This window comes from Tamandua tetradactyla, chromosome 26 (genome assembly GCF_023851605.1).
Source record: "Tamandua tetradactyla isolate mTamTet1 chromosome 26, mTamTet1.pri, whole genome shotgun sequence".
In the NCBI taxonomy this organism is placed as follows: Eukaryota; Metazoa; Chordata; class Mammalia; order Pilosa; family Myrmecophagidae; genus Tamandua; species Tamandua tetradactyla.
Window position 1 is genome coordinate 42,259,924 of NC_135352.1, and position 144,179 is coordinate 42,404,102.

General features: G+C 37.4%; 1 long non-coding RNA gene across 1 annotated transcript; it reads right to left on the reverse strand.

Moving 5' to 3' along the window:
* Positions 1-1,944: 1,944 nt before the first annotated feature.
* On the reverse strand, positions 1,945-77,115 carry LOC143669702 (uncharacterized). Its single transcript, XR_013168994.1, has 4 exons — positions 76,977-77,115; positions 24,454-24,597; positions 3,418-3,548; positions 1,945-2,003 (listed from the first exon to the last, which is right to left on the reverse strand). It is a non-coding gene; the product is annotated as an uncharacterized LOC143669702 (long non-coding RNA).
* Positions 77,116-144,179: the final 67,064 nt, after the last annotated feature.

Sequence of the window (144,179 nt, forward strand, 5' to 3'; positions counted from 1 at the left end):
TTTTTTTAATTAATAAAAAAATAAGAAAAATAAATAAATAAAAAAACCAACCCATTTCTGGTACATTGCATTCCGGCAGCTTTAAAGCAAACTAAAACAGAGATACAAAAAAAAAAAAACCAGAAAACTAAACTAATTTAAAAAAAAATTGCACTTTTGGAGAGGATGTGGAGAAAAAAGAACCTTCATTTAATGCTCGTGGGAATGTAAAATAGGTACAGCTTCTGGGGAAGATACTTTGGTAGTTCGTCAGAAAGCTAAATATAGAATGACCATATGGTGCAGCAATCCCTCTACTAGGTATAATCCCCAAGGAATTGAAAGCAGGGGCTCAAGCAGATATTGGCACATTCTCACAATTACCAAAAGTTGGAAGCAACCCAAGTGTCTATCGACCAGTGAATGGATAAACAAAATATATATATATACACACACAATGGAATATTATTATTCAGCATGAAAAAGATATATGATCACATTTGGTGATATAAGCCAGACACAAGAGTAGATAGTGTATGGTCTCAACATGAAATAATTGGAATATGCAAGGTCATAGAGTTAGTACCTGGTATGTAGTTTTCCAATATCTGTGTTGGGGGTAGGGAATGGGGAATTAACGCTTCCGTTGTACAGAATTTCTCTTTTGTTGAATGTGAAGTTTTGGAAATGGGGGTGGCGATGGTAGCACAACAATGTGAGTATAATTACATAGTACAAATTGTATATGTGAATGCTGTTTAAAGGAGAAACTTCAGGTCATGTATATGTTACTATACCTATAGATTAAAAGATAAGACATGAAAACTGTACAAAACAGTGAGACCCATTGAAAATGATGGGCTGTAGTTAGTGGTATGTTTATAAAAATGTTTTGTGAATTATAACAAAACCACACTAGGCAAGGTGTTAATGATATGATAAACAGATGGAAAAAAAATACACCCTAATGTAAACCATGGACTATAGTTAATAGTAAAATTATAATAGTCTCTTATCAATTGTAACAATGGTACACGCTAATGCAAAGTATTAATAATGGGGAGAGATATAGGGGAACCCTGTGTCTTTTACCTGATTTTTCCATAAACCTACAATTTTTTTAATTAAAAAAAACAACTAAACCATTGCCTGTTCTTTGGAAACATGTGATGGATATTGATAAGCTTTTAAAAGGATATTATTTATCGTGTTTTGCTGGACTATATTCCATTGAATCTGTATTTGTGCAGTGCTGGTTCACATGGCCCCCAAACAGATTTTTATGTAAATCTTCCTTGTGTGTGTTTATCTGGTGATTGTAAAGCAGCCACTTTTGCAATTTTTATAGAAGATCAAAAGAGGGAAAAAGAATGAAAGTGCAACTCTTGCAGCGGAAAAGAAATATGTTATCAAACATGAAATATTTTACATGTGAAACTGTGTAAGACATTTGGAAACGAGGGTTTTATGACTTACAATGTCTTAAACTATGACTTATAGTCAATATTGACCTATAATGTCTTAAACCCTACTTCTAATTTTGCCACAAAGTAACACAACACTGAATTGGGAACAATATCAATATACCATGGATATGAGACTGAAGTGAGAACATCTTTCTCATCTTTGAGTACCAAGCTAAACGTTAACAGGAAGGAAATTAGGATGAAAAACTACATAGTTTATCATCTCTTCTTTAAATTTTTGTCTAGGTATCCATGAGTCCAGGTGTATAATTGTTTTATAGCTTAGCTGTCTCCTTCTTTTCTTTTCTTTTTTTAACTACAAAGCTTCCAGGAAAGGGAAAAATATGAACATCTGACATTTCCCTTCCAGTAAAATTTCAGGAATTCCCAGATGCAAAGAGATCTTCAGTACTGAAAAGTGCCACGTAGAAGAGTTTAGCAGAATATTCACTCTGTGTGGTCTGGTCTCTTTCTTATAAACTGCAACTAGGAGACATGGGTTCAAATCCAAGCAGTGCTGTTTATTAACTGGATGATATCAGGAGAGTTGTTTGATCTCTGTGAGACAGGAAAAATCATGTCATCAGGAGGAGAGACCTGACATGAAGCCTTAGAAATATGGAAGTTAAAATAAAGCAGATTTGGATTTGCATTGTGGATCCGGTGTTACAAGTGGTGAGATCTTGTGCTAGGCATTTGTACTTTTTAAGCCTCACTTCCTAACTATAAAATGCCAATAAAAATACCTACCTTGCAGACTGCTTAACTGATAAAAGAATGTATATAACACATATAACACAGCTACTCAGTGCGTGCCTCATAGGTAACTGATGATTATAACTAGTACTATTACTGTTCTCAGGAATAGATCAAAAGCAATCAAATACAAAATCAAGGAACTTCCTAAGAAGCTCAGATATTATACTGGGTAATGTTTCCAACTTTAGCATTCTTTTTAATTTAAAATATAAAAATGAATTATGGAATGCACAGATAAAATTTACTACATATTATTTTATATTTTCCAGTGTGGGAAGGCTTTGCCTCAAAATTTCAAACGCCTTGAACACTCAAGACCAATGTGATTCAAATTCCACACTCAGCATAATTATTTGCATGTTTCCAAGAGGAGCTGAATGACGAGACATTTACATTTCTATTTTCATTTCTACATAATAAATAATTATGAGACAGTTCAAACAGGCAATGCAATTGATCAAATTAAATCTTTAAACATGGTAGCATGCATAGGTTAAGTCTGTGCAGAATAAAGAAGTTATTGGCTCCAGTACACAAGAAAAACTATCCTGACACTTTCCCTGTAGAGGAGCACATGGAAGAAAATGTTCCAGAGCAGATATAAATCAAATCTCATTTCCACATAGACCCCCTGCCTTAGCACACGAGGAAAACACCTTTTTACAAAGTTGCTAACTTCAGTGCTAGGGATAAAAAAAAAACCCTGTGACTTCAAAGTACTCCATTTTATTCTAAAAACATAAGCTGTATTAAACATTGCATTAATTAAGCAATAATGATTGCACCTCAGACCATTTCTCTGGAATAAATAGCCTTTAGAGTGAAAGCATTTAGGGCCGTTATACTCACTCTCTTGTTAATCCCAGGAAATGGCCTAAGACACAGTCATTATAGCTATTCCACACCGATTGTCAAGATTCATTTGGAATAACAAGTGATATGGCATTGATAATTCTAAGTCTACAGAGCAGCTACATTGGGTGTATGTATCAAAATACATGTTCAACAGAATTAGAGTTGAAATTCATAGGCAATTTTTCAATATTATTCTATATACAGAAAAAATATTTAAACTGAATAGATTTACTTACTTTATCTAGAAAGGTACTTTCTAACAGATAATCCTAGTTCTAGATGAACTTTACCTGAGAACAAAAGGCCTGGATTAAAAGATGCTTGGGAACAAAGAGTAGCGACACTTCAAAAATAATACCTCGGTGGTAGTCAGCATGCTGATCGCAATTCCCTCCCTTTTTCCTCTGCCGCCACATTGAGGTCCGTCAAGAACGTCTTTCACTACGTGTGAAGAATGGGGTAATGGATTCACATTTTTTGAAGACTCTCCTGAGTTATTGAAAAGAAAGGAAAAGACAAACTGCTGTGTAGGAAATGGCTGAGGAAGACTGCCAAATTTAAGACCAGAAATAGAGGTAAGTAGAGGGTCTTTGACAGCCATCAGCATTTGGTAATTCCCCAACGGCAACACTTTCTAGCTTGGTCTCCGTTCAGGGGACACGAGGAGCTACGAAATTCTAAATCAGAATGGATACAAGCATTTTGTCCATAGAAATATGACTACATTTGTAATACTGTGTGGGATGCTACCAGAAATTTGGAAATGTTCAGACAGTCTAGTGAATGTAATAGAATTTTAAAGATTATATAGTGCATTAACTGACGAGTATACTTCATAGTGTCTACAAAAAAACACCTGAATGTAGCCACAGATTATCTGTTTAAGGAGTAATGAGTAATTTGGCTTAAAAAATATTCAGTATCTACCTTTCATCACAACATACCTGCAAATCTAAATAATCTTTCAAAATACATGGCCAATAGAGTTGCTGAGATGGCAAATGGTTCCATAACCTCTAGCTTCTAGGGTGCTGTAAAATACTAGCCAATAATCCATATATTATAGGTAATTTTTAAAATATCCTAACATAAACTCCCATAATGGCTGTTTTGGAGGCGCTTGTGAGAAAGTCTTTACTTTCAGAGTCTAAAAACAGCTTAGTAATTAGACCAAGTTTTAGTTGCCCCCCCGCCAGCTGCCACCATATCATTCCCCTATATTACACTATACATAAGACTTTCTGAGCATTTTTTACTAAAACTTATCTTTGAAATAAATTCAAATTTACAGTTTCAAAATTCATACAGAGAATCCCAATCTACCACTCTCCCAGATACTCTGATCCACCAATTTAAACATTTTGCCACATTTTTCTTTTTCCTTTCTTTCTTTCTTTTTGTCTTTCTTCTTTCCTTCCTTCATTTATCTATACTCTATCATCTGTCTATCCATTTGTCTATTCATCTATGTTACCTACAATTTCCTAAACATTTTAGGGTCAGCTGTATATATCATGCTCTTTTGAACTCCTACTACTTCCATGAACATTTCCTAAGAACAAGGATATTCACTTATAAAACCAGCTTAACTCCAATTATCAAGTCCTTCAAGTAATTATAACCCTCTCCTTCAACAGCTTTTATGCATTCTCCGTGGTTCTTTCTGATGCCATGCCACTGTCTGAAATAGCATCCTCATCCTTCTACAGTTGTGTGCTATCTGCTCATATTTAAACCCACATCCCCCAGAAAGCCTGGCCTGAAGATGGTTTCCCTGTGAGGGGCCTCCCTGCATGCTCCCCCTAAGTTTCAGAACACTCAGCACAAGACATAAAATTATTCAGTCACCTGAATAAGCTGTGAGCTCAGTAAGGTCAAACCCCAGTTGCCTTATCCTTTTATCCTTAACACGTAGTGCAGAGTCTGTGACTAAAGGCTCAGAAATATTTGTTGATAGCTCTTGACTTCAAGGTGAAGTTCACTGAACAAGGTCAGACTTTAATCTCAAGATTCTTAGTGGTTTTTTACACGATGTAAGAAAGAAGAAACTAATTTCTATGGGAAAATAAATTAAATGTGGCCTTTGTCTCTGTATCCTATGAATTAAGTAGCTTGTATCTCTTATCAGACAGAACCCCAAATATGTCCCAGACAGAACCTTGTTTCAAAATAGCAAAAGAATCTTAAACATGACCAGCACAGTTAAATGCTAAATGGTTCTAAAAGAGTGTGCAATGCTTATTGTCAAGGTATAGAGTATTCCATTTTGTCTATTTAAAATAACCAAAATTTAGCCATAAAATTAAAAATGTCAAAGTGGGATATTAGTTAGCATTAGAAATGAATGAAGTTCTGGCTTATGCAACAAAGTTCTGAAGGCATCATGTGGAATGAAATAAGCCAGACACAAAAGGAAAAATATTGTCTGCTCTCACTGATAGGAAATAATTTGAATACGCAAACTCATGGAGTTAGGTTCTAGCATGTAGGTTACCAGGGGCTGTGAATGGGGAGTTAATACTTAATTTGTACAGAATTTTTGGGGGGCTAACTGTAAATTTTTGGTAATGGATGATGGTAATGGTAGCATAACATAATGAATGTAATTAACAGTACTGAATTATATTTGTGAAAGTGATTAAAAGGGGAAATTTTAGGTGGTATGTATTTTAATAAAATAAAAATTAAATAATAAAATATAGGGCTGTACAACTAGTGAACCCTACTGTAAACTATGACCTATAGTTAATAGAGCAATTATGAAAATGTTCTTTCATGAATTGTAACAAATGTACCACACTAATGCAAGGTGCTTATAATAGGGTGATATATTGGGAAAATTACACCCTAATGTAAACTAGGGACTACAGTTAATACTACAATTAGCCTTTCATCACTTGTAACTAAAGCACCATATTAATGCAAATTTTAACAACGAGGGAGTTTATGAGGGGACACTGCATTTCTTACATGATTTTTTCTGTAATCCTACAATTCTCCTAACAAAATTCTTTTAAAAGGCATAGAAACCCTAGGATATTACAGTCAACAGTCAGACACTGTAGCAAGAACTGGGAACAGGTCTGTGTAATTAATACTTATTAATGATCTTAGGCTTAAGTCAGCCAGGAGTAGATGGCATATGAGAAGAACAGCTAATCTAAGAACCAGAACCAGCCCAGCTCATCAGATTGAAATGAACTCAATGGCAATACTATTATCTTCATCATTCCACTATTAGTTCTGTTATTCCTATTTTTGATCCTCCCTTACCCCTTCTTTGTACTCCAGCACATCTGTTGCTCCTATAGGAAGTCTGCTGCTTTTTAAACTCCTCATTCACTCTCTGACCCTCTCTTCCCTTACTGTTCACCATTCATTTTTCCCAGCCACATAAAATGTTACTGACCTAGGTAATATTTCATATTTCTGGGCCTCTGCTAAGTTAGACTCCACAGAAGGACAACAGCTATTGACCACACTTATTAGAGGCACTTATTTAATTAGCTAAATTCTAAATCTTTGAGAGACTAGATTAGTAATATATTCCAAACATTGCTAATCTCTTTTACTTTGTAGTCACTACAATGTCTCTTATTCATTGATTCATCTCCAAAATAACAGTCACAACTACTTCTAGAGTTATGCTAATGAGCTAAATCCTTAATCTTAAAGCTTTCTTTATTTTATTTCTGTAATGATGATACTAAGCTTAATTGTAATTAATGCCTAAGAATCACCCCCTGAAATCCTCCTTGTTACTCAAATACGGTCCTTCTCTAAGGACCTGCAAACTGCAAAGAAACTCACTAGCTTTGCCCCCACCCCACATGGTACATCCCAGGAATGAAATTCCCTGGCATGAAGGATTGATACCAAATGTTGACCAGCCATGCTTTTAGAGAAATGATCTTGATCAAAAGGGGAAAACGTTAAATGATATGAGGCTTAAAATAGTGATGTTGGGAGTCATCACAGATGCTGCTGTCATGCAGGTCTCAGCAGATACCACAAACAAGTATGCAAAGCCTCAGCAAGAACGCTCCTCAAAACCCTAAGGACATGTGGGTACCATGAACAAACCACCAGATGAAGATCTCAGTTAACTATCTATCCTGAAGGACAATCAGGGTCTCCAAATACCCACCTAAAACAAACAACTTGTCTAATCTTCTTTTCCTTGAAGAACCCTTGCCTGGAAATGCCAAGACAGGGTGTGATTGGACCACTAACTGAATCTGTGCCCCCCAAATTGCAACCCTAAGACCCCAAATAAATGCCGTTATGCCTTGCAGCTTAATTTCTTATTTCTCAATTGACAGTGACTTCTGAAACAAATGAGCAACTTTATGAAGCTAATCAATGCATTTCTTTACCTATATCATTCACAGCTGATGAATTGTCTCTTCCTAAAGATATAAAACACCAGTTTTTAGGGAATTCCAGAAATCGGTAGGGAAGACTTATTTAACCTAAGAAAAAATTTCGATTATCCATAAATTTGAATGGCAATTATGCTGTAACATTGCCTATTTACATTTCTACATCATGATTGATAAATGATGAATCTATCTTTGCTGCTGTAACCAAGAGATTAAATATATGTATGGTGTTGGTTGTGGGGTTCATTCTAATCCTAAAAATAAAGGTAAAAAAACAGAAAAATAGAATGGGTAAATGAGATTTTAAAATGATCTTCAGAATTAATGGCCTAAAATATTTCACTTTTCATCAAGAAAAAAAGCTCTGTTGAAAAAAGTGCAATCTCTAATGCCCTGGATAAGTAAGTAATTTCTCCCTGGAACTCCTAGAGTGAGCCCTTCATGGCTGAGGCTCTAAAACATGATGGACTTGAGGACACTGAAGTCCTGGTCAGGACGGAGAATGGCCCAGTCCAGAGAAAGACAATTTGATCTGTCATTCATCAGTTTCCTTCTCAGTACTTATCGGTATTCTCCTTGTAAACCAAGAGTGGAAGGAACTCTTAAAAGGAACTTTTATTTGGTGTCATCCAATTAATAAATTTTTATGATAACAGGGCTCTCACTTTTCTAAAAAACATATATAGTAACATATATCTATATTTATAGATTAAAATTTCAGAATATGGTGGATTCTGATGTTTGATTTTTAGAAAATTGCTTACATTTTGTCATTCCCCCAAATATTTGGAAAATGATATTTTTAAGCACATTATAGTGCTCCCAAATGATCTTGGAAATATAAAAAGTAAAATATATCCAAAAAAATTTACCACAAGGAACAGATCAACTTCTAAAATGTTATTATCTGGAGCCACCACCAAAATGGACAATTGGCCATCTCATAGACTTTTGTACTAACATGATTTTTTAAAAAATATTTTCAATAAGTTACTACTTTTCACCAGTGATTGAGATGCATTTGATTCATTCAAGAATATTTGAATGAATATTCTATAAGGCAACAGACAGTATTCTAGGTGCTGGGGATCCAACAGCAATGAAAAGGGACTTATATTTTAGTGGAAAATAAGAGGAATACAAAAATGCATAGCATATTAATCACAATATGTGCTAGGCACAAAAAGGTAGGAACATGTTTAGGAAATATTGGGGGAAATTCAATGTCCTGTCTTCCCTGTTCCCAGTTATCAGCTGATGCCACAATCATCAGCTGATAATCATCAGCTTACATTAAGAGACAGCATGAATATCTAAATTTGAAAGAGACTGGTTACCATAAAAAGGCAACAAACTCTTAAAGAGGTAAAATATGCAGCTGTTTCTGGGACTGCTTAAAGCACACACACACACACACACACACACACTATAAAGCCAAAAGCAGCATACATGACAAAAGCATTTATAAGAAAGCTATACAAACCCCAATATGCACATATCCATGCACCCAAGTACAGTGAAGAATGAATAATTGCTAGTAAAAGAAAAATCTAAACCAAGATTTTGTGACTCAAAGTATATTTCAAATGAGAGAGGGCATCCTGACTCCTGGATGTATCTAAATAAAATCAAAACAATGATCTAAATCCTGCACATTCAGTTTCTTAAGTGACCTTGGGAAATGCAGAGATTGCCAGGTTTTAAATTTTACAATAAAACATTTCTGAAAAATTTAATAATTCACCAAAACACATTTACAAAGGAGTAAGAGGGCAGTGCGATGGTGGCTCAATAGGCAGAATCCTCGCCTGCCATGCCTGCTGGAGACCTGGGCTTGATTCCCAGCACAAAAAAAAAAGAGTAGGAGAAAGAAAATTCCCCTCTGGTCCACTCAGTCTCTCTCCCTCTCTGTCTCTTTCTCTTGTACACACACACAACACGCAATCCACAGTTATACTAGTGGAAAAAATGTCTAGGCAATCAGGCAATCCAGTATAAGCATACCTGTCCTTTTGCATGTTCACATGAGAAAACTATGAAATGAGGATTACGTGAAGTCTTTTCTAAGCATGAAAGGAGTGCCAAAATATCTCCTCCTCTAACCAAATATATTTCCCAGCATTTACCATTTTGAAATCTATTATTTGGGATTAAATTTGGCTGCAGAAAAGAGAAATTCTCAAAATATCAGCAGCTTGTGTTTATTCACTCATTTTAAAGAGGTGCAGAGGTTGAGTAACCACCCTGAGCAGGCTTCGTTTCTCCAAATTCACCCAGGACCTCTGTCCTTCCGTGTCTCTTCTGTTGCCATTGCACGTGGCTCCCATTCTTAGGCAGAAACGTGGTTCACAATGACTGGCCAAGTTCCAGATATCACATCCACACTTCAGGCAATGATAAAGAGGAGAAGGAGAAGACGAAAAGGATGCATTTCCTGAAGAATTCATCTACCTAGGCTACCAAGAATTCTGATACAATGCACCATGTTCATTAAATCTGCTTCTACTGGGTCCCAGCTCGCTTCAAGGATGGTGGAGATGTGAATATTCGCACGATGAACAAATTGAGGTTCTTTAATGAAGTGCAGAGTAGATTTCAGGTTAATAACCAGCTGTCTCACAATCAGCTTTTTAAATTTATCATCGCTGAATGCTGTTTCACCCCTTGGAAGAAAATACCCCATTGTGGAACTATAGAAGAATCAGTTAATTTTTCTGCTCAGTAGCCTTCCAGATGCAAGTTGATCACGTTTCTGACACAGACTTCAAGTTGCAGAGATAGCATAATTGCTGACATACACAACACATGCACACACACACAAACACACATGCTTGTACATGCATGACACATGGAATCAAGATTGTGCAAAGCTGGCAAAAGGGAGGTGCGTAAGCAAAGGGGCTCTTGAATTTCTACCATAAACATTTGCTCGGGTCTTGCTCACACTTAGTCGTGTGACATATTGTCTCTCCTTAAGCATTTTCTCAGCTTTTCCTCACAGAAGAGAGAAGAGTTTCTACAAGTGTTTCTTGGGCTAGCAAGGTGTCCAATGTCTGCTTTCACGTGCAGTAGCTGCATCAGTCACTTATTCCTGTGACCCAGCTGTAATGGCTGCTGACGTCCTTCCTTTAAGTGAAAGGTGAGCTGATAAAAATAGAGTCAGGTGAAATGGGCCAGGTAAACACACCAAATCCCTACAGCATTTTGGCTGCCCAACTACAGCAAAGCACCCTCTGCCATACTGTTAGAACTGTATCACAATATTCTCCAGAGGGTACTGAATGCTGCAGTGAGGTAAGGACACATGAGTTTTGCAAAGCGTTTTGTGTATCACAAGGATATCCATCCCAGGTCTTTTCCATGTGCCCCAGGATTCAGGGTATCTACTTTTCCATACTTCTAGGGCTTCTCAGCCTTTGAAAGCATACTCATCTTAATCAATAGGGTCAGAAGAGAGAGGAAATTCCAGTGATTATTTTGATTTGACATATCTGAGGAGTATAGAAGTTGCAAGTAACAAAACTGCCTTAGGTAGGAAAAGTTTCTTCTAAACTCATTTAACAAAATGAATAATTCCCAACAGTTATCAGGAAAATTGATATACTCAATGTACTTTTAAAAAAAGAAAATATATCTAAGTAATTCAAGAGAAAGTGTGCTGGTTTTACCTGATTTGGGGAAGTAAAAGTAGCTGCAGGACTTAGAATGTAGTTCTAGCACGTAAGTGATAATTCTGGGCACCAATCCCAAATCTAATATAAAACCGCCTGACTTTATGGTCTCTTCGCTCACTTGCCACTAATAAGAAAATTGGCTCTTGGGTTTGGCTATAATACAGAAATGTCATAGTGATCCCAGAATAGTGGCAATTTCAAGACTAATAACTAAAATGAGAATAAGAACATGACCCTTTCGGATAATTCAAAAAATATGCTTTAGCATATAAGATAAGACTTTAGGGATAGTGTAACATCTGAGGAAATTAAATAAGTAGATCTTTCCTAGCAATAAAAGAAAGAATTTTATTTCATTTAATGCCTATCCCAAATGATCATTTTTTACTACAATGAAAGATATCAGTAGTTCCAGAATGGTGAACGCATTTAAAAATGCCCACATCCTCCTTTCATGTCTGATCTGAAGTCCATCCTCCTTTCATGTCTGATCTGAGTCAGACTGACTTTTAGATTAACCTTTGTGAAAGACAGACAGATTCCCTCTACTTTCTGCCCCCCTAATCCACTTTACAGATAAAAACCAAATCGTAAATGAAATGAAATGGCTATCCAGTGGTAAAATGGAAGGCTCTTGCCTACTTCAGGATATCTACCTGTAGATATGAATATTGGTTTTATACATGTATCTAGAAACACATTTATTCCATGATTCCCCCAAAATGATCAGAAACTTGATTAATCACTGATCAGCATGCGTACTCTCCTAGGTGCTGTGAATGCAGGTGCCTACAGGCCAGTCTTTGAGATGGCCCAAGAACAGATCTGGAGGGACGGAGGAAGTAAAGAGGGGCTTGCACTTTCGATTGAGAAGGGGAATAGCCCTCCTTGGGGGAAATGGAATTAGAGTCTCTGAGAGACTAGAAGACAGAAACATGGCACTTTGTTCATATGGTGGAAACCCTCCCTGCAGCACCTCAGAGGCTGTCAGGTCTCTATTAGGGGCAGCAGTTATTACCCGAGACTGACCTCTAACATCTCCAATCTGAGAGCAGAACCCAGAGTTCCTATGAGCAAGACCACTGCTGCAGCCTACCTGGAGAAATGCTGTGTGAGGGGCGGGGAAGAGCCAGCACCCAAAACAACACCGTGTCAGAGAGGGGGGATAGAGAGGGTGACAAATCCTGCCCAATGGCCCCAGCACAGTTCAAGCCCTGAGCTTCTTACCAGACACAATAGCGATGGAGAGAGGAATGTGGTCAGGGAAGTCTCTGCTAGGAGTGTGACACCTGATCACCTGAAAGGAGGTGAGAAGCCGAGCCAGGTGGACACTGCAAGAAGAGAGTTTCAGGTCAGAAGAAGCAGGAGTAAAGATTCTGTAGCAGTTACATGCCTGGGAAGCTTGAGCATGACCAGGAGCCGAGCAGTGAGTGACATAATCTGACCTAACGTGTAAAACAACCACTGTGGCTGTTATTTGCAGGATAAAATGTAGGAAAACAGGGAAGAGACAGGGAAACTAGTAAAGAATCTATCTAAATATTCCAGATGGGAAATGATGATGGCTTGGCTAGGGTTGGTGAGGATGTGACACAGTTGTTAACACTTTGCCATATTTGCTTTATCATTCTCTCTCTCTCTCTCCACCTCCACAAGCACATGTATGCTTATATATTCTACATAGATAAGATACACCTGTTACTTTTCTGAACCATTTCAGAATAAGTTGCACATATTCTGCCCATTTAGGCCAGACTATTTCAGTCCGTCTTTTCTAAGGCCAACAACATTCAAGTATATTTATCAATTTCAGAGTAGTTAATATGCATATAGTATTTCACATTATCTCTAGTATTTGGGTTACAAATTGCTCCCTGTAGGACAAATTCAGGCCACCACATATTTCTGTATGCTCCAGGAGCTGAGAATGGTTTTTATATTTTTAAACAGTTGAAAAATTCCAAATAAAGATATTTCATGACAGGTGAAAATTACATAAAATTTAAATATCCGTGTCCATAAATAAGTCCATAAATAAAAAAGAATTATTGGAACATAGCCATATTTATTCATTTAGAAAGCGTCTGTGGCTGCTTCAACACTATAACAGGACAGCTGAGTAGTTGTAAAGCAGACTGTCTTGCAAAGCCTAAAATATGTACTATCTGGCATTAGAATAAAAATCTAACCACAGCTGCTATGGAAAATATTCCATTATTTCCAATTAATCCAATAATGCTGTGATTGCAATTTTTTTTCCTAGTAGAGGATCTGGTTCACAGCTTTCATGACTCTTCACTCTTCTTTAATCTGTAACTTTTCTTCAGCCTCTCTTTGTCCTTCATGCCATTGAGATTGGTTTAACAATAAAAACCAGTTATTTTACAAAGTGTATCTCAACTTTGGAATTCTCTAAAGGCTCCTCACTATTAGCTTCAGGTTATAAATTGTTAGAAAAGACATCATCTAACTTGTTTTACATTCTTCTCAGGGCCACACAGAGACGCATAACTTTCGCGTATGTATCAGTCTGGTCTCCACTGAAAGGAAGAGGAGAGCTTTTCCTCGGCCTCTAATTTATTGATTTGTTTTTGTTTATTCATTGCTTTTTTCTATTTACTGCCGTTGGACTGATAAATTCTTATGTTAATCAATGATTAATTCACTATTTCTATTCTGTATTCTGATAGCCAAATTGTCCCATATGCATCCAATTAGAGGCCCTTCAAGCTGGCTTTTGGATCTTTTTAATATAAACCCATCATGTTTTTAAGACCTTGACTTAATTTTTGAGACAAGATATTTCAGACTATCTTATGTCCCTGCTTAGCCCTGGAATCAACCATTTCTCTAAGAAGTTTGGCTTTTATTCGTGGGTTATGACATTTAGAAACCAAAATATAAAACTAGTTGTACTCACTGCTACAGTGCTGTCATTGCTCCTAGGCCCTTCCAGGGAAAAACCAAAAATAAATAGGGAGAACTACATATAGCTATAGATACGTAGCTGCCCATACTCATTTCCATGCCCAGAGGCATGATTTTAACATACACGTATACCACCAGTTCCAAATAAACCATGAAACTCTTCTTAGCCATCATCTTTTCCTTACTGTGCTCCCCCAGTGTAAACTGGGGGTGATGTGTCTGTGGTATATGTATATACGAGTGTGTTTGTGTGTGCATTTGCTCAACCTTATAAGAGTCAAAGAAAAATCACAAATTATAGGAGTATATGTGCATTCTATATCACAGATGGACAGCAAAATCTTAGCACACATTTTAAAAATTGATGGAAAAAATGAACTAAACCTCTTATGGAAAAAAATGGACAGAAAATAAAGACAAAAATTCACAAAATATTGACCCTTAGACATATGAAATAATGTTCAAATTCACTCATAATAAGATAAATGCAGATTAAAACTGCACTGAGATCACCCATCAGATTGCGAAATGTTCAAAAGCTTGACAATACACTCTGTTGGCTGTGCTATGGGGGACAGAAAATCTTATGTAACAATGATGAGAATACAAAATGGTACAAATACTTTGGAGAGGAATTTGAAAATATCAAATAAAATATATGCATTTACTCTGTAACCTAGCAACTCCATCTCTAGAAATTTACCCTGTAGGTGTACACCCCATAACATGAAAATAAAGATATTTAGGGGGCAAAAGATTCAGGAGTGAAAAGATGAGTATTCTTGTTTGTACAGTTTGACTTGGGGAATCAGAATAATAATTTACTATAATAAAAAATAAAATGAGATCAACAGAGTGAGAAAAGTAAGCCATAAATATACATATACAACAGAAACAAAGGACTCTAATCTTATTTCAAATTGATGAAATATCCAAACAAAGTAAGAACCAACAAAAATAACCTACTCCAAGTCACTTTTGAATAATTTTGAGTATTTTGACTATACATTTCCTCAGCCTAAAAAAAAATTAGTTAAAGTACTGAAAACAAACTTTGAAATCTTAGCAGGTTTAGTTTTTTTTTAAAAAAAATAGGAATTCAGAATTTTATTAGATTGAAAAATCAGTATTCACATATGCTAGGCAGGGCAGGTCAGCAGATTGATTTTTTTTCAGATTTGCCTGGGAACTTGATGAAAACAAATTTCACTTTAAATTTGCATTTTATTTTTTAAGAAATATGATCATTCAAGAAAATTTGAAAAATAGTGAAAAGTCAGACACATTCAATTAAACATACTACTATTTGTGTTTCAGTGGTTTTGATTTTCTTTTCTATACATTATCTTGTTTTCTTCCCATTTCATTTTATTTTAGTTTTTATTGTGAAAAATAACATATATACAAAAAAGCAATAAATTTCAAAGCACATCGCAATAACTAGTTACAGAACAGATTTCAGAGTTTGGTATGGGTTTTAGTTCCACAATTTTAGTTTTTCCTTCTAGCTGCAAGTAGGTTTAGTTTTTATAATGGTATAGATACATTCTGGGATCCTGTTGCATGTGTCGTAGTTCTATGTATTTTTCAGATAACACCAATGGGTATTGCAGTTTAAGTGGATGAGAATGTGATAAAACGAAGCTTTGAAGGAGCTGTCGGTGAGGTTGGAAGATAACTCCGAGAGCACTAAGCCTGAAATTGCAATGGACTTTCAAAGAGGAGGCATGATGGGCTGAACCAAATGACATTTTGCTGGTTTGAAATTGTTATGTGCCCCAGAAAAGCCATGATCCCTTAAAGACTGATCTTGTGGGGGTAGCCATGTTCTTTAATCCAGATTCAAGATTGTAAGGTGGAATCTTGTGATTAGATGGTGATGTCACTGTGCCCATTCAAGGTGGGTCTTGATTAGTTTACTGGAGTCTTTAAAAGAACCCACACAGGGAAACATTTTGGAGAAAGGTTAGACGCAGAAGTCTGGAAATGCAGAATCCCCAGGAGATACCAGGAGCTTTGACAGAAGCCGGTCAGTAACCAGAGCCAGAAAACACCACCATGTGCCTTTCTGTAAGATGCTAAGACAAGAGATGAAACTCAGAGTTTTGCCCCAGAGCAGGTAAGTCAGGATGCATAGACACATAGAAAGGAAGCCACTAGATTCAGAAGCTGGAAGTGAAAGAACCAGGATCAAGGACCAGCAGATGTCAGCAACATACCTTCCCATGTGGTAGATCTTTGCCTTTCTTGAGTCCAGGTATCTTTCTCTGGATGCCTTAGTTTGGACTTTTCTACGGCCTTAGAACTATAAACTTGTAACTTCAATTCCCTCTCTAAAAGCCAGCCCATTTCTGGTGTATTGCATTGCAGCAGGATTAGCAAACTAAGACAGATGCTAATAGCTCAAATGATGACAGAGATTTGCCTGTTGGACTTAACACTATGAACGCTACAGGCAACTTTGCCAAGAAAACTTCAGGTGAAATAGTGTGGAAAAAACTGAAAAATAGGGGAAAATGAATAAATTACAGCCATATCCAGCCACCTGAATAAATCTGATAAACATACTGTTAAGCAAAGAAATCCAGTAGCAAAAGTACATTTAATGTATAGTTCTATTTACAGAGTTATATATAATGTATAGTTCTATTCATAAAGTTCCTGAACAGGCAACACTAAATCTCAGTCTTTAGCATTGTCCACTGAGGCAGTAATGATATAAAGAAAACAAAAAGTGTGATTACCACACCATTAGATTAGTGATTAAATTTATGATTTTTAATGGGCATCCAGGTGTGGGGGCATATTTCCACAGTGCTAGAAATCTGGTTTCTTTCTATTAAACAAAAGTTGTACATTATGATATTTTTATTTATGTATGTGTGTCATTTGCAAAATAAATGCTTTAAAAAGGGAAAGAAGGTGGGAAAGATTTCTTCTTTCATCCATGACAAAGTGACTGATAATAGCTCTGGCCTACTGCTCTGAACAATTATAACACTGGAGAAAATATAACAAAAAACTGCACAAATGGCTATCAGGCATTGTACAAAGTGCGGTAAGTGCTGTGGATTCTTTGGGAAAGGGGAACACATGAGGTGAAACCCACACTACCCTGGTGTTTTAGTTTAAGGCTATTGAGATGCAATATTCTGGAAATGGGTTAGCTTTTACAATGAGGATTTATTAACTTATAAGTTCACAATTCTGAGGCCATGAAAATGTCCAAATCAAGGTATCAACAGGATGTTACCTGTACTCTAGAGACAAGCTGCCAGCATCCTCAGCTCTTCTGTCACGTGGGAAGGCAGATGGCACATATGCTGGCATCTCCTTTTTCTCCTAGGTCTCATGTCTTCTGGCTTCTGACTTCAGTGGTTTCTTTGCAGAGCTTTTGTGAGTTTCTCTCTTTTAGTTTCTGTCACTCTTAGCCTCTCTGGGGCTTTTTTCTGTCTTCTCTCTGGCTTTTGTCCTCCTATAAAGGACTCTAGTAAGTGGATTAAGACCTACACTGAATGAGGTGGGTCACATCTCAACCTAAGATCCTGCTCACCAAAAGATCCTACTTAACGATGGGTCTACATCCACAGGAATGGATTAACTTTCAGAAAATACTTTTCTTGGGTCTATACAACCTCCAAACCATCATACCTGCTTTCCTCTTTTGGAGGTGGAGCCCAAACATGGCATGGCAGTCTTGCTGAACTGAGAAGGTAGAGAATTGAGGCTGCTGAAATCGTTATCTAATTCATTTGGAATTTGTGAAATAAAACATCAGAGAGAAGGAAGCTGTGCATAGAGGGGGCCCCAGAAGTGTGCATAGTGTATCCCTGCAGGGCTCTACCCTAGGACTGGCCTGCCAGGTTCATGGGTGACTAAGAGACACCTGTTGCTGCAGGAAAGGGAGCTGAGGAGAGATACTAGAGGTGACACAGAGTTGCCTAGCAAGATTAATGCACCCTTTCTGAACACTTCAGGCATTCAGTAAGGGCTATGCCATAGGAATAAGAAAAAGAACAAAATAATAGAACCAAAGCCAAATTTGTCAGATTCAAAAAAGGCCACGACGACTTCAACTCTCAACCAGATTACATGGAATTACATGGAACTACATGGAGCCTAGACTGTGGAATGAGATGCTGTTACTCTGTAAGGGTAATGGAATACCTAATTACATGGAACCCAGAATATGCAATGAAATGTTGTTACTCTGTAAGGGTAATGGAATACCCTGATACATTCCTAAGTATTGGGGGCAGAAAATAGGAAAGAATTTGCAAAGACTGGAGGAAAAAATATGGAATTATTAAACTTCCCCACCTGGAGAATTCTTGACATTTTCTCAGGTATTAGGGACTTCCAATTTAATAAGCCAAGCACTCAATCTTAAGGCTTGCCCTTATGAAACTAATTTCTTCAAGGGTGAGGCTAAGCCTGTTTATAATTAGGCTTAAGAGTCACCCCCAGAGAACCTCTTTTGTTGCTTCCATGTGGCCTCTCTCTCTAAGTCAACTCTGCAGATAAACTTATTTTCCTCCATTACAGGGGATATGATTCCCAGGGGTTTAAGTCTCCCTGGCCATGCAGATTGACTATGACTTCCTGACCAAAAAGTGGGAAAGATATGAAACAAAATAAAATTTCAGTGGCTAAGAGATTTCAAATAGAGTAGAGAGGTCATTCGGGAGATTACTCTTATACAAGCTTCAGTCAAAAACTGAAAATTGCCAGAGCATACCAAGCCCCAATCCACAGTATTCCTGAAAATCCTAAAGAATACCCTGGGCACTATCTAAGACTCTGTAAGTGTTTTACTTACTAAGTTTATTTTTTCAGAAACTTAAGGCCTCCTGATTATTTCTATACCAGATAAACCCTGAAACCCAGAAGTAACAATCTCTCCAAGAACAGCAGTAGTTTCATTTCTCTACCCCATGACGTTGACACTGGTTTCTAGCAGGAAGAAACTGAAATGGTCATTGCCCAGATATTCCTGAAGATTGAGAGAATGATCAAACGAGAGGGAGGAGGTGTAACTGAGAAATTAGGATTTAACAAATGATTAAACTGATTGATTATATAGATACTTCCTTTCTTGTTTCTAGTATATCAGAATAGCCAGAAGGAAATGTGAAATGGTTGATCAGGATCCAATAGCTTTGATCTTTGATAATGATTATATAACTCTATAGCTTTTATCATGTGACCATGAGATTGTAAAAACTTTGTGATTCATACTCCCTTTACCCAGAGTATGAGTAGATGGGTAATAAAATAAGGACATGTATGAAAAAAATAACTGGTCAGGAATATGGGGACAAAATACCCCTACATAAACTATGGGCAATTGTTATAGTACTATTTTAATGATCTTTCATCATTATAAAATATATTTGTTATAACAAATATAACTACTATTACAAAAATAGTAGATTTACATAAAAGTATTATGATCAATTGCAACAAATTTTCCACACCAATGCAAGTGTTAATGAGGTGGTGAATCATCATCTGTAAACCCACAACTTTTCTAATAATTTTTTTAAACTATGTGTTATAAGTTGAAAGGCATGAAAATGGTGTGAGAGCCAGCATACTGAGAAAGGATGAGTGCTCTGAAGAGACAGCATGGAGAGGTGTAAAATAATAACACACCAGACCAGGCAATATCAGAAAGTCAGGGAACAACAGCTGGAAAATTGCAGCATGGAGTATTTTAGGTGGCTTGGCATGTCGACAGTAAAAATGGTGACAATAAATGGTAAGGATAGCTAGAAACAAGTGTACCCTAAAAGGAACGTATAAATCATCTCCTAGACTTGCTGATATCCAAACACCAGTGGCTTACTCTCTTACATCAGATCTGATATGGAATATGAGACCCATAAACAAGAAACAGAACAACTGGCCCGATACTGAGAAGGACGTTAACAGACAGGGAAATAAACTGCAAGGCAGGACTACTTGAAATGTCTCTAAGACCCAGGATGCATGCAAAGCAGAGGTGTCAGGACCTGGTATTTATTATGAGTTGAGTCCAGGCACAACAGCCTCTCTTAACAGTTTAAAGCCCAGCAGCTAAGACTTCAATACACAGTATTAACTGAGCTGAAAAGCGTTCACTACATACTAGCGGATATAGAGTAAATATTAGACATGGTCCCATATCTAAAAATTTATTTGAAAAGAGAAAGAATGAAAGAAAGAATATACTTAATTCTAGATGACTGTAGGTTATACGTAGAATATGCACCCACACCATGGTGGGAAATTTTTGTTTTTCTTAAATAATTTAACAAATAAGCTTATACATAAAATAGACAACTACTTTTGAGTACATGTGTCCCCCATTCACTGTGCTGCTATGCATATGGATATGAGAGTCCAGAGGTTGAAATAATGAAGAGAACAGACTTTGGAGCCTGGCACCATTCTATGCCATTCATGTGACGCTGGGCAAGTTCCATAATTCTTTTATCCCTAGTTTTATGAAGATGAATTATATTAGTAATTGCAAGGCTGCTATCACATATACCAGGCACTTCATAAGTGTTCAATAATTGTTGGTCTTTATTGTTTTCATGATGATATTACCTAAGGACTAGAAGTGCTGTCTCTTTCATAGGCGAAACCACAGTCATTTATTTGGTTCAGCAAAGATCTTCAATAAAACCAGATGATTTATGATCACTATCAAATGTTTTTGAATAGAAACCAAAACACACGATAATTAAAATAAATGTCTATACCAAGAGAAAAATGCAAATGCAAGACAGTTTGGTCAATTTGAGTCACCATATTTCATTATTTTGATGCTATAAGCTCATTGAGTTCAATTGCTAAATTAGGAGTATTTCTGATTCTCTAAACACAACAACCATAGGACAAAATTGAATGTGAAACAGAAAGCTGTCTTACATCTCTGGGAGTAGCTGACAGTTGGGTAAACCGTGGAGCTTCATTAACAGAATTGTAGCCCTGACACTGTGTTCCTCCAAGACTCAATTTTCAAGTCTGGCAAATAATGATGAACTCTCACCAGAAACCGGAAGGTTTCTCAGATTTTCACCTACCTCATGCACTTAAAGATTTTCTCACTTGCTTTTTAATTGCCTAAATGTCTCTGGTTCCTCTTGTTGCTAAGTTCTGTTCTTCAAGTATAATTTGTTTAAATGTACGGCACGTGTAACCATCCTTCTGATTTGTCCTCCCTGCCTAAGAAAGAGAAACTTTATTGCGTAATCTTTTTTAATGTAGATTTAACATAGATGTGTTTTTGCAATATATCCTTCAAAAATTTATTCTTTTTCCATTTTTTTCTTGTCCTGACGTCATTCTTACAATTTTATACACATTCATTGAGTACTTCCTGAGAGATTTTTTTCAGGAGATATATATCTTCATCCTAGAAAATCCCTTAAACTAAAGCACCCTTGTTTTCTGAAGCTGCTCTTTTCATTTTTGTTGTGTGCCCTCTTTTGTTTTATCTTCAATGTGTATAATCGGCTAGACACTTTCCAACAAATTTCAGCATCTATTAATTCACCCCAATCAAATAAACATAGACAACCGTCATTATTCACAGCTTCCATTCTCACAAATTTGCCTGTAACTAAAATTGATTTGTAGCCCCCACGTCAGTAGGGGCTGACGTTCACAGTCATTTGCAGACATATGCAAAGCTGTGGAAACTGTTAGTCATCTGCTGCACATGTTCCCTGCTGAAGTTCAACAAGGCAATACTCTGCCTTCTAGTTTCATCTCTCATACAGTATAGCAAGTGTCTGATGTGTGATATGTATAGTGCTATTTTTGGTGATTTCACTGTTTCTGTGCTTTCTGTTGGTGATTTCGCTGTCTAAAATGCCCCCAAGCATAATTCTGAAGAGATGCCTCCTGCTCCTAAGCCCAAGACGTCTGTGACGCACCTCGTGCAGAAATGTGCGTATTATTCAGAAACAGGCTATACTACCGTTGGCCATTAATTCATGGTTAGTGAATCAATAATACACACTAAACAAGGTATTTTAAAACAGAAACACACATAAAACAAGGTTGTTTATTAATAGGTGATGAAAATGTGAAGGCCAAAGGCTCATAAGAACCTAGTTCTGTATTTCCCTGGGAGCAATGGTTCGGTTTTTGCTAATTAAGTGCTCACAGCCATTTTATAAAACACAACTACGATAAATAATGAGACTCAAAATAGATATATACCTATTTGAAGAGAGAGATTGAAATTGATTGAATTATTTAAATGTATGTAAAATAATAAAAATAGAAGTCAGTAAAGGGATTTCTTGTTAAAAATTAATTAGCAAAGAAATTTTGAAGTTGTTGGGCAGTTCAGAAAAAAAATTCTGTTATTTATAACCGAGACTAGGAAATTGTTCGACTTAAGCAATTAACAAATAACTGTCAGAGATAAAATTCTCTTAACATTCTGACTTATGTATCAGCTAGTTGTACAGATTTTCTTTAACCTCATCCATGTAAATGGTTTGCTACAATTCTTCCCCACATTTCATTTGCTTTTTTCAAATACCTAATAATTCATCTGAAGTGTATTCCAGCTTTTACAAACTGAGTCATCATGAATGATTCTTGCAGATCATTTGAAATTAGCTAGGAAGGGTAATCTTTCAAGTTTCTCCCTATTTCTATCAAAAAATCATCTTATGAACTAAGTTACCAATACAAGAGGAAATGTCTTTATATACTAGCTGACACAAGTTGTCCAACTAAATTTTAAAGATTAAGCAATTCCAAAGATGGATCAGCGTGGAAAGATGCCACTTCCTCTTTATGAACACCAGCAACAGATCATGCGTCAAAGTGTCTACAGCAACGATTTAAAGACATGAATACAGATTCCTGAGGACGCAGTTTGCCACCAAACAAAACAATACAATGCTCCCCAATATTTTGGTCTAAAATTAGATAGGAACAAACCCAATATTAGCTTTGTGTTCCTGTCTGTTCAAGCAAGATCCAAAATTTCCCTCACTTCATGATGATTTTATGCTCTTCTGAAGTTAGTATTTCCAGGGCATTATCATTTGGCAGCCATCATGCCAAGTCCGGAGACACTCACTAAAATGATTAAGTCTTAGCGAACAAGATTAAATGACCTATTGCACTGAATTCTTTCTTTTTTTAGCTCCAGTCACCACCTTCCCACCACAGTCCTGTTTCTCTGACCATCCCCCCATCCCCATCCCTGCAAACCTGTTATATCTAAATGACAATTGTGAACAAATGCATGATTTTTTCAGAGGGAGCTCCTAAACAGCAGTACACAGATGCAAACAGATACTGGTGAGAAGATGTGTCAGCTATCTCTACATGAATGGAAATGTCAGCATTTATCCTGCAGGGAACTCTGCTACACTATTTGAACACTTTTATCATAAAATTCGTATGATGTGTTCCATCCTGTCTTCTAAAAATCTCTTCACAAGCACATAAATAAATAAATGCTGTGCAATTATTTAATGCTAAACTGGAATTCTTGCTGTAGCTTGAAAATTTCATAAATGGTCATATAAATAGCTGATCAAAAGTTTCAGAAATATTGCAAAAACACAGAAAACTGAGGCTCATCTAGCAGTTTATCATGTACATGCATTAGGGTTGATTTTTCCCCATTGCTAAAATAATTTATCTCACCAAAACAAACCAATTAAACACTATTCTTGCTCTAGCAAGTGACCTGTAAAATTAACAGTCCAATCACCTGTTTACACAGGCTCTAAAATGTATAGCAGTTCTATGTGGGGTGTCGATTTAGTCAATGTAACTTCTGACTTCTCTGACATAAAATGCCACCTAATTCTCAGAGGTTACTGGTGGGTTTATGAACAGTAAAATGTTAATATTTTTGTTTATATCAAAATTAAAAGCCATTAGTCAGTGAAATAAGGAAAGAAAGATGAGAACATTAATTTGTATAACTGGCAGAATTCCCTGTCCATGCAGTGGTAGATTAATGAACAACACAGTAAAGCTGATGACACTGATGCAGATGAAAATACTGGTGATCTGAGCCACTCAATATTCTGTAAAAATGCTAAGAACAAAATCTGCCCCAACTCTCAATCACTGAGCTTTAGATGACCTTCCCCTGTATTCTACTGCTCATAAGCATTGATGTGCATGTATCTATTTAATTGTATCCCATCGTATGTAATTAGGTCAGTGGGAATGTGGACTCAAAACACTTGGTGATCCATTTTTGCACATTTTTCCTCTCTTACTGGAAATCATAATATATCAAAAGGACAAAAAGTATTATATATTCTTTTTAAAAACTTCTCTAATTAAGGATCAGGGAGGAAGTTCAATATATCAAATTCAGAGCAATTGTTATTTGCTGAAGTCAAATATAACTTAAGAAATGGAAGCTTTTACCTGTCACACAGCAGCCCTGACTCATTTTATGAAGCCTGGATCTCACACACTCAGGAGGCTTTACAGGACTCTTGCTGCCGTCAGAGATGCTCAGCAGTATCAACTCCCTGCTGGGAATTTGGTCATTTCTCCTCCCATATGTCTCTGTTAACAGAAAGGGGGAAGGGACGGCCATTAGAGATAAAAGGTCTTAAAGAAAATGTGTTTTCAAGATTGAACAGATTGTAAAGCTTAACGTGTGCATATAAGCAATTCTGTATATACATAATATTTAAAAATAATTTAAAAAACAAATTTAGAGGAAATTAGATGTTTCAGCCTATATCTATGTCCTCAAATATCAACATTCTCAGATGTACACCTACAACTTGAGATCAGATCTCATAAAATGAAGACCATTTTCCATTCTTTTAAATTATCAATCATATTTTGTTTTGAGCAATGTAAGTTTTTCTTTCCCTTTTTTTTTAATACCAATACCACAACATTTAGTTTCTAAGAATGAACTTGCTTAATTCTTTCACTCTAGTTAGTAGTAAAAGGATGATGAGTTTGCAATTCAATAAAAATAAAAGTATTTAATGTCTACTTTGTCCTAAGCAGGTCCCGCGATGGTGGGAAAGCTTTCCTACAACCCACCTCACTTCATACAGTCCAACATAAACTCAGAGAAGGACATCACGTTAGAGGAGTCAGACATCTGAGACAGTGATCCTTCCTGGCCAGAACAACTCTTACTTAGGAAAAATTAACTAGTCCCTACATCATGTTCTTTGGGGAATTCAAAAGATCCTTTTATACAACAGCATCTCCTTTCTTGGCCGACAGAAGCTAATCCTCATTGTAAGTAAGCTATTTTTCTGAAAGCACAGTTGTTCCCATTAAAACTCCCACATTTGTTAAATCTTCTTATGAGTGAGTCCTCTAAAGAAATTAGCAAAAATTAGGCCATTTCTTTTTTTTTTAATTCTTTTTTTCCTTTTTTTTTTTACAAGGGCAGGCACCAGGAATCGAACCCGGGTCCTCTGGCATGGCAGGCGAGCATTCTTGCCTACTGAGCCACCATGGCCCACCCAGGTCATTTCTTGATTGGGGTGGATGAGGAAGCTGTTGCTCAAATTCCCTGCAGTTCAAGCCAGCATATCGCTGTGGTGGCCCATGCAAAGCCAAGGGTTACAACTTTTAAGGTGAAGAATGACTGTAAATATTTCCATCTATCTGGGCCTCATGGTGCCTTTTGCAACAATTTAACTCAGCTGTTATAGTGGGCAAGAAGGCATTGGACAAGCAAAAACAAATCATGGTTGTGTTTCAATAAAACTTTCTTTACGGATATTGATATTTTAATTTCATATGAACTTCATGTCACAAAATACTATTTACTTTTTAATTCTTTCAACCATTTAAAAAAATGTACAAACCATTTGTAGCGTGTGGGCCCAACAAGAGTCAGCAGGCCAGATTTGGCTCACGGGCAATAGTTTGCAGAATGCTGCTTTAGGTGTGAGGTCCTGATTTTAGTTTGCCAGGCTACCAAAATGCGCAATACCAGAAATGCGCTGGCTTTTACCAATGGGAACTGATTACTTTACAGCTTACAGTTCTGAGGCCATGAAAATGTCCAAATCTAGGTGTCATCAGGACAATACCTTCTTCCTAAAAACAGGCAGCCAGTGCAGGTCCTCTGACACACAGCCAGGTCCACGCCAGTGTCTGCTGGTCCCTCCCTTCTCTTCTGGGTTTTGTTGCTTCCAGCTTCTGCCTCCAATGACTTCCTCTCTCTTTCTGAGAGCTTTTCTCTCAGCTTCTTTGTCTTTCTCTCTGTGTTGTGTCTGAGTCCATTCTCTCATAAAAGTCTCCAGTAGGAGGATTAAGACTCGCTCTGAATGAGGTGAGCACATCTTAATACCCTACTCACAAAAGGATCCTATTTACGAAGGGCCCATATCCACAAGAATGGAGTCTCTTTTTTACTTTAATGGGATCCTTAAACCCCCAAACCATCACAGAGTTCCAACTTAACACGTCTAAAACAGAATCCTTGAGGACCCCAATCCCCACCCCAACAAAAAGCTCTCCTGACTCCTCATCCCTAAAGCCCACAACTCAGTAAATGTTGCTTGTTTGATTGTTCACCCCCAAAAGTTTGTTTCCTTAATTCATCTTTCTCTTACCTTCTAAGTCTAATTCCTCATACTATGCTCAGAACCCTCCCAGTTTTAACCAACTGGATCCCTGTCACACGCGGTCACCATCCTGTCCCACCTAGACTGCCGCATTAGCTGGCCCTACCTTATTATTGCCAAATTCAATAAATAAGTAGGTCTACTTAATTACTCTACTTATACTGCTCTTCTGTTTAAACCATCTTATGGCTTCCCATATCAGACAGAAGAAAAATTTAAGTCCATACCATGTTCTACAAAGGACTCTGTCATGGTCAGGTTCACGTGTCAACTTGGCCAAGTGGTGGTGCCTGTTTGTCTGGTTGGGCAAGTGCTGGTCTGTCTGTTGTGATGAGGACATTTCATAGAATTAAATCATGATCACATCAGCTGCATCCACAGCTGATCCCATTTGTAATCAGCCAAGGGGAGTGTCTTCTGCAATGAGTGATGCTCAATCTAATCATGGGAAGCCTTTTAAGGAGGATTCAGAAGAGACAGGCTCTCTTCCTGCTTTGGCCAGCGAGCCTCTCCTGTGGAGTTCATCCAAACCCTCCATCAGAGTCGTCAGCTTCACAGCCTGCCCTGCAGATTTTGGGCTCTGCATTGCCATGGTTACACGAGACACTTTCATACATTTTATAGTTGCGAGTGTTTCCTGTTGATTCTGTTTCTCTACAGAACCCTAACTAATGCATGCTCCATGTGGTTATGCTTCTGCTGTCTTGACCTCAGCATTTCCTACCCGCTCAGCTCCAGCCCGACAGCCCTCTCTGTAGTGTCCACAACACTCAAGCTCACTTTTTCCTCAAGGTCTTTTCACTTTCTATTCTCTCTGCCTGCACTGGTCTTTCCTCAGAGATCTGCATGGCTCACTCCCCCATTATTAAAAACCCTTTTATACAACATAATACCTCCCATTGTCACTGTTTCTTTCATTATCTTGTTTATGTTTCATTATAACATATGATGGTTAATTGCATGTGTTAAATTGGCTGAGTTATGGTGTCCAGTTGTGTGGTCAAGCACTGGCCTGATAGTTACTGTGAGCCGATTTCATGATGGATTGGTATCATCTGTCAGTTGATTCTATGGCTGATTGAATCTATAATCTTAAAGTCAGAAGTGAGGATTTTAGAAGTCAGCAAGACTTCAGCCAGCTACCTTCTCCTGAGGAATTTAATAACACCTTCATTGGATTTTCCAAATTGTTTCCTTCCCTATGAAATTTTGTCTTGCCAAATCCCACAATTGCATGAGCCAATTCCTATAATAAATCTCTTCATATTTACATATAAATATACATATTATACAAATATACAATTATATCACACACACACACACACACCACACACTTTGGGTTCTGTTTCTCTGGAAACCTAATATATAATACTAAACATTTCTTGACTTATGACATTTATTTCTTTAATCCCTTATTTTTAACTTTTTCCTCTAAAATGAAAACTTCACAGATGCAGAGATTTTATTTTTATTCTTGACTACCATATCTCAAGATGATAAAATACTGGTTGGTTGAATGAATGAACAAATAAATGAATGACGAATGAGTGGAATGACCTAAGGGCTGTCAAATAGAGCTGGAGAAAATGGAGATAATATTGACCAACTAATTTTGGGTTAGCATCTTCCTCGCTTCATCATGGAAATCAATAGAGGCAGTGTAGCATAGAGGCCAAGAGCACAGGTTTTGTGTGAAGCCACGTTTCTCTTCACAGCTCCATTTCCTCTCCAGCTACCCATGTGTTTTTGGAAGTTACTTAGCAATTCTGAGCTTAATGGCCACTATTACAAATAGGAGATATCTATTATTCTCAGAACTAATTGAGCATTGGATATAAACTCTTAAGTACAATATTTATTAATTTGCTTAAAACAAATGATAGCTGAAAATATTATTGAAAGACTACCTGTATTCACCTATTATTTTTGTTTAAATGTTGATAAATGTGTGCAATGAAAGATAGACAATTGCAAAGGTTCATAAAAGGAAGGTCTACTAAAATAGAAGAAGAATAATTAGAAGGTTGCAGAATAATAATCATCACTATACTGATATGCAGATGCTCACTCTATGATACCCATCGGTGCTTGTGGTCCAGCACCACTCTAAGCACTGGATCTTTACAGTGGGAAGACAAAAATAAATAAGACCATCTTTGTTTGGGATGAGCATCTAGATTCCCATAGATAGCAAGATCCATTTTTTATGTTCTTTACGTTTCCAGAATGCATTTTTCTAAAATAACGAATGGAATCCATTTTGTCCCCCTCCCCAAAGCTCATTATCTTGATTTAAAAAGAAAGCTAATCTGGCATGGTTTGTTTTCCTAAAGCTATTAAGACTCAACTTCAAGAGTTCCCAAACTATAGTGTACCTTAGTATCACAGTAAGGGGTGATGGTGGACATCTTATAAAAATATATAGGTACATGGATTCCCCCAGAACTTCCAGTTTCTGATCCAGAAGCTTGAACCAAGGAATGTACTTTTTTCCCCAAACCCTCCCACTTTCTCCTCACCCCATCCCCTAGAGACTCCAATCTACTTTTTCCTCTGCAAATTTGCTATTTCTAGCCATCTCTTACATGTGATATCACATGATATTTGCTCTGACGTGCCTTGATCATACCACCGTGTATCGTGTTTGCATGGTTCTTCCATGTTGCATCATGTCTCATGGCTTCAGTCTTTCTTATGGCCAAATAATATATGCACTGAGTATATGCCCCACATTTTGACTATTCATTCATTTGTGATGCACATGGGTTATTTCCATGTTTGGCTGTTGTGAATGATGCTGCTATAAAACATTAGTATACAGATATCAGTTTGAGACTTTCTTTTGTTTTCACTTTCTTTTGGTATACACTTAGAAATGGAATTACTGTTTCATATGGAAAGCAATATGTATTTTTAACATCAGCTCAAGTGACTCTAATGTTTTATTATCCTCTTTGAGAAACACTGGTCTAATAATGTCAAGTAGCTATTTAAAGAAAAAAATTCAACATTGTTTTTAAATTAAATATTTTACAAACAGTACATTTTTAGCATTTAATTACTAACTAAATTTACCTGCTATAATTAACCAATAATCTAATAGAGAGATTAAGGTCACACTACAGCGGTAATATGGGTCTATTATTTTTAGAACTTCTCTATATCAATTATTCTGTGGACAAAACTACAGGTTTTGCTGTTGTTGTTTTGTGTGTTTGTTTTTTTAGGAGACTAAGACTGGTGATCCCCTCAAGAGCTCTATTATATGACAATTATGTTTATGGAGTCTGGAAAACCATAAGCTGTGTTTCAGTTTTAGCTTACTGCTACCAAGTATCACTTCAAAAGTATATAAGATGGAGTATAAGGAAACCTCATCCTCCCTCTAGCTTTCTTTTCTGTTTGGATGGCTCAAAGATACAGAACAAGAGAAAAAGAAAACTGAAAGTTTTACAGTTCGGGAAAAGGCCATTGGTGTGAAATGACTATCACACCTCACTCTCACTAGTTGAGAAATAATCATTGTCACTTAATGGTTGACAGGCTGGAATCAGATTTTACAGTCTAGAAGTTTGGGGGCAAGCGGCAGGGAAGGGCAACCAGAAATGACAGCCTGCAAAGGTTCACTAATATCCTAGAACGGTGGGCACAGGCAAGAGCACACAGACTGCCTATCTTGAAAAGGATTTTCTTGCTGTGAAAAGATGGAGAGGGCTTGCATTCATGGTTTTTAATGAATGTTGGCTTTTAGGTTTTAATTTTTCCAGTGTTGAATCACAAGAAAAATCAAGCTAAAGGGTGTATACTTAACATTATATTTTCTTCATTGGAGAATTTCCCTAATCCTACCAAGAAATCTGCGTAACTGAATAGTCTCTAATAAGGAGATAGAAAGGAAAAACATTTTCCACTTTTTAGTTAATAAGAGATAAAATATTTTTCTAGCCTGGGGTTAAAGGTTTAGCTACCAGTATAAGAAGCTTTTTATATAAAAATATTTTAATGTTTTGTACATAAACTAGGACACCCAGTTTTGGGGTCCGTATTCTCTTTTTCCATGATATTTTCTCCCTGGGCATCATTTATGGCTGATAGATAACTGAAACTAACATGCCCAAATATTTCTGGATCTTTGCTATTCTGTATTCAGTTCATAATTGTGCCTGTAATTTTAATAATGAATAATACTTAAAATTTCCAAAATAATTTAAATTCTGGCAAAAATTTTTAAAAATTTAAGCAATGAATCTATAGATTATAAATCTGATTTCTTTATCAGGATGGTATATCTATAAAGCAAGCAGTCGCCGTGTGCCTTCAGTGGTGTCTGTACAGCCATCGCATTGATCCTTTCCCTGCACAACTATTAATGGCTTACATTTCATACACTCTGAAGCAGAAACCTAATTTTTTATTTATTTAAAGAATAATGTCGAGTAGGATTATTTTTATACTAGTAAAAAGATCATTTTAATTTACAACAATTTTGAAGAAACTAGATGGTGGTTTGGTGATCTAAAGAGCATCAGGCTTTTTAAAAAACATTTTTTTTTTTTTGATATTTAGTTAGTGAATCACAGTTTGAAGGCTAATTCTGTTTAGACTAACAAATATATTGAAGACCGCACCACTGAAATGATCATTCTATCTATGATCAAATACTTTAGTATTTAGGTACGTACTTCATAGCTTTCTTTCAAATCACTCACTTTCTAAGGGTTCAGACAATTGAGTTATATTTCTGCATGTAAAACAGCATCTGGCACCTTTTATATAGTTATTAAAGTAATTTATTTTCCCTCTTTTCCCTAGCCTGTTTATGACATTAGAATATGCTCTGAATAGGGAAGTATATTACAATATTCTTATTATCACTCTCTTTCTTGGTAGCAGGAATTCTGTTAATGGTCTTATAGATATTGTATATAGCTATATTGAATTGATAAGGAAGCAACTTGTCCGTAAATGTCCAAAGCCAAGGCCAACTTATCTGTACTTGTTGGAATTGCCCCCACATGCCTAAGACAAGTTATCTGTGAGACAAGTTAACCACAACTCCCCAACCTTGGATAACTGCTAGGCTGTTCTTACAGTCTTTGAACATGGGTCTTGGTTTCCCTGAAGCCAGGATTTTGTTGACATAAATAAGTGTTGCTATATACCTTTATAAGGCATGCTTTTCACATTTTTTTTTTGCTTCATCAATTATATTTTTCTTTGTATAACCTCATTGTATTTACTACCTAAGCTGCCTCTTTCTTAGGGAACGATGGAGTGCTTTTAAAAGTTTTGGCACTGAATGTTCCCCAATGTGCAAATTATCTCCTTTTGAAAAATTAACAGTCTCTCTTCTAAATTCTTAAAGTTTGTCTTTTATTTGACACTTTGGCGACATGGGCAGGCTCCAAAGGCTGCCCTCGTTGAGCTCCATAACAGCAGACCGACTGGAGGAAGTGCTCACGAGAGCTGGCCACTCGATTCGCTGGCTCTCAGAGCACTGCTCAGCACCTCTCAGACCTTGAGCTTCACAGATCGTGTTGAAACTTTTAGAGAACTTTGTCTCCCTTGGTCTAGATGCTCTTGGTAAGTGTTGGCACTTTAGATGTCTGACATTATATCTTGCTCTAATGAGAGTGAAAAACCCCCTCCCAGTACCCCAGCGATACATGTAACTAAGGACAGGTTGGGCTGTAGCAACCTTTTTCAGGGACAAAACCCTGCACCTTAAAGGTGCCTTGTAAAAGAAGGGCTCTAGGATCCTCCAGAAACAATGGAATGCATTCTTTGATTGCTGTGCCAAATCATCCAAAAGAGTATCTGATTCCAAAATTGCTTCTTTAAAAGGCTCCTACAGAGACCTCAAGAAAAATTAAAATCTGACCTTGACAACTCTGACTAAAAAGACTAAGTGGAACAATGCTGTCTTTTCTGCTTCTTCTAATCCTACTTCTTTGTGTTCCTTCCTCGTACTTTTCTATGCCTGACTACTGACATTTGGCAAATGCTCTGTAATACCAGGCTTGCTGAGGCTGCTGGAAAAGCACCCTCAGTAGGCTTTAGCCCTTGGTCAAGAGCAGAGCTCAGGGTTATTGTTAAAGAATTCCCCAATCCTAAAATGGATCCCAAAACTTTTTTGAGAAATTTCTAATTCTAATCAGAGTTTATATAGGTCCAGGATTGCCTGATGCTTTAAAATTCATGCATATGGCTTTGAGTGGGAGTGAGGCAAAAGAATGGATTAAGGCAGCTAAATGGGAAAAGCCAGAAGATGATATAAGGGACCCTAAAAATGCCATAAGTAGGGATCATCCCCAAAAAGCCCCCAAATGGCAAAGAACTTATTCAAAGGCTTTTCGCCAAAGGCTGATTGGTCAATTAAAGGTGCTTATTAAAGAAAAACAAAGAAGAAGAAGAGGAAAGAGATGGAAAAGAGGAAGAAGTAGGAGGAGGCATGGGAGGGGAAGAGAGGAGGAAGAGAAATGATAAAGCTGTGTGGTATTCTAGGAAGCAACTGTCTCAGACCTTTGATGCTCATTCAGGTCTTTCATCTGTTGCTGCAGATGGAAGGGGCATTGTCCTCATTACTTCCCCGTGGCTGGAAGGCACATTTGGGAAGATGTTTTAAACATGTCAATTTGCATGGGAAGCTGCTCCAATAAATGAGCTTGTTAACTTAGCGAAGCATTTTGAGAAAAACTCTAGATCAGAATGAAAAAGCAAAATGCTTTATAATATAAGACTTGCTGAGACTGCTGGAAAATCACCCTCAATAAGCTTTGTCCCATGGTCAAGAGCAGAGATCAGGGCTATTAAATAACACCTTTACCATTGCAGCAACTCAAAAGAGTTGAATAAAAATTATAGAAGTGTTCCTGATTGACACTTTGATGATAATCAATACAAAATAGAGGTCCCTTCAATGGAATCAATATAAAGGACAATATCTAACTATATTGCAAGCTGGAGGGCCATTGGAAATGAGAGTGTCCATTTTTAAAGGGAAAAAAAAAGCACTGGTGCATGAAAGAACAAAAGGGGTTCCTCATGTGCTTTCTACAAAATGGTGCTTTTTACTATTTAGCTTGGAGCTATGGCGGCCATGATAGGGAAGTTTTAGTTGAGACAGGGCTATCCATTTGGGAGGGGCACTTAAAAAAGATGTTCCCAGCTCCACCAAGGAGTGGGGCACATTCCTTGACTGGTATTCAAAAGCTTCTAAAAAAAAAAGCTTCTAAAGATAAAATGATTCTAAAATAGCCACCTTACCATAAACACAAACAAACCTGACTTAAAAAAAAAAAAAGTAAATGGCGCAAGGACAGAAAGCTAGTCCTTTCATATAAACTAGTGAGTTTGATATCACTGTGTTATTTTCTCTCTCCATTTCAAAAGCTGTTTTCCTGACTCATGGCTGAAAATTTTTAGCTATGAATCATTCACTTGTATACTAAATTTAATATAGTTACTTTAAAAGAAAAACAGCTATGTGTTCTGAGTTATCAATGTTAAGTACAAAAACAGCATTTATTTTGGAGATATTCTTCATAAACTTATACAGGTTACTGATCAAATAAGTTAGTATTACATCTACTAGTTTTTTAATATAAAAGATAAGTTTGCACTTATTGAAATTGAGTCATTATTCTGACAAAATTTATTTTTAAGTAATTGTGTTTTGTGAGATGTCAGCTTGAAGAAAGTTTTCAAAATTATCTTGATAATTTAAGTATGTAGGGTATAAAAGGTGTGTTTTTATTAAGGGAGAAAAGAATAGTTTCTTCCTAGAAGTAAAATGACAGTTTTCTATGGTAACCAGTAAGAGGTCACCATAGAAAAAGAGGAAAATGTAAGATAAAACCATGAATAGGTATAGAAGGTTATAGAAAGTGTGCAGAAAAGGAATTTTATTTATTGTGATCAAAATTGGGTAAGATCTGATAAGCCTATCTTTAAGATGTTCTAAAGCTTTAGTATCAAGTGGCATTCTAATGCAAAACTACAATTTGTCTTTCTGTTAAAAATGACAAATTTTTCTTGGAATATTGGTCTAGTTTTATAAGTGGTTGTAAAGGACTTTTGTTTTGTTTCTTTCTGAAGTATTTTACCAGAGTATCTTTTTGTACTTTATATTGACTTTATCATACCCTTGATTGTTTAAGATAAAGAAGACTTCTCACTTTTGAGGAAAAAAAAATTTTTACCATCATTTATATCTCACATTTACTTTTAAAATCTTTTATTGTCACTTTGATTAAATAGAGTCAAATATCGTTTCACAGTCACCCATAATCCTATTTAGCAAAGTGTTCAAGGCTCCTGACAACTTTTGACGTTTTGCCTTCTCAAATCAAACCCAAATATCATTTTCATTTCAAATGAAATATGTTATACATTGCATGGGAAGTGTTGTCAAATTAAAAGGGATTTTCTAGCTCTCTGTTGGTTAGATTTGTATGGCTAAAATGCTTATCAATATATAGTTCAGAAATTATATGAAGTTATTAGAGATTTTTCGATGTCTTCACTATTCATGATATGCTCTGTGCATTGACCTGCTTAACATTAAGCAAGAGTATAATGTTAGTAATAATTTTAGTGATTCTTAAATGAGTTACATGTCACAGAAACAACCAAATTTTCTTCTCAGTTGCATTATTTTATAATAATCTCATTAGACCTTTCAGTTTTATAAAACAGTTATGAAGTTAACCATGACCATTCTTTGATTTTTCTCTCTTCAGATGTTTTAGAATCCATGGACAGTGTTTTCGTTTTTTTTTTTTTTATTATTAATTAACGGAAAAAAAGAAATTAACCCAACATTTAGAAATCATACCATTCTACATATGCAATCAGTAACTCTTAACATCATCACATAGATGCATGATCATCGTTTCTTAGTACATTTGCATCAGTTTAGAAGAACTAGCAACACAACAGAAAAAGATATAGAATGTTAATATAGAGAAAAAAATAAAAGTAATAATAATAGTAAAAAAAAAATAAACAAACAAACAAAAAAAAACCTATAGCTCAGATTCAGCTTCATTTAGTGTTTTAACATGATTACTTTACAATTAGGTATTATTGTGCTGTCCATTTTTGAATTTTTGTATCTAGTCCCGTTGCACAGTCTGTATCCCTTCAGCTCCAATTACCCATTATCTTACCCTGTTTCTAACTCCTGCTGGACTCTGTTACCAATGACATATTTCAAGTTTATTCTCGAATGTCGGTTCACATCAGTGGGACCATACAGTATTTGTCCTTTAGTTTTTGGCTAGACTCACTCAGCATAATGTTCTCTAGGTCCATCCATGTTATTACATGCTTCCTAAGTTTATCCTGTCTTAAAGCTGCATACTATTCCATTGTATGTATATACCACAGTTTGTTTAGCCACTCGTCTGTTGATGGACATTTTGGCTGTTTCCATCTCTTTGCAATTGTAAATAACGCTGCTATAAACATTGGTGTACAAATGTCCGTTTGTGTCTTTGCCCTTAAGTCCTTTGAGTAGATACCCAGCAATAGTATTGCTGGGTCGTATGGCAATTCTATATTCAGCTTTTTGAGGAAGCGCCAAACTGCCTTCCACAGTGGTTGCACCATTTGACATTCCCACCAACAGTGGATAAGTGTGCCTCTTTCTCCGCATCCTCTCCAGCACTTGTCATTTTCTGTTTTGTTGATAATGGCCATTCTGGTGGGTGTGAGATGATATCTCATTGTGGTTTTGATTTGCATTTCTCTAATGGCCAGGGACATTGGGCATCTCTTCATGTGCCTTTTGGCCATTTTTATTTCCTCTTCTGATAGGTGTCTGTTCAAGTCTTTTTCCCATTTTGTAATTGGGTTTGTTGCCTTTTTGTTGTTGTTGAGTTGAACAATCTCTTTATAAATTCTGGATACTAGACCTTTATCTGATATGTCATTTCCAAATATTGTCTCCCATTGTGTAGGCTGTCTTTCTACTTTCTTGATGAAGTTCTTTGATGCACAAAAGTGTTCAATTTTGAGGAGCTCCCATTATTTATTTCCTTCTTCAGTGCTCTTGCTTTAGGTTTAAGGTCCATAAAACCGCCTCCAATTGTAAGTTTCATAAGATATCTCCCTACATTTTCCTCTAACTGTTTTATGGTCTTAGACCTAATGTTTAGATCTTTGATCCATTTTGAGTTCACTTTTGTATAGGGTGTGAGATATGGGTCTTCTTTCATTCTTTTGCATATGGATATCCAGTTCTCTAGGCACCATTTATTGAAGAGACTGTTCTGTCCCAGGTGAGTTGGCTTGACTGCATTATCAAAGATCAAATGTCCATAGATGAGAGGGTCCATATCTGAGCACTCTATTTGATTCCGTTGGTTGATATATCTATCTTTATGCTAATACCATGCTGTTTTGACCACTGTGGCTTCATAATATGCCTTAAAGTCCAGCATCGTGAGACCTCCAACTTCGGTTTTTTTCCTCAAGATGTTTTTAGCAATTCGGGGCACGCTGCCCTTCCAGATAAATTTGCTTATTGGTTTTTCTATTTCTGAAAAATAAGTTGTTGGGATTTTGATTGGTATTGCATTGAATCTGTAGATCAATTTAGGTAGGATTGACATCTTAACTATATTTAGTCTTCCAATCCATGAACACGGTATGCCCTTCCATCTATTTAGGTCTTCTGTGATTTCTTTTAACATTTTTTTATAGTTTTCTTTATATAGGTTTTTTTCTCTTTAGTTAAATTTATTCCTAGGTATTTTATTCTTTTAGTTGCAATTGTAAATGGGATTCATTTCTTGATTTCCCCCTCAGCTTGTTCATTGCTAGTGTATAGAAATGCTACAGATTTTTGAATGTTGATCTTGTAACCTGCTACTTTGCTGTACTCATTTATTAGCTCTAGTAGTTTTGTTGTGGATTTTTCCGGGTTTTTGACGTATACTATTATATCGTCTGCAAACAGTGGTAGTTTTATTTCTTCCTTTCCAATTTTGATGTCTTGTATTTCTTTTTGTTGTCTAATTGCTCTGGCTAGAACCTCCAACACAATGTTGAATAATAGTGGTGATAGTGGACATCCTTGTCTTGTTCCTGATCTTAGGGGGAAAGTTTTCAATTTTTCCCCATTGAGGATAATATTAGCTGTGGGTTTTTCATATATTTCCTCTATCATTTTAAGGAAGTTCCCTTGTATTCTTATCTTTTGAAGTGTTTTCAACAGGAAAGGATGTTGAATCTTGTCAAATGCCTTCTCTGCATCAATTGAGATGATCATGTGATTTTTCTGCTTTGATTTGTTGATATGGTGTATTACACTAATTGATTTGCTTATGTTGAACCATCCTTGCATACCTGGGATGAATTCTACTTGGTCGTGATGTATAATTCTTTTGATGTGTTGTTGGATACGATTTGCTAGAATTTTATTGAGGATTTTTGCATCTGTATTCATTAGAGAGATTGGTCTGTAGTTTTCTTTTTTTGTAATATCTTTGCCTGGTTTTGGTATGAGGGTGATGATGGCTTCATAGAATGAATTAAGTAGTTTTCCCTCCACTTCAATTTTTTTGAAGAGTTTGAGGAGAGTTGGTACTAATTCTTTCTGGAATGTTTGATAGAATTCACATGTGAAGTCAACTGGTCCTGGGCTTTTCTTTTTAGGGAGCTTCTGAATGACTAATTCAATCTCTTTACTTGTGATTGGTTTGTTGAGGTCATCTATTTCTTCTTGAGTCAAAGTTGGTTGTTCATGTCTTTCCAGGAACCCGTCCATTTCATCTAAATTGTTGTATTTATTAGCGTAAAGTTGATCATAGTATCCTGTTATTACCTCCTTTATTTCTGTGAGGTCAGTAGTTATGTCTCCTCTTCCATTTCTGATCTTATTTATTTGCTTCCTCTCTCTTCTTCTTTTTGTCAATCTTGCTAAGGGCCCATCAATCTTATTGATTTTCTCATAGAACCAACTTCTGGTCTTATTGATTTTCTCTATTGTTTTCATGTTTTCAATTTCATTTATTTCTGCTCTAATCTTTGTTATTTCTTTCCTTTTGCTGGCTTTGGGATTCGTTTGCTGTTCTTTCTCCAGTTCTTCCAAGTGGACAGTTAATTCCTGCATTTTTGCCTTTTCTTCTTTTCTGATATAGTCATTTAGGGCAATAAATTTCCCTCTTAGCACTGCCTTTGCTGCGTCCCATAAGTTTTGATATGTTGTGTTTTCATTTGCTTTCGCCTCGAGGTATTTTCTAATTTCTCTTGCAATTTTTTCTTTGACCCACTTGTTGTTTAAGAGTGTGTTGTTGAGCCTCCACGTATTTGTGAATTTTCTGGCCCTCCGCGTATTATTGATTTCCAACTTCATTCCTTTATGATCCAAGGAAGTGTTGTGTATGATTTCAATCTTTTTAAATTTGTTAAGACTTGCTTTGTGACCCAGCATATGGTCTATCTTTGAGAATGATCCATGAGCACTTGAGAAAAAGGTGTATCCTGCTGTTGTGGGATGTAATGTCCTATAAATGTCTGTTAAGTCTAGCTCATTTATAGCAATATTCAGATTCTCTATTTCCTTATTGATCCTCTGTCTAGATGTTCTGTCCATTGATGAGAGTGGTGAATTGAAGTCTCCAACTATTATGGTATATGTGTCTATTTCCCTTTTCAGTGTTTGCAGTGTATTCCTTACATATTTTGGGGCATTCTGGTTCAGTGCGTAAATATTTATGATTGTTATGTCTTCTTGTTGAATTGTTCCTTTTATTAGTATATAGTGTCCTTCTTTGTCTCTTTTAACTGTTTTACATTTGAAGTCTAATTTGTTGGATATTAGTATAGCCACTCCTGCTATTTTCTGGTTGTTATTTGCATGAAATATCTTTTCCCAACCTTTCACTTTCAACCTATGTTTATCTTTGGGTCTAAGATGTGTTTCCTGTAGACAGCATATAGAAGGATCCTGTTTTTTAATCCATTCTGCCAGTCTATGTCTTTTGGTTGGGGAATTCAGTCCATTAACATTTAGTGTTATTACTGTTTGGATAATATTTTCCTCTACCATTTTGTCTTTTGTATTATATATATCATATCTGACTTTCCTTCTTTCTACACTCTTCTCCATACCTCTCTCTTCTGTCTTTTCGTATCTGACTCTAGTGCTCCCTTTAGTATTTCTTGCAGAGCTGGTCTCTTGGTCACAAATTCTCTCAGTGACTTTTTGTCTGAGAATGTTTTAATTTCTCCCTCATATTTGAAGGACCATTTTGCTGGATATAGGAATCTTGGTTGGCAGGTTTTCTCTTTTAGTAATTTAAATATATCATCCCACTGTCTTCTAGCTTCCATGGTTTCTGCTGAGAAATCTACACATAGTCTTGTTGGGTTTCCCTTGTATGTGATGGATTGTTTTTCTCTTGCTGCTTTCAAGATCCTCTCTTTCTCTTTGACCTCTGACATTCTAACTAGTAAGTGTCTTGGAGAACACCTATTTGGGTCTAATCTCTTTGGGGTGCACTGCACTTCTTGGATCTGTAATTTTAGGTCTTTCATAAGAGTTGGGAAATTTTCAGTGATAATTTCTTCCATTAGTTTTTCTCCTCCTTTTCCCTTCTCTTCTCCTTCTGGCAGACCCACAACACTTATATTTGTGCGGTTCATATTGTCCTTGAGTTCCCTGATACCCTGTTCAAATTTTTCCATTCTTTTCCTGATAGTTTCTGTTTGTTTTTGGAATTCAGATGTTCCATCCTCCAAATCACTAATTCTATCTTCTTTCTCTTTAAATCTATCATTGTAGGTATCCATTGTTTTTTCCATCTTTTCTACTTTATCCTTCACTTCCATAAGTTCTGTGATTTGTTTTTTCAGTTTTTCTATTTCTTCTTTTTGTTCAGCCCATGGCTTCTTCATGTCCTCCCTCAATTTATCGATTTCGTTTTTGAAGAAGTTTTCCATTTCTGTTCGTATATTCAGCATTAGTTGTCTCAGCTCCTGTATCTCATTTGAACTATTGGTTTGTTCCTTTGACTGGGCCATATTTTCAATTTTCTGAGCGTGATCCGTTATCTTCTGCTGGCGTCTGGGCATTTAGTCAGATTTCCCTGGGTGTTGGACCCAACAAGTTGAAAGATTTTTCTGTGAAATCTCTGGGATCTGTTTTTCTTATCCTGCCCAGTAGGTGGCGCTTGTGGCACACGTTTGTCTGTGCGTCCCACCAGTAAAAGGTGCTGTGGGTCCTTTAACTTTGGAAAACTCTCGCCATGAGGCAGGTTCGCCAGCCAAAGCGGCTTGGAAGAGGGCCAGCCGGCCTGGGGGTCCAAATGCGGGGAGGGTCGCTGGCCGCCGCAGCCCGTGAGAGCACCCGTCCGAATTTCCTAGTAGGCCCGGGGCACCAAGCATGGCGGGAGGGCGCCAGCTGCCATGGCCCGGGAAAGTGCACTGTTCCCAGCCGGACCGGGAAGTCATGTGTTTGGAAGGGACCCCCCCGGTCACCGTTCTCCGCAGCCTGGGGATTTCCGATCCAATTCTCTCAGTTGGTCCGGGGGGCCTCGTGTGGTGGGGGCGCCAGCCGCCGCGGCTTGAGGGGACCGCATGGACAGTGTTTTGTTTTATTCTGCTGCTTTCCTGAAAACACTTGCAAACAGATGAAGGCCAGAAAAGAGTTTCACCTCCAACCAAAAGGGACCCTTGGAGAGATCTACGGAAGAACACATACCTAAGGCTATGGCTTCTAATGGCATTGCTTAAAGAACTTTTGGACCAAACCACAGGTCCTGATGGGTTCATGAGATCATTAACACAAGATCAAGCAGAACAGGAAATAACTACTTAAGCATGAATGAATTGATGAAGGATTATTACATATTTTGTTTGGAATATTATTAGTTTTAATGGGGTTTTTTTTCTGAATACAAGGAATACATTTTACTTTTTACTTAAGCTATCTATATCTTGAAAACATTTATCTTTTTCTCCCTGCCTGATCCCCCAGCATTCAGAAACTCTTATTGAACATTCTTATTTTCATGGAAATAGAATTATTTCTGTAAGTATAATAAGAATATACCCTCCTTGTTAACAGGACCTAATTGGAGACAAGATTATAAAACCAAAGTTTTAACTAGACTGCCAAAATTGAAAATGATGCTTGTTTAATCAGATATGACCAGTTAGAAACCTATATACCCTATATACATTTTTTTTTTTTTTTGCATGGGCAGGCACCGGGAATCAAATCTGGGTCTCTGGCATGGCAGGTGAGACTCTGCCTGCTGAGCCACCTTAACCCGCTCAGGAACCTATATATCTTAAAGAGCCAAGTTAAATATTCCATAATATCAGTCAGGCTCAAACATTTCCTTGGAAATACCTATTCCCTGGTTCACTAGAATATGGGGCCAACTAGAACACTTTGGATTAATGTTTCTAATTGTAATTATCAGTCTGTATATTTTAAATTTCTTGTTGTACAGCTGGTATTTCAAGATGTTATTCAAATTCCTGGCCACTCTTAAGATAGATGGTTGATCTAAGAGAGATAACCAAAAGGAAAATGAAATAGAATTGGAACTGTCTCTACTGGGCCAGAAACAGAAAATAATAGAACCCTGAATTGGAGAGAGGATTGTAACTTATCCACTCAGCTGAGGAAGTAACGCCGTCCTAAGGGTCTAAACTATAATTGAACAGCTCACCCAGGAAATCCTACTGCAATTAAAAATAAATGATAAAAGAAAAAAAGTGGGGAAAAATGACCGGTGAACCTACCTTTAACCACCAACAAGAAGGGAAATCAACAGTAGTGACCAGTGTTTGGTCAAGTTTCCAGTGGGAAAACATGACCCAGAGTGGGAACTGTTAAATTGGCCACGTGCATTACATGTTATTGAGTGGTCCCTGACTCTGCAATGGCAGGAACTTTCCAAAAGACAAAGCAATTGATCACAGGGATGGGATCTTCTAAGACTCAATAGAAGCACAGTTGAGCATTACTTGCATACTTAGTAATAAGTATGTTATTACTAAGTAGTATTAGTAAGTAGTATTAGTAAGTAGTTCATTGCTAACCAATGTACACCTGCCCCACTAAGTAATAAGAAATTTAACTGTCAACCAATCAGTAGAAATTCCTACTTGGAAATCCTCTAAGTTTCTTTATAAGTGGCTGTCATCAGATGATCCTTGAGACTTTCACTGCAACTTTCCTGCTTTGAGATCTCCCTGCTGGAGCAGCTTCTCTTGTAAAAACACTGCAGCCCAGAACTCCTGGACCCTAAGTTGTGGCCCTGTGGGTAGGATGCCTCGAACTCCAATTTGGTCAGAGGAGAGGAAGCCCGAAGTGTGTTTGGAAGACAAAATGGAAAAGTAGAGGTAGCCCACAAACTTTAAAGGGAGCAAGGAGAGGCAAAGGCTGATTTCTTGTTTCATGCTTTCTATTGCTGCCATTGACCTCTCACTTTGTTCTGATAGGAAGACACCATCCTTTGCACATTTCTCTCCATTCAGTGGTTTTCATTCCTGGTGACTATGAAAAGCTGAAACGCACCCTTCATGGGAAGCTTTGCTGAGGTAAGATTATTTCTAAACAAATAATTTAAAGCATATTGAATATAACATTCACATTCTTTCATCAATAATCTTGGATTTCTTCTTTTCTAGTGTTCAAGGACAGTTAATTTCCTTGCTGTAATAGCATAGAATTTAAATTTCTGTGAGATGAGCCGCTAGCTTCCATTGAAAGGAAATCAAACCAGAGGTGGTATGTTCACGGAAATGCAGAATTTGCATGGTCTCGGGGATGAAAGAAGTGATATAACATGGGGAAAGAAGTTATTACCCACTAGTTTTTCTATGAAATCAATGTGTAGTAATAATTATTGGAACTTTTAGTGATCAGAAGGTTACGGTGAAATAAGGAGCTATTACAATAATATCGTACATGGAATTAGGAACATATAATTATTCAGGTAAATGTATGGTCTTTTCTTTTTTTATTTTCTATTTGCATAATTTACAAGTGTTGATTCAACAACATACAAGTGTTGATTTAAGCAAATTGGAAAGGTGCAAGAGAGTTATTAAATTAATGCATCCATTTTATTTATGATTATATCTCAAGAATGTGTTCAACTGCTCTAACACCCTCAAGACAAACCACCACACATTGAACAATGATACTCAATCATCTTCAACTATAGTTGAGAACTGCACAAGATTTAGCACCATTACTGTTGAGTGTTCAGAATTAATAAGTACATTTTCAACTGCCTCATGTCTTTCTTTGCTCATTTACTTCACATGCAGACAGAAAACAGTGATGTCCCCTTACAAGATTTCCTTTTTTTTATTTGATAACCGATATTTTTCTTTCTGTCTTTGTATTTACTATAAGAGCAGCCTCTTTCTTAGAAGAAAAGAGTACTTTTGTCTCAGCATTGAGTGTTTTCCAATTTGCAAATTATTTCCTTTTGATAAATGGAATTTGTACTCCTTATGGAATAGCCCAAAAAAGGAAAAAAAAAAAAAAAAACCAAAATTCTTCAAGAGACTAAAAACACATGAATACTATCAGGCATGGTGATCATACATGCTGAGAGAGAGAATGATCCAAAGGGGGAATTGTTAAATGAATTGCCAAGGGACTGGAGACAACTTGTCCATACATGTCTAAAGCAAAAGCCAACTTCCCTTTACATGTTGAAATAGCCCCATTGCCTAAGAGAAGTTATTTGTGAGAAAAGTTATCTGAAGCCCTCTGGCCTTGCACAAGTGCTAGGATATTCTCACTTCTGTCAGGGTAAATGAGTTTTGTTAGTTAACATTCACCCCCTTACAAGGCTTGCTTATTTTGCTCTTAACCAATAATATTTTTCTTTGTATCCTTGTATTTACTATATAAATTGCCTCTTTCTTAAAAGAAAGGAAGTACTTTTGTCTCAGCATTGAATGTTCTCCAATTTGCAATTGTCTCCTTTTGATAAATTAATGGTATCTCTTTTCTAAATTCTTAAAATTAATCTCTTATTTGATATATACATAATGATAATAAAATAACATGATGCGGTATATGAATTATAGGATTAAATATCATTGTGCACTATAAGGTTACAATCTAAATGGTCTAAATATATCTAAATATATACCTCAAACTATTCTGTAATGATCTGTAACTAATGGGACTTAATGTTTTTTGATTTTCATTATATATACCTAATGGTGTTATATAGCGGTGCATCTCTGCACACAAATTAATAAGAAGCAATGAACCGAGGCATATATACATATCTATTAAATTTGCAAATTAAATATAGTATGTTGACAGAATATATTGTTCTTAGAGTTTTCTACTCTTAAAAATATTGTTAAAAAAAAGGAAACCAAACTTCTAAAAAGCTTTCAAATACATAATGGACTTCCATTATGAAAAATGAGGTCAGACTCTATAAAGCAAATAAATCAAACTTCTCCTACTAGAATATTTTAAGGTAAAAGTGACAATTATCTTCTACAAAGTCAGATAAACACATGCAAAAATCTGGAAAAGTGTTACATATTTTTCCCTTTCTAAAGTTCTTGATATTGCTTGATATCTAATTTTAACTGTAAGTCAAAAAGTGTGCTATATCAAAATAAAATTTTAATCCTGATCCAAACTTGTAGGGCCAGACTACTGTTTAAGTTGGGAAACTTTGACTGGATTGTTTCCATGGAGATGTGACACTCAAGTTGTTGGTGTGACCTTTGATTAGACGGAGATGTGACTCCACCCATTCAAGGTGGACCTTGACTAGTTTACTGGAAGCCTTCAAAAGTGGAAACATTTGGAGAAAGCTCAGAGCAGATGCAGATGCTTGGAGATGCAGAAGGAAAACACCCCCAGGGAAGCTGTTTGAAACCAGAAGCCAAAGGACCAGCAGACACCAGCCATGTGCCTTCCCAACTGATAGAGGTGGTCCAGACCCATCAACCTTTCCTGAGTCAAGGTATCCTCTGCCTGGATGCCTTAGTTTGGACATTTTTATAGCCTTGGAACTGTGAATTGCAACTAAATTCCCTTTTATAAGCTGTCCCATTTGTGCTATGTTGGCTTCTGACAGCATTAGCAAACCAAAACACACCACAGCTCACCCCCCACCCCCACACCACCCCCCCCACACACCTCAAGGACTTCTTCAGCACCGATGTGACCAGTAACTGCAACAATGTAGGTGAGATCTTGGACCATAATTTTACTGTCACGTGGCCTCTGTCATCAGTTACCAGTTCAAATGTGAGAGCTATGTGATAAATTCCATCTAAAAGATTCAAATAACCCCATAATCATATCACATGACAATGCTCAGCTCTCATTTTCCCTAAAACCAAAATCAGAAGACGCTTTTACACCAAATCCTCTGCCTGAAGCTTGTTTTTAGGGATAGTGTTTACTTTTCATCACTTCCTTTATTCCTAAAACCTAAGCATTAGTGTTAGATATAAGCCCTACAGATTCAACTGCCAGATCTTTTTCCATAAGCAAACATTAATAATGATTTTATGTCTTACTTTTTTCTTTCTTTTTTTGACATGAAAAAAATGGTAATCACTATAGAAAGTGATGAATCTTGCAGAAGGAAAATGTATTAAGCCTTGAGATAGAGAGGAGGAGACAGTTCATTGCTGACAAAGATTCAAATGGGGAAGGGTTGGTTCTAATCAAAGCATGTCAGTGACTAAAATTGATTATGGTCCAGCTTTACTGACATTGGGCAAAATGAGCAGAAAAAGCTGGCTAACTAGCATATAACAGCACAGATGAGGATAAAAATGAGAAAAAATTTTCTTTTCTTCCTCCTGTCAAGCATTCCAGCCTTCATGTGGCTCTCTGGACTATGCTGGTATTTGTAATATGTCATGCCTTATTAACCCTAGCAATAGCTGGAGAGAAGGCATATTCTTTAGACGACATGTGCAATTTAATTTTCAAGACAGTGGCACAATTAGGCAGCCACTGCAATAGACAATTCTGAAAGAACCAAGAGCAGCAGGAAAGCTCAAAGAATTCTGTCAGCTGGGGGACTGGCTTTCAGAAAGGCAATGGATTTACCTTTACCTACAAAAGGTTACTGTAGTGACCTCCACTCATTAGGAATAGTTCATGGAACCTGTCTAAATTCTCAGAATTTGCACAAATTTCTAAGGTAGGAGAATCTGGGAGAAAAACAAGATTTCCCATTATAAGAATGATAGGGGCTTAGTCACTTAATTAAATATTTTTAAATGTTATGTAATTTAGTACCACAAAAGTGAAGTGGAATGTATTGGTTACATTATCAAATTATTGCAGTTTAAAAACCAACTTGTCACGTGCCCAGCTATCTATCCTTTTCGATCTAGAAAAGACAGTCACAAAGAGAGCTTTAAGAACTCAATGACGACAACAACCCAATTAGTGCATGTCGTGTTTTCAGTGGAATTGGTAGACCACATCTGGGTTTTGCAAAGTTAATATAAAATTATTTAATTTAATATATCTAAAAATGTAATATAGATAATACATCTGCAGCAGAGTAGCATTTTTTTGTGGGGTGCATGGCCCGGGAACCAAACCCAAGTCTCCCACATGGAAAGTGAGCATTCTACCACCGAACCACCGTGCACCTGTGCAGAGTAGTATTTTAATAGGTGAGCCAATGTGTTTTATTTTCCTATTTGAACAATCTCTAGGGAATTCTTTTTGTTTTTCTCACATAAAGGGGCTGACACCTCAGAAAGGAGATAAAACAACAAAGCCAATTTCTGACTTCTGAAATTCAAGAGACTGTATCTCAGGAGAATAAGGAAACATAGATTTACATTACGAAAAGGAGCACAGCTTTCTGTTTGACACTTCCAACATCCAGAGATAACTCAAAGTTCCCTAGGAATGGTGAGAAGCAAAAAAGAAGAGAATCATAGAACAGAAAGGAGTGAGTTTATAGTGTGGGTGCTGGGGACCCCAGTCCTGAACCTGATTGTCCCTATAGCATGGCGTTCAGAGGAAATTAGATGAAAGGAACACTGGACACACTCCAGAGCGCAGAAGAAGGCATGGGAGCACCTAGCACAAAGCCCAGGAGGCAGAAAGATGTATTCCAGGGGAAGCACCGCAGAATTTAAAAGAAACCCTAGGGGAAATGAGGTTGGATTCTAACTTGGTGCAGAGAGTTTTAGCTATACCATGATATAAAGTCATAATAGAACTTTATTTTTAATTATAGGAGAATGGTGCTATATTTTTTGCAAACCAGAATTTTTATTTTATAGTAAATGGCATGTCTTTCAGATATAGAGGTGTGTCTGGGACACCTAAAATCTTACAGCAACTTGTTATCTGCATCAGACTATTTAGAAATTCAAAATTAGAGTTAGGACTCAGCAGTTTGTATAGCTATAATCTTGTGCGCTATTTTATGTGCCACAATGAGATGGACTTTCATTTGGAAATCTTTATTTAAAAAATATTTCCATTAAATTGTGATGAGACTGAGTTAAAAGACATTCTAATGCGTAAAATTTCTTACATTAGTAAATGCAGACCTTTAGTATTTGTGATTCAGAATTCTTAGAAATGGAGGGGCATGGAAGAAGACTTTCAAAGACCTTACATTAGATTCTGAATTTCTAAGAACCCAGTCACAATTTAAATAGAAAAGCCATTCCAGAACCGTTAGGTTTAGAAGGATAAGTTTTACGTTTTCTATACATTTAACCATCCCTTAATCTGTCCAAAAGTGGAGGCCTGGGGCACTGGTAGAGTCCATTCTATTCCTTTCATTTCAGCCTCTCTGCCAGTGAGTAAGTGAACCCACTGCCCACCTCCAGTGGGAGAGTCCTACGACAGCCACCAAAGGAGAACAAGCACCCACCATTTTTATTTGCATTTTGAAAATCTAAACATCATTATCATTTGAACTCATGAAGAGACCTACAGCAGCAAGCAATGTGAGAGCTAAGGTAAGCCTAGGGGATGCTCCCCAAACCAGAGTGATATCAGACTATACTAAGGGAGAGCAGGTTGGCTCTCCAGCATTTTTCTCTTTTTTTAACCAGATAAAACTCTGAGGAGCAAGAGGAAAAGACTTCAGTTTCAGATGACGGAATCAACATATATCATCTGCTACCTTAATCAAGATTTTGCCTACTCCATCATTTTCCCTCCCCAACTCTCACATTTAAATAATTAACAAAATAAGATCATGAATTAAAACATATCAAGACCAATAAAATGAACTTAATCAACAAAAATAAATTTTAAACAATATTAAATCTCACAGAAGAACAAAAGAATAAATATAGCATTAGAGAAATATACCTCAATGTAAACATGTGAAAAACTTCTTAAACATTTTGTTCCTTCTAAGCTCAGAAACTCAAATGTATCATGTTGCTACCATGAAAGCTAATGTGTTTTTAGAATGTAGTGATATAAATGCCATATTCAATAAATCAGGTGGTTGGACTTTCTAACTATTTCATAGAATATTTTGTTTTGTACTCTGAGTCAAGTTTTAAGAGAGGGTATTACAAACTAGACTGTATATAGGAAAAAGTAAAACTGAACCAAAGGAATAATTCATCCATTTGGTTGGTGAGTTTATCGTTTTTGCTTTTGCTCAAGTGTGCAATATTGCATATGAATGTGTGAGTATGAGGTCAAATGTAGAAAAAAATCATACTTGATTACATTGAGAAGGCTCTAGGTTGAAGATATAAAACACCTTATCAATATTGACCACCTTAACTCCCAAGGATATTATAATATCCACATATTTTATGCTACTTCCTAATTGGCATAACAACCACTTTTTAAACTCAGAGACACTGAATGTGCAATTGGTCTTTTCTCTGCTTCAGGAAGATAATCAATCAATCAACCCAAATCACTATGGTTGATTGAAGCCAACGTTTCAGATCCAAGTTATAGGAAGCATGAAGGGTAATAAGGGTGACTGATGCACCATGGTTGAAAGGATTGTGGTTCATGAAATATTTAGAGAGGAAAGCAATGACAGAGATTATTTTACTTTGGTCAAGAAAGATTTAAGATCAAAACGCAGGATGGTGTTTTCAGTGCTACAAGTTACTCCATTGAGTTCGTTAGTAGTCAATTTCTACTTTCCAATGTACAGACTAATTTTAGGACTAGTAATACAATAAGAATTAATACAATTATATTCAAAGTGTTTATCACTATGAAAATAATTTTCCCAATAATACAATGGCACGAGCCAACTGGTGTATGCTTGCTGCTGCCACTGCAACCTCACCTATGGTCATCGGATTCCAGCAGCACATTCCCAACAAGACATCGATGCATATGTGACTACTTCTGATTTACTGATAACTATGCTTTATATTGAGTGTTATATGATTCAGGATTTTGTCTAACCACTTTTAGTAGATTTGAGCGTGTATCTTAAGAAAAGACATGTTCTTAATTTTAATCACTGTTCCTGTGGGTTGGACCCATTTGTAAAGAGGACGTTTACAGATGTGACTAGGAGTTAAGATGTGGGCATATTGCATCAGAGAGGGTCTTAATCCATATTCTCGGAGACCTTAAAAAGAGGAAGAATTCTGACTCAGTCAGTAGAAACTAGAAACCGGAAGAAGACAGAAAACACAGAAACTAGAGGCCACAGAAAGCCACAGGAGGAGACTGCCACCTGATGGAGGACTGCCATCACCAGGACACTACTCCTGGGAGAAAGTGTGGCCCTGGTGACATCTTGATTGTAGATTTCTAGACTCCCAACACTTCGTGTGGTATTTGTCATAGTAGCTCTGATGCACCAAGACACTATTTAAACCTATTGTTTCAAATAGCCTCAAAGTAGTCCCCTTAAATGATGAGCATGGACCAAGCATTGAAATGAATTACCATGATATGGGTGTTAGAATTAGGTGAAGATGGGAACTCAAGAAATGGTGGCCAATATATGGAACTAGACTGGAAGACATGTTTCCTTCCACCGAGAAGTTTATATTCTTAAAAAAAAATGATATATAAATAATAATTAAAACATTTCTTGTTATGTTAAATAATAGAAGCCTGTCTTTGAACTAGAAAGGAAGCAGAACTCTATACCAGCAGAGCAGAATGGGCTGTACAGAGAAAAAGGAATCATAGGAAAGATAAATATAGAGCTGTTTAATTTTAATTTATTTTTATTATTTGAGTTAGATTTTAAATGCTGTATATTAATTCAACAAGTGGTCAAGTAGAAGCAACATTCCAAAGAAGTGAAAGGAAGAGTATGTTATTTGTGTGAAAAGAGGGAAATGAGCATCGTAAAATGTTGCTAGGATGTAAAACAGGAGGCAGAAAGTGAAAGGAATAGAATTAGACTAAAGCAGGGGCCATATCAGGAAGGGACTTGAACACTCTGCTGAGGAACTTGATATGAACCTGTGGACATTAGGAAGTTATTTGAGATGTTGAAAGACCTACAAAGCTTATAGGTCAAAGTTGTATTTTAGAAAGTGAATGCTAATAAACGTGAAGATAATGGACCAAAGGAAGAAATCATTGATGAGGGAAACACTTGGCATCTTATTAAAATAATCTGAGAGAGAGATAAGTGCTAAGAAAAAAACAAACAATAAACAGTAGTAAAGGAAAAGGTTGAAATTCAAAATCTTTGAGGAAGGTAAAGTCAATGTTATTTGATGTTTTTTAGAGGTAGGATAAAGGGAAGATGGAATAATTGATGATTAGATGCTGTTTTAGGAAGGGTAGATAGTGATGTCACTAATCAAGTTAAAGAATTTTGTGTAATTATAGGTTTAAGGGTAGGTAAATAAAATGGCTTGGAACATGCTCAGCTTCAGGTAAGTAGGAGACATCAAGATGAAGAAATGAAGGTATGTAGTATGCAAAATTGATTAGATTACTACTGTTTAAAGCTAATGCAAAAAACTCTTCCTTCAGTAATACATGCCCCAGAGAGAGGCAGGGGATAATGGTGGCATAGGGGGGTATAGAATTTAGTTAGTCCTCTAGAGCAGCTAGTAAATAGCCAAGGAACTGTTTGGAAAAAAGTTTGAGGGTCATCCACAACTGGACACATATCATACACCAGTCAGGAATTGGGAGAAAGGCCAAGATCACAGCACAGAACTGTAAGTGAGCCCCCAGTCTTTGGAGGCCCCTTCCCCACTGACAAGGCAGGCTGCTGGAGACACTTTTCCATGGGAAAAAGAAGCAGCCACTAGTAGGAGCAAGAGAAGGTAGCTCAACCAAACTCCAATTGCAGTTAACAAATTTGGATAGTTGAGTACAAGCTTCAAGCACAGAGAAAGCAGAAAAGTAACCCTGAGCTATCTCCCAGCAGGAAGGAGAATGGGCTGATAAAGAAAAATAACCTAAAATAATCTAAGACGCGTTTTAGAGTTGGCTGAGCTCAGAATACTGGAAAAGTGTTGTGCCATAAGAAAAGAGGCACATAGAGCCAGGTACCAACTCTGGCTCTCTACTGGTGAATCATAGGGGCTGGGGACTGGCTCTGAAAAGGGATTTTATTTTTATTGTTTTTTCTCTTTTGTGTTCTTAAGTCAACAATGAGTAAAGCAGCTCATTAGAGAAAGCCTTAAGCATTTTCAATTGTCAGCACTGATGCACACGAGGAAGAGTTAAGATAGGTCTGAGAGTCAAAGTGTCATGGTTAGGGACAGGTGTCAACTTGGCCAAGTTGTGGTACCTGTTCATCTGATTGGGCAAGCGCTGGCCTGTCTGTTGCAATGAGGACATTTCATAGGATTAGGTCATGATCACGTCAGCTACATCCACAGCTGATTCCATTTGTAATCAGCCAAAGGGGAGTGTCTTCTGCAATTAGTGATGCTAAATCCAATCAAGGGAAGCCTTTTAAGGAGGACTCAGAGGAGACAGGTTGCATTCCTGCTTTGGCTGGTGAGCCTCTCCTGTGGAGTTCGTCCAGGCCATCCATTGGAGTCATTGGCTTCGCAGCCTGCCCTGTGGATTTTGGACTCTGCGTTCCTACGGTCACGTGAGACACTTTCATAAATTTTATATTTGCAAGTGTTCCCTGTTGGTTCTGTTTATCTAGAGAACCCTAACTAATACACAAAGTAACAAGTCAAAGGAAGGAGATAATTCCCTGAAGGCCTATCTTCTCCAAAGAAAGGGGGTGGGTCTCAGGTTAAGTAGTGGTGCTGCTTCAGAGAATTCAGACCCCAGGAGCTGGAAATCAGAAAAAACCTTGGTTTGCCTTCCACCTAGCCTCATCTCAACCATGCCCCTGGCAGGAATAGGGGCTGCTGAGAATTAAAAGCACCACTTTGTGCCAATGGAGAGCTAAATGCTGACAAGCACCACCTGCTGGGCAGGATGGAAAAGCGCATGGTCCAAAGGATCCACCGGAAAGACAGACAACCTGTTGGGCTCACCCTCAGGGAAACTTGATACTGATCACACCCTCCCCCTGAGACATGGGCCTGCCTTTCTGGGAAAATCTGATTGGAGTCATTCATATCTAAGTAGACCCCCTCATAAAAATGGTTTCACATATGCACACAAAGAATCAGAAAAACAGGAGTTGAAACATTCTGATCAGTTAAACAGAAGTGTACTAGTTGAACCGAATCCCAAAGGACAGATAGAGAGCAAAGCCAACCTACAAGAAAACCCTAGGTGGAAGAGGGAAAATGATCTCTAGAATAAATTAACCAAGAAAATCAGATGCCTAGACACCACAAAAGAATGGCAAACCCTACTAGGAAGCATGAAGCTATGGCCCAGTCAAAAGAACAAACTAACACTTGAAATGAGATACAGGAGCTGAAACAACTAACTATGTTCAAACAAACATGCTACATCAATTCAAAAACCAAGTCAAGTCGAGGGAAGCTATGGCAAAAGAGATGAAGGATATTGGGTAACCATAAAGAAGAACTCAAAAGCTTAAAAATAAACAAAAAGAACAAATGGCAGAACTTATGGGAATGAAATGCATAATAGAAAAGATGAACAACACCATGGAGACTTACAACAGCAGATCTGAAGAGGCAGAAGAAAGGACTAGTGGACTAGAGAACAGAGCACCTGAAACCCTGCCCCAAAAGAAGAGATATGGAATAGAATGTAAAGTATGAGCAGGGTTTCAGGGACTTGAAAGATAACATGAAGTATGCAGATATATGTGTTATGGGTCTCCCTGAAGGATAAGAGAAGGGAAAGGGGCAAAAAGAATAATGGAGGAAATAATCACTGAAAATTTCCCATCTCTTATAAAAGACACAAAATTCCAGATCAAAGAAGTGCAGCACACCCCAAACGAAATAGATCTGAATAAATCTGTTCCAAGACACTTATTAATCAGAAAGTCAAATGTCAAGGAGAGAATTTGGGGAACAGCAAGAGAAAAGCAATCCATGACATACAAAGGAAGCTCAGTAAGACCATGTGAGGATTTCTCAGCAGAAATCATGGAGGTGAGAAGAGAGTGGTATGATATATTTAATATACTGAAAGAGAAAACTGCCAACCAAGAATTCTATATACAGCAAAACTGTCCTTCAAAAATGAAGGAGAGTTAAAATATTTTCAAACGTACAGGCACTGTGAGAGTTTGTGGACAACAAGCTTGCTCTATTAAAAATACTAATGCGAGTGTTACAGGCAGATATGAAAAGACAGGAGAGAAGTCCAAAGAAGAGTGTAGAAATGAAGAGTATTAGTAAGAGTAAAAAGAGAAAAAATAAGATGAGATTTATCAAAATAAAGTCATGACACCTGCAATAATGTGACTGAACCTTAAGGGCATTATGTTGAGTGAAATTAGCCAGAAAAAAAAGGACAAATACTGTATGGACTTACCAATATGAACTAACATTAATGAGTGAACTTTGAGGTAAAATCAAGAACACAGGTTATCAGGAGGTAGAAAGAGAGTACAGATTGGGCATTTGACACAGAAGGAATACAGAATGTTCAGCAAGATCGATTGTAAATATACAGAAATTGATAGTACAGTACTATCTGATGGTAGCACAATAGGGTAAGTCCACTGGACAAAGATGAGTGTGAATATGGTTGAAAGATGAGGGCTAGGGACAGGTATGACGCCAGAAAGAAAGAGAATATAAAGGCTGGGACTGTGTGACTTAGCAATGATGGTGATTAAAAGTACAAATATAAGAATACTTTTACATGAGGGAGAATGAATGAATGTTAACAATACAAATTGTTAAAAATGGGGTGGTATAAAGAAAAAATACAATCAATGAAACTAGGGTGTACGGTTATCAGTAACACTGTAACATGCTTCTATAAACTGTAACAAAGTCAATACACCAAGCTAAAATGTCTGTAAGAGGATAAGGGAGGGTGTGGGATTCTTGGTGGTGGAGCTGTTTCCCCTTTTCATTTCATTTTGTTTTATTTATTTTTAACTTTTGTTCTTCATTTTTTCCTTCTTCTTTCTTTGTAGAAGAGATGGAAAAGTCCTCATATAGATTGTGGTGGTGAATGCATAACTATGTGATTATACTAGGAGCCGTATATTGTTTCCTTAGGATGAGTTGTGTTGTGTGTGAATAAAACTTTAAAAATACAGAGAAAGATACAAGTGCTGGAGAAAAGGTGGGGAAAGAGATGCCCCTATTCACTGTTGTTAGGGAAGTAGGGTGGTACAGCCCCTCTGGAGGGCAGTGTGGTGACTTCTCAGGAGGCTATGCAATGGGTTGGCATATTATTCTGTGGCCCCATTATTAGTTATATTCTTGAAAGGACTGAAATCAGAGACACAAATAGACATTTGCACACTGGTGTTTATGGTGGCATTATTCACAATTTGCAATGGATGGAGGTGGCCTAAGTGCACATTAACTGATGAATGGAACGACGACCTGAGGTGTACACATACAATGCAATATTGAGCAGCTGCAAGAAGGAATGAAGTTTTGAGACTTGCAACAAGGTGAATGAACCTTGAGGACTGTATGTTGAGTGAAATAAGCCAGAAATGAAAAGATGGCTATCACAATGCCTCACTAGTATGAATTAACAAATAAAGTCTATAAATCGTCCCATTTGTGATCGTGAGGAGTTGAGGGGAAAAAATAGTACTGCTTTCTATATAATTGAATATAGTTTAGTTAGGCTTCCTTAAACATCCTAAGCCCTGGAGCCAGATGTTAGCTGTCTGAGAGACCAAGACTTTATATGAATGGTCTTTCTGACCCCAGCTTCCTTTCTGTAAGTTGAGGATAATACTATCTACTCACAGGGTTTGGGGGAAGATTACTAAGGTAACATATGAAAACTCCATTTCAGTTTCTTTCTTCACAACTAAACTTTAAAGGTAAGAATTCAGTCCTTGCTGTTGCCCTTTTAACCCTAGTTCAAATCTCTTTTCATTTCATGGGTTCAGGAAAGCTGCATTCTCCCATAGGTGTTTTCCTGCAATTAGGCCTCACTGCCACCAGGTGGCGATGGCAATAAAAGCATGGTGTTTAGTTTCACCATCTCTTGGGAATTGGTTCAGGAGAGAGGAACATTCCTGGAGTGACAGCCTTCAATTGGCTAGAAAGGACAGGATCCCACACATAAGGGCAGTGGAGGAGGGGACCTAGATACTGTCACAGCCAGTTCCCCCATGGCACGTAGGGGTGCCCGAGCACATGAGAATAGATGAGGCTAGGTCTGCAGGTATGGTGGCAGCAGTTTGTGGAAATGCTGTACTCATTGCTTTCACTTACTTAGCAACGCGAGATGCAAGGTCATCGGCTGAAACTGAGGATGTCGGTAGAGGAGTTGGAAGTTTGATCATGGGCCAATGTACAAAATAGTTCTCCAGTTGATGAGGTTGGACAGGTTATCAAGACCGTTTCATATAGACTATTTAAGACCATGGCAAAGCGTTTGCATTGTATGTGAAGAAAACAGGAAACTAGGTCTATAATAAGCCTGCCCTTTAAATAATCAGTTTATAGTGTTCTATTCGTTCCTGATAACAGCTTTTTTGGCTATGCCATGTATTTACTTTGGCTCTCTAACTTACATGGATAGGCAGATGGCAGATCTAAATTTAGATCTAGGCATAGGTAGAGGGGTAGTCATAAGCATAGACATGTGTATATACGGTATATATATGATAATCCTAATAATTTTTTCTGTACAAATTTTATCTTACCAGTAAAACCAAAATCTTTTTCTCCCGTGTAAGAATTACTCAACTATATCTGTAGGATTCAACAGAGAATCTATAAATATATAGGTTCTTAAGAATGCATCTTCTCAAAAGCACTTACAGACATGGATATCTCCTTTACCTGGCATTATGCTGAAAACCTCAGGACTTATAAAAAATGTTCCTGAATGTTAATAATGTTTTCAAGAACGGAAAGATAATTTTTCTTAAATTGATGTTTGGGATCTAGCCCACAAATATAATCAAATTTCCCAAGTTATGCCTAGAGAATTTAATTTAAAATAAAAACAGCATCAGCTGCCATCTACCAGCTTCGTGAGAATACTATATGGACTAATGAGATAATTCTCGTAAAATCTTTAATTCTTCAGAGATAAGTTCTCAAGAAAGAGAAAATAATATAAGTATTATCCAGAGACCATTTGGCTCATTGTCTATTCGCTCCTGGATAGGGAGATACCAGTTGCACAACAGGCATCTGCTGCTGTGAATTGGTACACATTTCAAGATTTAGAATCAAACTTCTACAAAATACAATCGTTTATGGGTTGGACAAGTTGCTTCTCATTTAGATTAATGTATCAACATTTAACCTGGGAGTTCTGGGTACAAGGAGATTTGGTCTAATGATAGAAAACAATGATAAATTTAAAGTTTTCATCTACATGAATTATAAATTAAGGTGAACTCTTCGCAAATTGCTCGGTAAATCTTTGAAGATGCATTTTAAAAATTCTATTGGCCCAGATTCAATGACACCCTCTCATTGTCATACTCCTAAAGTTATCTCCTGAACTTACAACCTGACACCGCTAATTCCTAGCTGTTTCATCATATCTAATGTGAGGGAAATAATATCCAACACTCAAGATTGTGATAAACAAAACACATCCTGCCTCTGTCTTGTCCTGCAGTAAGTGCAAAGAAATGATGATTTTCTCTAAACCATATCTTATTCCCCAACTAAACTACAGTCATCATTCATAGAATATTGTACAGTTGTGTGTGGGTATTTATTCTATTAACTATTTTTTTTTTTAGTTAGAGAAATTGCAGGTTTACAGAGAAGGCATGTAAAAAATGACTTTTCCTATATCCCTCCCCTATTGTTCCCATGTACCTGATCTATTGTTGACACTTTGAATTAGTGTGTATCATTATTACAATTTATGAGAGAAATTGATATAGTACTATTAACCATAGTTCATAGTTTACATTAAGTATAGTTTCCCATATAACACCCTCTTATTATGACCTTGTAATAGTGTCATATATTTGTTATAATTCACGAAAGAACGTTTTCATGTTTGTACCTTTAACCCCTGTCCATCATCCACAATAGAGTTTACAGTGTAACACAGCCCCGTGTTCTATCTTCTAACTTCCTTTCTAGTAACGTACATGACCCAAAACTTCCCCTTCTATCACATTCACATACACAGTTCAGTGCCATCAACTACACTCAAAGCTATGTCCTACCATCACCACCATCCATTTTCAAACCTTTATAATCAACCTAAATAGAAATGTAGAAATTGAGCACCAGTTTTCCATTGCCTACCCCAATCTATCCCCTAGTAATCTAGATTCTGGAGTCTAGCTCTGAGTTTGCATATTGTGATTAGTTCATATAGCATATCAAAAATCATGCAATGTTGTCCTTCTGTGTCTTCTTTATTTCCCTTGCCAGAATGCCCTCAAGGTTCCTCCATGTTATCACTTGCATCTGGTCTTCGGTCCTTTGTACAGCTGAAAAATATTCCATCACATGGATATAAAACATTTTGCTTAACTACTCATCAGATGATGGACACTGAGGTTGCTTCCATCTTTTGGCAATTGTGAATAATTTCACCATGAACAATGGTGTGCATATATCTGTTTGAGTCTCTGCTTTCAGTTCTTCTGGGTATATCTCTAGTAGTGGAATTGCTGGGCCATGTGGGAATTCTATACTTACATTTCTGAGAAACTGCTAAACTGTCTTTCACAGCATCTGAACCATTTTACACCCCTGCCACCAATGAATGAGTGTCTCTATTTCTTCACATCCTCTCCAACACTTGTAATCTTTTGCTGTTTCTATGTGTAGCCATACTAGCAGGTGTGACATGATATCACATTGTGGTTTTGATTAGAGTTTTCATAATATTAATGATGTTGGTTATCTTTTCATGTGCTGTTTAGCCATTTGTATATTCTCTTTGGAGAAATGTTTATTCAAGTATTCTGCCCATGTTTTAATACATTGTTTGTCTTTTAATTGTTGAGTTGTTGGACTTGTTTATATTTTCTAGATATTAAAACATTACCACATACGTGGTTTCAAAATTTTTTCCCATTGAATAGGTTGTCTCTTCACCTTCATGACAAAGTCTTTTGATGCACAGAAGCTTTTTAATTGTGAGGAGGTCCCATTTATCTATTTTTTTCTTTTCTTCCTTGTGCTTTGGGCATAAAGTCTAAGAAAACATTGCCTAACACAAGATCTTGAGGATGCTTCCCTACATTTTCTTCTAGGAGTTATATAGTCTTGGCTCTTATATTAAGTTCTTTAATCCATTTTGAGTTAACTTTTGTATATGGTGTGATATAGGGGTCCTCTTTCATTCTTTTGCATATGGATATGCAGTTTTCCCAGCACCATTTGTTGAAGAGTTATTCTTTTCCAATTGAGTGGACTTGGCAGCCTTGTCAAAAATCAATTGGCCATGCCCTCTCTCCTAAGTGGGACATGACATCCAGTGCTGAAATTCTACCTGACATGACTCCAAGGGATGAGACTGGCCCTTGCACTGTGGGATCAATATTGCCTTCCTGACCAAAAGAGGGAAAAGAAATGTAACATAATAAGGTATCAGTGGCTATGAGTGTTCAAATAGAGTCAAAAGGCTATTCTGGGGGCTACTATTATGCTAGCTTCAGGTAGATATTGGCAAATTACCAGGGTTTTCCAAACCCCAAACAAAACCATTCCTGTCAACCCTAAAGAACATCTAGGGCAGAGTGGTGCGATGGTGGCTCAGTGGCAGAATTCTCACCTGCCTTGCCAGAAATCCAGAGAACTACAACCTCCAGATGTGTTCCTAGTCCAGATGAGTCCTGAAATATAGAGGGATCAGCCTCTCCAAGAACATCAACTCACTCAATCCCCTTATCCCATTTTATCAGTGCCCCTTTCCAACATGAAAAAGTTAGAATTGGCATAGCCCAAATACCCCTAAAGATTGGGAGAAGGATCAAAGGAGAAGGAAGAGTTATAACAGGGAAGATAGGACTTAGCAAAATGAGTATTGCTGCTAAATAATTATATAGATATTTCTTTCAGTCTCCAGTGTCTTTGAGCAGTTAGAAGGAAAAATCCTAAAATCCCCATTGGCTTGTGGGGAAAGAGACTGCTTACTGCCCAGTGCCATTTGTTGAGTGCCTTTTCTGAGCATGAGCTGCGCTAGGCATGTTGCATTGCCCAGCCATTTCATCCTCACCATTGAGTCTGTGGCATGGAGGGGTGAAGCCCCAGCTAATAGGTGAAGACACAAGGGTTTCAACTCGAAGAGTTTATATTGGGTCTCCCAGGTAGTAACAGAGGTGGAATTGGAACTCAAGTGTTTACCTCTCAAATGTGTGACTTCTTTGCACTCAGGTTTTTCCTGACCTTCAGCTTTGACCTGTCTACTTTATGTAAAGAGACACTGGTATCCTCAGGGTGAGAAGGGATTTTGCACACTTGGCTCTACTTCTTTGATTGCTGGTGAATAGTTTGTACTTGTAGAAGACTCCAAGGTTTCTGTAACCCATATGAAACTCTGAAGTGTGTTCTATAACTACTTGCTAAAATGTAATTTGAAATGTATTGCTTTTTAATATATATGTTATATTTCACAATAAAAAATGTTAAAAAAAAAATCAATTGGTGGGGTGTGAGGGTAGTTCAGTGGTAGAATTCTCACCTGCCATGCAGGAGACCCAGGTTCAACTCCCAGTCTGTACACTTCCCAAAAAACAAGCAAACCAACAAAAACAAACAGAAAATAATTCAACAAGTGGTGCTGAAATAATGGGATACTCACAGGGAGAAAGAATGAAATGTGACCCCACCATACAGTATACAAAAAATAAAATCCATCGGCCATAGGTGTGAGGGTCTATTTCTTAACTCTCAATACTATTTCATTGGTCTACATATCTATCCTTGTGCCTACACCATAGTGCTTTGATCATAGTGCTTTAACATCAAAATGTGTGAGTCTTCCAACTTCATTTTCTTTTTCAAGATGCTTCTGGCTATTCAGGGTCAGTTACTTTTCCAAATAAATTAGATTATTGGCTTTTCCATTTCTGCAAAGTAGGCTAGTGGAATTTTGATTGGGATTGCAGTGAATCTGTAAATTATTTTAGATAGAATTGGCATCCTAATAACATTTAGTCTTCCAATACATGAGCATGAAATGTCTTTCCATGTATTTACATCTTCTTTGATTTCTTTTAGCATTATTTTGTAGTTTCTTCTGTACAAGGCCTTTATATCCTTGGTTAAATTTATTCCTAGATATTTGATTATTTAGTTGCTATTTTTAGTGGAATTTTTTCTTGATTTCCTCCTCAGATTGCTCATTAATAGTATATAGAAGCACCATCATTTTTGTGTGTTGATATTGTACTCCAATATTTTAGTGAACTTGTTTATTAGTGTTAGTAGCTTTGTGATGAATTTTTAGGATTTTCTACACACAGGCTTATGTCATTGTCAAAGAGTGAAAGTTTTACTTTTCCTTTCCATTTGGATGCCTTTTATTTCTTTTTCTTGCCTAGTTGCTCTGTCTAGAACTACAGGAACTATGTTGAATAAACAGTAGTAACAGTTGGCATCCTTGCCTTGTTCTAGATTGTAGAAGGAAAGCGTTCAGTTTTCACCATTGAATATGATGTTAATTGTGGGTTTTTCATATGTGCCCTTTATCATATTGAGAATCTTTCCTTTTATTCCTATCTTTCTAAGTGTTTTTATCAAGAAAGGATGCTGAATTTTGTCAAATGTTGTTTCTGCATCAATTGAGATTATCATGTTTTTTTTTCCCCCTTTGGATTTTTTTTTACATGATGTACTACATGAATAGTTTTATTTTATGTTGAACTACCCTGGCAAACCTGTACAAAAGCAACTTGGTCATGTTATGTGATTCTTTTGACGTACTGTTGGATTCAATCTGCAAATATTAGGGTGGGGGATTTTTGTATCTATATTCATAAGTGAAATTGATCTGCAGTTTTCTTGTAGTATATTTATCTGGATTTGGTGTTATGCTGATCTAGGCCTCATAGAATGAGTTAAAAAGTGATCCCTCCTTTTCAATTTCTTTGAAGAGGTTGATCAGGATTGATATAAATTCTCCTCGGAATGACTGCTAGAATCCACCAGTGAATTCTCTGGTCATGGGCTTTTCCTGATGGAGTGACTGTTGATGACCGATTCAATCTCTTTTCTTGTAATTAGTCTCTTGACGTCTTCTATTTCTTGGATAGTCAGTGTAGGTTGTCCATGTGTTTCTAGGAATTTTTCCATTTTTGTTGGCATACAGTTCTTCATAGTACTCTCTTATAATCACTTTTTTTCCCTGTGGGGTCAGTAGTAATGTCTCCCTCTCATTTCTAAATTTCTTTATGTGTATCTTCTCTTTTTTTCCTTTGTCAGTCTAGTTAAATGGTTGACAATTGTATTCCTCTTTTTAAAGAACCAATTTTGCTTTTCTTAATTCCCTCTATCATTTTTTATTCTCAATTTAATTTATTTTTGCTCTGATCTTCTGCTTTCTTTCTTCCTCCTTTCTTTGAGGTTAATTTTCTGTTCTACTCCTAGCTCCTCCAAGTGTGCAGATAGGTTTTGATTTTAGCTCTGTCTTTCCTTTTAATGTGAGTGTTCATACATTTCCTCTCAGCACTGCCTTCACTGCATGCCATAAGTTTTTATACATTGTGTTCACATTTTCATTCATCCCAAGATATTTAATGATTTTCCTTGCAATTTCTTCTTTGATCCTTTGGTTGTTTAAGAGATTTCTATTTAACTACAATATATTTGTGGATTTTTCCAGATCTCTCCTTCTTATTGATTTCCAGTTTCAATCGATTATGATCAAAGATAATGCTTTGTCTGATTTAAATCTTTCTAATTTTCTTGAGGCTTGCTTTGCAAGCCAACACGGGGTCTATCCTGAAGAATGATCCAAATGCACTTGAGAAAAATGTATATCCTGCTATTTGGGGATACAACGTTCTGTATGCATCTGTTAAGTCTAGCTCATTTATCACATCATCCAAGTTCAACTTCCTTATTGATCTCCCATGTAGAGGTTCTATCTATATATGGTGTATTGAAGTCTTCAAATTTTACTGTCAAGATGTCTATTTCTACCTTCAGTTTTGTCAGTGTTTGCCTCAAGCATTTGGGGGCATAATGGCTAGGTGAATAAATATTCATGACTGTTACTTCCTCTTGGTGGATAGCCCATTTTATTAACATATAGAGTTCTTGTTTGTCTGTTATAACAGCTTTATACTTAAAGTCGATTTTGCCTGATATTAGTGTAGTCACCCCAGTTCTTCTTTGGTTATCATTTGCATAGAATATCATTTTTCATCCTTTCGCTTTTAACCTGTTTGTGTCTTGGATCTAAAGTGAGTCTCTTTGAAACAACATATAGTCAGATAATGTTTCTTTATCCATTCTTCTAACCTGATTCTTTTGATTGGGGAGTTTAATCCATTAATATTCAGTGTTATTACTGTAAAGGCAGTACTCACTTCAGTCATTTTGTCACCTAGATTTTATATATCTTATTTTTGTCTTGCTTCTCCTTTATTACAACCTACTTTTATGTGTAGTTGATTATTTTGTGTGATGTATCTGACTAATCCCTTTCACATTTCTGCATCAGTATATTTTAAAATACATTCTACATGGTTACCCTGGGATATATATTGCATATCTTACTTGTATAATCCACCAATATGAAAAGATACCAGCTTAGTTTCAATAGCATACACATTTTCTGCTCCCATATTTCTCTATTTTCCCCCTCTTTATGCTATTTTGTCCCACTTTATGTTTTTGACATCTGTTATCAGGAAATATGGCTTTTTCTTGTTAAATTGTATTCTGATTCTTATATGAATTAAAGAGTAGAAATTGTATATTAAGGATGGAGTATTATTGGGTTTTGCATTTACCCTTTTAACTACCCTCATTGGTGATCTTCTTTTCTTCATACTCCAAGTCGCTCTTTCCTGTCTTTTCCTTTCAACTAGCAGAACTTCCTTTAGCAATGCTTGTAGTTTAGGTATCTTGTTGACAAACTCTCTATTTCCTTTTCTCTCTGAATACTTTAAACTCATCCTCATTTTTGAAGTACAGTTTTGCCAGATAAATTATTTTTGGCTGGCAGTTTTTCTCTTTCAGTGCTATAAATATATCATCTCTTGCCTCCATGACTTACAATGAGAAATCAGATCTTAATCTTATTAAGGATCCCTTCTATGTGATGAATCACTTTTCTCTTGCTGCTTTCAGTATTCTATTTTTATTTTTGACATCTGACATTCCAATTATTATGTGTCTCAGAGTAGGTCTATTAGGATTTGTTCTATTTGGAGTACATTGTGCTGCTTGGACATGTATATTTATATCTTTCATGGGAATTGGAAAGTTTTCAGCTATTATTTCCTCAAATATTCTTTCTGACCCTTTTCCCTTCTCTTCTCCTCTGGGACACCCATGTATCTTTGTGTACCTCATACTGTCACTCAAACGCTGAGATTTTCACAATTTTTTCTGTTCTTTGTCTTTTCCTCTGACTGTTATTTTGAGTGTCCTGTATTCTACCTCACTGATTTCTTTTTCTGCCTATTCAAATTTGCTTTCATATACTTCAAGCGTGTTTTCAATCTCTACTATTGTGCCTTTCATTCCCATAATTTCTGTTATGTTACTTTTCATTCTTTCAAATTCTTCTTATGCTCACACATTGACTTCTTAATATCTTTTATCCCTTTATGCATCATTTCCTTTATCTTCTTTAATTGATTTAGGAGATTGGTTTGCATATCTTTAATTAATTGTTCCAATTTCTGAGCCTCCTCTGAAGTTTTAATTTGTTTCCTTGACTGAGTCATATTTTCTTGTTTCTTAGTATGGCTTCTTGTTTTTTTGCTGATGTCTAGGCATCTGATTCTCTTGACAGGTTAACTCTGAAGTTCTGCATCTTCTTCTTATCCAAGGTTTTATTTTTTATTGATTTGTCTCGACTCTTCTTTGGTGCTTGGTTTAAGCTATTCAAGAAGTTTAGAATAGCTTGTGTTTAGCTGTTCAGATATTTTCAGCTCTTCATCTGATTCTTGCCTTGGATATGTGGTGCAATTTTTAAGATGGCAGTTTTTGTGCAATTGTGTCATCTTCAGGAGAAATCTTCCTTTCCTCTCTTACTTTCCTGGGAATATTTACCTTTTCTGTTGTTTCAGTGTAGACTTTTCTCTCCTGCTCCTATGATTGGTTTAAATTCCTTCCCTCATCAGTGCCCCATGTTCTTAATACTTTTCAGTTCCAGGACCCATACTATCTTAGAGCTGTCCAGTTTAAACCACCTCCCCCTTTTCTTCTCTTGTAAGGCTTTCCTGCCTCTTGTTTCTTCACTTTTAGAATATCCCACCCTGGGAAGACTCAATTGAATTTTAATTTAAAAATGTGCTGAATGAATGAAATATAAGAGTAGAGTATTAGGAGAGGAATGTGATAGATTTAACTTTAAACAGCATTAGTTCAATGTGCCTGTGAAGCATTCAAGCATGAACACCTCACTCAAATAAGAAAAATTAGTTTCTATTCCAGCAGAATTTGAAATGGGACTTAAAGACCAAGCCATTAGTTATTGGGGAATGTATTGTAGATACAATGACATGTCACACACATAATATTTAGGGGGTTCAGGATAATAACACAGAAGGAAGACTATATATCATAAAGATACATATTTAGAAGTTATATCATTAAACTAACACATTGTTTAAAAATATGTCTAGCAAATATACTTATGTTAACAAATATACTTTTATAATACATGAAAGGACAATTTGAATATGGAGGCCTCAGAATTCTTAAAATTCCCAGCGAGAATGTGGTGGCACAGGGAGAGCTGGCCAGTGACTCTGGATCATAGCCAGTGTCCCTTCTCTTTCAACACCTCTCTTCATATACAAAACAAGGGCCACATGCCCACATGTCTTAAGACCGTTCTACTCCCTATAAACCTCTGAACCACACTGCTTTAATTCTCTGTGCTGCTGCATGCAAAAACCATGAAGAGAGCCTTATCAAAAGGTCCTACTTACAATGGGTCCACAGCCACAAGAATGGATTAAATCTAGGAACATATTTTTCTCGGTTGTATAGAGCTCTAAACTACCACACTCCACCCTACAGACCCACCAAAAGCATGTTCTTTCTATATTCAAAATACATGCATTCCAACAAACTATCCAAGAGCCTTAAGTTATTTCAGAAATCATGCTAAGTATATAAAGGCTCATCAAAATCAGTTATACATATGTTTTGTTCTGGGACACAATTCCCCTCTGTCTGTACCTGTGAAACCTAGAGAACAAATTATCTGCTCCCAATATACAAAGGTGAGATAAGTATAGGAAAAATATTTCCAATCCTTTACAATCATTGTCTTCACTTTAACACAGACACCATGCAAGTTTGGAAATTGTGTTTATATGCAATTCACTCACTCACACAATGAGACTGTGTCTGGATTTCAAAATTTCAAATTTGTGACTATAGGAAATAAGATTTTCTTTCAGGATACACATAGAAACTTCATATGCTTCAAGTGGCACTTAAGTTGTGAATTTGAGTTTTGAGCCCCTTACTTTGTAACTGTACACAGTGTATTTAGGTACAACCTGTCAAATCACTATAGGTTTTAACTCTACAAAACTCTGTTAAGTTGTCAAAAACATTCTCACTGAGAGCCTTACCTCTTATGAGTGTTTGAATATCCATATCCATTGGCGATATTGTGGAAAATTCCATTGCCAGCTCATGATATGGACTATCAGGGCCATCTTGATTATTGGAAATAGAGTAGTCAGTATCTTTGAATCAAAAAAGACTAGAGAACCAATTCCCAAAAAACCCAGAACCAACTCAGAATTCTCACCCTTCATATTTTGTTCTCGTGAACCACTACCGGTACCAAAGTTGCATAAATCAGAGTTCTCTACAGAAACAGAACTAACAGGAGATATCTGCAGATATTATGAGATTTTTATAATCATTGCCTCATGCAACTATGAGAATGGATGAGTCTTAATTCCATAATGCAGGCTACAAGCTGGGAATTCCAATGAAGGTTTTCAGTGAACTCCCTAGAAGACTCTGACCTGCTGAAGCAGAGATGGAAATTCTCTTTTTTGACTGCTGAAGTCAACTGACTAGATGACACTTCTCTCATTATTGATTATAAATGTATTCAGCCATAGATTCAATCACCTTACTGATGATATAAAGTCCATGAAATGTTCTCATAATAACAATCAGGCCAGTGCTTGCTTGACCAGACAACTGGATACCAAAACTTGGTCACACTGATACATTAACTTAACCATCACACTAATTTTTCTAACCTTCCATAAATTGTTTCCATTTCCCCTTCTGTTAATTTTAGGTATATAAGAGGACTTATTCAAATACAAAAGAGTATCTTCCAAGTAGTACGCTTTTAAATTCATTGAGCATGCACAGTAAAACCTAAAATAAAGTGGTTAGTGCATCTCATTGCCCAGTCTCTTCACTGCTGCATCTTAAAGCAGTTCTCTAATTCTATGCAGTCAGAGGACGAGTATCTGTCTTTCTTAAACAAGGTTCACACAGCAAACTTACACATAAATCCATTTTAACAAGGATCTGTGCTGTGAATGCAGAAGAGAAAAATGTCAAGAAACAAAGAAAACAAAAACAAATGAAAATCTGTTTCTCAATTCCACCAAGACATCTTCCCTTAGAATTGAGTAAGTGATTTAAAAATGAGGAACGTAATTATTACAGAAGAGACAAGTTACCTTGTGTGTTTGGAGGAGGAAAACAAAAACACAAAGGAAACAATGAAATCACTCTGGAAAATAAGATTGCACATTTCCAAGAAATAAACAAAAGTAAAGCCACAGGAGTTGGTGAGTAACTTTAATATTTCACCAGATACGATGGGCCAAACCACCATAAAAATCAACAGAAAATGTAGAGTATCATTTAATTCCTTGAATTGAGGGAGAAAATTGTGCAAACAGAATGAGGAAAAAGTAAATTACAACAATGGAATGTCTGTACTGAGACCTCAATAAGCCATAGCCAGATGAACCTCATCAAGAGGGACCCAAGGGCTGAATAGAAATGAGGCAAAGAGGCTAATCTCTTTGGAATTAGGTGCATCAGAGAACAATAGAGCACCACTGAGGAAACATGCATATCACAAAGTCTTTGAGGTTATAAATATCTAATGAACAGGGACAAAGCATAGATAAATACAAAGCAATTCTCGCCTGAGAGAAGAGAATGCTTATTAAATGAAGGAGCTGTATATGCATTAGAAGGAGTAACATGAACTCAATGTTCACAGAATGGAAAACAGCTCAGAAAATGTCTCAGCTATCATGTAGTCCAATCTTCTCCCTTTATCCCAAGGACGGTAAGAAACAGGAAGCATAAATGCTGCCTTACTCTCAGTCGAGGCAACATAAAATAATGGGGCAACGTCCGCCATTCGGCCAGAGGCTAAATTTAAATGTTCAGTGTAAACCAACAGAACAAAGAAAAATGTAAAATGTATGGCTATTTTCCTTTTCAAAATTAGCTAATTGTGATGTTTGTCCCCTCAAGCATATAATAAAGTCATGATTCCTTAATAAAAGCAAGTGTCTATTAAGCATCTATTTTACTTAGTATAGGGGAAATACCATGAGACTAAAGAAGTAATAGACATGTAAAGTTTAAAAAATAAAAAAGCTTACAGTTTGTTTTGATTCACTATAAACACCAATCTCTAGGTAAATATTCAATGTGTACAATGAAAACAATAGGAATATATTCTATTTTATGATTAGTACCCTATCACATTAAATAAAAACAAGGGGACAACGACTGAAATTGTGTTAGCTGTACCAGGAGCCTCTCCCTACCACCCTCCTAGTATATATACTGCTTTCCCTTGAATATTTCCTTTATTATCTTGCAACCAGAAGACAAAATTGTGGAGTTCCTGAAAAACCTCATGGTCTCCAGAGGACTTCCCCTTTGGCATGGTGAGGCTAAGTTCGAGCCCCTGACATATCTACCCAGGTAAAGAGCCCTCTCTTTCCAAATACCTCTTGTCTCACTTTACATCCATGTGCAGGGTCCACCCACGGCAGCTCCAACCCCCTCACCATCAATGCTGAACGGTCCGCATTTCACATAAACTCCTCTCTACTCTCTTTACCATATCGTACCCCCAGTTAGATGCTTGCTTGTGCCCAACCCTCTACCACTTCTGGAGCCTTGTGTATCAACCTTCAGGCATTTATGGATCAGTACTCTGGTTCCATTCCAATCCTGACTGCCTTATTCTCTCCACAACCACTTTGATAAAGAACACGACTATGTTGCTTTATCACTAATAGGCTTCTTAACAAACCTTTGGCTTGTCCACCTCTCAATACCAGGAATCCTGGAGCATGTTTGGCAGACTGCAATTGCTCTTTCCATCTACTCTGAGGCAGATATTGGCAATTGAGTGGCTAAATCCATACCCATGTAGAATTTTGTAGTGCTTTCAACTAGGGCTTTTGAGAACCGACTGATAATATCATTGCATGGCAGGAGTCAGAGAAGAGTAGGATAGACTCACTTAGAATCAAACATCTGAACCTTTCCATTCTCAGAGACATCAGACTAATGGGCACCAACATTCAACTTCCCACGTGATTTCACAATCATTCTCAGAGCATTTTCCCAAGCCACGTATGTTGAAAATGCTGAACACACAGATGACTCCATTCTCTCCTTCACTGAAAACCTATCTGACCCCACAAATAAGCATTGCTATGGATTGAGTCATGCCCCCCACAAATCCATGTTCAAGCCCTAAACCTTGGTCCTATGGATGAGAGCCCATTGCAAATAGGATATGTTAGTAGTTAAGATGAGCCAAATTGAAACAGGATGGACTTCATCAATGTGACTGGAGTCCTTATCAGGAGTCAAAATCTGAACAGTCAGTAGGAGATAAAATGAGGAGACTGCTGGGGAGAAAACCAGCTGTGTAATGGGGGTAGAGATTGAGTCCCCACCAGAATGTTATGGACCTGGGAGGAAGGGAACCCTGCCAGTCCTTGCACCCAAAATTGTGAGACAATAAATTGACATTGTTGAAGGCAACCAGTCTGTGGTTTCCTTATAGTAGCTCAGGCAAATTAAAACAGATATGAAAAGATGTCTTTGTTTTGCTGGAAAGTGTACAATGAAATTGAACATGGAATAATTTCAGTGCTACAGATCCTGGAAAGTTTATTTCTGAAAAATGCAAGTAAACAACCCCACAACCTATTCAAGAGCTGCTTTGGAGTCCTGTGTTGATTCTCCATAACTGTTAGAGACGTGTTTTCTAACGTAAGAGTAAGTGTGCCCTCCACCACCTGTGGGTCCTCTGGTTATGGGACACAATCCCTCTGCAAAGTGTATATCTTGTTCTGAAATCACATGTTTCCTTTGATCTGGTTTCTCCACTCACTTCTCAGAGGACTACTTTGTGAGTTAAGATTTTTCAGCTCTGCTTGGAGGGGGCATGAGGGCAGTTCAGTGGTGGAATTCTCACCTGCCACGCAAGAGACCCAGGTTCAATTCCTGGCCTATGCACTTCCCAAACAAACAAACAAGGAAACCAACTAACCAACAAGCAAACAAAAAATTCAACAAATTGTGCTGCAATAACAGGTTACTAAAATGGAAAAAGAATGAGATGTGACGCCACCATATCGCATACAAAAGAAAAGACTTTTCAGCTCCCCTTGAAACTTCTTATGCTGCCTCCTTCAACTTGGAGAGGTTTAGAAGTAGAGACGTGCTAAGAAAAAACAAAATTGAGATATCAAAAGGAGAAATAACACAAATCCAAGAATGAATATAACAGAGGTAGAAGTATATACCTCAAAAAAAAAAAAGATTCACATTCACATTTATAGAAACATTAACAGGAAATGAGTTTAGTTGCTAACAACTACTAACAGAAGGCATAGATTTAATAAATGATACCGAGTGGATTCTTGTGAGATAATCATAACACAAAGTATCGTGCAGTGTCTGTGAGTGCAGGCCATACATAAAGACAGCCATAACTGTGCAATTAACAGTGTACATGGATGGATTTCAACTCTAGACTTCAGTCCGCTGCTTTAAATAGCTGCGGTATGTTTAGTAAGCCATTCGACATTTACTTATCTGTTACAGATGAAGAATACTACTTGTTACACCTCTTTTCAGGAATGTAGTTAAGAATAAATTAGCAAATGATGAGAAATATAAAGCATTCTATAAATGCATATTTGAATTATTACTTTAGAAAAATAATTTTACTACTACTACTAATAATAATAATTATTTGATTTCGCCCTGTAAATTCTCCAGCAGGAACTCAGTTTTATTTTTTTATTTCAACCTAATCAATCCTTTCAAGGAAAAATGTGCATCCTCTTAAAAATGGAATTTCCTTGGCTAGGTTATTCACCAGAGAAGTGAAGTTTTCTTTTTATTATGAGTATTTAGTACAGTGAAAATGCAATCACGAAAGTTTTATTCTAGTAACGAAAGACAAAAACTTCCTTATGTTTGAACTAGAGAAAGTGAGAAGTGTAGCTTCCACTTGCACATTACAAAATCCCATATGCTGAGATTGTTTAACATGTTCTCAAGTCTCTTCCTGGTTAATCACAAAAAAATGTTCTTTCTGGATATGGCATTAACTAGGCTTTCACACAGAATGGACGCACCTTCAGTACCCAAATACAAACTATCTGATAGAATAGAATGATAGAGGTTTCCCCTCACAAATCCAAGTATCTAATTATGTTGATATATTCTCTTCAATAAAGGAAAATATTGTATCACTTTTCACTGTATTTTGTGCTTTTTTTTTTGCCTTACAAAAGATAATCAAAGGATGTTCACAACACAAAAGTATAACTACTAATTATTTTTGCAATTTCTGTAAAGCTTGGTGAAAACTAAGCACATTGAAAAAATTTTATTTTGTAAAAACAATGGTGGCTTTCAGTTTAACACAGGGGATTGAATATATGAGTTTGTCTCCCCAAATCCCACTATAATGAAGTAATGAGAGAAAAGTTGAATGAGCCAGAAAACACTAAGAGAATGAGAAAGAATAGCAGATATAATATCAATGGAATTTATTATAGCTGGGAAACAGAAGGGCATATTGAAACTTGTTTAGCAAACCAGAGAAAGCTGATGGTGAAGTCAGCAGTCAGAGGGAAAGACAAACACAAAGCAAAAATACCTGTGGGTCATCACAGAACCCTGGAATGGCTCAGGTATTAGGGGAACCAGTTACTTTTGAAGGTAGGGATACAGAGAAAGGGCTGAAAACAGAAACATTTGTTGAAATTCTATTTAAGAAGCAATTAGACTCTCAGATTCTCTATCCTTTATTGCCTCTCTCCCTTCCTAACTAGTGGGCCGAGCATGAGGTCAGACGCACAGTTTTACAGACACGTGGAGCAAACATAAAGCAGATATTCAAATTAAGTCCTCTGTAATGGAAAATCACTTTCCATTTTTTGACTCCAAGAATGCTGAAAGTGATGTATCCTGAGACAAGAAACTAGAGAATTCCTCTCTGAAGAAACTTGTCATCTCCCCCCACACACACACAACAAAATCCCCTATACATATTGATATTTGGGTGTCCAGGCACAACGTCCTCCAAGACATAAAGAAATGATAAACGAAAGGCAGAAAGAAAGAAAGGAAGGAAAGAGGGTAGGAAACAAGGAGGGAGGGAGGGAGGGAAACAAAAGGTGGTGGACACCTACTTGTGTTGAATGCTCCTGTACCCTGCTCCAATCTGACTGATCGGGGCGGTGCCCCCATCTGCCTGCTCAGGGAAGCTAAGGGTGCACGTGCATCACCTCCCCACCACCACCACCACCAAAGAGCTGCCCTTGACCAAGAGGAGTCGTCTCGACCAAGAGTAGATGTCCTGGAGTTTATGAGCTCGGCATCACCTCACTCCACCATGCCAGTCACTGCCTGCTCAGCGATAACTCTGCCCCAGCTCTCCCTCTGACATCAGGCTAAAGCTAGACCACAAGCGAGAGGCCAGCCATGCTTGGTTTCTGTCCCTAACCATCCCCTTTCTCTCACTCCCTCTCCAGAGAGCGCTTATGGCATTGCAGACATCTAAATCCCTTTATCAGCCTCTTCTAGGGAATTTGAACAAAGTCCTTATTTGATCTATGTAAATACATTGAGAAGAGTTTCCACATACTTGATGGTTTGGGAATAGGTTCCTATGAAAACAACAACAAAAAAACAAGCAATCATTATGCCACAAGGAAAACAAGAAACTGTATAAGTAAGGAAATAAGGCATTTTATTACACTATATGCTTCCATTATAGATAAACTTCCATTTAACCTAAATATTTAAGACAATAGTTTTGGGAATAGAGGAAAAAATATTGTCATGCATGTTGGGATTGGGGGTATGGGAAAAGCAAACCTTTGTTTCCTATATGAGAAAGTCAATTAATACCAAAAAACTAATGAAAAAGGATTTTAAAATAATGCCAGTTAGTTAGAAATATGGAAGCAAAGTTATGGAAGTGGCTGCCACAGGAAAGCAAAAAAAAAATAGGGCATGGGAATACTGTTTTCAATCATAAGCCTCATGGAACTGGTTGATTTTTAAAACTTTATACAAGTATTTAATTGAGAAAATACAAATTCATATTCAATATATATCTGCATGTGAAAAATACTCATTTGAAAAATTCAGAAAAGTATAAAGAAGAATTAAATATTGCCCATAGCCCCAACACTCAATCAAGGACAATTATTTTTAATATTTTTAATAGATCTGGCCAGTATTTCTTCTTTAGCTATCTTACCCGTCACAAGTTTAGTTATTCTGAATGTATAATTTTCTATTATTTAATATTGTTTAATATTTAAATATATCACATACATATAAAGACATTATTCGTAACTTTCATGAACATCCTTTTATGGGTAAAATATTTCATTATATAATTCATAGATATATAGTTTAACCATTGTCTTCTTTTTTGTGTATTTATAGAATTCCCTATACTTCTCTGTCTTAAACAATGTTGGTTACGCACAATTATGAGCATAAAACATAGTCTACAGTTCTGATTTTTAATGTGCAGGTATGCACTGACTTAATTTCAGATCTTTCAGTTTGTTGGAGCTTTCACACCTGAAATCATTTCGACAAAATTTGGCCCCAATAAAACAATTTGGATGTGCTATAGGTTTCATTGTAATGAGATGTTACCTATGTAAATGATTTTCCAGTTCTTTGGTTTTAGGAGTTTGCCATTTCCCTTTGGGAAACTTTCTACTTTCTAGTAGATCTTAACTCTCTCCCCAGTGAGCACTAAAATAAATAAGTCATTCATTTCTCTCGCTGCATTTGCCTCTTCTGTCATTGAATTCACTTCAGTCTCTCTCGAGGGGCTTATGATCTTCCTTCCCTGTCTCCTTAATTCACCTATATTTATGAAACTATCCATTTTTCTTCACAAACATGCATTCTTTTAAAGGTCTTCTGATGATTTATTTTATTATACATGCCTTTGTCATATTTTAGTAATATTGGTTCAGATTTCTTATCTTGTATGCTTTTTTATTCTGTACAACCTTTATGTTTTTCCCTAGATAGCAACTTTGTTCATTTTCTTCTTCAACTAATGTTTATTTATCGATGATACCCATATTGTTTTAACTCCCAACAAATGAGTAGCAATCATATGTTGAGTCCTAGGCATCTATTTAAGTGTTTCAATATAATGCCTTATTCTTAATAATGTAATGTGAGGTGAGGTGAGGTGACTGATATGATATATACTTTATATTATTCTTCATATCTTTATAAATTAGGTATTAGTCATATTGCATTTTACATATATAATGTGAAATGTTTGTTCCTTTAGTTCTTTGACATAAGGCAGGGCTCCATAGCACTCTTCAGAAAGTGGAGATGAGAGAGTTAGTGTTTGTCTTTGTTTGTTGGTTAATTGTGACTTAACTAAAATGAATCCAACCAATTGGTATCAAATTATGTCCTATTAAAATATCTGCATGGCTTTTTTACAAATAAAGTTGAAACTTCCTTTTCTTTTTTATGTTTAAGGGACTACTTTTCATCTGTTCTTTCCACTGCCTGAGCTAAATCTTTGTAAGGATTAATTAGCAACAATTTGAATCAAGGATTGACAATTTGATTCTATTTAACATTGAAATACACAGTTCCTGGTGGAAAAGTGAACTTTAGAAAAACAATCCTTCGTAGATTAGATAAGTCCATCTCCACTATTAGGGGAAATTTATTGAGAAGCAAGATTTCATTCAAAGTTAATTCTTCTGTACAGAGTAGTCCATGTATTCCTAACAAACACATATTTGCTATTTCTCAGAAACGGTGCACATTTAATTATTTTCACATATTTTTTCCTTTGTTTGACAATAGAGAGTCTAATGATTTGAAGAACTCACCACCATAATATGCAAATTTAATGTAAAGTTTCTGATAATGACCGTAATTCCTTAACACTCTTCGCCTTTTACTGGTAGGAAGAGGTGTAGCCTGAGCCCACAAGGACAGTTCAGAACAGAATGAATCTGGGGTTGTGGATAATAATGCTATATTCTCTTTCTTCTCTTCACATTAGCCTAAATCCTCACCCTTGTCCTGTTTCATCTACATTGTCCTTGTAAATCCTGACTCAAGTGCTTGTATCATCAAATTCTGCAGGGTTTTTGCCTAAATTCATAAGCCCGTGAGTCAAAGAGAGCTTCCAGACGTATGCTGTCCATACACACCCCAGGGATTTTCCTTCATTTCTCTATTTCTGCTGGGATCTATATCTTAGCCTCCATTTCCTGGATTTTTCCCCTTTTTTTCAACTTCTTACTCTCTGCTGAGTTCTGAGTGGCACCACATCTTGAAGCTGATCTTTCTGTTTCTCTTTATTTTCAGACTCTTTCTACCCCTTCTCTCACCGCAGCTCTTCTTCCCAGGCTGATGGCATCTCTATATGCTTTCGCCTTCCCTTCCCAGTCCCTGCCTTCACCACAGGCTCACCCTCCTGTCTCTGACAACACTGATATTATAACTAGCAGCCTCTTCCTAGTTTTGGCCAGCTAGAAGTAGCTAAAGTTCTCTTTTTTAGGTGACTTCTCAACCCCATGCACTTCAAACTGTCATGTAAATCCTAAGAATAAGGTCCAATATTATGTGCTGCCTTGAAATCTGGTGAAATCAGGAGGGCCTCACGTGGCCTAACCGACGTTTACTGCTTCTGCATAGAAGGTCCTCAAGGAAAACAACCCCCTCAGCAAAGAGACCAGGCGCAGTGCCTGCTGAACCCTGCAAAGCAGGTTTCAGATCCCTGCCAGCGTGGAATTATTCAGACACAGCAACTGCAACCTCCCATGGAAACCAGAGGTCACCCACCCTCTTGAGACTACGAAGCTGCCTCCCCCAGCCCCTGCATGTCCACTCTGCCATCAGGTGCACTCTCCATGTGGGCCTGCACAGCGTGCAGTGTAGCTTTACCCCTCAGACTGCAAGTATATGGAGAATATATACTGTTTTATCTATATATATATTTTTTTAATTTTTTATTTAAAAATAAACTGCTGCCAACTCCTCTCTAGTGTCAGGCTCATGGGTCTAGCCATCTCTATAGTCTACAGCAAGGTCCTGTACCTCACCAATGGGGTGAAAAGGAGTCAATTAAAATAAGTAAACGCTTGTATATATAACTAAAGCATCATAGCTAAATTATATCACACTTACAACACCAAAGTTGCCATGATTCTAAGCCCACATCTGCCATTCGTGTTGACTTTCATAGCTCCTATGCTCATTTTGGCCTTCCGAGGACAAGACCTTAAGATCTTCTTAGATCTCAGGAGGGGGTGTGACATGGAACAGATTTAATATCTGCAGAGGTGAAAGGGAAGGAAGCAGAAGTAAGTAGGTAAAGTCTTCAGGCCATGGAGGCAAGTCTGACACTTGTGAAAGGAGCTGGGGAAGGGAAGAGGATTAGGTGAGTCGAGTTTTAGATTGAAGCTCAGTTTTAATGGGGAGGATCAATGGGAGTCATTAAGCAAAAGTTACTCATGAGAGGCCTGCCGCATGGGAATAACTGACACTGGTCCCTCTGGTGCCCTCAGACACGATCCTGGGGGAATCACGGCCACAGCAAACACGGTGGACCCAGAGAGGCATATAGTTTCCAGTCAACCATATGCCCCAAAGTAGCATATCAGAGTGGAATGTTTCCTTGACACGTTTTCACGGCCACCACAACCTCTTCTATTTCCTGATGAGCCGCCAGACCTGGTGGCATCACACGGATTTCTCTGCATTTGTTTGTGCCCTCACCTCTGCCTTGTTCTGACTCCTCGCCGCTGTCCTCTGGGCTTCTGCCTCTCACAGTGACCCTGGAAAGTTCTGGAACTACTCACCAGCCTGGGATAATCTATTCCCCGCTCCTGTTCCAGATGGATTTGAATTATTAATCATCATCATGTGCCAATCAATATTAAGCTCTGATACTGGTGGCAATACCTTAACTTTCTGTTCACCTTTTACGGATAGGAAGAGGTACAGCCTGCACCCCCTGGTCTCACTGGAGGAGTCTTACAAAGGAAAGTTGTCATTGCCTGTCTTTTACCACTGCATCCCAGGCCTAGCCTTAACCCTTCTCTTAGTTCTCCCAACACAGAAGAAAACAGTAGTTTATGTCATCTGATGATATTTATTTTTTTAAGGTCTGCACTAATTTATATGAGGGAATTACAGGAAAGTAACTTACACTAACAATGCATGTGGCTACTCTAAGAGCCCAAAGGTGCTAGCCAGGCCTCCTCCAGCCAATGCCCTCATACTTACATATTTAGAATGAACTCCACCATCCAGTCTCCATCCTGCCACTTTGTGACAGGGACCAGCTTATCCAACCAATGAGAAGGCTTTTACAAACACTAAAATTAAATTGGTTCCCAGTTCTCTTTAAAGGGGAACTAATTCTCTGAATCAGACACCAATGCCTGGGGCCAAAGAATGGCCCGAACCTTAGGCCCTGGGTCTCCCTCATTAAAGTATCACAGACAGTGGGAATTGAGCACGTCATTCAAGGAAACAAGCAGGCGTGCGCACATACATGCACAGACATGTACAACACACTCTTACCCAGTAGTTCCAAAAGCACAGCCACATCAGAACATCACATTCAAACCTCAGTACATCTTCCAAAGTCTTGGGTATTCACTTTTAACCTCACGTGCAGGCTGCTCCTGGCACAGTGCAGGTCAAACTTCAGCCACATCAGTCTAAGATAATTCCCCCACCAGCCTTCACCAGATCTCCAAACAAGAACACACACAGCACGTAACCCTTTACAGAAAGATGCAATCAAAATCCACATGGAGAAAAGAAACACTCCTCCCTCATAGAGGCAGAAAAGTCTTCAGAAACACACTCAACCAGACACAACTACAGACAATCCTGCATGTAACATTTTTCCTTCCCAGTTTAAAATCTCTTCATTAAAGTTAATAGTTACTTCATACCTTCCCCAAAGAACATGAGGAGGCTTGCTTTGCATTGATAAAGGATCCTTTTAGATGGTTACAAAAACAATAGAGCAGCAGTTTGTCTATGGGGGTATTTATGTGCTTATCTCAGAGATTAAAAATGCCTGCAGGCAGAATTCTCACCTGCCAAACTGGAGACCCGGGTTCCATTCCAGGTGCCTGGCCATGCAAAAAAAAAAAATACCTGTGGCTTTTAAATGATGTCTTTTCTATAAAAGTTTACTCAGGTGAGTGAAGTTTCTCTTAGGGAACTCTTTACAGACAAAATCATTAAACACATCTTCAAAGTGTTCATAGCCCTATTTTTTATCAGTAAATCTGCACGATGTCATCTGTTAACGTAAACAATTTGCTCAATCCCATCAGTAACCTCCCATTTATTATATCACTTCTGAAATCTATCAGGGATGCATAAAGTTCTCTTTCTAGAGAAGTCTCAAACCAATTACATTTCAATTCCTATAAAATGATTTACATTTAATCGCCTCTGTTAGAGTGTTAGGAAAGAATTTGTTTCGTGGCCTGATAGGTAGGTGGGACTGGAAGCCTTTATGAGACAAAGGATGTATCTAAAACGGCTGGCGTGGCTCAACACATTATGAGTTAAGAGGCAGGCTGAAGAGAGACGAAGCCAGGGAGCTAAAGAGAGTATTGTAAATTATATTAAGGAATTTTGGACTTTATTATTTAAAGCAATTAGCAGCTATTTAAGGAATGTAGGTAGGGGACTGACATAATCAGTTTACATTTTTCAAAGATCATTCTGGTCTCAGTGTGAAGAACGGATTTGAGAAAACAAGCCTAGAGGCAGAGAGGAGAATCAATCTTGAAGAAAAGGAATGTTGAGCCAGGCATTCTTAGAGTGAAGCCTTAAGAACAAACATTTGAAAATCAGGGTGCATTAAGGAATCAGTGAAGACCTGGCATTACAGGGGAAAGAGTAGCATTAAATTGAACTGGAAGGTGAGGTTGAGACTAATTCTTTGGGCAGGTTCTGTGGTAAAGCCTTTACATTTAGTCCCTAGAAAGGGATTGAAAATGTTTTAAGGGATTATCATTACTATCTATTTTCTCATTTAAAGAAAAGTGCAGGTTAGCCTGGCTTCTCAAAAAATGTCAGATGCAATAAAGTCACTGGTGATTCTGTGGCAAGGTTGGAAACAAGATCAAATTAAGAAGAAAATAATTAAAGTACTCCTATTATAAACAAATAATTAAGCATTTTTTAATTATATTAAAATTCACTCACTAACTCTTCCTATAGAAGCTTGTCTTAATATAGCAAGATTCATATTCTGAGCAAAAAGTAAATACCAGGGAAAAGAAGCATAAGGAAATGGTCATGCTAAGACCTGTAAGAATTTATTCTCCAGCCCCACCTTTCCAAGTCCATCTTGACCATCATCATCATCATATACTTCTTCGTCTTCATCATCGTCATTGTTAACATTCATATTTACTGCATTTACTGGATTGCAGGGAGGAGTTGATGTATCTTAAGAATTTCAACTCCTTTAACACCAACTACAACCTGATGAGGTTGGTGGGTTTCTTTTTTACCCCATTTTCCAAGAAAACAGAGGTACATAAAAGTCTATTGATGGGGGTGCAAGGGTATTCCAGTGGTTGGTTTCTCACCCGCATGCAGGAGAGCCAGGTTTGATTCCTGGTCCACCCCCTCCCCCCCAAAAAAAACAAACAAGCAAATAAAAGTTCAACAAATTGTGCTGCAACAATGGAATACTCACATGGAAAAAGAATGAAATGGACCCCATCATACAGTATACAAAAAAAAAAAAAAGCCCATTGATTACATAACTAGAAATTGAGAACACAATTTTAGAAACTGAAAATGTACTGCCACATTGAAATTCTCAGAAGATGTGAGTGTTATTGTCTTAAACTAGTTAAACTCTAAAATAATTATTAGAACCCCCAAAAACGAATGGTTAAAAATGAATTTAAAATGCCCAATAAGAAAAAAATAATTTGAGGGAAGTAAATAACTTCAGTGCACATTGGTACTATCAGTTAGAACTGGTTGTCAAAAACATTATTTTAGATCCTTCTTAGTAAGGCTGCAATTCAACCACAGTTTTGAAAAAAAGCAAGAACTGTTTCATCAATTATGTATAGAGCATGTCAACTTTTCAAAAGAAAGCAACACATCAAATTCTGTGAATTTATCATATCCCAAGAACAAATCTGCATCTGAAGGGAGAGCTTGTAATGAACCTTACAGCAGCAACACACAAATCGGAATTCCCGCCCATAGAGAATCACTGCTACTACTGCTGTCCTCAGCAGTAGCCAACAGAGAATCCCCACCCACCCCAAATTTAATAGGTGAAAGGCAATTGCATCTTCATAAATGTATCCATTGCTGCCAAGAAAGAAGGAAATATTCTGGCCAAGATTTAACCAAAGGAAGCAAAGGTAGGAGCATGGATAGTTAAGTGTACAAAAGTTGACTTTGAATTTTAAAGCTTCAAAAAGGTTTTGGGGTAGGAGAGAATACCCCAAACCTTCTAAAAATGGGCTGTTTAATATACTTGTTTCCAATGGAAAACAATAAACAACAAACAAAAAAATCACCTTTTGTGAGAGTAAAATAGAAATAAAAGTTCTCTCCTTTCAATGAACTTGGTAGATTAGATTAGATAGATAGATAGATAGATAGATAGATGATAGATAGATAGAAAAATAGATTTATTTCTGTTTCAAATAATTATATTTGAGAAGAGGGGCATGCAAAGTCTTACTTGAAAATTAATAACCAGAATTCATCAATGTGAGTTTTCAGGCCTCGTTCACACTATCTTGTTAATATGAAAAATATGAAGCCAATAATTTAATTAAAAACCTAAAGTGTTAAGGCCCCACAGGCATTTAATATAAACAAAATAAAGTTCTCTTTGGAAGAAACTTCCTTTAGCTGAGGTCTTGAAGAATTCACAAATATAGAGTCTTAAGATTAAAGGGAAACTTAGAGTAAAAAAAAAAATCACAAAATATTTTATGAAATTCAACATATAAGCAAAGAGTAAGCAGAAAAAAATTTACAAAAAAAGGGACCCACAATGCCTTCAGATATTGAATTTGGAATTAAAGACGTATTTTTAGAAGTATACTTATATTTTTTCAAGAAATAAGAGGGGCTTAAAACATAAATGAAAACAATTAATTTGGGGGAAAAGCTATTTGTAGAAAGCAAAATATAATAACTGAAATTAAAAATTCAGTAGATGGATTTAGACATAGCTAAAGAGAAAATCAGTTAACTGAAACTTCATTCTTAAGAAGGCATACAGAATGCAGCACAGAGACAAAGAGGAAAATAATATGAGACAATGGATAGCAGTAAAGGTAGTTCTATTCTGAGTTATAGTAAAGAAAATAGAAGATGAAGGAAAGAAAACATTGGAAGAGAGACGACTGAACATGTCCCACATGTTTCAAAAGCCCCATCTATAGATTAAAGAGGCCTGAGAAAACTCAGACAGAAATTATAAAAAGAAATCTACATCACAGATATTTTGAAATTGTTGAACAATGAAGAATTATAGAAAAGCAGCTAGAAAAAAGGACAGATTACATTAAAATATATAATAACTAGAATAAAGTAATGCTGAAACTGAGAAGACAACTTATGGCAAATTCAATGTGCTAAAAGAAATCATTTAAATTCTACACCTGAGGCAAATAGGCTTGAGGTATAAGTACAAAATTGGTGTTTTCAGATTAAGACAAACATGCAATGACTAGACCTGCACTAAATGAAATTCCAAGGGAAGTATTTCAGGCAGAATAAAAATACCAGAAGAGGGATCTGGCTCTAGCAAAGGGAGGGAAAAGTAACCATTGTTAGATATATACAGAGAGTTCTCTATAAAAAAGGACTACACTCTAAGGAACAGCCCACTTTAGTCTACCGTGTTGTCTAAAGGGGGAAAATAAGCTAAGAGATAATTCTAATGTCACATCACCAGCACACAGGTCCACTAAAAGGGACTGAGATTTAATCATATGTTTATAAACTGCTTCCCAGAGCTCTTACCACACTGCTATACTGAATATGGTCCCCAAATAGAATGATGGATAACTGCAGAAAGAGCTTTAAGATAGAGACTCTTTTTAAATGTGGAGACGAAAAATAAGAGGAAGTTGAAGTCCCTGGAATTGAAGGGAAATTGAAGCTGAGGCATTAGGCACAGATACTAAATCCAACTCACAGCCCAATCCTAGCCAAACTAAGGGCCTTTTTCCATTTCTTTAAAACATGTCCAGATTTCTACAAAATACGCACCATGCAAGAAGGCTGGATGAAAATAAAGTGTGATGAGACAACACAAGATTCAGACAAGCCTTGGAAATGACACAGATACCTGGAAGCATCGGGCAAGAACTTTAAAATAAGTATTTTTAATATGTTAAGGGCTCAAAAGGAAAACAACAGACAACCTGCAAGAATATACGTCTAAGATAAGAAGAGAAATGGAAAATCTAAGAAAGAATAAAATGGAAATGCTGGGAAAGAAAGTCCACTATAACAGAAATGAAGAATGTCTTCCGGACAGGCCTGTGAAAAGAATCAGTGAACTACATGATTTGTCAATAGAAAGTTTCTAAAGTGAAATGCAAACAGAACATGGAATGGATTAGAAAAACAAATAGAATATCTAAGAAGGGGGATGACAACTTCAAAATGCATTCATGAGCATAATTGGAATAAAAGGAGAAGAAAGGCAACAGAAGAAATATTTGAAGGAAAAATGGTTGAGAATTTTACAAATTTAATGACAGATAACAAATGATAGATTGAGAAAGTTGAGAGAACAAGCAAGATAAATAACAAAATATGTCGACCTAGGAAAATCATATTCAAACTTCAGATAAACAGAGACAAAGACGTAATATCGAAGGAAGTCAGAGGAAAATTAAATCATCTCACCTAAAGATGAGCAAAGGCAAGAAATACATAGGAATTATCTTCAAGGAAAGAAGAATGGAGTGATTTATTTCAAGCATTGAAAGAAAAACAAAACAAAACACTGAGATAGAGCCCAATATCTGATGAAATTATCCTTCAAAAGTGAAGAAGATAAAAAAGACATAATCAAACAAAATTGAAGGACTTCATTTCCAGAATACCTGTCTTCTAAGAAATGTTAAATAATTTATTCAAGGAGAAGGAAAATGAGAGGCCAAAAACTTGGATCTACATAAAGAAAGGAACAGCATTAGAGAAAGAATAAAGAAAGGTTACAGAAAATCTTTTCATTTTTCTTATTTTCATGTGATCAAAAAGTGAACTGTGCATTTGAAGTTATAAAGATGGAACAGATTATTGACAGAATGGTGAAGACAAATAGACTAATTCACCATTATTTTTTGATACTTCCACATACCTCTATCAATAATTGATAGATAAAGCAAGCAGAAAATCAGTTAGAATATAGTTAAACTGGATAGCACTTTTATGGATCACCACAGGCATACCTTGTTTTATTGAACTCTGCTTTATAGTACGTCATAGATATTACTTCCATTTTTTAAAAATTGAAGGTTTGTGTCAACCCTGCCTTGTGCAAGTCTATCATTTCTCCAACAACTTGTGATCACTTTGTGGCTCTGTGTCACATTTTGATAATTCTCACAATATTTTCAAAATGGTCATTATTTTAAATGTTTCATTATTTTTATCTAATCTGTGATCAGTTGTCTTTTTATTACTATTGTAATTATTTGGGGAGGCCATGAAATGTGCCCATATAAAATAGCACACCTAGATGATAAATGTTGTGTGCATTCTGACTGTTCCAATAACCAGCAGTTCCCCCATCTCTCCTTCTCCTTAGGCCCCCATAGTCCCTGAGAAACAACAATATTGAAATTAGGCCAATTAATAACCCTAAATTGGCCTCTAAGTGTTCAAGTGAATGGAAGAGTCATGACTCTCTCACTTTAAATCAGAAGTCAGAAATGATTAAGCTTAGTGAGGAAAGCTCTGATGTACACGTACACAATTAATGTGGTTTTTAATGCCTGCTAACACAACATCAGTACTGCAGCCCAAGGATCAGTGAATAATTTCAACCTTGAAATCTTATTATTTAAGAAATAAATTTCATAATTCTATCACTGCCATAGGTGATAATTCTTCTGATGGATCTGGGCAAAGTCAATTGAAAACCTTCTAGACGGATTCACCATTCTAGATGCCATTAAGAGCATTCATGATTCCCAGGAGAATGTTAGAATATTAACATTAACAGGCGAAGGTCAAAATAGCAACATAACAGGAGTTGATCCCGACACTCATGGATGATTCAGAGGTGTTCATGACTTCAGCAGAGGAAGTAGCTGCAGATGTGGTGAAATTAGAAAGAGAGAGAGAATTAAAAGCATAGCCTGATGATGTGAGTGAACTGCTGCCATCTCGTGATAAACATTAATGGGTGAATATTTGCTTCTTAGGGATCAGCAAAGAAAGTGGGTTCTTGAGATGGAATCTACTCCTGGTGAAGAGGCTGTGAACATTGTTGAAATGACAGCAAAAGGATTTTGAATATTACATAGACTTAGTTGATAAACCAGTGACAGGGTTTGAGAGGATTGACTCCAATTAAAAAAAGTTCTACTGTCTGTCAGTTACTAGCAAACAGCACTCCATGTCACTGAGAAATATTTAATGAAAGGAAAAGTCAATCAATATGGCAAACTTCACTGTTGTCATATATTAAGAAATGACCGCAGCCACCCCAGCCTTCAGCCACCACCACTCTGATCAGTCAGCAGCCATCAACATTGAGGCAAGACCCTCCACCAGCAAAAGCATTAGAAAAATTGACTTCTAGTTAAAAACAACTTGAGACAACAAAAGGGATCTTTTAAAAACTATAGCGACAGAGAGTCTGGGACCAAGGCCTATCAGCTTCCAAAACCTGGAAGAGGGAGAGCTGCTTCCTGAGAAACAGAGGGAACACCAAACCACTGCAAACAGGGGACCCATGAAACAACTAACAAGAAGTAGCTCCAGACAAGACAAAGGCCCAGAATGACAGGGAAACCCTGCCCACTGCACTGACTGCCCACTCCTCCCGATAGGAGGGCCGCAGTTCAAGAAAACCTCTGTCTCAACACCAGCTGGTTACAATATCAAGAAACAGACATTTCAGGAGATAAATCCCTGAGTTAACATTCTAAAACATTAAAGTGTATAGTGTGCAAAAAAAGAATACAGGAAAAGAAACAGGAAATTATGGCCCAACCGCAGGTAAAGGATAAACATCCAGAAAGCACCAATGAAGAAAACCAGAATGTGGACATATTGAACCAAACTTTTGAAAAAGGATCTCAAAAGTGGTCAAGGAGATGAAGGAAAACACAGAGGAAGAAATAAAGGATATCAGGAAAACAATGAATGAGCAACATGAAAATCCAAGTGAAGAGAGTAGAATCTTAGAAAGGAACCAAACTACAACTGCTGGAGATGAAAACCCGAATAAATGAAATGAAAAATGTCCAGGAGGATTTCAAGAGCAGAATGGAGCTGCTATAAGATTCAGTGAACTGGAAGACAAGTCATTTGAAATTATTCCCTTTTAGGAAAAGAAAGAGAAAAAAATTATACAAAATAAAGATATTCTAAGATAATTCTGGAGCATCAGAAAGCATACTAATATATACATTATGGTAGTTGCAGAAGGGTAAGAAAGAGGAAAAGAGTCAAAAGGAACATTCAAAGAAAAAAAATGACAGAGAACTTCTCAAATTTGGCAAAACACCTGAATATTCATATGCAAGAAGCCCAGAGAACACCAAACAGGATGAACATGAGGAAAACACACCTCATAAATATTCACACACCATTGAATGCAAAGGACAAAGAAATAATTTTGAAAGTCGCAAGAAAAAAGCAGCATGTTATGAATGAGGGAGTCCCACTTAGAATGAGTGACAGTCTCTCATTAGAAACCATGGAGGCAAGAAGATTGAAATACTTAAAGTGATAAAAGAAAACAACTGCCAACCAAAAATTGCATATCCCACCAGAACTGTATTTAAAAATGGAGAGATTAGGATATTCCCAGGTAAGCAAAAGCTGAAGGATTTCATCACCACTAGACCTGCCCTACAAACAATGCTAAAGGGTGTAACACAGACCAAAAGGAAAGAACATTAAACAGGGTTCAAAACATCATAAAGAAATAAAGACCTGCAATTATCAATGCCAATATTATTATAAAGTATTGTATGGTATTTAACTCCACTTCTTACTTCCTAAAAGTGCTAAAATGCAAATGCATGATAAATCTATGTACAAAGATATAAGTGGTAATAGGTACAAAAAAATAGTGTGGGGCATGAGGGGGAATATTAGGGTTCTCTAGGGAACAGAGATAGCTGCTTGAATATAACATTTTATAAAAGTATCTCAGGAAACTATGGGGATGCACCAGTCCATATTCCATAAGGCAGGCTGCAACTGGCAACTCTGATGAAGGTTTTCAATAAATTCTCCAGGATAGGCTGGCTGGCTGAAGTAGGACAAAATTTCTCTCTTTTGCCTGTGGAGGTTATCACTGCTCCCTCAAAAGTCTTCAACTGATTGGACTAAACCCAACTGATTGGATTTTATCATTACGAAGACACTCAGCTTAGTTGATCACGGATGTAATCAGCCATAGATGCAATCAACTACTGATGACTTTATCTAAGTCCATGAAATTTCCTTGCAGTAATGGTTAGGCCAGGGCTTGCTTAACCAAGCAACTGGGCACAACCACTTGGTCAAGTTGACACCTGCACCTAACCATCACAGTCCACCCCTTGTCAACTTGGCAGCTATAGACATAACTTTAACCATAGTTAATCTCTACATAGAACATAATAACAGCTGCAGTTTTCACTAATAAGACTCAACTGTCTTACATTCAACAAAAAACACACCGAATCTCTCCAGAATTGGGTGCAGATCCTTCGGTTACAGTTACTCTTAAACTAGACATCCTAGAACTTAAATGCTACAACATGCACAATACAATCTTACATCATATCATAAGGAATAGGAGAAGAAAGCAAAGATATTTGCTTAAGTACAAATACCAGCATAATCACAGGAAAACCAGGAAGAAATAATCTTACCATCACATCCTCATTTCTGTTGCTGGTCACGTGATCGTAGTTCATATTTATCACTGTCTTCTTCCACTACCCATTCCATGTTCACTGTGCCCTTAATGAGCACCTCAGTTGGCTGTGGTTGAAGGTGGGGTGACCCAAACCTCCATTCCTGAAGTTTCTGGGGCATGGTAGTCCTGCCTGGATTGGGCGGTTGCAGTCTTCACTAACTTTAATCACAGGGCATGATAATATTAAGAGACACCCCAAGGGATCTCCTTTATTCCAGAAAAACTCCTCTTTACCTCTAATGTGTTGCAGTCCTATTTCCCCTTGATAGGATCAATCACCCAGGCCAGTAGAGTGATTGCCTTCCTTGCCTATTTAATAACGCCTCCGATAGAGTTACGTGACACACAAGGATGTTTTCTCGTTTCCTTCACTGTGATTACATTCTAAGCTACAAACATTAAGGGCATCATTTCAGTACATAATCCAGTATTAACTGCTTGCATTCCTCCTGGTGCATCTTGGCTTTATGCTCAACTTCTTGCAATAATATAACCAACTCTTAATTATTTGTGCTAATAGAGGGGTAACACAGGTAAGTTAGATCCTGGATAAATGATCAGAAGACAACAGATGGAAGGTTTTTCCTGCCGTGACCTACAGGAAGCTTTCCCAGCTCCATACTGGTAAAGTTTTTAAGACAGAAAGGGCAGGAAGAGCTTAAGATGGCATTCCCTTTTTATATCCTTGCCCCCGAACTTCAAATGTTTGCCCCTATATCCTAACAATCTGTTGTTTTCTAATCTGCCTGAGAGCAGAGATACTGATATATACTCGGACCTATGGCTCACAGTAATTGAGAATTGGTTTTGGTTTATGAAATAGTCAGATAACTTGGAAACAGAATATATAGTGTTAGCTAAATATCTGGAAATCTGGATTCTTATTTCTAGTCCTTCATTTCTGTCACAGAAATCTGACATACATTTAACTGATATTACTTCTAAGATTTTAGCCTTTTCTTTTATGAATCATCTAGTTAATTAGTAATAAAAGTTCTTATCTTAGTTAAGTCTTGTTTTTAACTTGTAAAATTTCTCTGTATTCCTGAAAAGATAGTGTGCTGCACATAAAGTATTCTTGTTAGCATAACTAGTAATTTATATTATTCTATTTAATTCTTAGTTTCTACATGTGGCTTTTTTATTTAGAATACTATTAAATCAGTACTTGGTTTCATAAACATTCACCTCATCTTTGGCTACAATCCTTTAAAAATTCCCTGGAAAAAGAAAGATAAACCCCCATACTTTAAAATTTCCTTTGACTCTTAAATATTCCACAAATGCCATTAAGAGTTTATTTTGCTTTGGAAGTCAGTCAATATTTTTTTATTTGAAGTAATTTTTTGCTTTCAAAATGGAAAAAGCCAGCATTGGAAATGTTTATAGTAAAAGATTGTATCAAGTATCCAGTCAACCATGATCCCATGGTAAGTCATATTTTTAAGCACAACCATTCCATATTACTTTTCATGACTTTATAGCATGTGATGTGATAGTGTTTATGGAATTGTAGATATTTTACCTTTTCAAAGGAACTGTGGAATTCTATCACTCTAAATGAACATCTGTCACTCTAAATGAATATTGCGCTAAAATTTTAGTAACTCAGCTTAAGACAAAACACAGCCACTTGAAGAAGGAAAAATGAAAAGGGTTTATAGTTAATGGATTAAATTTCTATTGTTGCAATGGTAGGTTTAGTCTTAACATTATAATATGTCTAAATGAGAAATCATGAAGTATTAGTTATCACGTCTGATGATTACTTTGTTAAACAAAACTGGCCATGTGACAAACTAAATGTTAATTGATGTTCATAAATGTTTAAATCATGCCCAACAAATCACATCTGTGCCACCCAGGGTTTATTGTTAATATTTTACTGTGTACTTGGATTGGGTTAAAGGGCTTGTACTATGCACTTTGTATTAATGAAATAAATTGAAAATTTTAGTTTAGAAAAAAGAAAAAAGAAGCTTTGCTGTGTGGAATACCACAAAAGTTAATAGGGCATTCTGTAAGTCTAGGGATGGTAGCTTTCACAGAAGCATGGCGTGTAGGGAAGGCAAATCCACATCTGGTGTATGTGTCTATTCCACTTAAAACAAATCACTGTCCTTTCCATGACAGACAGTCTAATATAAACAACCTGTCACCATATAGCAGACAGATCACCTCGGGGAGTGGTGCCATATCAGGGGCTAAGTTGGGTCTTTTAGCCCAACTTAGCCCCTGATATGCTGCAGGCAGATTGGATGCTCAGCAGTGGCAAAAGCCAGGTTAGCCTTGGTGAGTGGAAATTCATGTTGCTGAGTCCACATTTAACCTCCATCTCTACCACCAAGCCCACCAACCACAGAGCCCACCAAGTTCATGAGCCCAAGGGACAGTGAATGAGAGGAGTGGCTAGGGAAAGAGGCTGACTGGTATCCACAGAATGGGTCATCTTACCCACTTGATTATTAAAACTTTTCTCTGCTGAAGTTACCCTCTGGTGAGCATTCACATAGGACGCAATGACCTTCATGGGTTTTGCCCACTCAGAAAAGTCTATCCACACAACTCTTTGCATACCTCTTTGCAAACAATTTTCCAATCATGATCCTTCCAAGTCCCTGACCATCCAGCCAAATCATTAGCAACAGCCCATGAGTCAGAACCTCTGGTCAGTTCCCCTTCCAAGCAAAATGAACAACCAGGTGCACTGCTCAAAGTTCCAACCACTGGGAGGATTTCTCCTGACTACTGTGCTTCAGGGAAATCCCAGAAAGGGGTTACAGTGCTGCATATCATGCAGATCCATGTGAAACCAGGCCTGAGTTGTCTTCAGCGGTCAAGTGATTATAAAGAACTCCCCAAGAGACCAGATCTCTGGGCTGGGAAAGAGAAAGTAATGTGGCAGAAGTGAGGGCCATGGACATTTGGCCCACTTCCTTGTATAACTTATTTGTACCTTCAGGACCTGCTTGAGCCTTATCTCATATATACCGTTTCCATTTGATGATGGAGTGACGTTGGGTATGCCCAACTTTATAACTTGGTGGGTCAGACCGCACCTGGGTACATCAATACAGGCCTCATGGTAACTTGGTGGCCCATGGTTGAGCATTCAGTCTCTACTAAGGCCCAGTAGCAGGCCAAAGCTGTTTCTTAAAAGGACAGTAGTTATCTGCAGAGGATGGCACAGATTTAATACAAAAACTTAATGGCCTGTATTGTGATTCTCTTATAGGGGCCTGTGAAAGGTTCCAGATAGCATCTCTTTTTGCCTTTGACACTTCTAGCATCATTGGATCTACTGGATCATATGGCCTAAGTGGCAGAGAAGTTTGCACAGCAGCCTGGACCTGTTACAGAGCTTCCTCTTACTCCAGTCCTCACTCAAAACTAGTAGCTTTTCTGGTCATTCAGTCAATGGGTCAACAAAGCACACCCAAATGAGGAATATGTTGTCCAAAATCCAAAGAGGCCAACTAGGCATTGTGCCCATCTTTTGGTCATAGGGAAGATCAGATGCAATGGCTTATCCTTCACCTTAGAAGGGATATCTTGACATGCCCCACATCACTAGACACCTAGAAATGTCACTAAGGTGGAAGGCCCCTTTATTTTTGCTGGATTTATCTCCCATCCTGTGGCACACAAATGCTCTACCAATAAGTCAAGAAAAGTCATTACTTCTTGCTCACTAGGTTCAATCAACACGATATCATCAATATAAGAGAACAGTGTGATGTCTTGTGAGGGGCAGAAATCACCAAGTTCACAAGATTATGGCATAGAATTTTAGAGTTCAACTATCCCTGAGGTAGGACAAGAAGGAATACTGCTGGCCTTGCCAGCTGAAAGCAAACTGTTTCTGATGGTCTTCACTAACAGCTATTGAGAAAATCACATTTGCCAGATCAATAGCTGCATCCCAAGATCAGGGGATATGTCGATTTGCTCAAGCAATGATACCACATCTGGAACAGCAGCTCCAATTGCAATCACCACCTAGTTACATTTACAATAACTCACCATCATCCTCCAAGACCCATCTGTTTTCCACATAGGCCTAACTGGAAAGTTGAATAGGGATGTGGTGGGAATCACCACTCCTACATCCTTCACGTCCCTAAGAGTGACATTAATCTCTGCAATTCCTCCAGGAATCCAGGATAACTTCTGATTGACTATTTTGGTAGGTAGGGCATTTCTAGTGGTTTCCCCTGGCCTTTCTTACCTTATTAGCTCTCACTCCATGAGTCAGAGAACCAATGTGAGATTCTGCCAGTTTCTGAGTATGTTTATTCCAAAGTTATGAACTCTGGAATAGGAGAAATAACCACAGAATGAGTCCAAGAATTCACTATACCCACTGTGAGATGGACCTCACTCCATCAATCACTGGACTTACATAAGCCCCTACTCTGACTGGTGGACCAGAGTGGCATTTTGGTTCTCCTGGAATTAATGTCACTTCTGACCCAGTGTCTAATAATCTCCAAAATATATGATCATTTCCTTTTCCCCAAAGCATAGTTACCCTGGTAAAAGGCTGTAAGTCTCCTTGGGGTTGTCTGGGAGGAAGATTAAGGGTATACATTTTTGGCCTTGTAAAAGGGTCCTTCCCCAAGGGTGCCTGGACTTCCCCTCATTCTAAGGGTTCCATATCTGTAAACTGTCTCAAGCCTGGAAATTGATTAAGGAGCCATGACTTAGTGTAATTCAAGTTAGACTATTGTTCACTTGACCTAGAACTCTTCAACTTAGAACAGATCAAACAAGAATTTAGTAGACTTCCCATCTATTTTACTTCTAGGTACCCCAGGATCTCCTAACCAATGCCAAAAGTCTCTGTGAGTCAGATTATTTTGACTGCTGCTTTGAGTCTATTGCCCATTATAATAGCCATGCCCACTTTGTCTTTGGTGATTAACTGCAGACATGTGGCCTCTGTCAACTTGGGATCTGGTCATCCTTATAGTGTTTAAAGTATCCAGCTCAGTGACAGCAGTTCCCACCATAATATCTCACCTATAGAGAATGGCATCCAGATGCTTGAGGAGGGCGGAACTGAGAACAAGTTACTCCAATGCTCTCCAATATTAAAACCCTCATCCCAGTGATTGGAAAGAGTAGGGCCACTGCATAGATCCTTGGAAAGAGTAGGACTGCCACTTTCTCAAGCCCCAAGGATAAAACATCATCTATAAATGACTCTCAGATGTTAAAATACAATGAAGCATGTCCTGCAGGTTTTCAGAAGTGTTTGGGTCTAGTGACCCCTACTTTCTTTCAATTACTCCCTGTGGAAATTGGAATGCTTATACCATAACTGCTTCCTTAATTGTGTATTGGAAACTTGTTCTGAGTTTCACAGTTCCCTCCTCTTCAACATTTTTGAAGAGTTTGAGTAGGATTGATACTAATTCTTTCTTGAATGCTTGGTAGATGGCATGTGAAGTCATCTAGTCCTGGATTTTTCTTTTTTGTGAGTATTTTTTTTTTTGATGACTGATTCAATCTCTTTACTTGTGATTGTTTGTTGAGGTCTTCTGTTTCTTCTTGAGTCAATGTTGATTGTTCATGATTTTCTAGGAAGTTGTCCATTTCAACTAAGTTGTCTAGCTTGTTAACAAAGTTGCTTGTAGTATCCTCTCAGTATCTCTATTATTTCTGCAGGGTCAGTAGTTATGTCCTCCCTTCCATTTCTGATTTTATTTATTTGCATGTTCTCTCTCACTCACTCTCTCTTTTTTTTTTTTTTTGATCAGCCTAAGTGTCCATCAATTTTATGGATTCTTTGAAAGAACTGGTTTTGTTGATTTTCTCTATTGTTTTCATGTTCTCAATTTCATTTATTCCTGCCCTAATTATTATTTCTTTCCATCTGTTTGCTTTGAGGTTAGTATGCTGTTATTTCTTTAGCTCCTCCAAGTATGCTCATTCCTTGAATTTTGTTCTTTTTTCTCTTTTAATATTGGTATTAGGGCAATAAATTTCCATCTCAGCATTGCCATCACTGCATCCCATAAGTTGTTGTTGTTGTTTTTTGTTTTCTTTGGCATTGGCAGGTACCGGGTATCAAACCCAGGTCTCCAGCATAGCAGGATAGAACTCTGCCTGCTGAACCACCGTGGCCCACCCCCATAAGTTTTATTTTTGTGGTCTCATTTGCCTGGATATATTTACTGATTTGTCTAGTAATTTCTTTCTTGACCCACAGGTTGTTTAACAGTGTGTTGTTTAGCCTCCGTATATTTGTGAATTTTCCAGCCTTCCAACTCTTACTGATTTCCTACTTCAATCTATTTTGATATGAGAAAGTAGTTTATATAATTTCAATCTTTGTAAATTTATTAAAACTTGCTTTTTGATCCAACATGTGGTATATCCTGGAGGGTGATCTATGAGCATATGAGAAAATTTGTATCCTGCTGTTGTGGGGTATAATATTCTGTAAATATTTGTTTAGTCTAGTTCCTTTATTGCACTACTCATAACCTCTGTTTTCTTATTGATCCTGTGTCTAGGTGTTCTATCCATTGATGAGAGTTGTGTATTTAAGTCTCCAACTGTTACTATAGAGGTGTGTACTTTTCCCTTCAGTGTAATCACTGTATCTCGTGTATTTTGTTTGTTGTCTGCATGAATATCTTTTTCCAACATTTCACTTTCAACCTGTTTTTGTTCATGGGTATAAAATGAATCCCCTGTAGACAGCAGATAGATGGGTCTTGATTTTTCACTCTATTCTGCCAATCTATGTCTTTTGAGTGGGGAGTTTAATCCATTGAGACATAATGTTACTACTGTAAAGGCAGTGATTTCTTCTATCATTTTGTCTTTTTGATTTTAAAATATTTTATTTTTTCTCTCTTTTTAACTTTAATGATAACCTTCATTTCTACACTCTTCTCCAAACCTCTCTTTCCCATTTTTCCTGTCTGTCTGTAGTGACCCCTTTAGCGTTTCTTATAGAGCGTGCCTTATTGTTCATAAACTCTCTCGGTGTCCATGTCTGAAAATATTTTAAACTTTCCCTCATTACGGAAGGACAGTTTTTTCTAGATAGAGAATTATTGGTTAGCAGTTTTTCCCTTTCAGTATCTTAAAATATTATGGTACTGCCATGGTTTCTCCTGAGAAAGCTCCAGATAGTGTTCTCACACTTCCCTCGTGTGTGGTGGATCACTTTTCTCTTGCCACTTTCAGAATTTCCCCTTCGTCTTTGACATTTGACAATCTGATTAGTAAGGGTCTAGGAGTAGGTGTATTTGTATCTATTCTGTCTGGGGTGTGCCACAATTCTTGGACTGTAATTTTATGTCTTTCATAAGAGCTCAGATGTTTTCAGTGATTATTTATTCCATTATTTTTTCTGCCCCCTCTCCCATCTTTTCTCCTTCTGGGACACCCACAATACGTATATTTGTGCACTTCATGTTGTCATTCAATTCTCTGAGACCCTGCTCCCATATCTCCATTCTTTTCTCTATCTGTTCTTTGGTGGGTAGGGTCTCAGATGTTTTGTCCTCTAGTTCACTTAACCTTTTTTCTGCCTCTTTGAATCTGCTGCTATTTTTTGTCTCCATTTTGTTTTCAATCTCTTCTATTTTGCCTTTCATTCCTGTAAGTTCTACAATTGTATTTTCAAGCTTTTAAGTTCTTCTTTATGGTCCTTCCAATTTCTTCTTAATATCCTTCACCTCTTTTGTTGTATTTTACTTCAATTTGTTGATTTGATTTAGAAGATTTGTTTGAACATTTTTGGAGTCGTTGCACCTCCTATGTCTCATTTGAACTGCTAGTTTGTTCCTGTGACTGGCGATATCTTCATGCATCCTAATATGATTTTTGCTGATTTCCCTGATTAGCTTTTTCTGAAGCTTGTTTTCTCTCTTCTACCTAGGTTTTTCTTTCTGGTTGGCTTTTTCTCTATCTGTTCTTTAATATCTGGTTCAACTTATTCTAGATCTCGAGCATAGTTCTTGCTTAACTCATCAGAATTTTTCATGTCTTGTTTTTCTGGTTCTTTCCCTGCTTATGTGGAAAACTTTTTGAGGGAAGTCTTCCCAATTAGGTCTTCCCAGATAAGACAAGCACGGGTCTCAGATTACGTGGGAAGAGGGTGTAATCAGTATCAAGGCTCCATGAGAATGAGAGCCAGCAGGTTGCCAGTCTTTCCAATTAGCCTCCTGAGCCTGTGATTTTCCTATGCTCCCCATCAGGTAGTGCTGGTCAGCCTGAAGCCCCACTGATTTAAAGTGGTGCAGTGCCTTTCAGGTGCAGCAGACTCTATCCCTGCCAGGACATGGTTGAGACAGAGGCTGAGGCAGAAAGTGGTCCTCATCGGTTTTGGTTTTCCAGCCCCTGGGTCTGCATTTTCTGAAGGAGAGCCACCACGTGTGTTGTTTCTTACCACACACACCCACCAACCCCACTTTCCTGGGGAAGATACACCCTTAGGGGGTCATCTCCTTCACCTGACTAGTTATTTTGTTTCTCAGTCATACCTTAACTCTGCCCATCCATGGGGCAGCACTGACAATTGAAAATACCTGAGGCTTTCTTCAATGGGCTGTTAAAAAGGTTTTTAAAATCCTCTTCAGAGCTGGTTCCTAGGCCCCCAGATTTGCCAATCCAGAGCCTGGTTTGGTACATGGCTCTGTGTACATCTTTACTGAAGCACAGACCTTTTCTAGTATTCTGCCTTAAACCAACTCCACAAGCCTCTTTTTTTGTCAGCCCCACCTTCTTTCTGCTGGGAGAGACCTCTGGGTTCCTTCATCCTTCTCCAGGTTCATCTGTTATCAGAGCTATTATTCAGCAATCCAAACGTGTTCACTGAATCTGCAATTGGAGCTTGCTTGAACTCTCCTTCCCTTGCTTCTAGTAGAGACTATTTCTCTTTCCCTGGGTGAATAACTCCAGAACAACCTGCTGTGCCAGTGGGGGAAGGATGTCAACCTCCACACTTTGGGACACTTCACTTACAATTCCGTGTTGTGATCTTAGCCCTTCCACCCATTTCAGATGGTGCATGAGTTGTGTCTGGTCATGGAAGTCCCCAAGCTGTTGCTCCAAATAGTTCCTGGCTATTTAATAGCTTCCCAAGAAGAAAAACTAAATCCACACCTCCCTATGCTGCCATCTTGCCCTGTTCTCCTTTATAATATTTTTTTTTTTTTTTTTTTTTTTTTTAAAGGAAAGACAGAGAGAAGGAAGGAAGGATAGAAGGAAGGAAGGAAGGAAGAAAGGGAAACATCTTTTTAAACATTTTCTTGTTTTATTGTATTCTGTTTCTCCGTTTTTGTTACATGGGCTGGGGCCGGGAATCGAACCGAGGTCCTCCGGCATAGCAGGCAAGCACTTTGCCCGCTGAGCCACCGCGGCCCGCCCACCTTTATAATATTTTAATGATACAGGTCCTTCCATTCTTATTACAGGTTTCTCTCTCTAAACCAGGAAGGGGTCTATAGGAAATAAACCATGGACAGAGCTAAGAGGGCTGCCTATGGTACAATAATAAACTCAGGGTTTCTTCTCAAGCAGTCCTTCAGGCATTTTTAATGGATTGAGCTTGCATCGATTGCCTCTCTCACTTTTCAGAACGAGGTCTTCCTCAGGAACTCATTGTAAGTAAACTCCTAGGAAGTCTTTTTTCTAACTAATTAGACATGCTTTGATATGTCTGATTTCAATTCATACTTAGGATATGATCTCTGCTGTAAATGTTCAGTTCCCTGGGTCTACATGGCCTGAGTAATGACCGCCCTCTGGGAGAACCAGGGAAAATCACTGAGCACAAATGTGCTCTTCACCCAGTTAATCAGTCAATCAACAAAAGTATTCATGCCATTGTCTATGGCCATGTTTGTCCTAGAATCCACAGGGGATAACAAAGTAATTATGATTCATGCCCTCAAGAAGTTTACAAATATTTTCTTAGCGAAGTAGTTATCTGAATTGAAGGTTCTTCCCAAATTCAATGAATAAATTACAAAATAGAGATCAAAATGACTGTATGTAGCATCACCAGTTTATAGTTGTTGCTCAATATATGGAGCATTCATATAATATTTGCATATTAGTCCCTAGGAAGGCAGAAATAGTCGTCTCATATGTATCAAGAAATAAATCACTATATGTAAGTGACTCATTAAAGGACAACATTTTATGTTACAGAAGAAACATTTTAGAATTTCCTTTTCTAGTACATTTTCGTGTAGCATGTTTGTTGAATCTTAAATTTATAAACAAAAATATTCAAAACTCAGTGTCTTACCAATTCCTAAAATTATAAAAGTGTGGAAAAATCTAATATGATCTTTGGCTTTAATTGTGTTTCAAAGCAGAGAATGAACTCGATGCTTGGTGTATTCAAAATGTTCTGAAATCATTGTTTTCCTATAGATTATAGTTATGGGATGCAATGTAGTTTGAATTTCTTCTGAAAAAAAAGCCTGAGATAAGCACTTTGGGGCAGGTAGTTTTTTGGGGGGACAGATTCCAGGAAGAAGGAAGAAGGAAGCAAGAAGAGAGAAGACAAAGAAGGTGAAAATAAAAAGCCAATAAATAGTACTGATTACCATTGAGCTTTGTCCTGATAAAGACACACTGAGAAATCTGTCTCAGAATTTTCACTTCATGGGGCCAAAGGTGGAGGAATTTTTCCACCTCAAAGTTCTCAGCTACTCTGTACTTTTCTATCTCTGAAGTCATGGGAAGTGCATTCAGTCTGAGCACAGGGCAGCCCAGAAATGTTCCCACACTCAACAAGTGGAGTGTGTTTTTTGCCATATTCCATATTTTCTCTGTACTCAACCAATCCTATCACAGTCTCACAGCTGCACCAACCAGAAACCTGAGCACAACCCAAACAATAATCAATTTCACGTCCTAACATCTTTCGCATCTGACCATTTTCCTGCAGCTCCAGTGTCATTACTTTAGTTAAAGAGGCTACCATCTTTCTCCAGGACAATTACAAAAGTTTCTTAATTCATTCATTGACCAGCAATCTGTTCTCCTTCAAATCCTTCTCACAAGGCAGCCAGAGATGCCCTTCCAATTGGAACCCATTCATCAGAAGTGCAGCACACTCTAGATGCAAAGAAAAATTAACTTTATTTTTCCCTACTGCTCCTGCAAACCTGCTCTGTGGAACTAGACCCCCTTCCTCCTATCATCTGTCACTTTTGACAGTCCCAAAGAGGCACTAATTAATAAATCCAGTCCATGAAAAGTATAAAAGCTCTGACCTTTGTAGATGTTTCCCCTTTCCCAGCCCTGACCTGCTCATGTGGGAAGCCTGCAGTGGGAAAGACACGCTGTCCCTTTCCTCCTAAGTAGCTGTGTGGTTTCTGTCATCTCTGTTGTCTGGAGCAAACAAAGGGACAAGAAGTAAGGGACCATAAAGCTCTGTGACTGGCACCAAATGTTCATGAGTGCATTTCTGTACTGTGGCTGTAAAAGGGGTTTGCAGCTGAATGTGTGGCTCACTGAATCAGGCAATCTCTGATCCACCGGTACGTGTACCATGTTCTCTGCAAAACCACTCACAATTCCTCCATCAGCCTCTACTTCTGCCTGGCATCACCCAGGGTAAAGACTGTTAAAGAAATGAGGCTCCAAGCTTGTTTGATTGCTTGGTCCTCATCTCTCAACTGCATCAGTCCTGGGAGGTGTGCATTCGGGCCTGTTACAGCCCAAACCTCAGCTCAGACTCAGCCGTTACAGGCTGCTGCAGCCAGGTTTTCATCCTCTGTCTTCCTCAGGCCTGTGTCCCCCAAACTCCAAGGGGCAAATTTTAAGTTATCTGAAAGAGCTCTTCAGACCCTCACCTCTCTCTTGAAGGGAGAGGGGGCAAGTCCCATAGCATCTCCTTGTCATTTTAGCATCCCCATTTCCATAATGCAATTATGATCATGTTTCTCCCCTGCTTCAAATCTTTTAATGGCTTCCTGCTGGCATTAGTATAAATTCTCTTCTCTTACAGTGGCATACCAGGGTCTTTATTGCCTACCTCTCCAGTTTCATTTTGCATCTCCGATCTTCATACCGGGACTCAAGGGACTGATTTTCTCTCAGTTCCGGAATGAATCCTTGCTTTCTCTCAGATCTCCAGCCTGCTGTTACCTCTGCCGTGCTGTTGTCTCCATCACGTTGTGTAACAACTACCCATCATTTAAGTCACCCATGATCTATTACTTGCACAAGAGCTTTCTGTGAACCTTCTCCTGACCTCCTCACTGCCAAATACTAGTTAGTGCTCATGCCACAGTGCCCTTCTACTCCAGCAGTGGCTTGTTATTTCTTGTTTGTCTTCTCGGCTAATATAAACACAGCATAAGGGCAGGAATCGTATTTATCTAGCTCAAAGTTGCATACTCAGAGCCTAGGTCACTGATAAATAATGCATAGGAGCCCAATTAATATGTATTAAAATTATTAATCACTTGGTTTATACTTTCACACCCATTGTAGGAAAAGTCAATCATATGAAATTCGGTTCTATGGAAAAGACAAAACTAAAAGCTATCAAACAAGAGTCTGCATTTTTGTGTTAGAGTAAATTTCAAAGTTAAAGTTGTCAAATTACCCAGAGATTTCCTGTTAATTTTGTTACCAAATAGGATTTAAAATAAATGGGGAACCAAAAGACCATCTCAAACATCTTTCAGATTTCAAAAAATGAAGCAAAAAGAAACCTGCATTGAGTGGTCCTAAGAACACAATAGTATATTGTGAAGCCAGGGTACTATGCCAATTTTTAGTACAAAATCTTAAAACAAGCCAAAATTTGCCTGATCCTCTGTATCCCCCTTTTGTACGAATCTGGAATTAGGTGTGGGAGCTTATTTCTCTTCTAAAAATAATAAAAGATATATGCGGACTCCCTAGGATTTTGCAATTTAAATGCTAACTGAGCGGAAACATCCTGGTGAATCATTGGTTAAAGAAAATTATGTTTTCTTCTTTGAACAAAAGTAAAATTTCCGTTAGGTTAAAACACTTTCAATTATTTTCCCTCACTTGTTAGATCAGTCATTCTATCAAATTCTAACTAACCTAATCATATTAGATCAGTAAACTTTATTAAGTCTTCAGAAAACCTTGCTGGCTATTACATTGACTACGTGTAAGAACTTGGTCTAGCAATTAGTGAGTTGTGTCCATCTGTCTCAAGGGAAGGGAGCCGAGCTGTCACACCTGAAATTCCCCGGTGCTGGTGGCTGACAGGTAGTACTGCCGAGCCCGGGGCGGCTGCATCCAGAATCACCGTCATCGGTACCTGGAGACGCCAGAATAACGCAGCCCTGTCCTCTCCTCTCCGCCTCGTCCCTTCACCATGAGCGGCTACTGCTCTGCGCACTGACTTTCCATTATAACTCAGCTTGTTTCCGAAGACCCAACAAGAAAGGAAATCATTAAGTCTATGTCACTTTACTTCCATTCATTTACTTCAGTGGCTTCAACTTTCTATTCTTAACTAGTGAATGGATAGATTTTGCCATAATCATGCTTTATTCATAACGCATTTAAATACATACACTTGCATTTATTTTTATTGCTGTGACTATATTATATAACTATAGTTATCTTATATATATGATTCTAGGGAGAGCCAAAATAAACTTATTCCTGAAACAAAGATAAAATATACCTTTAAATGACATAAGGGAGAAAGAACAAGTGATTAAAAATGCAAAGGCAAGGAAAATTCATAACAATGATCTCCCTAGCAAAATGTCTTTCTTTGTCAAATGCAGCTGTAACTACAACACTGAGAAAATGAGTGAGAGAGAATGATTGCCTGATTACATCCTTGACTTTGCCTTTCTAATGACTAACCTTTATGTTAAAGATGTAAAAAGAATACACAAAGAAATGCTAAAGTTATTTTTGTCTTATGACTTGTGAGAGTACCAGGCCGAAAAAGATAGAATCAAGGTGGTTTGTTTTGTTTAGCGACTCAAATAATTGGACAAACGTATTGCCTATGGGAATGTCGAAGCTGTGTCGTTCCAATCTCTTTTACTGTTTGTCTTGAAGTCAACACACACAGTTCAGGGTAAATTTAATCAGCGTGATTCTGATTTATTGTCACTTAGTTCATTGGAGAGTTGTTTCAAAAAAGTTAGTTCATGACAAATGAGCTTTTCAAACCAATTTAAAATACTTTCAAGACCTTTTCTTCAGAGGCAAAAAGCGTCATGTTTCTCTCGATGTCACTGGCCTTGAAATCCCAGTGAGGTGAGGTCTAACTTTAGAACACTGAAAGTCAAAATAGATTTCAACTTGCAATAGCACATCCTACCACTACTCTCCAGTGTTTCCCAGTATTCTTTCCCTTTCTATGGATTTGAAAATTTAAAAAATTGCACTTTGACTTCAATTTAAAAGCTGTTCAAGTGCTTCACTTTGATTATCTGACTTTTTCACCACACATTTGAAGATTACACCTGATGGGGGTAGCTCTCTTTATATTACATCTTCAGTTAGACTCATCTTCTAAATTTTACAGTTGTGCATGTCACATGTATTTTCAATTGTGATAATGTCAACAAAAATAAAAGTATTTTAATTACTTGCAGTTATATACTTGAACTGTGCATATGTTAATATTAATATACTTATAAAGGTATGATGATAAAAATAATAATTTGACAAGTCCTTGTAATATGTGCTGAGGATATTACATTTATTATCTAACTTCACATTCTCTAGACTTTTCTGATTTATATGTTATGTTAGTCAGGGTTCTCTAGAGAAACAAACCAACGGGAGAAATGGTAAATATGAGATTTATAAGGGTGTCTCATGCAGCCGAGACCTGGTGGCTCTAAAAAGGGTCTGGATGAACACCACAGAAGAGCCTCGCTGACTGAAGAAAGAGTGAAAGGGTCTTTCTCCCTTAAAAGCCTTCAACTGAGTGGATTATCTCATTGCAGGAGACAAGCCTTAGTTGATTGCAGATGTAATCAGCCTCAGATGCAATTAACTGATGATTTGATACACCAGAATTCCAGGTGAGCAACCAGCCAGGGATTATCCTGGCAACAATGTTCAGGCTGCTGCTTGCCTGACCAGACACCTGATCAAAATCATTTGGCCAGGGTGACACCAGAACCTAGCCATCACATGTATCATTGGTCCTATTTAAAGATAATGAAAATGAAGTTCACAGAATTTGAGATATTTGACCAATATTGCACAGCTAGAAACTGTCAGAAGCCAGATTGTGAACTGTTTCCAAAGTCTGTGCTTTCAACCACACAGACTCACACACCCAGAACTCTATGAAAATCTTAAATCAAACTATGTGTTGAAGTTAAAACTACTAATTTGAAGTTTGTGTGGTAAGGAAAGATAAATTTGGTTTTTTAATCTATAGATAAGAGAGCTCAAGAATCAGAAGATGTTGGAGAGAATGGGCTGCTGAGACCAAGAGGCTTAAATTAGAGACAAAGAATGAAACAGAAGTTGAGGAAAGCACATAATAAAATCGAGATGCCCTGTTGAGATCACTCTCTTTCCAAATCACTTTATTTCTCTTGATTTTCTTTACTCTCCTCCCAGTGGAAATTCTGTCATTCTAAAATCTTTTGATTTTTCTCCCTAGCTCATTGTACCCCGTTTCCAACTCCTCATCCTTTTCTTTTTCACTCTTCCCCTTCCTCTCTTTCCCGTTCTCTGTGTCTCTCTCTGTATCTCCCTCTATTTCTATCACTTTTTCTCTTATTCTTTCTGGAATGCACAATATACACACACAAACACTGTTTTTCACACATACACACTTTCAACCCTGGGCTTTTTTACTTTCTTTCTTCTAGAATGTCTCTTTCTTAAAGCGTTTAAAAATATTTCATGTAATATATAATTTTATTCTTTTATATTAAAACTATTGAGGCATTTGATCTTACTCAATTTCCTTAGAAAAATATTTTTAAAGCTTGAAGCTGTTTCTTACTTTATCATACCTGTCTATTGGCATTTTCCTTAGTGTAGTGGCTTCTCCCATCAATACGTGAGTGGGTCTTCTATACGGAGCGGCCGTAGGGTCAGAAACACCCACTGATACTTCAACACCCTCAACCTTTCTATCAAACCTGCCACAGTTGGAGGAATCCACATCACTCAATTTCCCACTTAGGCTAAGCTATCATCTATAGAAGGCTTGTATCTAAGGAGATATTAAAGCTGGAGTTTAAATTTTTATTATTATATTTTTACCCCATCAGTTAACTCTGACTTGGAAATCAATTCTATGTCCTGACATGATCATAAAACTGACACTTAAGATTTTTTAGAAGCATAAAAAAAGTCATGTTTAATTTTTTAAAATTATTTTTTATTACAGAAGTTGTAAATTTACAGAAAAATCATCTATAAAATACAGACTTCCCATATATCCTCTATTATACTTGCACTTCTCCTAATTATGCACACTTTGTATTAGTGTGGTAACTTTATTACAATAATGAAGTATCATTAAAATTATACTCTTAGCCAAAGTTAGCAGTTTACATTAGGGTTCATTGTTTGTTTTAATGTTTTTTATTTTTATTCCACTAACTTATATACAACCCAAAATTTCTCCCTTTAAGCACATTAACATATATAATTCAGTGGTATTAATTACATGCACAGTGATTTGTTACCAGCACCAGTATCTACTATAAAACTTTTCCATCACCCTAAACAGAAAATCAATACAAATTAAGTTCTAAATCTTCATTCCATACCTTCAGCCTGGCTTCTGGTAACCTCTATTCTAGTTTCTGAATCTATGAATTTGCTTATTCTCATGAGTTCATATTGGTGAGATCATACAGCATTTTTCCTTTTGCATCTGGTTTATTTTGTTCAACATCATGTCTTCAAGTGTCGTCCATGTTATCTCAGGTATCAGTATGTCATTGCTTTTCTACAGCTGAACACTATTCTGTTGTGCATATGCACTACACCGGCATTCTTCCATCTGCTGATGGAAACTTGGGTCTTCCATCTTTTACCCACTGTGAATAATGCCCCTGTGAACATCGGCGTGAAAATATCAGCCTGCATTCTTCCTTTCAATTCTACACCTATAAGTGTAATTGCCGGGTCATATAGTTTGCTGGATTGAAATTGTTGCATATCCCAGAAAAGCCTTCTGATCCTGATTCACTATTGTAGGTGGGGACCTTTAATTAGGTTGTTTCCATGAAGATGTGACTTACCTAATTGTGGAAGTGATGCTTTGATTAGATGGAAATGTGACTCAGCCCGTTCAAGGTGAGTGTTGATTAGTTTACTGGAATCCTTAAAAGAGCACATAGACACAGACATTTGGAGTCACTTGGAGTGCCAACAGAGATGCTTGGAATCTCAATATAGAGAAATCCGAGATGCAGATGTTTGCAGAGAATTCCAGAAGAATCCACAGGATCTGGAGCCCAGCAGATGTCCCCACATGCCTTCCCTTGACATGCTAAGCAAGCCAGAACCCAGAGTTTTGCTCCAGAGAAGCTAAGAATGGACCCGCAGTCACCAGCCAGGCCTTCCCATGTGACAGAGGAACCCCAGATGCCGTTCAGCCTTTTTTCAGAATCAAGGTATCTCTTTCTGATCCCTGAATTTGGACATTTTCATGGCTTTAGAACAGTAAACCTGTAACTTAATAAATCCCCTTTATAAAAGCCACTCTGTTTCTGACATATTTCATTCCAGCAGCATAAGCAAACTAAGGCATATGGTAAATCCATACTTAAACTCCTGAGGTGGTGCAAAAATATTTTCCACAGTTGCTGCACCACCAACAATGAATGAGTGCTCCTTTTTCTCCACATCCCTTCCAATACTTTTTATTTTCCATTTTTTAATAGTATCCATTCTAGAGAGTGTGAAGCAGTATCTCGTTCTGGCTTGATTTGTATTTCCTTAATCTGTGCATATGCTTATTGGCCATTTGTATATCTTCTTTGAAGAAATGTCTCTTCAAACATTTATACCATTTCTAATTGGGTTGTTTGTCTTTTGTTTTTGAATTGTAGGATTTCTTTAAGTATTATGGATACTAAACCCTTATCAGTTATGTAGTTTCCAAATATTTTCTCCCATTGTGTAGGTTGTCTTTTTAATTTCGTGATGAAGCCCTTTGGTGCACAAAAGCTTTGCATTTTGATGAAGTCAATATTTAAGTATTGAAATAGAGTTGGAAAAATGATTATGTGAGTAATAATAATAATAATGCCTTAGGGTAAGAACAGTAAGAGATAAAATTGATTGTAGCCCCTTTGAGGGTCCTATGTACTGAGAAAGAGATCATTAATGGGGGAAAATAGTTTTTAAAAAGATACTATAAAAATTGTGTCACTTTACAATTTTGCCAAGGTATGCAGAACAAAATATGAATACAAGATCAGTCCATTAAACACAGTAAATGTTTAGTGTGGAAATGATAAAGTGTGTTCTGAGATTAGTTATTCCTACAGAACTCTAATATCATAGGTGATTTTCCTTAAAAAATTTCACTGAACTTATATCATATCAGAGAAGAAATTCACTTGTCATGAAGCCTTTGAATAGAGACTATAATACCACTTTTGACAGTTATCTGTTTAATGAAAGAAATATCAGGATAGCACATTAGGTGAGGTTATCATTTATTCACTCAACAAACATTCTCTGATCATTTGCTTTGTGCTAGACCAGAGACTGTAAGATTGAGAAGCAGTCAAAGCTGTCCTAGAGCCATCCCAAATCAGCTTTAGGGCCAAATTTTAACTTTTCAAGAATTCTGAGAGCTGATTGTTATAAAGAACAATTTGTTTAGAATGAAATTATGTAAACTTACAATCTAATAAATTTCATTAGAAGCAAAGGAAACTAAAAAAGTTAATCCTGTCTTCATTATTTTACTACATGTTACTATTATCAATCCACTTAAGTGCTTTATGTCAATGGTATCTCTACGTAGGAAATCCTATAGAAATGCTTATATTCTGCATCTCTCCTCAACTCTGGCATCAGCGACATCACACTGCTAACTTGGAATAGGCCATAGCGGGAGTATGTACAGCAGAGACATCAGCAAACACTGCAAACCAGGGCTTGATATCTTCTTGTGTGATCTTCAAGACTTAGAAGAAATTGATGGAGAATATTTTAATAATGCAGATTAAATGAAAAGTGTGTTCAGTCTATAGCTGTTGCACTGCCAAATGCACAGAAGTTTTTAGAAGATATTCATCCAACATTCTAAAACCAGCACGTACTTTAGCAAAGAAATCACTCCCACACCATTGATGAATAAGTGAAATCCCAACCTACTTCCTTGTTGTTTCAGCTTGTTTTTAATGTAAATGAAAATATCAGCCAACATTCATGTCAGAACTACACTGTCAACTGAAGCAGAAGTTTGGCTGTGGGTAGAAGAGTTCATGAAAAATCAACAAAAGTGTTCTGTGAGAATCAACTGGTTATATTGAATTAACAAAGAGCATTATATATTTTATTATTATTGATAAATGATATGCTAAAATATTTTCTGCTAGCAAAATTCAAAGTTCAGCCTCTTTTTCTTGAGAACTGATGGTTAAATGTTTGTAAACAAATGTCTTAAGTTGCTGTGACAGGATATTTTTCATGCATGGCACTCAAAGTTGACACTATAGTAACAGAGATATGCAAAGTGTGTTTGAGAATATGGAGGAGGAAATCTAACCTAGAATGTGCCCAGAGAGGCCATGGGACAGTTTTCCTTGAGGATCTGTATTATCTGAGCTACACAGGAGTTGACCTGTACATTAAAATGATAGAACTATTCATTAACACGATTGCTGAAGTAATAAGTTAACTACGACATTTGCTATATGTAAAAAATCAAGAGTAAAGTTGTTGCTTAGAGAATTTCAACTGTGATGCTTCTGCAAGCAGAATCCTTCGAAAAGAAATGTGCAGAATTGTACTACAACCAGATACTCCTGGGAAGATAAGACATCCTTTTATAAGATATACTCAGGAGCCATGAAATATTAACTGACAAGATATCAAGATATTCTCCACCCACCAGATGTGCTGGGAGTGTAGACAGCAAACTTTCAAAAGTGCAAGAATGGGAAAGTGCCGTGACAGTGCAGAGATACTCAGTTCCTGAATGAAGGTGGGTGGGAGAGAAAGGCATTCCAACTGCCCCATAAACCCCTGAATAACAGCCCAATAAAGGGAATTTCTGTGGGGCATTTTGTGGGAACTACAGAGAAGCTGCTTCATTTCCCTGTGCACTAGGAAGAGTGACTCTGGGATGAGTATTCACAAACATCTGGAAAATGACTGAATATGCAAGTGTGGATATATGTGTGTTTGCTGCACATGTGTGTGCATGCATGCATTATTATGGGCCTTTCAGGAAAAACAAGGAGAAAAGGAACAAAATAGATGAAGATATCAGATAAATATAAGAATCTATGTCCTCTAGTGATTGTCTTTAAAATTTACTCCTTAGATTCTTTCATTACAAAAGATATCATTATTTTCTTTGATTCCAGGTCTAAGTACTATTTTCTTTTTCTGATATGAATATATGTCTCACATTCAGCTCTGTGTTTAGGTTATTTACTGAGAAATGCTTGAATCTCAGAAAATGGTGCTTTACTTTCCATGTTTCTAGCTCCTGTATGAATTTAGCCATTTCTGGATTCTATGAAGAAGTTCACATAAGATGAAACACGATCTCAAAATATTTCATCTCTGTCTCTTCACAATAGTTCAGCTTCTAATTCCTTTTTATGTGTGACACTCCTTAGCTGAGTTCTTCAGTGCGATTTCACATCCGTCTCTGCGTTACCATTTCCTTGGCAGTTTACCACTTTCATCTTCTTGAAGGAAGAAAACACTGTCACCAAATAAGCTTGCTTATAAAGTGACTGTGTTAACTTATCTCCTGTCACAGTATCTATGATGTTGTACCTTTTCCTCTTCTCCAGAGGCATGAAGTTTTCCTGCATTTCACAAACCAGTGAAGAGTGAGTAGAACGCTGAGGTTTTAAAATGACATCTGAAAATTCTTAAAGCTAGGAATTCTTTCACACTTTAGATTAAAGCTCTATATATTACAGAAAATATGTAGTCAATAATAATAATAATGTCCTGAATTCCATTTAAACCCTCTTTCATTTTCAATAGAATATAGAGGAGAGCATTTTGAGTTAGATTGACTGAATTGTTTCGGTGGATGAACACCATTTGAAATTTTAAATGCATCTTCTTAACACTATGCTGATCATGAAAAATAATGACAATAAAGGAAAGATATCTCAGTCATGGTAGTCCAGATTATGCTGCTATAAAAAAACCTCAGTGGCTTAAATCCGTGTATTAGTTTTCAATTGCTGCTGTAACAAATTACCACAAGTTCCTTGATTTAAAACAACGAACATTTATTATCTCACAGTTTAGGAGGTGAGAAGTCTAATGTGTTTTTCACGGAGCTAAAATTAAGGAGTTAACAGGATTATTTTCCTCCTGAGGCTTTAAGGGAGAATCCAATTGCTCTCCGCTCCTGGTGCAGGCCTGCTAAAGATCTGCAGGGCTGATTGTAATCAGTTGCACCAGTTTGAAAGGATGTGTGTACCCTGGAAAAGCCATGTTTTAATCCTAATCCCATTTTGTAAAGGCAGCCTTTTCTTGTAATCCTTATTCAGTACTGTATGTTTGAAACTTTAATTACATTATCTTCCTGGAGATGTGACTCAGTCAAGAGTGGTTGTTAAACTGGATTAGATGAGACATGTCTCCACCCATTCCAGGTGGGTCTTGATTAGTTTACTGGGATATATAAGAGGAAACATTTTGAAGAAACCAAGAGATTCAGAGAGAGCAGAGAAGGATGACAGAATGCCACAGAACCTTGAAGCAGAGAGTCCACCAGCCAGCAACTTTTGGAGATGAAGAAGGGAAATGCCTCCCAGAGAGCTGGAAAGGAAGCTAGCAGACGACGTCCTGTGTGCCACATGCCTTTCCACTTGAGAGAGAAACCCTGACCAACACGTGTTCGCCATGTGCCCTCTCACTTGAGAGAGAAACACTGAACGTCATCAGCCTTCTTGAACCAAGGTATCTTTCCCTGGATGCCTTAGATTGGACAATTCTATAGACTTGTTTTAATTGGGACATTTCCACGACCTAAAAACTGTTAACTTACAACTCATTAACTTCTCTTTTTTAAAAGCCATTGAGTTTCTGGTATATTGCATTCTGGCAGCTAGCCAACTAGAACATCCGTCCACTCCCCAAGCCACAGAGCACCCGCTACCCTGAACACAGCTAGTCACATCATAGAGGAAAGGAAGCTCTTATCAACAATTACGTGCTTGACCTTAAAGGGCTGCAGATTACTTTTGGATACAAGTCATCGGTCAGAGCTAATACATGGCCTCACCCAATGTTAAAGCATTATCCCACCATATGCCACGTTGATAGAAGCCACAGTATTTGATGACTCGTATTCCTGACTACCACATTTTCTGTCCCATCTCCCAATACTTAGCTTACCCTCCTAACCCCATGCAAACTATACCCAGTTATTCCCAAGAGAAACTGTGCTTACCATTACTTTTCTTAACCAAATACTGCCAATTCTTCACCAGCCAAATAATTCAGGTGTCTCCCCTTACTAGACTACCCCAGAGCCACATGGAGAAGTAAATTCGGAAAATGTTAATTCTAGTCTTTCCTTATGCGACACAGAGGGAACTGTAAAAGAAGTAGGTAAGTCGTGGTAAGTTGACAAAATAAGTCTAGGGCATTCCGGTAAATCCACACTCATTACACATATACTACTAACTAAGGAACAAGTCCACAAGCAGCTGAGATTAAATTTCCTGGCAGCTCAAACAGATAGGGGATAAAATGAGATTTTAAATGGATTTTTTTTAACATTATAATTCTTGCAAACAAGCAACTGAGATTGCAAATCCATACCTTTTACACGTGGATGTTTCTCCTATCCATATTTAAGTCTTCATTATTTCTGGTATACTCTGCCCATTATTATGCTTGTTTGTAAAACAGCATATCTTCTGTCGAGCCTTTACACATCACCCTTACTTGGAACAAATTACTCCTTTCAAGATCTCTCATCAATTTGATTGTATGTCTCTTAATATAAATCAGCTCTTATGTTGTAATAACTTGATTTGTATTTATATCTTGACTCTTCTAATACAGTTCCAAGACCCTAACTGAAAAGACCTTACTTGTATCAGTGCCTGGCATGGTGCTTTGTACCCAGCATTTCCCACTGCAGATATGCAAACTCCTATCATTCCACTCAAGTCCCTAACCAACTCAAACAGCACACAAGACTGTTTTTAGCTCGTCCTTTGCAGAACTTTCTTTTTCCTTGAATTTTTGGAAAGTCTATTCCTGTTCTCCTTACACCTCTTTGACTTCTCATTTTCTGCTCCTTTTAATAGTTATGATTTCTTCCACTTGTAAATTCTTCCTCAAAATCTCAGAATTGTACCATTTGTGCTCTTGTGCTCTTTTTCTGAGCAATAGCATAGAGTTCCACAGTTTCAGTCACCATGGAAAGCTCTTAATTGTTGATTTCACGTCTTGAATTTAATGTCTCTATTCTAAGTTCCACTCCATTATTGAATTTTATGATCTTTGGTCTGTTTCATGTGAAAAAAAAAATCCCTCATTTGGTATTCCTGCCTCCTATTTCTCCCTCGTTCTCTTTGGTGGTCAGTGGAAATGCTAACTAAGAGGTTGCATAACAGGAAAGCATATAGATATAATAAAATTCCAGATACGTATATTTAAAGGAGGACAAGAAGATTTGTTTTATAAGGTTTGAGAATAAAAGAACAATCACGAAAAAGGGACTCTTGATCTTTTGACCTGAATGATGCAATTACTAACGGGGAAACACAAGAGAAGAAGTAGGGTTTTGTTGGGTGTATTTGTAATTAAAGTTCCTTGAGAGAGAGATGTGTGGTTTGAAAACCTAAATAAATTAGCATATAGATAACATTGAAAGTTAATAAACTGAGGATGGGTCACGGTGGTCAGGTCTCGCCGCCTGCCATACCGGAGACTCGGGTTCAATTCCTGGTGCCTGCCCATGCAAAATAAATAAATAAATAAATAAATAAATAAATAAGAAATAAAGTCAAACTGAAAAGATAACTAATAAGTGAGAAAAGATGGAAAATAGAAGAGATCGGAGACAGAAGCTTTGAGGCACCCCAATATTTATAAGAAAGAAATGAGGTAATGAGGAAGGATGAAAATTGGGAGTACATACTGCCCTAGAAGTCAGGAAGAAAAAAAAATATTTTGAGAAGTGGGGTGTGATCTAGTATGTGACATTCTGCTCAGAGGTGAATCCAAACAAGGACTAAGGAATGACTCATAGAGTTGGCACCTGGAAGACACTGACCCTGATAGGAAAGGCATCAGTTGGGGGGGGGGGGGGCGGGGAATAAAATCCCTGACTGGACATTCAGGACAGACGGAAATGAGGAAGAGGAAAAAGTGAGTTTATGTATCTCTTTTGAGAAGTTTTGCTAAAAAGGGAAGAAGAGAAAGAAGTAGTTTTGGAAAGGGAAGGTCGCTATATCGTATGCTTATTTGTGTAATCTAGTAGAACGGAAAAAAATGATATTCATGAGAGGGCAAGGATAGTTGCAGTATCTCTAACTCTAACTCTGGAGTTAGAGAAAAAAGAAAGGCTCCATAGAATAGGCACACAAATAGAGGGTTTGCCTTAAGTGGGAGAAGAGTACAGATAGACTGACAGATTATTTGGTATATGATGGATATTTCTTCTGTTTACTTTATTTGCTTCACAAAATAAAAAGCAAGGCTATCAACAGAGATTGAGGAGGAAATAGAAAATGCTGAAGTTTTGAGGATTGAGGGGATATGAAATACATGAATGGCCAAATGAATGAATAAATACGACAATCTGTCAATAACAATTTTGAGTATTGTAATTATGAGTCACAGAGAGACTTATCCAAGCAGTTAAGATGAGAAGAGAAAAGAATGTGGGGTAAATATCAGACAGAGCTTAGAAGATTTAACATGAATATAAGCTAATTAAGAAGAGAAGTGAAGACATGAGTGGTTTTAGGGAAGGTGAAAATTTAGGGTGAGTGGCAAAAGATTATTGGATTAGTATCATTAGAAGCTGTGAATTGAAAAGATGGCAAAGGATAGTCCAAAAAAGGGGTGCTTGTATTTGATATTGTGGAGGGCTTACCCCTGTTGATTATGAAAAGTAGGGCTCTGGGAAAAAGGTGAAGACAAGGTCATTGGAAGAGGATGCCAAGAGTGGTAAAGATATTGGAAGGACATCTACACTGGAATTGAAATCACTTTAAATTCCTGCAGCAGTGGTAAGAGTGATGGTGGTGTAACTGCAACGTGGGAGGAGTGAAACAGAATGTATTTATAACGTATCTTCAAAATGCACAAAGGAAAGGTGTTACAAGCATAAAAAGCTATAGAAAAATTCACAAAGTGGATTTTAAAGCAACTAACTCAACAACTGATAAACAATCAGAAAATCAAGAAGAATATAGAACATTTCAACATGAATAAAATATTGATATAACTGTCCTATACAGAACAGTATAGCAAATCACTGTAGCCTATATTTTATTTTCAAAACCATAGGGAACATTTATGAAAATATACCCTGCAGGAGTCATTAAAGTTTCAATAATTTTTAAAAGTTGAATGTGTATTTTCTGACAACAAAGTAAATAAATGGGAAATTGAGTATAAAACCATAACTATTTTATATGCTTTAAAATTAGAATATACAAATACAAGATACTACTGGGGTGGGTGGCAGATGAAACAAAACACAGAAAAATGTACAGCCTCCGCACCAGACAGGGCTCAATTACATATTTAGAGGTTTGTTATAGGATTCACCTGTCCACAGTTTTGGTGAAAGTGTTCCCGTAAGGCTGTTCTTGCATCTGATGTTAGTGCTGAAGGTCCGCAGGGAAAGCAGCTGGGAAAGAAAGGCAGGTGAAAGGTGGGGAGAGCAAAAACAAGCTGGAGCCCACACTCACTCACTGAACCTCCGAGGCTGTACTGAAACCCACCTAGGTCTCGCTGCCCGGTTGTGTGGGCGCGTGGGGGAGCCGGCGCCTTCCATCACGCAGCTGAGCACACAATCTGACCAGGACGCAAAGAAGGTGAAGTCTCCAAGGAAAGGGGGAGGAAATAGCAGGCCCAGCCTGTGGTGAGTCTGCAATAAGTGGCCAAAGGATGAGCAGATGAGTTTTAAGATGTTTGCAGCTTCACTTCTGCCCTCCAAATCTGGTGCAAAAATCTGGTGTTACCAGCTGTAACTGGAAACCTACAGGGGAATTCTGGTCAACATATGTTCAGCTTAACCGAGTTGATACTATACAGCCTCCAGACTTAAATACATGTATGAACAGAGAAGAAACGTAAATTAATAGATGTAAACATTCATTTCAATATATTTTTTAAAAGGCAACATAACACCAAAAGAAGTAGCAATCAAAAACTTTAAAAGACAAGAAAAAGGATTATAAGGAAAAAATAAAAAGAAATAGGAAACAAATATAAAGGAGAAAGGACCCACAAAGCTAGAGGCTTGTCTTTGTAGTTTTTAAAAATTGAAAAACCACTAAAGAGATGGTGGAAGAGGCAATAAAAGTGAGAGAACATTTAAAAACCAGTATCAGGAATGAAAAGAGGGATATTATATAAAGCACTATATAAGCAGTACAGGGTAGTTCAGTGACAGAATTCTTGCCTGCCATGTGGGAGATCCAGGTTCGATTCCTGGTACATGCACTTCCCAAAAAACAAACAAACAAAAATCCAACAAACGGTGCTGCAATAACAGGATACTCACGTGGAAAAAGAATGAAATGCGACCCCGCCATACAGCATGCAGAAAAAAATGCTATGTGAGAGAATTTTAAATGCAAATTTAAAGGAATGCTTTTCAAATTTTTAAATAGTCAAACTCTGAGGAAAATGTAATTTACTAAACTTATACAAGAAAAGCTGAAAAACTTGAATGGTCCTGTTTTAGTTTCCTTTGCTGCTCAGGCAAATGCAGTGCAGTGGGCTGGCTTAAACCCTGAACACTGATGAACTCACAGTTCTGAGGCTAAGGAGAAAATCCACATCAAGGTGCCATCACAGCAGAGCTTTCTCCTGACCACTGGCATCTTGAGTTGCTGCAGGGATCCTTGGTCCTTGCTCCTCTGTCACATGGCAGGACACGCAGTGGGCGCTCCTGGCCTCTCAGCCTCTCCCTATTCTTCAGGGTTCTGTTAACTTTAGCTTCTGGCTGCTCCCTGGTGACTTTTCTCTCTTATCTGTCTGAATTTCAACCCTCTTCTAAGGACGCCAGTAAGAGGATTAAGACCCATCCTGAGAGAGGTGGGCCACATGTCAGCTGAAGTTCCACAAGGTCCTACTTACACTGGGATTACACCCACATGAATGGTTTAAGTTAAGAACACGTTTTTCTGGGGTATACACAGATCCAAACCACCACAGCCTGCAACTATTAAAGTGGTTGAATTAATACTCAAGAATGTTCCTGAAAAGAAAACTCCAATCCCAAATGGATTCATTAACTGAGTGACATGGATCTATCTGCATCCTATTACACAGCAATTGAATTCCTAAGACATGCATGCAGTCAGCACAAGGATACACACACACATATGATATGTACAATACTTTACATGTACAAACATGCATCAGTATTAGTTATAATAGCCGAAACTGGAAACAACATATATGTCTACCAACAATAGAATGGAGAGAACTATTAAGGTGATTGAGCAGTACACAGCAAAACACCAACCAACCCCACCTTCATGCAAACTATTAATAAGGTTGAAAAAAGATGCAGAAATTAAACAAATATACATACCATGAATCTGTTACAAATTTTAAATATAAGGTAATTTAATTTTTAGGAATTCAAGCATAGGGATCAAAACACTCAGAAAAGTAACTGGGCTTACTGCACAAGTGCTCTAGCAGTGGGAAATGGGGCTGTAACTAGGGAGGGGCATGGGGCAAGATCATGTCTGCAGTGACAGAAAAGGCTTATTTCTGCTCCTAGATGTTACTTTCTTGCATTTTCACTTCATAGTTATTAAACTGCCTGTATTTTATTCTTTTGTCTGTAGGTATGTTAATAAAGGAATGTTAGTAAATGAAGAAAAGTTATTAAGCTCAAAGAAAGCCTACTATATGCCCACTATATATTATTCCGATGCAAGGGAATCAAATTATATCTTTTACAAAATCAAGCCATCTTTCAGAAAGGCCATCTTCTGCAGATGCCAAGAGAAGGTTGTTGCATTCTGACGACTTTGTGCTACTGCTGACAGCCAAGGCAGATCAGAAAGTGTTGATTTCATCTATTTTTAGGAGTTATAGCCAAGGAACAAAGTATATGATGGCTGCGCTCTGGAGAAGCCAGTGGCAGCTCTCACAGCAGCAGTTACTGCTGGGCATACCCAGCTCTTGAGTTCTCTTCATGAGAAGAGATGCCTTATCATCACTCTTTCCAAATTGGGTGATTATCTAAGAGGATAAATTTATGAGCCCTTTTCTGTCACTCAGCAAATCTTCAGATTAATATTGCAAACATGAATTTCAAACTTATTCCACATGGGTACTGTTTCAGCTGAAAAAATAACAAAAACACCTGATATATAATCATTCAAGGTTTCAGCGTGAATTGTATTGGAGAGCCAATTCGATTTTTGAGTTTTTAAGTTTAATCAAATTAATAGACTTTCAGTGTTGTAAACTGAGATTTAAAAGAGCCTGGTAGGGGGCAGGCCACGCTGGCTCAGCAGGCAGAGTTCACACCTGCCATGTCGGAGACCCGGGTTCTGTTCCTGGTGCTGCCCATGCAAAAAAAAATAAAATAAAATAATGGAGTTTGGTAGGTTGCCAAAAGTCATACGTCAGTGAACAGAAATGTCGCCTTTGGATTCCAGACTCCCTTCACCTAGCCCAGTGTTTTTGTTCCTCTGGCTACCTCTAATACCTGTACCAAAATTTGGATTTTCTATTTCTCATGAATTTCTATACTTTTCTTTTCTACTTTACAACAGTACTATTTATAGAGTTAATCCCTTCACTCTCCAAGTTGAGTCACACAACACAGATTCCCTTTTGTCCCAAGTCAGATCCCTTAATGAAAGAAAAAGACTCCATTTTAATCCATTTCAATACTGAAAATGTTACAAATGTTGTGCATTTTGGTTTTTTAGTTTCCTAGAGCTGCCATAACAATAGCAAAGTAGCAAAAACTGGGTGGCATAAAACAACAGAAACTCATCATTTCACAGTTCTGGGAGACAGAAGTCAGAAATCAAGGTTTCGGCAGGGCCGTGCCTCGTCAGAGGTCTGCAGGGAAATGTATTCTGCGCCTGTCTCTGGGTTCTGGCACCGACTTGCCAGCACTCCACAGACTTTCCTGCCTCAGTCATCACTTGTCTTCTACCCTCAGTCTTTTGCTGCCCGCATTCCTCTGCTCGTAAGCACTCTAGTCATGGTGGGTTACGCACCAACCCTAGTCTTGTCTGATGTCACTTTAACTCGCCTTACTCTGCCACAGCCCTATCTCCGAATGAGGTCACCGTCTGAGACACTGAGGATTAGAAGTGGGCATATTTTTAGGGGAGCACTCCATTCAGTCCATAATACTATAATAAATTATTAGCTAAGAAAACTCAGTTTAATTACTTAGCACTGATTTATCACTTCTTAATGTCACTGATAACTATGCTGAAGCTTCAACAATTAGCCTTATGATACCTCCTAATCAGTTAATTTGAAAAAATACATATATATATAAACGTGATTGAAACTTTTTTTAATGCCACTTGTGTTAAGTGTACACACACATGTACACACACATACAACCTTTCCTATATTTAACTGCCAGCTGTATAGAAATGAAAATAATTTTAGTGATGCTAAGTAAAAAGCAATGACTGTGCTCATCAATGTTTCCAGTTGTGGCCCCTTTCTGAGAAGCAATAGAGACTTTTCAAAAATCAAAAATAAAAGCAGTAACTTTCTAAGAAAATGAACCATAACCTTAAGAAGTTGCAGTTTCAGCAACATTTGAAAATAAGCTGGTTTCAGTCCAATAAAAATAACCTATCAGAATTAGACAAGTATACTTTAATGGTCAATCCATAATCATTCCCTCCTTTTAGAATCCTCCTTTGAAATAAGGAAACTACATGTCAACCAATTATTGTAACTTCCCCTCTGGAAGTGCTCTAATTGCCTTTATAAAGCAAGGTAACTTACTAAGTATTTAAGATTCTTCCTTCCGTTCTCGATCAAAATGTTAGAACAGTTTCTCTTTCAATTAACCCAATACTTTGATTACGTTGGTGACTTTGTTTCTTTTGGTGGATTCTGGTGTCAAAAGTGGGATACAGAGAAAACCCACCCTCCGTCCAACCATCCCTGCAGCTGGTGAGTGAACAGGTGATGTACACGTAGGGCCATTTGCGTCTGCTCTTCTCTCGCTGCCCCTGGAGCATGAGGAGTAAGTTTCTCCTGGATTCCGCTTCCACTCCTTTTGAATTGAGCTCTTCAGGCTTACTGTCGGACAAGGCTTTGATCCCAGATGTCTCCTTGGTCAGTACCTCTACTCTCTGCAGGGAATGGTTGGGGCACAGAGGCCCCAGTACACCCTAAGGCACACACTTTTCTCTTTGCAGACCCCTATACAAATTTAATGTTTGCAACTTTTGTTTAATTAGGGGCTCTCCTCTTTTCAATTTAAATCTAAATCTTTCTTCTCCCCCAGAAAAGATGCCTACCACCTACATATTTTCTCACTTTGGGCCTAGTCCATGCTTATTTTCAAATAAATGGATAAATATCACCTAGGATGACTTGAGTTGGCAGTGGCCATTTTGGGGAGCATTTGAGCCCGTTTAGATAGTACATTTAAGAGGAAGACTTGAATAAAGGGGTTCCTGGGCTCCATTAAAGGAGTGGGGGACATTTTTTTATTGGTATTCAGAAGTTCCTAAAAGACAGAATGACTCTAAAATAACCTCTTTAAAAAATTCTTTAAAGCATGCAGAGGAAATTTAAAAAACAAACAAACATGTTACTATATGTGAAGTAGCATTCCCTTTGTATTTCAAGTGTAATTTAGCAACTGAATAATTCACAATTGAGTGCGTTTTATATTAAGGATGGATTATGCATGTTTGGGTAAAGTAAAACAGTATCATATTTGATTGGTCCTTTGAAAAATTAAGTTCCCTGAATATTAAAAAAAAAAAAATGTTGTTAATCCTATTGCTTCCCCTTATAGATCCTCAGCTGCCTTTCTCAATCCCCTTTCCCACTGACCCCTGAGAGCCTGTTAAGGCAGTGGTCCTAAAAATTAGACTCTCTTCTGACCCTGGAATAGGAGTCACTGCTGATTAACCTAGGACAAGGGCTGAACTTCATGCTATTATAAAGGATTTCCCAGACCCCAAGGAAAATTAGAACAAATTCATAAAAGAATTAAACATTTTGACTGGGCACAGGACCCAGGGCTCCTAAATTTACACTTAGCAAATCCATCAGAAACTCATATGTTTGAAACTTTGTGAATGGCGTAATCATGATGAAGAGCTGAAAGATCCTGCCTGGCATGTTAGCAAGACAGGCTTAAAATTTCTTGCAAAGACAGACTGTCTTTATTACAGAAAAGAACCCAAGGTTGGTCCCCTAAAATAGATCATACAATATAACAGTCTGAACAGCTAAAAAAAAAAAAAAAGGATGAATCAGGATAAGACTCTGGGGAAAAACTGGAAAATAGCTTTAGCCAGCATTCAGGACTCAAAATAAATGGAGACACAAACAGTGCTTTCTAGATATTTTGTAAATGGCTTAAAACCCAAACTAAGTGATCTAGTTAAAAATCATAAATTAGAATGGGAAATTGCTCCTATCTCAGAACTCCAACATTTATATCAGCATTTTGAAAGATTAGAGCATAAAAATGTGCACTATTCAAATGCTGATGTCTCTACAGCTTCAGCAATTATAATCATCAAATGACAAAACCCATCCATTTGGGGTTGGGACAATCCAGACTTTCATTAGATAAAGATATCTGTCACTATTGCAAACCAAAGGCTCATGGAAAGAAAGACTGTCCCCACTTAAAACAAAAGGCACAGTCCCAGCTTGTCTGTTGGTGGGACTCTGAATATAGAGTTTACAGGTTGCTCCCTTTAATTCTGTTGATTTCATGGTGAGAAACCACCCTGTTAGTTAATATAAAACTTTGTTCTTTTTTCTAGTTGATGCCAGGACAACCAGTCAAGAATAAATATGACCACAGCTTTGTGACCACTTCCTTGGAGCAATGATATAATACCATCGGCAGGTCTAACCAATCAAAGCTGAAAGTCTCATTACCCAAATCTCTTTTCACAACAGTAAGGCCACCAAATGATAATCACTGATTTCTACTTTGTGAGATGTCCCTAGCAAAATTGTTAGAGACAATCCTTCTCACAAATGGTATTGTGGGAATAATGTTCAGAATTCCAGATCACTCAGTGCCTATCATGGCACAAACCCAATTAGAAACCCATGGCCACAAACCTCTGAAAAACTGTTTGCTAATTTGGGCTCCTCTGACCAATCACTTCCTGATATACTGAATTGTCTTTTGGCAATAAATGTCACTGATATGGGACACATCAAAAGTACTAACCCCATAAAAATACAAACTTGTCTTTCCAAGCCTTTACCTAAATTATTTGAATACCCTATTAAGACAGAAGCAATAGATGGGCTAACTCCAATTGTTGAGAAATTAATAAATAAGAGTCTTGTTATTCCTTATACTAGTCCCTGTAACATCCCATGCTCCTAGTAAAAAAAGTCTAATAGACAAGGCAACTGCTTTGTACAAGATCTCAGAGCAATTAATAAGAGCGTTTACCCCCAAAATCCTGTAGACCCTAACTCCAATGCATTTATGACCCAAATACCAACAAAGACCAGATGGCATACAGTTATTGAACTCTGCTCTGCCATTTTTCAGTAAACCTGTTTATCAAGATAGACACTACTTGTTTACCTTCACCTGGAAGGACCAACAGTATACCTGGATAGTCATGTCCCAAGGGTGCATTGAGGCCCTTTTCCTATTTTTCACAAACACTCCAACAAAATTCAAGAGATTTAAAATTATTCCCTAATGGCTCTACATTTCTCCAGTATGCTGATGACCCACTGCGTTGCTCAGATTTTAAAAGTGCTTATCGACAGGATTCCTTATATCTACCTACTCAACTAGCATTAAAAGGACACAAAGCATGAAGCACACAACTAGATGAATGAATTCTGAGGATAGTATGTTAAATGAAATAAGCCAGAAATGAAAAGATAAATATCATAATACCTCACTAATATGGACTAACTGCAGTGCACAAACTCTGAAAATTGAATTCTAGAGTATAGGTTATCAGGTGAAGGCTTACTGTAAAGGTTCCTGGATTACAAGTTCTTACAGCAGTCATATCTACTCCTGAGTTGTAACTGTTATTTCTATATTCTGAGATGTTGAGCTCTTTGTGTAAAACCTGGTTGTTCCATGGAACTTCAGATATCTGTGTGACATCAGAGGCTCAGAGTTAGGTTTCTGCAGCTATGGGTCAGCATTGCCCTATACAGCAACTGTCTAAAAAGCTGAAAAAGAGATCAGACTTCAATTAGAGATATGAATGAAATTGATCTGATTAGGACTAATGGAAATCAGACAAAGGGTAAAGGATGATATTGATTGTGTTTTAAAATTTTGACATCTGTTTGAGACCCAAGGAAGAGTTATTATTTGGTATAAAATTTATAATTTCTGTAGCATACTATCTAATTTAACTTGTATGGTCAGTTTATTCAAATATCATAATTACAAGGAACTTGAATAGGGAATATAATCTCGTTGGTTTGTAGAGATAAGTATAATGCCTTGATAGATCCCAGATAAATCTGGGCAGAAGTTAAAAAAAAAGTATTTGTGAAGTTCCTTTGAGGACTGGGGAAAAATGTGGAAATATTAAACTTTCCCACCTGGGAAAGGCCTGATATTCTTGCAAGCATTGGGGACTACCAATTAATAGGCCAAGCCCTCGATCTTGGGGTTTGCCCTTAAGAAACTTATTCTTGTAAAGGAAAAACTAAGCCTACTTATAATAATGCCTAAGTCACCCCCAGAGAACCTATTTTGTTGCTCAGATGTAGCCTCTCCCAGTCAATTCACCAGGTAAACTCACTTCTCTTCCTGCTACATGGAACATGAGCCCCAGGGGTGTAAATCTCCCTGGCAACATGGGACATGACTGCTGGGATGAGCCTGGCCCTGGCATTGTGGGACTGAGAAAGCCTTCCTGACCAAAAGGGGGAAGAGAAATGAATCAAAATAAACGTTCATGGCTGAGCAATTTCAAATAGAGTTGAGAGGTCATCCTGGAGAGTTATTCCCATGTATCATATAAATATTCTTTTTCAGTTTTTAGTGTATAGGAATAGGTAGAGGGAAAATGCATGAAACCATTGAACTATAATCCAGTAGCCTTGATTCTTGAAAATGATTGTGTAACTACACAGCTTTTACAATGTAATGACTTTGTGAGTGTGAAAACCTTGTGGGTGGCCCTCCCTATATCTAGTATGTGGATAGATGAGTAAGAAAGTGAAGACAAAAAATAAATAAATAATAGGGGGGATGGATGGGGGATGGGATGTTTTGGGTGTTCTTTTAAATTTTTATTTTTATTCTTACTTATTGTTTATGGAGCAATGAAATGTTCAAAAATATATCCATAATAGAAGAAACTTCTACTGGATAGTACTGGCTTGGGGGACTCCCTCTCCATTTGTTATGTTCATTAGCCAGTTGCCTGGACTGGAGGCAATAGTTTCAAGAGAAGGGAACCAAAGACTCCAAATCCAGAAGTTCACATTAACACCTCCAGCAGCTAAAGTCATTCTGAGAAGCTTCTGTGTGAGATATTTCTAGAAATTTCTGCACATCACCTATCACTATCACTGACTTAGTGAAATAAAAAACCTTTCTAATCACTTTGTTCAAATCTCACTCCAGCATTACAAAAGGAGAGAAACAATATGGATAGCTTACTTTTCTTTCAATCCCTTCCAGTCCTTCCTGAAAGCAAAGTGATATGAAAGCCTATTCTGATAAACATTTCTAAGCTTAGGGTGCCCAATCCCCCATTCCTATACAATGCCCTTCTTCAGATTGAGCTAATTGCATGGTGCCAAATGCAATCAATGGTGGATGTGACCTTTGAAAATCAAATCAAATTATTAAAATCCTAAATTAAAATTAGAGCCATTGTGACCTGGATTAACTACTTATTTTGTTTATTTTTATAAGATTCCTGATATGCACATTCCTAATCTGAACGTAACTCTCCTTTAACTCTGGAGCGTATGAATGGCTGCATGCTAACAGTAGCTGACTTATTTCTAGCTCAACAATGCTCCCCCAAGCAGCGAAGCAAATGCCCGCCCATGAATTCACCAAATATTTTCTTAAAACATGAAATTAGAACAATTGAAGGATGAAAGGGAAAATGTTACAGGATTTAAATAGTAAGGGTGCTATTATTTCTTAACTCTTCATATTTCTAGAAAAAAATCATAGCCAATTGTGGCAAGCATATTCACTAACATGTAGGTCTGGAAAAAATCGACTGACCTATCTCCACTTCCTACCACCCCTCCCAAAACATATTTTAATTAATTTAGATTTAAAATCCCCATCCTTGAAGCAGTAAATGGTATTGGTCTTTTTTACTCAGCTCTACAATTTATAACATAGTTAATATGATATAGATAGTGGCACGACTATGAAAAGAGATGCATATTCAAACTTCAAAGTCATTTGTCCATAAGTAACAGCAGTTTGGGAATTGTTTGTGCTAAAAAAACAAAATAAATAAATAGCATTTTAAATAATGGATAAGAATAAACAACTGGCTGGTTCATTTGTGGAAATGAATGTGTGTTTCATAGACAGAATTACTTAAAGACAGTCGTGCTTCAGTTTGAAATAAATTTTGGTTCCTAATGAATTTCTGTTTTAGTTGTAAAAGAAACTATTTCTTTAGATAAATTATGGTTTAGTTGATTGCTCTGTGGCAGATACTAATTTAAACAATTTTTAGAAAGAAATTTAAATATGAGCTGAACCATTTTGCCAACTTTCATCCTCACCCAAATTAACATCATAGGATATAAACTACAGAAGAGAGGGTTTATAATGAAAAATGCAACACCATGGTTGCTACAGCAGAAGTGAAAAATTCTGTTATAATTGAGGTCACAGTGCTTTGCTAATTCAAATTTAAAAGTAGCTGATGGGCAGCAGCATGAAATAAACTGTGCATAGCCAAAGCCATCACTGAATCTGTTTCATGAATTTTTCCTCAATAATAATCATCTAACCATAATATTTCTCCTATCTTTCACATTGTCCAAAACATATTTTAATAGTTGGTGTGCTGGTTTGAAACTATCATGCACCTCAGAAAAGTTATATTTTCATCATGATCCAATCTTCTGGGGCCAGATCTACTGTTTAAGGTGGGAAACTTTGATTGGATTGTTTCCATATAGATGTGACACCCCCAATCATGGGTGTGGACTTTTGATTAGATGGAGATGTGACTCCACCCATTCAAGGTGGGTCTTGATTAGTTTACTAGAGTCCCTTAATAGGGGGAACATTTGGGGGAAAGCTCAGATACAGATGCTTGGAGAATAGTTGCTTCACTGCTAACAGAAACACAGATGTTTGGAGATTCTTGGAGTGCTGACAGAGAGAGCAGATGCCTAGACACAAAAGAGCCCAGCAGACATTACCACATGCCTTCCCATGAGATGCTAAGCAAGCCAGAACCTGGAGAGAGTCAAGGGAAGCCAAATTATGAAACCCAGTCCCAGAGAGGCCACATAAAGAACCTCCATGGTATACAGAGGCTGAAAGTAACGGCGCCCAGGAGCAACGGACCAGCAGATACCAGCCAGGTGCCTTTCCAGCTGAAAGAGGTGTTCTTGATGGCAACGGTCTTTCTTGAGTGAAAAGCTTGTTGCTGCCTTCATATGGACATTTTCATGGTCTTAGAACTATAAACTTGCAACATAACAGTCCCTTTTTTTAATGTCGTTCCATGTCCGGTATATTGCGTTCCAAACAATTGGTTTATTCTCACTCAATCTTCCTAAAACAGTACACATCTTTGTTATGCATTCATAGTAAAAGTAAGTATTCCTTAAGACAGGACTTTTGTGAGGTCACTCATGGCAATAAAATGGTGGCGTTGAGAGGTCAGCCTTGTGAAATGGAATGTGGGGTGGAGGCAAGGAGAACAGCCACACAGCAACCCCAGCTGCCTGTGGTATGAACAAGATGAGGTTCTAGGCCATCTGGCGTCAGGGTTCCTGACTAATATTTCTTTGCTGAGCCTATTTCTCCAGCCCCCCTATTTATCTGAGAGCTGCTCAGAACCCTTCTAATAACTTCATTTCCTGCTGTATTCATGAGGCCTGCCTTCCAAGTTTGGCAGAAAATAATTCCATCTGGTAGGACAGAAATAATAATGGAGCAGAAGTGTAGGCTTTCCAGTTGTCAGCCATTTAACGGTGCGATCAAGAAGGTGGAGAACACTAAGAGTGGCTTTGCCTATGGTTTGCACAATAAACAGTTGGGAGGGTTGATGGTCAAGTTCATGTGTCCATTTGGCCAGGTTATGGTGTCCAGTTTGGTCAAGCAAGCACTGGCCTGATTGTTACTATGAGGTTAAATCATCAGCCAGGTGATTACATCTGTGGCTGATTACATCTACAATCAACAAAGGAGAATGCCTGCAACAATGAGAGAAGTCCCATTCAATCATTTGAAGACCTTAAAAGGAGAAATGATGATTTCAGCCGTCAGAAGAGAGAATTTCCATCTCTACTTCCGTTGGCCAGCCAGCTTCTTAGGAATTCATCCAAATCCGAACTTCAAAGGAATTCATAGGTTGTGACCTGCCCTATGGAATTTGGACTTGCCCAATACCCACACTAAGATAAGATAATTCTTATAAAAATCTCAAAATATCCTGTCCACTCTGTTTCCCTAGAAACCCTAACTTATTAGTTAGGGATTACCAGTAGGCTGCAGGTTCGCTCTGTTCACGATGGTCTTCAATCCAAATGCCCACCAAACACTCTGTAGGCCAGGAAAATAATGTTTTCACATTATAAACTACTAGTTTTCATATGACATGTTGAATTGTTTAATCAAATATCAATTTATTTGGAGGAATTACTTAATAGGAAGTTCTCATCATTCTGTATATCTCAATCAAGAGGGAGAACGGCTACTCTCACTTGGAAATTCATCTTTTCAAAAACTGTTGTACACAAAATGGGATAAAACACTGCGAAAGACTGTTTTATCCCACGTGGAATGAATAATTCTGAGGTTATTCGCAACCTGAAAGTTATTCATTTTATGTTGAAAATCCATGAAACCAAGGAAAATCTTCAGAATCAGCATACAGAAATGCAGTCCTCAATTTAACTTGCAATTACAGAAGGCTCAATAACAGGGTCCTCATAAGGTTTCAGGGGATTGTCTCAGGTTCGTGATAAGGATCAGTGCAGGGAGTGTCAGAACAGAAGAGGTGGGCTTGTAAAAATCAGCTCACCTGTATCAGTGCTATAAAGTCCCAGCTTGAAGCAACTGCAGACTTGCCCAAGTTCTTTGCAATTAATATATTAGTCATAAGGAGAATAAAATATCTAGATTGAAATGGGACTAACACCAGAGTCACAGAAGAAAATTAAGGAATGACATAAAATCATCATAAAAACACATAATGGAAGCATTTATATGATCAAAATACTTAATTACAACTTGTCCAATACATTTCTGAGGACTGGAATTAAGGACCTAAGCCATATTTGGTCATACACATGGGATGTTTATATTTGGTTTTTTTTGTGTTGATACACATTTTTTAAATTAACAACTTAGTGACTATTACTGTTCATTTTACATGCAATTTTAGAGACCAAATAACTTATAATTAAAGAAATCCCTTTGCCTATCAATAAAGAAATAGAATGTTCTAACATACCTTGTGCCCTACTCTGAGCAGACTAATTGCAGGAACATTCCCCGAACATTTCTAAAGAAGTCTTCCTCTCTGGGCACGCGGCCACTACGCTTTTTATACCACTCTTCTTTTCTTTTTAAATTCTCCTTATAAGGATCACACACACACCAAGGCTCAATCCTTGCATTATCCATAACATACAACCAAATTACATCTGCTTTGTTTATTGGAAAGCAGAGAACTTACAAAAGGAAGTACAGGGTGGGCCACGGTGGCTCAGTGGCAGAGTTCTCACATGATGGCGGAGACCCGGGTGCAATTACTGGAGCCTGCCCATGCCAAAAAAAAAAAAAAAAATACACAGTTTCAGAATTAAAACTTCATTACAAGTTGTACTTTACCTTTCCTCACTTTTAATATTATGAATATTACTAAAGGATGAATTCAGGACTTCAGAATCTGTTATTCGGGTTTATAGCAACAACTCTTAAAAGCACATATGTTGCCTAAATTTGAACATTCTAAGTAATGAACAAATTGGAGACAAATACAATGTTTAAAATTAATCACTGAAGGAGTTCCATTTCTAGCAATGTAAGATTTACTCTCCCTATGAAAAGAAAAAAGAAATGCTTAGGATAAACACATAAAAGGCAATATCAACATATGTGCGAGTTGGTAATACAGAGGGGGATAATCAGGACAGGGAATGAGTGAAGGTGAAAACCCAGACAGGAAAGTTTGACATCTGAAGTTTCCCTTGACTTTATGAACATTTTTCAAAACCTAGTGAAACATCAGTCAACCAAGAAAACAAAACCAAAGGATTTGAAGCAACTCCTAAAAACAAATAAACAGACAAATAAAGCCTAGACTTTTTTTAACATTCTGGGTTTTCCAGAGAAAAAGAACCCACAGGATATATGCATATTCATATGTATCTGTGTATATATATATATATATATATATATATAATATAATATACATTTATTAGATATTTGTTACATAAATTAGAGACTTTTTATAGGGAATTGGCTCGCACAATTGTGGGTATTGACAAATCTAAATTTTGTAGGGTGGGCTGAAGGCTAGAAATTAGTAAGATTCATGCCGATGTCTTGAGCCTGAATTCCGTAGGCTGGAAACTGGTAGAGTGCCAGGGTATAGCCTTGAGGCATAATACTTTCTGATTCCTGAAATCCTCCATTCTCCCTCTTAGGAACCCTCAACTGATTCATAAGCCGATCCACATAATTGAAGGCAATTTCTTAAAGTGTGAGCTGATTATAGACGCCCATGTACAAAATATCTCCACAGCAACATCTAGGCCAGTGTTTGGCTAAACAATTGGACATCACAACCCAGCCAAGTTGACAAATAAAATTAACCATCACACCCATCGGATGTGGAAATCAGTTGTCTGACCTCCCACAGTTTCAGGACAGAAAAATAAGCGCAGTGTCCCACCTAGGAGCCAGCCTAATGAGATGGTTGCCGAATCGGTCAAATGATGGGCATAATTACATCCCTGCTCCAGAGACCCACAAGGTAAGCTGTCTTGTTCAGTAAGAGAGATGAAATTTCCCTTAAGAATTCTGCAGGTCAGACAGCACTGAAGATCTTTTTCTTTAGTCTTTACTAAAAGTTTCAAAATGTTTGCAATAGTCTTTATATGGAATTTACGAAGCACAGGAAGACACAAAATCAAGAAAAATAATCATTCCTTCTTTGTAGTTATTAAATCTAAGTGAGAATAGTTCAACCATAACTCAGCCTAACAGACAACTAGCTAGGGAAAAAAGAATATTTTCACTCTCAGCAAGGATTCCTCACTGTTGGCTCAATGTTGCAGCTTTCCCCTGCAGGGTATGAGAAAAGAGGTCAAATGCGTTAAGAATAACCAAATAGTTTAACCTGTGCTACGGGAGCTTGATGAGCAGGACTCGTCTGGGGTGACAGTATGACAGCTTCTCTGGGACTTTTCCAAAGCTCTCAACTTATCAAGCACAATTGGCCACATAACGAGCTCTCACTTTCATCGAATACTCTGTCTGGTAAAGGGATTTCTTTTTCTCTTAAAAACATATAAACCTGTGGAAAAAAAATAAATAAGGTTACAAGAATTAAATTATGAATAGAATGCTGTTTTAAATTAATGCTTCAGTGATTTTTAAATTCATCTTTTTATCTCATCACCATTCGATGTAAGGATTTGAGATGAACTTGTTTTCAGGACATACTATTAGAATAAGGAATTTATCATTTGAAAGTAAGAAACATTTTCCTGAAAGGATAAGATCTATAACATATTGAGCTAGTTAGACACTTTGGGAAGGTGAGTCGAGTAATTTAATAAATGAGCAGCAATTTTTCCCTTAGTTTGTATAGACAGCCAAAGCTGGCTAGCTGAAGAAGATAATCATAGAAGTAAAAATAATGTTTAATACATTTCAGCTGCTTATTTTCAAAATATTCTAACATTGATTTGTTCCAAAACTAATTTTTTTTTTCATTTTAGAAGCATGGTAAAAAATTTTTTATGCTGACATGTATGTGATTACATGTTTCAAGTTACATGTACTGACTTTGGGGTTACACTACAGTGCTTGTGCTCACACCTTGGCTTTCAATTCGTAATCCATGCAATCAGGCACTTTTTTCTCATCTGTGCAAAATAATCTTGCATTTAAGGCCAAATAACAAATCGATCCCTTTCTATATAAGGGATTTAAAAAAATAATGGATTTAAAATATACAAAAAAGTATTTCCATTTTATTATTTATAACCTCAAGTGTATGATATTGACTCAACATCAGACCAACATAAGAAGTAGGGACATGACATAAAGCAAAAATCTTGGTTCAGAGAAAAAAGACTACAGCTGAATGAGATTCCTCTCAAAGCTAAATTAGTCACACTTTAAGATTTCTAATAATTTCTTATTTCACTGTCTATAGTTAATAATAATTACATATGATTCTATTTCACTAAATTCAAAATTAATGCCTGTGTTATTTGACAAATATGTATTGAATGCTTATGCCCCAGACACAATCCTAGGTGCAAGGATATCATAAACAAAGCTGGCAAAATTCCAGTACTTCATGGAGCTTATATTTTAGACAAACAGATTAACCTAGAGAAGGGAAAATAAATACATAACCAATACAATTTGTTAAAGTATATATAATTGAAATAATAAGTGCTATGGACAAATCTGAAAAGAGATATTTAGGGGTTGTGATGTGTTCTTTCATATATGAGGGAGGTGAGGGAAGGCCTCGTTCATTGTTGATATTTAAGAAGAGGCATGAAGCATATGAGAGAGTGAGCTCCACAGATAAAGGGAAACATTTTCCAGGCAAAGGAAAAAGCAAGAGCAAAGGTGCATAATTAGGAAAGTGCTAGCTATATTTTAAGAACCTAAGGAGCGCAAAGCATTGGACAGAAATGAGTAGGCGAAGGATGGAGAAATGTGGTCAGCAAGTTATAAGGCGTTACAAGGCTAACGATTTATGTTTTTACCCTGCGTAAAACAGAAAATCATTGAAAGTTCTAACACAGAGAAGTGACATGACCTAAGTATTAAAGGGATCATACCAGATCTTTTGTTAAGAACCAAGTAGTGGATTTTATGAGGGTGAATAAAAAATAGAGGAATCAAGGAATTCAAGGTTGATTCTAAGGAACTAACCTTTGAACACATGACTTTGAAATGTCTTTCAGACTACAAAGTGGAAATGTCAAGTAGGGAGTTGGATATACAAGCCTGAAATTCATATTTCATATTTAAATTTCTGGAATAAAAAATACAAGAACTTCAACAAGATTTTCTCACAACAAAGCAGAGAAATGAAGCAATAGCTACAGGAAACAGAGAAGTTAAGAAGATATAAATTATCAATTTACCAGTGTAGAGGTGAAATTTAAAGTTCTGAGACTACAATACATCACCCAGGAAGAGTGTGAGGGAGGAGATAAGCGATATAAGAGATGAAAACCAGAGAATTTCAAACTTGAAGTCAAAGTGATCAGAAAGAACCAGCAAAGAAGATAGCCCAAAACCCATATTTTAAAACATGGCTTTTGAAGAAATACTGTTGTTATGAGGACTGATTTTTTTCCACTAGATTTAGCAAGGTAGTATCTTTATCTTTTGTAAAATTGTTTTATAGACGGATGCATGTGAAAATCTTAAAAGAGTTAAGTCTGTGAAAAGAATCAGAGGAGGAGGAGAACTGGAATAAAAAATACAAGAACTTCAACAAGATTTTCTCACAACAAAGCAGAGAAATGAAGCAGTAGCTACAGGAAACAGAGAAGTTAAGAAGGTGCTTTTCCTAGCATGGGACATCTACATTCTGTTTCTGTGCTGGTGGTAAGGACCAAGAGGGAAAATGTTGAAGATGTGTCAGATGCCTTCTGTGGGGGACACTGGCCTGAATCACGGACAGCTTATCTATGGTGAATGAAGGAAGACAGAGCACATGTGCACAGGTGCTGTAAGTGGGTGGGAGTGAAATATTGAGGAATTTTGTTGCTGATTGATTCTGTATCCTCAGAAAAATCAGAGTGGTATCAGCTGATAGTGAGAATAATGAAAGAAGGATTGGAGGTTTGAGAAGACAAAAGAAGGTATATAATAATTGTCTAACAGAGTAAAGCAGCAATTAGTATTGGAAAAAGATCACCAGGCCTTGCACCAAGGAATTGCTTGGATTTAGTATTTACAAGGTTAAAGTGGCTCAGGTTTGTATTTTTCATCTGGCTAGGTTCAGCCCCTTAAAGCCGGGAACAGAGTTTGTGGATTAGTTGGATTCAACCAGATCTGGGGGGTTTCCAGGTATATAGAATAAAGGAAAAGCAGTATTAAAAAGGTAAGCAAGGATAAGAGGACAATCATGGGCCATTAATAATCTGGGTAAATAGGGCAGTAAAAAAAATGAGGGGCAAGAGGAACTGAAAAATTGGTTAAGATCATGGACGGTATGTTCTCATGGGGTTAAAGAACACATGTTTATGAAACACTTAACTACCATGTAAGACATTGCTAATTCTCTTACATAGTGAATGATGAACTAAAGCATTTCTTTCCTCAAGGATCCTACAATTTAGTAGGGAAATGATATATGATAAAGTTTTGTTTATGATAGATTTATTGAATTTCTTTAATAGCACATGGCTGTAAGTATAGCCAACTATAGAAAACAGGAAAGCATTAGTCTATGCGTATTATAGTAAAACATCAAACAGCTATTAAAATGCACACAATAAAACAATCTACCTAATGTAAACATGAGGTTAGGCTATTATAAATCCATCAGCCCCCCTGTAAAAAGCAGGATTGAATAGCTTCTACGTTCCTTTCTCACAGCATCACCAAAAGCGCTAGATGTGTGTCTTCAGAATCTTCCTTCAGCGTCTTATTTTCTATTGGAACGTCTCATGCAAGACAATGATGAGGAAGGCCGTGTCTTCTTCTAGTTGGAAAATCCAGCACCTGGAACAGTGCTTGGAATAGTAGATAACAGGAGTATGACACTGGGCACAGAGAGCTAGGTTTAAATATAGGAGACATTGACATATCAACATCAATATCGACTTATCAATATCAGTTTGAAAGGAAAGGATTAGCAGAGGCTTGCAATTCATCATCTCCCTTTTCCAGGGCATGCTCCTGGAAAAGCAAGGAGGTTGTCTGCTAAATCTTCTTTGAAACATATTGATGATCACAATCCTGAAAAACACACAAAAGATAATTGCTAATAAGTGAGGACCCAACTATGGAATGCTTTTAGTGGGGTGTGTTTCTGTCTAGTATTGCTTATGGTAAACTAAATTAAAAGTCATGGATTTATGGACAATGTTTTCTGAAAAACATTATGTAATCTACATAAATATCTGCGTATAAATTGTGGAGGTTTCATGACCAAAACATCTCCCTTTTGCATAAATGATAACCTACATATACCATCTAACAAATCTGAGCCAAAGTATACCCTAATGACCCATTGGAGAGCTGTGTTGTCAGCCCTTGACATCTTCATGCCTTTCCTGTGCCTCACGATTTCAAGCGTCCTTGAAATTATTAGTAAAGTTTAATTGTAATACATTTTATTATTTTGAGACTGATTCTACAAACTGATCATTTATTTTAATAGAACTAATCTCTTATTTTAATTCTTAAGGGCTGGATGAAATCAACTGAATGAAATTTTATATAGAACATAAAAAAACCATTAAAGAAGCCAAAATTTAGAGATTAGGAAGACAAATAAAAAGACACTAAAAGAAAATAGTGAGATAGGAGAGAAACTGGCTAAGTCAGGAAAACTGAAAGAGAAGAATAAACGGTTCAAGAAAAAGGGAGTATTCATTTGTGTGGGCATTTCTAAAGGTTCAAATAAGATAAATGCAGAGAATATTACTTGTATTTGGCAACCTAGAGATGACAAGAGACACTTCAAAAAGTGAGGCAGATGGAAGCCAAAATGAAGTTATCTGAAGAGTGAGTGTGAGTTTTGGAAGCAGAACTAGATATCTTATGGAACTTAAGAATTTTAGCTATAAAAGCAAACAGAGACATGGATGGTCACTGGAAGGAAAGTGCTGTAAATATCTGTTTGGGGTATCATTTTTGTCCCTACTTTTAACATAACTAATCAATAAAATATTTGAAATAGTTACTGGCATTTCAAATAAAGATTGAGATAGTAGTGATGTAAGTGTGAGAAGGAATAACTCTAGGTGTATAGTCCTGAGAAGGCAAGTGGGGAATGGGATCCAGATTAAAAATGGAGAGATCAGCAGATTTGGTTTCACTGAGACAGACTCATGGCAGAGAAAATGGCTAAAGGTTTTTGTGGATTTCTTCTGTGTATTGGTTAAATTGAAATAATGCATATCCTTGGTCTTGATGTCCATTTTTATGAATTTAGAGTATAGGGGATTATATATAATAGGCACACAAAAGTAAAATAAATAATCTTCATTCACTTGCAAGTTATACAGCTTGTAGTACTTGTGTGAAATAGCTGTGTACTAAAAAATCCCTTTGTACCTGTTATGACTTACTCAAGGTGTCAAGGAGTAATACAAAGTGTGTGTGTGTAGGTATTAGCTATAATAAAACACGGGGATGGGCAAATCGAGATTATGTAGGGCAGGCTTCAAGCTGGAAACTGATGAGAGAAGCTGCTGGCTGAAGAAAAGGCAGAAACCCTTCTTTCTGACCTCAACTTCTTCAGTTTTCAAGACCTACAACTGATTGGATGAAGAGAATCCCATCTTTCTGAAGGCAATTTCTTGTGTTGACTGTGGATATAATTTATTTACTAATGATGTACATCCCTCTATGAAATATACCTTATCATAACAATAAGGCCAGTGCTTTCTTGACCAAATAACTGGACACCATAACCTAGCTGAGTTGGCATATGGCATTAACCATCCCAAGGAAGAAGAGAAAGGACATTGAATAGGAAACTAAAGGTGTAAAGCACAAAGGGTGAGTTCAAGGCAAAGGGCTATCAGAGAATCTCTAGCTGCCCACATGCAAAATGAACTTAATAAAAAGACAAAAACCATACTTTGGAACCTTCCTGTGATGTGGGCCTATGTCTAGGCTATAGACAGAATTTCTCATAAGCAGAAAATGTGACATGTAAGAAAAACAACTTAACATGTGATTGGTAAATAAATAAATAAATAGAAGACCTCTATGCATTCTCAATCAAAGACTTCATTTGATTAATACATAAAAGGAATAACAACTTTTTTGCATGTGTGGGAGATAGGTTTGGGGATAGAGAGGAGAGAAGGGATGGAAGAGAAGATCCTCAAGGGAGAGACACTTGAGGATGATGGCATGGTTCTGAGGAAAAAGAAGTGCAGTGAAATATGCTCTGCAAAGGATATGGTTGCAGAACATTTAACAATGATAACATATTCATTATTGCTTGTTTTAGAAGGAATCTGGGCAGATTCCTGGTCAATGTTCTAGCATGCTAGCTGCCAGAATGCAACACACCAAAGATGGATTGGCTTTTAATAAAAGGAGATTTGTTTTGTTAGTTCTTCAGTGGAAAGGCAGCTAACTTTCAACTGAGGTTCCTTCTTACATGGGAAGGCACAGAGCGATCTCTGCTGGCCTTCTCTCCAGGCCTCTGGGTTCCAGCAATTTTCCCCAGGGTGATTCCTTTCTGCATCTCCAAAGGCCTGGGCTGAGCTGGGAGTGCTGAGATGAGGTGTGCTGGGCTGCTTGGGCTGTGCTATGTTGAGTTCTCTCATTTAAGCACCAGCCAATTAAATCAAATACCATTCATTACAGCAGGCACGCCTCCTAGCCGACTGCAGATGTAATCAGGAATGGATGAGGTGTATAGGTCATCGACTTATGTCCACAGCATATAACTAGGCATCTTCATCTGGCCAAGTTGACAACTGAATCTAACTACCACATAGGGTAACAGGAAGTTGGCAAGAAATCAAAGCAAGACATAACCATGGAAACATTAAATGCTCAAAGAAAGCCTTGAATGTTTGAGAAAAAAGTATCTTCCACATAATATATGAGATATGAGTTCAAGGCATTCTGTTTTGTTATTAAAGAAATCATAGCTCCAGAATTCAGGAGAACTTTGTAGACATTCTAACATATGCTAAAATAATCTTTCAGCTTCAAATATGCCTAAGCTGCATGAATCCAATCAGTCATTTAACCGTTTTGTACTTCATTCCTCTAATGTGAAATGATAATCAAATCTGCTTTGCTGGTTTGTTATAGAGGAAATAATTAGCACTGGCCATTCTTCAAATTATCAGGCTAGATATTGAGTAAAATGTGAACCATATAAAAATATGCCATTTCACCAAAGTAACCAATGAAAATTCTGAGCAAAAGCTCAGTTGTGACATAGGATTATTTATATTCAATTAATGATCACAAAAGTAAATACTTATTTTTGAATATAAAAAGTAAAATGTTCAGACAAAAGGTCACAAATTCAAAATGAAATAAGTGAAAATAGAGTTGCCTGCCCAACTATGAACAAACACTAAATACTATTTTGGTTTTTCCTGACCCTACTAAAATTCAAGAATAAGATGAAAATTGGAAAATGGATTTATAAATTTTAATAGTTCAACCATATATTCCTAGTGCCATCACAAGACCACTGGATTACTGTCAGAAGTTGTTTAGAATCACGTATCCGATGTTTCCTCCATGTCACTTGACTCCGTCTGCCTCTTGGTACTTACTACAAAAGGGGAATATTGGTCTGTCACTGACAGCTAACTTATCAGGAGTAAAGTAGATGGAAGTGTTAAGGTGCCCAGCATAAGTCAGTAATACAAAAAAGTTTGATGAGTAAGTGTTTTCCAATGCATAGTCTATCGGGGTCATATTCTGTTGGGTGAGTGCCCAAAACCCCCAAAGCAAACATTTCCCCAGATTAAAGTCATAGTTACCTTAACATTGTTGGTTTTAGACATTGCACATACTATTTTGAATAGTTCCCACCTATTTTAACCAAACATTAAAAAAAATATATATATATATATATCCTTTTTTTTTTTTTTTACTTTGGGAGAAACAGCATGTGCCACTTCCTTCGATTCCTTTTCTTTTGCACTATCAGCTTGTTTCCTCTCTGAATTGAGGGTCACACCTCCCTCTGTAGTGTGTGTTTAGTGATTTACAGACACTTTCCCGGGGTGGGTAGGATGTGAAGAACACACATAGGTGTCATGCTGTTAGAACAGAGGCCAAAATAGCAGTGCCCCAGGGAGTGGCCTGTCCTGGAAGAGTTCGCTAATGAGGTATTGTTGGAACTGCAGAAGGAAATGTGTTACATCTCCAACTGCAGGGCTGTAAATAGAAGAAGTACATTGGGAGAGGAAGCTACAAAGTTTTCCTGTCATGCCACATTTCCTCTTGGGGAAAAAATAAATAATAAACATCAGACACTAAACATTATTTACGGTTATTTCAAATTTATGCCACTTTTACAAGAAGGGACATATATCCTCTGGAATAGTAGATTAATCACAGAAATAGAGAGAAAAAACCCAAAACCATCTAATTTCAGCTACTCCTCCTAATTACTCTTTAAACACTATTATTAGGAGAATTTGACCCATCTTATGTTAAATTATTCAAGCAACTCACCTCATCACTTTTTTGGGGAAACTGTTTCTCATTTTAATATCCTCATCTGCCAAAACTGTTTCTAATCTACAACCTAAGTTTTCTTTTTCTTGGTGTCAGGCTGTTGCTCTGTATTATACCTGGTTGTCCTTTTTCACACCAGGAAAAGATGTACATGGAGAGATTTAGGAGAAAAATACAGGTGGGCACATGGTGAGAAGGAACAGGGAACAGATTTGAAAGTCTGTTCCATTCTTTTTTCCTTTATGAAATAAATAATAATACTTAAAACACTGCATTTATTTCACTACAGTCCAACTCAAAATGTCCAATTGCACTGTATTGTCCTAGGATTTTATCCAGTTTGTTTTGCTGAGGATTCAAAGCACATCACAAACTTGTTCTGAGTTAATACTTACATAATTCATTTACAGAGTAAACCTTCATGAATAGCAAACCGAGTTTGACTTTTCTTCAAATAATCTTTGCATACTTTTTTTTAAAAAAGAACATGCTTTTTTCTCATTATAAAATTCCTTCAGTATTAAAGTTTTAAACATGTAGGTTAATGACAAAAATAAAAATAAAAAATCCAAGGATGCAAATAGTTAAAGAAGGACAAACTGCTAATAAATAAATAGAGAAAATGCTTAATATTATTAGTGGGGACGAAAGGCAAATTACAACAACAATAATGTACTGCTTTTTAATCTATCATATTAGTTGAAATTTAAAAAAAAAGAATTTTAAATAATCATTTTATAAAAGTATTTAATTGCTTAACCAACACCCTATTGCTAAATAATTTTAGTCAAAATTTACTTCATTAGAAAAAATACGCTGCGACTAACATTCTTGAACTTATCGTATTTTCTCTCTGGGATACATTTCTCTAAGAGGAAGTTCTGGACATACAGGAGCAGACGTGGTTTGCCACGCTGCCTTCCAGGATGTCCGGGTGAGCGCCACACTCGCCTCGGGCTGCAGGTACCACTGTGCCTTGTGTGAGCGACACAGGGTCGCCTGGCACAAAAGGATCCTGGGAGATGGGATAGGGAGGCAGAGTCAGACCATACTTTGCTTGCCATATCCTTTGCCCTTTAAAAATCTGTCATTTTTTCATCTTCGTTATTTTTATTAACAATAACACAAAGCATTCTATCATCTCCAGGGTCACTACATCACAAGTATCTTTTGAAGTCACCTGGTTCTCGTTGACACAACTGCTTCTTATCTTCTTAATGTGACTCCGATCTATACTGAAGCCAACATGTGGTTGTTTTTGCATTCTACTCCAATTTCATTCTTCCCTATACCCAACCGGTTGTCCCAACACAGAACACTGCTCTATACCCATGTTGAATTTTATCTATGTATGTTTTGTTTGAATATTGCCATTTTAATATTTTATTATCTACTAATACAAACCCTGTATCAGCTTGCTTCTCCTAAAAAATGCCTTAGCACTTTTTCCTTATTACTTTTACTGATGAATTTTGAAGTAGCTGGAATTTTCACTGCAGTTGTACTGAATTTGTATTTATACTTAATTTTACAGGAAATAAAATCTTTTTTATATTGTTTACTTTCTAGGAAAACTATTTCCTTCTACTACATTCTTTTCTCATGTCCCTCAGTGATAACTTACCGTTTTCTTCACATAAGTCTTGCACATTTCTTCTTTGTAAGTCTTCAAAATATTTTCTGGGTTTATTACTACGATCTTCTCATTACATTTTCTAAGAGGTTATTGCTGGCATAATGTTTTAATCAATTTTTTAACAAGGCAACACACATATACTTTACCTATGTTAATTTCTCAGGGAATTGTCTGGGATTTTCCAGACACACACTTATCTCTCTACAAGGATTGCCAGCAGAGTGAAAAAGCATCGAGTTAGGAACAACCATGATAAACCTACCGAGTAAAACCCAATCTTCCTCTAGACACATTTCAGTTTCAACTTTTCCCTACAAAGGGTAACGGCATAACAGTTTTACTGCAGCAACTAAACAAGAATCATGTGTGACTGTGCACTTGTACTTTAGATTTATAGTAAGTACAGATTACTGTAACTGCTTATAAAAGTCATTGACAAATAACCCGAGCTTACACAGGGAGTTATTTTTCAGTCTGCCCAAGGCCATTTCACTCTTCTAGGCCCCATGAATACAGAGCAGTAGGTTTAATAACGGTGGAACCGTTGTTAGTTCATAGAGGTTTTCAGGTACTCGGCAGTCATATTCTGAAAGCCCCTTCAAACAACCACCCAGGTATTTTAATTGCCCTTACAAAACACAGGATTATAACAAGTGATGTCATAATACAGGCAACAGTATCAGGTCATGTCCACCAAACATTCATCCCGTGGTGCCCTGTGTTAGAATGAACGCACGAGCAGATATTGCACATGGCAGATGGGCTTGCTCATGAGGCCACATGGCCGCACTCCCATGCCACAAGAGCCTCCGACCTCACCTGGGAACATCGTTTGGTTAAATCAGGAGCTATGCAGATGGATGGCTCATTGATTCTTTAGTACCAGCTTTTCGGTTGACCAGCAATGTGGTTTCGTGCTCCTTAAATTCCCTTTGCCTGGTTTTCATAACATGTAAAGTATGGAGTATGGATTTATTTTTGTTTTTTGCCGAATTTATAAAGAAACAATATTTTTCAAATAAAAACATGTACCTTTATAATGTAAAAATCCTCAGTCCAATTTTGTCAATGGCCATAAATCATTGTCCATACCTGTATTTTAAAGGGATCACAATACTGGTTTGTTTTCTAATTAGCTGTATATTGCACTGGACTGAGCTCTCAAGGGCACAGATGGGGTCTTTGGGTTTTTTGTGTAGCTTTAGACACATGATATGTGCTCAATATATGAATGTCAAATGGAACAGCAAGGTAAGACAAGTCAAGGCGAAAGAAGATAAGGGATCAAATGGCTAAAAAGATCAGGTATATACACTCAGTAAGAACAGTAATAAATTTACATCTTTCTTTTCAAACTTAACCGCATTTAGCTTGGCAGATAAGACATGAAAGAAAAGGATAGCTTCATGTGGAACTGCAAGCAGAGAATGTGGCTAAAAGCCTTTAGACATTTTCTCTAATAAATTGGCTTGTGCATTTTTGGTGAGCAGATCAAGAAGCACATAAATATTTCAAAGAGGCCAATGACATTTTGAGGTCCTGAGAAACGTGTTCTAATATAGAAAAATTTTTCAATTTTGCTCCTGTAGGTAGTGATACATGTTTCTGAGCTCTTGAATAGGGCCAGTCTTTCTCAGAATAACTCATTCATGCAGTAGGATCTTGCAGTACAATGAAACACTTGGCTGATCTTTGCCCTTGGTTCCTGGGGAAGCTACCTGCAAGTCCTTGGAATTTCCTCTGATAGGAATGTCATTGCTTCAACACGGTGGGCCCAGGGCTATGCCTCATAGTTCATGTAACAACAAAGAGCCAGCCACACCTTCAGTCTTAGGGTAGATACTGGACCCACCAAAAACACTAACCATCTGATGACAGGGGTGGGGCTTTGACTTACATCAGATAGCCCAGTTCCCCAACTTCTGGAAGAGGTAGGAGCTGTGGACTGAGTTCAGCCATGAGAGCACTGACTTTATCAACCATGCCTCCATAAAGAGACCCCATATAAACTCAGGAAACATGAAGATCCAGTGAGCTTATGCAACTGAGAAAAGCATTGCTGCTGCAAGGCAAGAGTGACGAGGTCTGACTCCACACTGAGGACATGGAAGCTTGCATTTAAGACTCTCCCAGCCTTCACCCTATGCAGCTCTTGTGGCTTCTTCTTCTGTGTATCATTTTATATAATAAAACTATAATCGTCAGTATAGCACTTTTCATGAGTTTTGTGAGTTGTTCTAGTGAAACAGGAAACTGAGACAGGGGTGGGAGAACCCCTGGAATTTGCAGCCAGTTGGTCAAAAGTGTGGGTGGCCTGGGCCCCCTAACTCGCCACTGGTGCCTGAAGGGCAATCTTGTAAGTGGTTGGCGTTCACTTGTTGGGATGGCCTACCTCCACTGTCCTTAGAGTCAGGATTGAATTGGATTGAGTTACCGCAGTATTCGTAGATGCTGCTAGAAGCCTTGGGTAGACTTTACAGATTTTATGGGAATTTCAGGCTCTTGAGTTTTCTTACAACTCACCACAGAAGTCCAAGTTTTGGCTATAGAATTAAGAGAAAAATTGAAGAACCAAGTGTATTGGTTAGGGTTCTCTAGAGAAACAGAATCAACACAGAACACTCACAAATACAAAATTCATAAAAGTGTCTCACGCGACCACAGGAATGCAGAGTCCAAAATCTGCAGGGCAGGCTGTGAAGCTGACAATTCCGATGGAGGGTCTGGACAGACTCCACAGGAGAGGCTCACCAGCTGAAACAGGAAGAGCCTGTCTCTTCTGAATCCTCCTTAAAAGGCTTCCAGTGATTAGATTAAGCATCACTCATCGCAGAAGACATTCCCCTTGGCTGATTACAAATGAAATCAGCTGTGGATGCAGCTGACATGATCATGATCTAATTCTATGAAATGTCCTCATCGCAACAGACAGGCCAGCACTTGCCCAACCAGAAAAACAGGTACCACCATCTGGTCAGGTTGACACATGAAGCTGACCATGACACCAAGTTTGATGGATCTGGCTCATCACCTGAGTTTATGAACACACTCACTCAGATTCATTTTATAAGAATTACCACAAACACACTGCATACAAGACAAGCATTTGGGGCAGTGCTTAATTTTGCTACCATAACTGATAGGAAATCTCTGAATGTGAATAATTTTATTCAGGTTAAAAAAAAAGAAGAAGAAGAAGAAACAGAGATTTGATTACTAATCAATTTTTTGAGGAAACATTTTAAGTTTCTCTTCTTATAGTATAATCCCAAAATCCTGTTTCTAGTCTAATTGCCAGTGAGTTTCCCAGGTTTGGGGGCATTTCTTTTATTTATCTGAGTACAATAAGTTCAAGGAACAAAAGAGTTATCTCCAGAGAAGATTACATTTTCATGCAAATTTCCCCAGAGAATTACATTCGGTATCCTTCCATTGGAATCATTTGCTGTATTCTAGAATGCATCAGCTAGTGTAAATGCCATCTGGTCTGCCACGATCACTGTGGCTTTATGAAATTTAAGTATCTGCCAGTGTAAAGGCAATATTTTCATATTATCTTTAAAGAGAAACTGGTGAAGAGCTTTGGGATTTTATATTAGCTTCAATTATTTCTCTCTCTACACCTTTGAGTGAATATGCCCCTTAAAGCAAACAGCAGATGTTGCTTTACAGAATCATTTTGCATAAATGTTATTTTCATCCAAAAAATCAATAAATTCAATTCCTTATAGCAACATCAGAATGATGGAACCCATCAACTTTCTGCCAATATGAATATTTCTCACAATAAGTACAAGCACGGAAACTGTCAAAGATTAAATTTAACTCAGGGGGTTGCTCCAACATTCTCAAAGACTTATGATATATGAACGAAGCAAAAGAACTTTCAAAATCCAGACAGAGCCGTTTTCACAAGGCCAACACACCTTACTGGAGAGTAAATCTGGACCTAGTTGAGGTGTAAATCTCAAAATACAAGTTAAGCATTTTATGCAACTTTTCACATAAGTGTCAATCCCTTACTAAGGTAAACCGTCCATATATTCTTTTGTTTTTTTCTTGTGTTGCAGATAAAACCAAATTAATTCTAGAAATAGCTGCAAGATATCGTTTCTTACAATGGTCGGCTAAGAAATTGGGACTAGCATTCTGACTGGAAACCAACTAAAGTTGCTGGATAAAAATATTAAAAACCAATTTGGGGCAGGTCACGGTGGCTCAGCAGGCAGAGTTCTTGACTGCCATGCTGGAGACCCGGGTTCAATTCCCTACCCATGCATAAATAAATAAATAAATAAATAAAACACGCTTAAAAGCACCAATGAGCTAACAAAATTGAACCCAGAGGGAAGAGGGGCACAGAGGCTCCTTTCATTCGAAGGCTTTTGCCACCTTTAGGAACCTTGAAGTTCGGTTGGAGGAGGTTTATGGAATGAGGAGAACAGGATTCAAATTCAGGGTCTACTCAAAGTGGGGAGTAGGGCGTGTCTAAATATTTCCAAATGAAGCTGAGAACACAAGGGGCTACATCCTCAAGGTAAGTGTTTCACTCAAATTAGCCAGATTTGTGCCCAAACTGACGCTGAGAGGCTCAAACGATGCAAGATGTGACTTGGGTCAGAGGCGAGACAGAGCAGGCAATGACACAGGCCTGGACCCAGGGTCCTGGAGCAGTGCTTCTCAGGCCTGAGAGCCCATCAGATGCCACGCGGACTTGTGAAAGCAACTGTGGGGCCGCCTCCTGGAAGTTCTCATCCAGTGGCTCTGGGGAAGATCCAAGCACTTACTTTTCACACATTTCAGGTGATACCGATGTCTTCCGTCCACCCTGTGAGGACGACTCTCTAAATGAAAATACCTTCATCCTCGTCCTCAAGTTAGTCCCAGAGAAAAGTCTGCAAGGATGGGCAAGAACAGTGGAAGCAGACCTGCGAGGACTTCAAATCCTCAGATTATCTGTCACAGATGATGAAAACACTGCGCTTACTATGGTTTTAAAAAAATAGGTTAAGCTTAAAATATCTTTGGAAAATTGGAAGTGACGTGCAAATTCAGGGGCAAGAAGCTAACAGACATTCTGGAAATGAAAAAGGAAGTAACTAAGCAAACATGATGAGCAGACAATTAGATGAAACTGAGGAGGAAATTAGTGAGCTGGTGTATAGGTAAAAAAAATAATGTGTATCAGAGGCCCACAAACTC